Source organism: Hibiscus syriacus, unplaced genomic scaffold (assembly GCF_006381635.1).
Source record: "Hibiscus syriacus cultivar Baekdansim isolate YM2019G1 unplaced genomic scaffold, ASM638163v2 tig00113124_pilon, whole genome shotgun sequence".
NCBI classification, from domain to species: Eukaryota; Viridiplantae; Streptophyta; class Magnoliopsida; order Malvales; family Malvaceae; genus Hibiscus; species Hibiscus syriacus.
The window spans coordinates 2,990,964-3,119,566 of NW_024063444.1; the positions used below are offsets into that span (position 1 = coordinate 2,990,964).

A 128,603-nucleotide genomic window follows, 5' to 3' on the forward strand; every position below is an offset into this window, starting at 1 on the left:
ATTAAAATATTATGCACTTGAATCATGCATTGTCAAAGTCAAAAAAGAGAGCTCACCTTAGATGATAGGTTGTTAGTTGGGCACTCCTCCTTTCCTTGCGCTCCTCCTTTCCTTGCGGGAGGGCTCTTTCATTCTTCCCACTTACTTCCTTTCCGTCCTTAATTGTATATATCTTATTTCACATCTCTATATTTAGTTGTCATATTAATTTCGATTATATTCTCAATTAAATTACAACCTAACCATTAATAAAAGTTAATAAGACACGTTCAAAACTCTAAAAAAAACTTTATCCTCGTCGTTTTTGTCATTGTTTGATGGGTTTTTTTATAGAAAATATCACTAAACTACTTTTCTTCTTCTTTTTTCGGTTTATATTCGTTGAAATTTTTTTTGATCTCCTCAAATCTCAATTGAACCAAAAGTAAAAAATTTTTGGTACGCCATTGTCAACCACTAGATTAGTTCAAAATCAAACTATATTATATCTTCCAATCAAACAAAACCCGATGACCCCTAATTCATTAGAAACTTGACCCTTACGACAACTATCAATTGAGAACCATAAGGTCTTTTTAAGAAATAAAATTTTAACGTGCCTCGCTAGCCTTTTTATAACTCTAGCTAACGATAGTGACCATAATGGAAATGAATCGAAATATTGATTATTGTTGTGTAAATCTTAAAAGTTTGATTACCAAAGTAAAAGTGTCCTAAATGTTTAACGAGAAAGAGTGAAGTTTACCCTAATAGTAATAATAATAAATTTCCAAATTTACCGTCATCTTCAATGCTCTACACGAGTTGACAATTGATATTGCTGTTATTTTTTCAATGTTCGGCTGACAAGATCAGACATTTGTAGATATTAGTCTTTCGTAATGCACTATCTAAATCAATCGAACAATAATAATTCCCACAACTTTCCTATATTAATTCATGAGTAAACTACTCATGTGGTCACTTTCATTTTATAAGTGTTCATCTTTGGTTATTGAGTTTTAAAAAGTGCTGTTTTTATCATTTATATTATCAATTTATATGATTTTGGTCATTTGTGTTCTGATTTATAACGTTTTGGTCGTTGAAATGTTAAATATCGTTAGTTTAACGATGTGATATGTTAATAAAGGGATTGGTTTTTAATTTAATTCCTAAACTTTATATAAAATATTAATATTGGCCCTAAATTTTAAATAAAATATCAAATTAATTGTTACATTTTAAATAAATATCAAATAAGTCCAACCGAAATTCTCTACTGCTAACTACCACTCACCATCTTCATCGATCACCGTTGGTCACCATCACCGATGGTCATTAGTCCTTAAAATTTTCACTTCACTCTTGTTTAACCTCATGAACGTAAATGTGATACATTTTTCATAAAAAAAACATTTAAAATTCCACAAATATAACCTAAAACTCTTAGTTTCTTTTATAATTAAACCATAATAACAATTTTGTTGTTACAATTCTTTTAGAAATAAAAATAATAGAATTATAAATTTACATCATAATGAAATTCATTAATATTTAGTGATGTGATATGTTTGTTTGACAATAAAAAAGTAATATAAAATTAGAGGAAAAAAGTGAGATTTTCTTACAATTATATTTGAAAGGTTAAAGTGTATTAATTGAAAATTTTATATAAAACATTATAGGATAAAGAATTCAACGATATAATAACACTGTCGACGATTTTCAACACTACCACACTAAAATTGCTTATTATAAAGTATGTATCCTTATCTACATGGAGAGAGAGTATATATATATATATATAGGGATTGGTCGAGAGAGAGAAATGGGTTATTTTTTTAAAATTATTATATATATTATATTTTTATATATGTTTTATTAAAAAATTGTTTTTTAATAAAAAAATTATAAATTTAAACTCACCTCTTAAAATTTTAAAAATTCAAATACACTTCCTAATATAAACTCATCTATTCATCCCTATGTATATATTATCCATAAGGAAAACCTAGAATATATATGAGAAAGGTGGAGGAAATCTATGGAACAAAATGGATGTGCACCGAAATTCTAAAGTGGCTCAATAAAGGCCACTACAGTTGACTCCTCCACATTTCCATACCATGTCGGTTTACACAAGTATGGGCTAAAAATCTACAACACAAGAGCAATTTAAAAGTAAAGAAATTACTCAACAAAAAAATAATTTAAATTGTAGTTTCTAAAAACATTTTATAAATACTACTCTGTTTTATTTATTTTAAAATTTTTAAAATACAAATTATTCCTATATTTTTGGTACGTCTATATTATAAAAAATAGAGCTTTGTTTTTTAAAAAGAGTCGAAAAATTATTTTCAGAAATTGAGAAGAAAAAAAATAATATTGTTAAGAAATGCGAATGACTATTATTATTTCTTGTGGACCACTTAGAAATTGAGCGTTATTATTTAAAAAACCCAAAAAATCATTTATGGGAATGGTAACCCCAATCCGTATTAATTGAAAAAAATCTCAAACTACACACGTAGGAGTACTTCGCGTCCTACAAAACGCGTGTAAAGGCCTCGCATTTTATAGGGAGCGAGACTCCTCCAACGTGGAAACACTTTTCAGATATTACAATTTTATATTTCAATAAATGACACTTGTTCTACAAAACATGAGGTGCCTAAGATATTGAAACGTTTCAGAAATTTATTGTGTGTGGTATTTAACATACCTCTCATTTTACAGAACGCGAGTTATATAGATTTCTAGCCCAAACCGTAAGTGTTTATAGGCATATTCGAGGGGTATTTTCGGTTAGTTAATCTTTTTTTTTCATAATTTATAAGATTAGAGGCGTAGTATTGTTATTTATCTTTCAGTTGAGGCCAATATCAACACATACGAGATATTGTAAGCGAGTTAAAAATAACTGTAAGGTATGGCTCATAAATATACCGGTAAAGAGGATAGGGGATGGAGCGGATTGAGCGAAGCGAACGCCTAGGCACCGAGGACGTAAGCACATTGTCGAACCTCGTTAAAATTCTTGTGTTCTTTCGTTTACTTTGACCGATTCTTCAACAATTGGTATCAGATGTCAGGAGCAAAATTCGAAGTTGTAAAATTCGATGGTCAGGGTAACTTTGGATTATGGCAAACGAGGGTGAAGGATCTGTTGGCGCAGCAGGGGATCCTGAAGGCTTTGCGACCTACAAAGCCGACGTCGATGGAGAAGGAAGATTGGGAAGAATTGCAGCAGCGAGTGGCAGGAACAATGCGATTATGTTTGGCGGACGAGGTCATGTATCACATCATGCATCTGTCGTCTCCAGATGAAATTTGGAAGAAGTTGGAAAGTCAGTTTATGTCCAAATCCTTAACGACAAAACTTTATCTAAAGCAGCGACTGTATGGGCTGAAGATGCAGGACGATCATGATTTGGCGCAACAAGTGAATGTCTTCAATCAAATCGTTTCTGATTTGGATCGGCTTGATGTGAAAATTGAGGATGAAGACAGAGCGATGATTCTGTCGTGTTCGTTGCCTCCCTCTTACGAACACATGGTGACTACTCTTACATATGGAAAAGAGACTATCAACATTGAGGAGATTATTGTAACCTTGTTGGCTCACAACCTGCGGTAGCAGAATGTAGGGGAAAACTCTCAAGTCGATAGCTTATATGTCAAGGGTAATCGAGACCGTGGACGGAAGCCAGAGAAGGCAGGGTCTGGCAAGCGGAATTCCAGATCCAAATCTAGGGATAAAAAGACAATTCATTGTTACAAATGCAAGGAGGCGGGACATATGAAACGAGACTGTCCGAAGTTGAAAAAGAAGACTGATGAGAAGCGTGATGATTCATCCAAGTATGTGAATATGGTCGAGGATGAAAATTCTGATTGCAGTGAGGGTGATATGCTCTTTATTTCAACGACTCAATTAACGGATGTTTGGATTCTTGATTATGGATGTTCTTATCACATCACGCCAAATAGGGAATGGTTTTTGACATACAGGTTGGTTAATTTTGGTTATGTTTATTTGGGTGATGATCGATGTTGTAATATTATTGGTATTGGTGATGTCAGAATTAAGATGTATGATGGCTCTGTTCAGACGTTGAGTGGTGTTCGGCATATCCCAGATTTGAAAAAGAATTTGATTTCTTTGGGCACTTTGCACAAGAATGGTTTTATTCCTAAGGGTGATGAGGATAGGGAAACCATTCAGATTGTTAAAGGAGCTTTGACTGTGATGAAAGGAAAGATGACTGCAGGGAATATTTACAGATTGTTAGGAAGTACCGTTGTAGGTGGAGTTTATTCTGTTGAGTCATATGATGATGCAACCAAACTATGGCATATGCGTCTTGCTCATCTTAGTGAACGTGGTATGGTTGAATTACATAAAAGAAATCTGTTGCATGGTGTTAAAAGTTGTAAGCTCAGTTTTTGCAAGTATTGTGTTCTTGGTAAACAGACTAAAGTTCGTTTCAAGACTGCGAAGCACACAACTGAAGGGATTCTTGATTATGTGCATTCTGATGTATGGGGGCCTTCCACGACATCGTCTTTGGGTGGACCTAGGTATTATGTTACTTTAATTGACGATTTTTCACGGAAAGTTTGGGTGTATTTTTTGAAACAGAAGTCTGACATTTTTGAGAAGTTCAAGCTGTGGAAAGCTGAGGTAGAAAACCAAACAGGACGAAAAGTAAGTGTTTGCGGTCTGAAAATGGTACGGAGTACACAGATACACAATTTCTAAACTTCTGTAAGGAGCACGAGATTAAGAGGCATTTTACAGTACGTAAGACACCACAACAGAATGGTATTGCGGAACGGATGAATAGGTCGTTGAATGAAAGAGCCAGATGTTTGTGGTTGAATGCGGGGCTTCCCAAACACTTTTGGGCTGAGGCTGTTAACATGGCGTGTTATCTTATCAATAGATCGCCAAGGGCATCATTGGTTGGGAAAGTTACACAAGAGGTATGGACTTGTCATGATGTTAGTTTTGATCACTTACGAATTTTTGGTTGTCCTGCTTATGTGCATGTACCTGCTGATGAGAGATCCAAACTTGATGCAAAATCGAATGAGTGCATTTTTCTGGGTTACAAGAAAGGTGTCAAATGATTGAAGTTCTGGGATCTAGTTGCGAAGAAAATTATGATCAGTAGAGATGCTGTTTTTGATGAACATTCCATGTTGCAGCAGAAGACAGGCACGACAGTGGTGGATTTCGAGCAGTTTCCAGTTGAGAAAATAGAAACTTCTCAATTGGCTTCTGGTGGTTTCACTACGGATGATTTGCAGGATTATAGTATCGCTAGAGACAGGGTGAGACAGACGAATATAAAGCCTCCGAACAAATTGGGTTTTGAAGTCTTGGCCTCTTTTTGCACTCTTTTTGCACTTACTGTTAGCAGTGATGATCCAGTTACTTTTCATGATGCAGTTACTAGTCAGGAAAACGAAAAGTGGATGGCTGCCATGGTTGAGGAGATGGAGTCTTTGAATCACAATCGTACATGGGAGTTAGTTCCCCTTCCTGAGGGTAAGAAGTCGATTGGTTGCAAATGGGTGTATAAGAAGAAACCAGCAGTAACAGAAAAAGAGGGGGAGAAGTTCAAGGCTTGCTTGGTAGCAAAGGGTTTTTCACAGCAGAAAGGAGTTGATTATGATGAAATTTTTTCTCCTGTGATCAGGCACACTTCAATCCGAGCAGTACTTGTATTGGTGGCTAGTTGGGATTTGCATTTAGAGCAGATAGATGTTAAAACTGCTCTTTTGCATGGTGATTTAGAGGAGCAGATCTACATGCGGCAGCCTGAAGGTTTCACTCAACCTAGAAACGAGCATTTAGTTTGCAGATTGAAGAAATCTTTGTACGGGTTGAAACAGTCTCTGAGACAGTGGTATAAACAGTTTTACTCCTATATAATCACGATTGGCTACAACCGATGTGAGTATAATTATTGTGTCTATGTTAAGAGCCTTGATGATGGTTCTTTTATTTTTCTGTTACTGTATGTTGATGATATGTTGATTGTTGCGAAGAACATGAATGATGTTATCGGTTTGAAAACCTTATTGAGTCAGGAATTTGATATGAAAGATTTAGGTGCTGCAAAGAAAATTCTTGGAATGGAAATTTGTAGGGACAAAGACTCAAGGAAACTGTGGCTATCTCAATGGGTTATGTTGAGAAAATGCTAGAAAGGTTTGTGATGAGCAGCGCAAAACCAGTTAGCACTCCATTGGCAAACCACTTTAAGCTCTCATCAGAACAGTGCCCTAAGACAGATAAGGAAGCTGAAGATATGGTGAAGGTTCCGTATTCTAATGTTGTTGGCTGCTTGATGTATACAATGGTATGTACTCGTCCTGATTTAGCTCATACTATTAGTCAAGTTTGTAAGTACATGTCTAAACCTAGTAAGCAATATTGGGAAGTAGTCAAGTGGATCTTTCGATACTTAAAGGGTACTGTGGGACATGGAATTAGTTTTTGTAGTCAGAGGGATAATTCTTTTGTTGTAGGATATGTGGATTCGGACTATGCAGGTGACTTGGATAATAGAAGATCTACGACAGGGTATGTTTTTACTCTTGGTGGAAGACCTATTTGTTGGAAGTCTACTGTTCAATCTGTTGTGGCACTATCTACAACTGAAGCTGAATACATGGCAGCGGCTAAAGCTGAAAAAGAATCTTTATGGATCACTGGTTTAGTGAATGAGTTGGGTATTCAGCAAGGTGGAGTTCAGTTGCTTTGTGACAATCAAAGTGTTATTCACTTGGCTAAGAATCAGGTATATCGTGATAGAACTAAGTATATTGATGTATGTTTTCACAAGATCAGAGAGTTGGTTGCATCTAGAGAGGTTTTGTTTCAGAAGGTACATACTGATGAGAATGTCGCTGATATATTCACCAAGCCAGTTATGACATACAAGTTCAAGCATTGCTTGGACTTGTTGAATGTTTCGAGTTGTTAAAGAAGTAAGGTAACCCAACCCACATTTAATGTTTTCTAAGGGGCAGGATATTCGGTAAGGTGGAGATTTGTAAGGTATGTCTCATAAATATACCAGTAAAGTACGGTACAGGGTTAATTTTATAATTATGTACCAGGGTTTTCTATTATAAATAGAGATGTAACCTAAACCTATGAGATATTGAATAAAATTTCTAGCGCCGCCTAGGTACCGAGGACGTAAGCACATTGTCAAACCTCGTTAAAATTCTTGTGTTCTTTCATTTACTTTGCCCGATTCTTCAACAATAACGTTGAAAATGATTCCAAAACTAGTTTTTGTGCATGAAGAAAATGCTAAAATGGTTTGATAGACATATTCGAGGGGTATTTTCGGGTAGTTAATTTGAAAATTTGCATAATTTATAAGATTAAAGGTATTGTATTGTAACTTATCTTTCAATTGAGTGTAATATTGGCATATACGAGACAATTTAAGCGGGGTAAAAATTGCTTTAAAATGATTCCAAAGCTTGGTTTTATGTATGGAGAAGAAGCTAACATGACTTGATAGGCATGTTCGGGGAGCATTTTTTGGAAGTTAATATGGAAATTTTCGTAATTTATAATATTAGAGGCGTAGTATTGATACTTATCTTTCGATTGAGGCTAGTATCGACATATATGAGATATTCTAAGCGGTGTGAAAATCGCATTCAAAATGATTCGATGGAGAAATAAATTGAAAATTAACGAATACATTTTGTTAATTACAAAAGTAGTACAATGTAAAAGCATAATTAATCGATATGAGGACATGACCGATTAGGACATTTGTTCTTTATGTGTCTAGGATTCCTATATATAATGTATAGTTTTGGCTCTCCAGTTATTTCCCTATTGTAATGCCTTGATTTTCGGGTCAGTAGTTTTGGTCAACCTGAAACCCGTCAATAGAGCCCATTAGATTTTTCAAGCTAAACTAGACCAATCCTTAAGGGTATTGGGCTTAGGTTGGCCCAATACGCTAAGGATAGTGGTGATTTTAAAGGTGAGTTAAAGGGAGAAGAATTAGAAGTGTAGTTTACCTATAGTTGTTCCAAGGGCTATAAACCCTTTCTTCTCCACAGAATTCCACAAAAATAATCAGCCTAAAAATATCTCATATTCTCTTTTTTCTTTCCTCTCCCACGATTGAACAAAGAAGTTAGATCCCTTGAGATTTCAAGCCTAGATTGAAGAAACCAAGGTAAGAAACCTATTCTTCATCTCCTAATCTTCCATTATAGCCTTTAATATTAAGATTTGGTTTAGATTTTCAAAAATGAGTTTTTATGGGTTTTAAGAAATTAAGTGATTCAAGCCATTTTAAGAAAGGTTTTGAGTTATATGGAATATATTTAAGTTTTATTCAGCCTCTAATTGAGTAAATAACTCATTTCAAATACCTTGTTAGTAAAATAGGTTAAAGAGAGTTCAAAAGCCAAGGGTAAAAGAAAGGTGGATTCCTAGTTGTTTGAGAGAGGATATATCATCCAAAGAATCCATGTAACATACTATTAGCTTTTCCATACAAGTTATAGGTTCATTAAAGCATGGAGAGTTTGGAGACACGAGAGTTTTGAGACACATGAGTTGATGAGGCTGCATTATTTAGGAATCTAACATCTACCTTAGAGCGGATTATTAGAGTTATTCCTCAGGCACCTGTTACCCCAACTGTCCAGCCAGTCCAACCTATTCCTCCAGTTGTAGCACCTTAGGAAACCCTATTAGAGAGGCTCTAGAGGTACCAGACCACTGAATTCTTTGGGTCATGGGATGATGATCCAATTGTAGACGACTGGTGGTTAAGGGAAACCCTTAGAACCCTTCGGTAGTTGCATCTTACTCCTAAGGAAATGTTAGAGTGTGTTATCTCCCTGCTAAAAGATGACACAATTGATTGATAGGAGACAGTGGAGATGTCGTTAGAGTCCGAGCGACCCACATGAGACCAGTTTTTAGAGAAGTTTTGCCAGAAGTATATAGGAGAAGCCCACATAGATGTAATGAGGGATCGATTTGCTCAGTTGACTCAAGGGAATAGATCAATATTTGATTATGAGGTGGAGTTTCTTAGGTGAGTAGATATGCCCTAAAGTTGGTCTCGTCAAAGTATCATTGTTACCGAAAGTTCAGAGAATGTCTTTGTCTGGATATCTTAACTCATTTAGTTGCCAATCCACCATGAGTCTTTGCCGAGCTAGTTCGTCAGGTAAAGGCAATAGAGAGAGTTATGGATAGGAGATCAGCAGAAGAAGATATTACCTCAGGTCAGGGAAGAGAAGTGGCAAAGTTAGTGGAATCAGTCCAACCATCCAAGAGGTCGAGAGAATCTTAAAACCCTGAGAGAGTCTTAGTAGGTCAGTCTAGTCGACCAGAGCTGAGCGCTAGTGAATGAGGGAGTATGACCAATCAGTGCAAGAGACCATTGTTTATTGCACTAGTAGTCAGGTCTAAAGGATTATCAAGAGTACATTCTCATCCTACATGTTCTTGTTGTGGTAGGATGCACTTAGGAGTTTGTAGATTTGGGGCTCAGGGTTGTTACCATTGTGGGTCTTTAGATAATTTTCTCAGAGATTGCCGAGAGGCTCATAGTGTAGTTCCAGCTTTGTCAGCTCTGACAGTTCAGAGGGGCATAAGATTTGAGAGAGAAGGTAGTACACCTGATCAAGCTGGTAAGGATGTAGTTTAGTTCGGAGCTAGTGGGGAGCCAAGAGTAGTAGTAGCCCATCAGAATGTGATTAGAGCTCTGGAGGAGGAGGATAGTGCAACTGATGAGATCTCAGATAACCTTACCCTATTTCCTATTCCACTAACCGTAATAGTTGACTTAGTGTACAACCCTTAGAATTAGATGTTTTAGTAATTGAGATTAGTAGTAGATGTCTGTCAAAAATTCGGGGATGAAATTTCCTATTATGAGGGAAGAATTGTAATGCCCCAATTTCTGGGTTAGTAGTTTAGGTCAACCCAAAACCCGTCAATAGAGCCCATTGGATTTTCTAAGCTAAACTAGAACAATCCTTAAGAGTATTGGGCTTAGGTGGCCCAATAGGCTAAAGATAGTGGTATTTTTAAAGGTAAGTTAAATGAAGAAATACTAAAAGTGTAGTTTACTCATAGTTATTTCAAGGACTATAAACCTCTTCTTCTTCAGAGAATCCCATAAAAATAATTAGCCTAAATATATATTATTTTTTTCTTCATATTTTCTCCCATAATTAAACATAGAGGTGATAGCCCTTGAGATTTCAAGCCTAGATTGAAGAAACCAAGGTAAGAAACCTATTCTTCATCTCCTAAGCTTCCATTAGAGCCTTTAATCTTAAGATTTAGTTTAGATTTTAAAAAATGTGGTTTTATGGGTTTTAAGAAATTAGGTGATTCAAAACATTTTAAGAAAGGATTTAAGTTATAGGGAATATATTTAAGTTTTATTCGGCCTCTAGTTGAGTAAATAACTCATTTCAAACCTTGTTAGTGAAAGAGGTTGAAGAGAGTTCAAAAGCCAAGGGTAAAAGATGGTGGATTCCTAGTTGTTTAAAAGAGGTTATAACATCCAAAGAATCCAAGTAACACACTATTAGCTTTTCCATACAAGTTGTAGGATTATTATAAAGAAGTTTAGCTTGAAAGTTGAGTATAAGCATGTTTATTAGCCTTCCATGGTAGATTTTTTGTTTAATGTTTTCAACATGTTTTTAAGCCTTAGTTATCATCCCTTAATATCACATTAGACTTTAAGAATGTTTGGGACCTCACTAGGGTCTTTGGAATTGAAAAATAGAGTTTCTCATGCTTGTTTTATGACTTCTACAGGTAGAGTATCGAATACTATAGGGTTCGTATCGATACTTGTTCTTCGTTTCTGGGTAAAATTGTGTTTTCTGGGCAAGAATATCGAAACTCTGGGTTATAGTTTTGAAACTCCAGAAAGCATCGAAAATAGGCAAAATAAAAGTTTAAATGTATCGGTACTTATATAAAGTATCGAAACCTTTGTAGGAGTATCGATACTCTTGGCTAGTATTGATACTTTCGGTCTGTTTTGGGTCAAAAAGTCCATTTTAAAGGGATTTAGACCCGAGATACCCCAACACTTCATTATATCATCAAGTAAGATTACAAGTGGAACAATATTAATAGTAAAATAAACGTAGAAACCAAATAATTAGGGTGACATAAAACTAGCCTTGTTTGATGCTCGAGAAATGATTCGAACACCCAAGTTTCTTTAGAAAAACTAGTGGAGTCGAAAGTATAGATGCAGTCCATATATATCCTTAGGTAGGGTGCAAGGCCCTTAAAATTGACTAACTAAGGTCGAGGCCTGACACTAAAAAAGGGTAGGTTAGTCAGAGATATGGTGTCCGATGTAAAATTCTAGGGGCCATATCATAATAGACTAGAGGGGTGAGTGAGATCCGAGATGCAGTAATCCCTTAGCCATACCATGATGTATACAGTAGCGTAGAGAGTGAATATCGCAATGATATTCACTAAGCAGATCAGATCAGTAGACTTGATAGCTAGCATTTCAGTGATATGCAGTTATTATGTTTTAGATATTAGTGTGTCGATGCCACCGGAAGGAAATGCTTATATAGGCATGGACCACACGGTCTGTAAAACACAATTTTCATTGAGATTTTTTACTAGAGACCTCGTGTTCTACATTACGCGATGACCGCAGAGATTTCTAACGTGAAAGCATCTCCAGCGTACAAATTTGATTTGACATGACAAGGGCCTTGCGTTATAGAAGGCATGAGATTTTATAAAAAAAATCTATAGATACGAACAATAACCATATTGGATTGATAACTTCGCAAAAAATATTTAATGGTCAGATTTTCTATAACTGCATTCCATTTAGGAACTTATTTCTACACTTTCTTCAATGCCACGATCAAGAAAGATGAATTATATAATTTGATTTCAATGGAGCATAAAAACTCTACAACACAACAAATGTTTTGTTGCAATAGAAGTTCCTATTGATGAGCTCGAACCTAAAGCAAATTATATGTTGATCTTATCAAATGCAAGCGACCTTTAGAAGATGTTTAGAGCTTATACACGTGTCGGTGGTATGATAATCAATTTGACTGCAAAATTTGGGGAAGAAGCATTTTCATCAAATAACACAGAAACAATTCGGTTGTCACAATACCAATAGGACAAATAGACAGTTCTGATGCGTTACACTTGTAAATGTTGGGAGAAAGAGTAAATAATTGAGGAACCAGACTTGACATCAAACATTTTTATATACTACGAAAAAAAGATTCATCTTCTATTCATTTCAACTAACCGAAACTTTGTTTAGTTTTTTTATTATGTTTATAAATCAATAATAAAATAAATTTCATAAAATATGATTGTTCCTAAAATATTTATTCGTCGAACCAAACAACTAATTATCGTATTGTTGAAGGATAACTTAAACAAATTAATAAATTAAACTTAATTAATAATTTAAGCCTATTTTAACATTATATTCGATTCGAGGATATATTTAAAACATAAAAAGCTACATTTTTTTCAAATACTATTTTATTTTTTACAACAATTACAAACTACACAATTTCATATTTTTTCACTTTTATTTCATTTTTTTCACTTTTATTTCATTTTTTTCATTCATTTCCCGAATTTATTCGTTACGTCGGATTGGTAAGTCCTCATTGTTCATCATGTTCTTCTTCTCCTCCTCCTCCCTATCTTTCTTCTCCTACTACATTTTCATCTTCTTATTCTCTTCTTCAAGTTTACTATGATCCTTAACTATTGACTTTATTGTCCCATTTACCCACGCTTTCTCATTTAAAGATGAGTTTAAATCCTAATCGTCGGAGTCAGAGTAAGAAGAACAAAAAATAAATCTTGAAACCACAAAATTCCCCCCCACATATATATGAATTTTAATAACTCAAAGACAATGAGAGGAGAAAAACCAAGACTTGGGGCCTTATTTATAAAAGTCCTCGCACCCAATAGGCGCGATATTTTATAGATCTCGCGTTAAACGAAAGACAAGGTCCATGAAAATCCCAGACATAGCAGGATCTCACTTTCTACCAAACGCAAGGTCTTTTATATTTGTATAAAAAAATTGAAACCATAAAAGTTAGGTGTATTAATTTATCTGTTGTATTTTATTTGTCTGATTAACTAAAATATATTTTTGCAAGTTCAATTAACTAAAAATGGTACTAAAGTTCAATTAACTAAAAAATACAATAAAGTTTTTCAAACATTACCTATTTTTCATTTCAAGAAAAAACCCAACTAATGATGCCTATGTCCACCCGTATCGCATCGTGGTAGAGGATAAACCCAACGTAGATTCCTACGAATCGATATATCTTCATCAACATCACTATCACCACCACCACCACTATCATCATCATCATTATCGCCATCTATATGTGTAATACCACCATTAGTACTGAGACCAAGACCAGTGTAGAATATGTTATACAATGGCGTTTGCTCAACACTGCCAGATCTGAAGTCTATTGCCAATGATGGAAACTGAAATATTGATAATGCAATAGACACTAAAGGAAATAACATATAATATGGTTGAACTGGTACATAAGGCAATAGGAAGGGACAGGCACCGTCGAACATGAATGAAATACGTCGATGAAAAACCTTCTGTCGGAGGCAATATATGCTGAAATACTGACTGAGTCGAGTGGATGAATACAAGTTATGGCACTGGTATCTGATGCCCTACTACTAACTATATAGGTGCATGTGACGTCCCTGATGAGGAAACTGGAGCGTGTTTTCTTATTCTTTGGTTTGATTCCCCTCCACCTATAGCACCACATTCCGTCAACGGGTGGTTTTGGGAGAGACACAAAAAATTCTCATGCTTTCACCTATTCGATCAATATATGTGACTTCTCATATTGTTTGTACCACATCATGTAATCATTTGAAACATTGTGATCGAAGATGGGTTAACAAACGGGGCATCTATTTAATCTCGTAACCCACTACGACACCTATTTTGCATGATGAATCTCCCAATTAACATTCATCTTCCCCGATCGAATTACGTCATACAAGTCCTTCAAGTCTTGTGATGGTAGTGGAATAGTTTTGACACAGTTAAATTGCTGCAACACACGATTGATAGGATGTTACTAGACTATCTCATAGACTATCAACGGGAACAACAACATCCATACACCCAAACTGAGACCTATTTCGACTGGAGTACATGATCTAATAACATCATCATTGTACGACGTCCACATGAACTACACTTTTTTAAACTAAGCTAGTTAAATTCAAATTTAAAATGATTTTTTAATTAAAAAATGAAATTGATTACAATTATTACCTCGTCTGTCATCTTATTGACCAACAATCTAAAATCACGTAGAGATTTTAGTAGGTGGGTGTGAGTTAGTGTACCAGTCCACTTATCATTCGTATAACAAAATATAAATATTTATAAAACCCTAAAATATATATAATAATCTAAATATATAAATGTAATTTATTTTTATTTACCTCTGAAGTAGTAAAAATTGAAATAGGGTTGGTGTGTAGGAATCGACCGTAAAAATGGCATTTGTAACCAAGCACATGATTGCAATAACATCAAACACCCTTCAATAACTTGTTTGTCTAGATCGACAGCTTTACAAAGCTCCTGGAACAAAAAGGCCAATACTGTTGATCCCAACTCTGATATATAGAGTCCTACAAAATTCGTAGTTGATACAACTACATCATATGCACTTTATTTTGGGATTTATGTGGCATCAAGATCCTCTAATAACTTGTAAAATATGAGCACGAACAAATCGTTGTAAAATAAAAAATAATCATAAATTTTTAAAAAAAGTATCGTAAAAAATTTACAATAACAAAAATAAAATAAAATTTCAATATTATAAATTAAAAATCAAAATAAATAATCGTAAATTTTAAAAATTACCTCCTTAATTACTAAAGCAACATTGGGGTACTTGCGTAAAATTATTGTCCAAAAATTTATTCTTGTTATTCCCTCCATTCAAATCGCGATTGTTTGGAGGAATTTCGAGTAGTTCCTCACACAAGCCGACCCAGTACCCAACAATAATACATGTAATTGTCATTCTGTCAATAGGCAGCCCAAGATGGAATGCAACATCTTCAAAGGTAATAGTCGGCTCCCCACAAGGAAAATGAAACATGTGTGTCTCTGACCTCCACCATTCTAGCAATGCATTTATCAGTGGAGTATGCAACTTCGTACCACCAATTATAGTGCTAACATAACTAAAATTGGCTTCGTGGAAATACATAAGAATATCGTCATGAGGGTTCGTGAAATGATTGATATAACATGTCAACGAACGTTCATACTTCTTTAAATAAATAAATAAATAAAAATTTCATTCGGATTTGTCCGCTAATAATCGAATACATGTCTTCAATCAACCCTCAGTAATCTTGCCATAATAATTGAATAATGGAATAAATAAAAGAAAGAAACATAAAGAGAGATATTTTGGGGAGTAAGGTGTGATGACTTTGGTTGGAGGCCCTATTTATAGGAGTACACGCACCCTTTTTGAAGCGAGATTAAAGGAAGCTTGCGTTCAACAAGGCACGAAGTCCGTTGAAATGATGCGTATTCAGACCAAACTCGCACTTTGTAGGACGCGAGGTCGTAAAATCTAATTTCAATTTTCAAAATTTTACTGCACGCGATAAATTGTCGAAACGTTTCAAAATTTCGACTTATTTATTGAAATATTAAATTATATTCTCTGAAAAGTGTTTCCACGTTTGAGGACTCTTGAGCCTTATAGAATGCAAGACTTTTAAACGCATTTTGTAAGACACAAAGTAATCCTACATGTGCAATTTGAAGGTATTTTAAAAATAAATGACTTTTTTTTGTTTTTTAAAAATAATAACGCCTAGAAAATGAAGGTAAAAAAGCAAATACCATTTTCATATGAGAAACAAATACAATGCACACGCTCCTTTCAAGTTACGTGGAAAACATGCTTTAAAATCTACTCCATTTGTTTCATTCTTATTAATTTCTTAGAAATTTGACAATAATTATTTTAAATATTATAATTAAAAGTACCAACAATCAGTTGATATATTGGGATGAGATATTAGATCACTTAAATAAAGTCAGAGCTTTAAATCTTGACGATTGCGAATGGAGTAAGACTGGGTTGGGAGAGTCATCCTTACTCAATCCAAATTAATTGATTAATAAATCGGATATCGATAGTTATACAAAAAAATATTGTAATTAATAATTATATATATATATATTCAAATTATTTAAAACGATCCAATAGTTTTTAATATATTAATTAATCAAAACATGTTTTGAAACGCTTATTGCACATTGAATCACATGTTTCATGATTGGGGTGGAGATTATTTTGGAAAATATTATTTTAATTAGGCCTAATGATCGCAAGTGACGCACACACGATTAAAGTGCGCGTGGGGCTTAAATTAAAGTGAGCCGTTTCCCTGGAAGCCATGGACGCATTGACCTATGGGAGGGTTGAGGAGCTATAAATACAGGACAAAGACAACCCAATTGCGTACCCCAAAACTCAAAATCCACAACAACAGGTCAGCTTTCTGGGTCTTCACCTCTTTTTTCCTCTCTATTAAACACGAAAAAACACACACAAATGGAAGAGATAAGAGCGAGTGAGAAAGGAGCTCGAATCAAAGAACAACAACAAGAAGTGGGCACAGGTGATTGCAGAGGCAGACCTTCAAATCCGAACAAGCATGGCGGCATGACTGCTGCTGCATTTGTTCTTGGTTCGTTCTCTCTTTCCATATGAATATCCAACTGCTTATCACTACACTGTGAATATCACTATATCATATACGTTATTGGATAAACTAGGGTTTGAGTTCAATCTTTGGGTCAGGATTATATATCACCATTTTTATTATTCTAATTATAAATATACGGTCGACATTTATCCTAAAAAGACTGAGAATACTGAAGCTTTAATTGTAAAATAAACACTTAAGTTATATCTACTTCTAGTTTAGGTGTTTATTTTTTTCGTTAAAATAATATTTTTATGTTTTATTTATAAGTATTTGAAAGTACAACAATATTTGACGCTTGACATCGTTTATATCCTCTTCTATGACTTTTTTTTCACTCTTTTTTTTTAATTTTATTAGAAAAGAAAAAGGGGGGAAATTATGAAATTAGAATGAGATGAAAAAAAGGTGGTAAGGTTATTGTCCCAAAAAATAATTTTAAGCACTTCAATTTTGAAAATCTATTTTTTTTAAAGTAAAATAAAAAAAAAAGAAAAATCAAACTTTTAACTCTCAAAATTCGATTTCGATTTTATTTATTTTGATTTGAAAAGTCTTAAAATTCTATAAAAAAAAAAGAAAGAGAATAAACAAATTTTTAAACAAAAATAATTAATTGATCTTAAAATGATAACGAAATAAAATATTAACCAGCTATTTTTAATAAAATAAAATATATATATATATACTGTCAACGTTTATTTCATGATGAAAAAAAAACGAATTTTATGGGAAGTGCATGCATATAAATTGGTTTAATTCTCTCTCATATAATAATTTTAGAGGAAGATATAATAAATAATGCGAGTGTGGGTGGTGTGAATGATGCAGGGTTGCAAGCATTTGAGATAACGGGAATAGCAGCAGTAGGGAACAACCTTATAACATATTTGATAAATGAGATGCACTTCTCCCTGTCAAAATCAGCCAACATTGTCACCAACTTTGTCGGAACAATCTTCCTTTTGTCCCTACTCGGCGGCTATCTCTCCGACTCTCATCTCGGCTGCTTCTGGACCATCCTCCTCTTCGGCCTCGTCGAGCTCTCCGTAAGCACTTCTCTCTTACGCTTTCATCTCTCTCGTAAAAAAATTACGAGTCACTACATCATCGGACATGATTCTCCTTTCATATTATTTTTCTTTTCTTTTCGACTATCAGCTTCAACATGTCAATTTATGGTTTTTATTTCTTTGTAAATATACTACAGGGTTTCATATTGTTGTCGGTCCAAGCTCATTTTCCCCAGCTCAAGCCACCAAAGTGCAACATGTTAACCGATGGAGACGACTGCATTGAAGCAAAAGGCTTCAAGGCCTTGATATTCTTCGTGGCGCTTTACTTGGTGGCACTAGGAAGTGGATGCGTTAAACCTAACATGATTGCTCACGGAGCTGATCAGTTCGATGCTCAAAACAACCCCACACACTCCAAGAAGCTGTCCACCTACTTCAATGCCGCCTATTTCGCCTTCTCCATGGGCGAGCTCGTCGCCTTAACTGTCCTCGTATGGGTCCAAACTCACGCTGGTATGGATGTTGGATTCGGAGTCTCGGCTGCCGCCATGGCGATGGGACTAATCGTCGTGGTCTCCGGGACGTTGTATTATAGAAACAAGCCACCTAGAGGAAGCATCTTCACCCCCATTGTTCAGGTGTTCGTCGCGGCCGTGTCGAAGAGGAAACTGATTTGTACTTCGGTGTCTCAATTGCATTGGGAATCCGGAAATGTGTTTCGGACGCAAAGGTTCGGGTTCTTGGACAAGGCGTGCATCAAAGTTGAAGATGGAAGCGATGCAAAGGAGAGTACATGGAGATTGTGCAGTGTTGCACAAGTGGAGCAAGTGAAGATACTGATTTCGATCATTCCGATATTTGCTTGCACCATTGTTTTCAATACCATTTTGGCTCAATTGCAAACGTTCTCGGTGCAACAAGGAAGTGCAATGGACACTCAGCTGACCAAGTCTTTTCACATCCCACCGGCTTCCCTTCAATCCATCCCTTACATCATACTCATCTTCCTAGTTCCATTGTACGATAAATTTTTCGTACCGTTCGCGAGGAAGATCACCGGTCACGAATCCGGGATATTGCCTCTACATCGAATAGGATCTGGTCTTTTCCTTGCAACCTTCTCGATGATCGCCGCCGCTCTTATGGAGAAGAAGAGGAGGGACTCTGTGACCGGTTTGGGCGAAATAATCTCCATCTTTTGGATCACACCACAATTTTTTATCTTCGGATTGTCAGAGATGCTTACGGCGGTCGGCCTCATCGAGTTCTTCTACAAACAATCATTGCAAGGGATGCAATCGTTTCTCATGGCGGTGACCTATTGTTCTTACTCGTTCGGGTTCTACTTGAGCTCGGTACTCGTCTCCCTTGTGAATAACATCACATCGACTTCCATGAAAGGCGGTTGGCTTAGCGACAACAATCTCAACAACGACAGGCTAGACCTCTTCTACTGGTTGCTAGCAGCCATTTGCTTCCTCAATTTCCTAAACTATCTCTTTTGGTCTAGATGGCATTCGCGCAACACGTCAGCACCAGTGACCATACAAGACGAAGCAATCGAGATGGGGTTGAGCCATTGCAATATGATCAAACATTCAAAAGATGTTGGAAATGAAACTATACCATAAAAAATGGGTCATTATGGGGGAAATTATCTACTAGTATATAGTGTAACATGGATGAACAAGTATTGCACCATGCAAGAAAGGCTATTTAAGACTTAAACAAGTTGTGTAAAAAAAGTCTGGAAGATATCCGACATATAGGTAAAATAGACTGGTTCATGTGAGTTGCAAGATGCTCAGTTTAGTTTAAGGGTCCCAATGGAACACTTATCAGCATTGTTCTCGACACAATTTCACCTCGTTTCAATGCGTCCTCCTAAATGTTTTGACCTTCCATGCATGAAAGTGCAGTTTTCAGGTTTTTTAGGCATAATATCAAAACTAGTTCTCAACATTTATTAAAATCATCGTTAAAATCCTTCATTTGAGCTCTAATATTCCATTTTAGGATCAAATAATCATTTTAGCCTTTATTCTTTTTGCTAGAGCATTTTGGTCTTTAACATTTTATTTTAGAGTATAAGAGCCCTATTTTGAAAGTGTTAATCGTTTGTTAACTAATAATTTACATCCATAAAAGAGGTCTTTTTCCCAAAAATTAAACATTAGTAACTAAAATGCTCAAAAGAAAAAAATGTATCAAAATAACTATTTAATCAAACATTAAGAACATTCATTAATATTATGTTTTTTTTGTTATATCATCTCTAAATCTTATAAATCGAAAGATTGTATATGTTAAATATTAGGATTCAAATCTTTTTATATACTATGATAAGAACGCTGAGTTGATACTCAAATTTCGACTTTTATCGTATGACAATAAAGGAAGATGAAAGGTGCAAGGGTGAGCTAGGTAGCTGGGGGGCCATATGTGTTTTAGAGGGAGTGTACCTAACTAGTTTATGTGGTGCATGAATATGTGACATAATCTATGATCTTATAGATTATTAAGTCCATTCGAAAAAGAAAGTGACTTAATGAAAGGGAAAGACATCCATTAGGAAACCTACAGGGAAGCCACCCACCTCTTACCATAAAGGAACATGTCTGAAACATGTCCTCACGATGGAGCTTAGCCCCTACTGCAACATAAATCACTCTCCATACGTTTGCCACAAATCTGGTTACGAACTAGAACTATCCCCTCAAGTTGACCTATATAGGAAGAGTTTGGACACGAACATTATCGAATTAAAAAAAATTAATTCTTAAAATGACATCTATTTCTATCACATAAGACGAAGACACGAATACATTCTTTTGAAAGGGTTTTAAACAAGGAAATACCTTTGCTTACGTTACAGATCACGTGTACTCTTTCTCCAACGCCAACATCATCCAAGATGTTTCACTTAAGCAAAAGCAATTTAAAATAACTGGAATTTGTACAATTATATTTAAAACGAGATGTATTTAAAATAATAAAATTATAGAAAATAAAATTTATCAATTTAAATCAACATATCTTTAATTACTCTTTAAGAAATTTTGATAAAAAGATTAACTAATTGGAATATATTAGAAAATATTTTTTTGAATAATTTAGAGTGATTACAAGATTGTATCTGTGCACATACACTCTTCGACAAGTGCTTGAACCCAATTTCTTTAAGAAAAATAATACTCTTTTTAATCGGTGAGACAACCGGATGGATTTATGCTAAAAGAATACGTTTAAGTTCACTCAAACTCAACTGTTGATACACTAAAAGAGAGAAATATTAACAATAATATGTAGATCAAGCAAAGCAGACTATATTCTAATGGACCATCTACTAAACCAGGTACAAACCCGAACTAAATGGAGAGGGTCGCAATTATTCAGATTGTGGGCTGGATGATGGGCTTTTGCCAGACCGGGTTCGAAGGGCAGCAACGTCTTTTGATTCTGTCTGGCCCGTGCCACTGACGGTTTAGGCCATCACACAATGGGAAGGGATCAAGAAAATGGAGACGCTTCCGCACTAGGCACGGACTAGTTTCGTATAAGATATTTATTGTTCGGTTTTAATTAAATTAATCAATTAAATCAAAATTTAATTCGCTTAATTGGTTGAATAATTACATATAAAATAGATTAATAGTTAATGTGTAAAAAATTAATTCTCAATTAATATGATTTGGAATCAGTTAATTATTCGAGGTAACAAAAAATATTACATATTTAATACAATATATATATATTATATAAATACTTTAAGCTCAAACTCATTAATAATCAAGATTCACTAAAAACTGTTCCTAAACCCTACATTTAAAATCCTAAACCCAAATTATTCTAACTAAAAACAATTTATAAAAATTTGTTTAATTCAAAAAATCAATCAAATTAACTGAATTTAGTTCGATCTGATTAATAATTAAAAAATTATTCAATTAAAAGTTTATTTTTTATTAATTATTTTGGCTAATCAATCACCAACAGAATTAATCTATTGAACATCACTAATTTATGATTCTATAGAGAAAATAATATTACTTTTTACTATTAAGACTACTAGATTCATAATAAATATTTTTTTATTAAATAAATATAATATAATATCTATTCAAAGACTTTTAATCATTTTACGATGAATATTTATAGGTTTTGGAACCATTCTTAATGGGTAACAATATATTAATAACTGGCTTAGTTAGTACAAGAAATTATTTTTAAAAAAATAATGTAAAATAATTTATATAAAATAATCTAAACATAAAAGTTTGTTTTCAAAATTGATTTTACAAAAGAATTTATTTATTAATCTGATGAAAACTATTTTTCGAAGGTTTGAAATGGGAATAAGAGTAGAGATAAAATAAAATAAAATAAAATAAAAACTAGAGAGAGAGTGTTTGTGTGTAAGAAAAACAACAGAAAAAGAGGCAGCCATAGCCAAAAGGGCTGTTGTCGGCTTCGACCGAACATTGACGCGAGCAAAACTCATTGCCACTGTTCGCTTCACTCCTTTCTTCTTTCTTTTCTTTTTCAGTTACTTTGTATAGTTTTGGATCTGCTTTGTTTTTTCTTCTTTCCAAGCCTAATTTCCATTTCTTTGGATTGCTCAGAAATGGAAAAAAATAAGGGTACTTTGATTCACTGCTCTTTTTATTTTTTTATTGGGAAAACTGACCATTTTATCAGATCTCAATTCATTTTAATTTCTGTTCACCGTAAATATGTTTTCTTTCAATTCTATATGTATGACATATACGATATGTATGTTGGAAGATTGTGATTTCTGTAATTGCAAAATCGTTTGGTGTTAACCTCATTTTCATAAAGTAATTGTAATTGTAAATGCAGTCTTAATTAATAGTTGCGCTATTTATTGCAATGGGGAAATTTATATTCACTTTTTTACTTATATAAATCCACTGTTCTAGGGTTTCCATTTATTGATTTCTTTCTGCTGATTTCTTTTTGGGGGGTGCTTTTATGGCTTTGGCGGCCCCATCTGCCGAACAACAACCAGGTTTGTGAATTTTTATATGGCATACATCTTTTCTCATGTTTTAATATGCAAGCTTAATTCTTGTTTAAAAAATGTACTGTTTTGTTTCTTGGTATCGCAAAATATTATGATGACATTATTTATTATTATTGTCTTCTCTGTCTTATGTTTTATGTGATCGCAGATGATCCTTTGTATCGTGAGCTATGGCATGCCTGTGCTGGACCTCTTGTCACGCTTCCTCGTGTGGGGGAGCGTGTTTATTACTTCCCACAAGGTCACATGGAACAAGTATGGCGACTGTACAATAAACTTGAATCTGATAACTTTTTTGTATTGACTATATTTGGTAATTTAAGAAGATAGTCCAATTTGGATTTCGCTTCTTAAAATGTTGGTTGAATTGGTTTGTGAACCTTTGCCATTGTGTTCTTATTTTGAATAAAAATGATTCTATATTAGTTAATACAGTTATCGTATGGTGCCTGCTAGCACTTGGTTTGCCTTATTGGTTATTGCCTTCTTGGCTATTTTATGCAGAAGAAATCATCAGGTATTAATATTGGGCCATGCTTTGTTTTTTCTTTTTAATAAAAATTTGGTATGGTTCTCTCATTTTGGTAAATCACTGATAATAATTTGGGCAAACAAAGATTTGAAGGTAGTATGCTGTGTGACTGTGTCTTGAAACCTTATTAACTTGTGTTGTCAGATATATTTGAGGATTGGTATCAATTCATATGACACAATGAATTACAAAATGTTTATAGAAATATAATTTCTGTTATGCATGTATTTACAAGAATATTTGCATACGTCTTCATGTCAGAATATTTACTGTCAAGGTGGTGTTTGTTAAATATTTTGAAGATTATTTAGAATGCATTTGTTATTTAGGTCTGTTAATAAAACTGTGGTGATCTATTGAAGACTTGTGTCCTTTATGATTTGTCATTATTTATCAAGTGTTAGGTGTAGGTTTTATAACTTGACACAATGTTCGTTCTATTAATCCCAAGTATCTTTTTTATTCTTTATGTTCAGCTTGAGGCATCAATGCATCAGGGGTCAGAACACCAAATGCCTTCATTCGATCTGCCATCTAAAATACTTTGCAAAGTGGCTTCTGTTCAGCGTAAGGTACGTTATTAATACTTCTTGGTTTTACGTTCTTTTGAATTTTACTGATTCAATTCCTTACACTAAGTGACTTTTTCCTTGAGCTGCAGGCTGAACCTGATACAGATGAAGTTTATGCCCAAGTAATTCTGGTACCTGAAGTAGATGTAAGCTCTCTCTCCCCCCTTTTTTTTTTGTCTCTTTTTCTGTCTAATTCCTTCATACATGTAGTTTATGTTGAAAAAGTTATATTTAGTTTCTAGAATCTCTTGTTGGAATTACTTTGAATGAGCTGTGTATATATATCTTTGTATATTTTTGCTGCCCTCACTTCTGATTTTTATACAATATGGTCCAGCAAAGCGAGGTTATGAGCCCAGATGACCCGCTTCCAGAACCTGAAAGGTGCATAGTCCATTCATTTTGCAAGACCCTCACAGCTTCTGATACAAGCACCCATGGTGGATTCTCAGTTTTGCGCCGGCATGCAGATGATTGTCTGCCCCCTCTGGTCAGCTTGAACACATTGACTGCATTTCCATTTTTTTTTTTTTGAGATACTCCATGAGTTAGAATTTTTCTGAAATTTCTATGCGGTTCTTTTCCCAGGACATGACACAGCAACCACCATGGCAGGAGCTGGTTGCAACTGATCTTCATGGAAATGAGTGGCATTTTCGTCATATCTTTCGAGGTTATATATCAAGACCTTTTTGGCTGATATTTTTATAGGTTGTCCTAGTGAGAGCTGGAAATTTTCAAGCATCTAAGCTCTGCAAGCTTAGTCAATGTTTTGTGCTTGTGCTATGTGGCTACTTGGAACCTTCCTTTACAGTTTAATGTATACTTGTTGAATTTTGCTGAACTTTTATGAATGTAGAGTTAAAGACAATAAGGCATCTTATGACCTTGAATCAAGGAGTTTGAAAATTATGTAGGCCATGGTTAGAATTAGAGAAGAACCTTTAGACACTTGTTGGTTGCTATTGAAGTTTTCTGAGGTTGGTCACTTATCACCTTCAAATGATCAAATTAATATTGGATTTTTTTTAATGAATCAGTATCTCTCTGGTCTTGTGAAATTGTTACTTGTAGAAACTAGAAGACCTGATTTCCTAAATTGAAAGCTCAAGAAGGTGAATGAAAAAAATGTTGTGTTGATTACTTTATGGTAACTATGGGCTCGTGAAAGGTGAATGATCATGCTTTCTGTGATCTAGTTTTTTCCCTTAATCTGTTAGTATCATTCGGAGCCACCTCTTGTGTTTTTCTTTTATCCAGTTTTGCAATCTGTAATTTAAAGTTATTCCTTTAAAATTGAAAAAAAATGTGTGGTATCATGATAGTGTTATATAGTTTTATATTTTGTGACATCTGTTACTTCTGTCTATGATGGTTTGCTTGTAGTGATTTGAACGTAATTTCGTTTCTTGAATCTCACTTTTCACCATTAAAATGTTAAATTACTAATTGCAGGGCAACCTAGGCGCCACTTACTCACTACTGGGTGGAGTGTCTTTGTTAGTTCCAAAAAGTTGGTAGCTGGTGATGCTTTCATATTCATGAGGCAAGATCTTTCTTCACAAATCAGCTATCCGTTCTCTCGTTTCTTTTGTTCATTTCATCACACTATCGCCTATGCATTCATATTTTATGCTCTCCAGGGGCGCTAATGGGGAGCTGCGTGTTGGAGTGAGGAGGCTTATGAGACAACAGGAAAATATGCCATCTTCTGTTATATCTAGTCATAGCATGCATCTCGGAGTGCTTGCCACTGCATCTCATGCCCTTTCAGCCCGGAGTTTGTTTTCTGTCTTCTACAATCCCAGGTCTGTATTTTTTACTCTCATCCTGCAGAGCCAATCAATTGTAACCCTATGTCATAATCTCACTTTTTTTCAATAATCTTGGCCATTTTTGTTGTTATTATTAATGTTTTGATAATTGTTATAGTCGATTCATTTTAGAAATTGTGTGTTGTATGTATTTGTTGAAAGACGATATTTGTTCTGACAACCATTCTATTTACTAGAACAAGTTTGTCTGAGTTCATATTGAGTGTAAACAAGTATCTTGAAGCTCGAAGCCATAAGCTATCAGTTGGTATGAGGTTCAAAATGAGATTCGAGGGTGAAGAGGTACCTGAAAGAAGGTACTGATCTGGCTGAATTTTTTTTTTTTTCGTGGAGTAGGAAATTGATAGTACTTGCTAACAGGTAAAGATTTTACGCCTGCAGATTCAGTGGCACAATTGTTGGTGTTGGGGATAATAAATCATCCGCATGGGTTGATTCCGAGTGGAGATCTCTCAAGGTTCACCACTTCTGTAATTTCTTTTTTGTTCTCCATTGCAATAAGAAGCACTTCTTGGGATATTCGACTTCTGAACACAGTTTACAATGTTGACAATTTTCAGGTTCAATGGGATCAACCTTCATCAATCGTACTTCCTGATAGGGTGTCCCCATGGGAATTGGAGCCTCTTGTTGCAACTAGTAACTCTTCTAACTCACAACCTGCACAAAGGAACAAGCGAACTCGACCACCCGTTCTACCTTCACCATCTTCAGATCTTTCCTCACTCGGTACAATTGTTATACTTGTCAATACCCTTAGCTCTTGCTTGAGACTTTAATTGACCAATTTATGCAACAGGTATATGGAAATATCCAGTTGAATCTCCTTTCTCGTATAGTGATGCACAGTGTGGAAACCCATCACCTAAATTATCCTCTTCCGCCAAGCCTAACTCTGTTGGCGTTAGTGGGAATAGCTCCCTGGCTGCAGTTTCCAGCAGCTCAATGTATTGGCCTAACCGAGTTGAGAATGTTATGGAATCTATTGCACCAGTTGTGAACAAAGATTCCAGTGAAAGAAAGCTGGGAACCGGGAATGGCTGTAGGCTTTTTGGTATTCAGTTACTTGACAACATGAACACGGAAGAAAATTCAACTGTGCCTACGGTTTCTGGTACTGTGGGAGATGACCAGACAGTTCATTCTCTGGTCGCTAACTCTGACCAGCAGTCTTATCCAACAAATCCTAATTGGTCTGATATTCCTTCTATAAGTTGTGAACCTGAGAAGTGCCTGAGATCTCAGGAGTCACAGAGCAAGCAAATTCGAAGCTGCACAAAGGTCATTCATTCTCATTTTTAAATGCTCGAGAAGCAAATATATGCCAGTACATTTATTTTTCTATTTTACGCTGGACAAGATAATTCGTGTGCATGTCGCCACTTAGTAGCATTATGTTAAACAAGCATATCTTTTTTCAGGTTCATATGAAAGGTATGGCTGTAGGAAGGGCTGTCGATTTGACAAGATTCGACTGTTATGAGGATTTGCTCAGGAAGCTGGAGGATATGTTTGACATTAAAGGTCAGCTCTGTGGATCCGCAAAGAATTGGCAGGTTGTCTACACCGATGACGAAGATGACATGATGATGGTTGGGGATGATCCCTGGAAGTAAGTTCGATCTTCCCATCTCTCAATGTTTCTATATTCTTGTTTGCAGGACACTCTTAAATACTTCACCTCATGCACCACTTGATCTTTATCCGAAAAGAGAAATGTATACGACATTTTAAGAACCAATCAACTTATTTTTCTTTTATCTTCGACAATGGAAATTCTTGGATAGTTAGAAAACATCTAGGTGCGATTTTTATGATACAGTGCGAATCCGAGTTCTGATACCGATTCCCTTGCAGTGAGTTTTGCAGCATGGTGAGGAAGATTTTTATTTACACGTCAGAGGAAGTCCGAAAGCTATCACCCAAGACAAAACTCCCAGTGAACGATGATGCCAATGCAGGCAACGCCGGTGTTGAAACAGTTGTCAACCCCGAAGACCGTTCATCAGTTGTTAGTCACGGATGCTAAGGTAAACAGGGCCCGTTATGAACAGCGGGAACACGGTGATTCCATAGAAGAGATTGAGGAGGATGGTGCTCAAGATTTTGTTATATATGCATTACACAGATGATATATACCACTACTGATTGTTGATTCGGATTTTATATAGCTTAGAAACATAATTTGTTTTTTGCTTTATTCTTCTGTCGATTTATTTTTCTTACATTTATACAATATCCTTTGTATATAAATATACATATAGCATTGCTCCTTTGTTTGGAAATTAGTTTCTAAATTTGGTACCTATTTCTATTTTTTATGATGTGTATGCGGGGGGGGGGGGGGGAAGTTTGGGGACTAAATTAATTAAAACCATTAAATTTAGAGTCTGAAAATTACTTTATTGTTATACAAATATAGAGAATGGGAATTCATTTAAAAGCACAAGATCATGTATTTGAATATGAAGTAAAATTTTAAATTATTTTATTAAAAATTTATAAATGTGTGCAAAATAATAATACCCTATAATAATATTTATAATGCTTAAAATAAGGTTACCCTTTAGAAACAATATCATTTTAATAATTTCCTAATTGAATTAGTATTATGAGATGATATCATATGGTTTTAATATATATTATTTAATATAAAAATAATTTAATTTTAATATAAATATACTTCTTTAATCATAATTTTTAACACAAATATCATTTTAATTTTACCACTATAAAAGCTACTTAGATGGTAGAGAGAGCGGGCAAGAAGCACTAAAGTAGTGGAATGCCTAATCAAGTTGTGCCTCTATGACATGTTAATTGCACAAAACAAAAACGGCTAAAACATGTTTCATAGCTTGAGACAATCTAGAGAGAGTAAATAAATGAAGGGGATTTTAATTTTTTAAGGCTTGTACTTTTTTTTTCGGAGCATTTTTTATCTCCTTTGCGCTTCAAGAATTTCAGGAGATATCGGATTAACATATTCAGAGAAAGAATTTCGAACATATAACGTCCTCTAGGAAGTCTCATTTCTTGACATGACATCTGACAGATTCACGTGACCTACCAGAGTAAAAGCTATTGTTAGCCTATCATATCTACTTAATATGTTAACCTATAGATAACTATAACGATCCTAGAGTTCACACTTGTACTAAGGATCGATACTCTCATTCAAAATCAGGAGAAAGGAGAAAATCTTTTAGATTGAAACCTTCTTCTTTATTTATCCCTCCTTTTATCTCTTAATCGAGATAAATGATTTTGGTATTGAAATGTTCGTGCAATCAACGCCTGCGACTCTCTGTTCAAACTAAAAAGGGTGAATAGCGGTTATGAACTATTTGTTCCATCAACAAAGGTGTGAGGGAGCAGTCATCTTGTGCGTTCGTATAAGGAACTAAATCATTTAATATGCATGTACATGCTTGAACAATCTAGTGGTTCTTACGCACAATCATTCATATTTTTTTGACTGGTTTACCTCATGCAGGTTTGCTTAAGCTGTCATTTTTTTTATGTTTTGGGCCATACTTGGCCGGTGTCCATAAAGCCTTCATGTGCATGTGCTTAGCTTTCTCTCTCTATAAACTTAATTAAGGTTACGTGCGTGTATGTGCATATGATTAGATTTTGTCATGTGCCCATAATCAGTTCCCTAATAAGGAACCAAAACAGAGCTTGCGTTGTAAACGTCAAATACGGTAAAACTTTCTCCTTTCCTTCTCCATTGAGACTATGAAACACAAAAAACAAATTTGCAATCCATTTATTCCCATGCTTTGGATTTCACCTCCATTTTACTCTCATTACGTTTTTTTTTTTGTTCTGTAATTTGTTTGCTTTAGGATGGATAGCAATTATTCACCTATACCCAATCGCTCACACGTAGAATTACAAACACTAAATGAAGCCGATGATTTTGCGTCCCAACAGAGATGGTCGTTTCCCGATGATGGAAACTGAGAAAATGAGCTCATGATCCCTCGTGACGTCGACGACGATGATTTCGATGCCAATATCGATGATTACACCCTTCTTTTGAGTAAACCCCATAAAGAATCCTGCATTCCTGATGCTGTTTTCAATTTAACGACCATCATTGGTGCCGGAATGATGGCTTTGCCCGCCACCATGAAGGTTCTAGGCATCGTGTAGACACTAATTTTCGTTCACATTTTTTTTATATATACATTTATATATTTATATATATATATATATATATATATATATATATATATATATATATATATATATATATATATATATATATATATAGTTTACAAATGATTTTTGAAAATACGTATATGATATATAGTTTTTAAAACATTTTTTGAAACTATATATATTATATAGTTTTTTAAAACATTTTCGAAAATTATATAATATATAATTTTTAAAACATTTTTAGAAAATTATATATTATATAATTTTTGAAAACATTTTTAAAATAAATATAATATATAGTTTTTTAAATCATTTTGAAAACTTATATAATATATTATTTTGGAAAAAATATTTTTGAAAACAATTATATATTATATAGTTTTTCAAAAGCATGTTTGAAAATATATATAAATTTAAAATATTTTTTTTCAAAATATATTATATTATATGGTTTTGAAAACCATTTTTAAAATCATATATAAAATATAATTTTAAAAAATATATTTTTATATATTTTTTTTATTTCTTTTTTTATTTGATATTTATTTATTTATTTATTTCGTTTATCTCATTTCAGGTTTAAAGAACGGGTCCAAGTCCAACAATCGGGCCTGAACCAGCCCAGCAGAAATATTAGGGTTTCACATCCAGTTTCGGTCAAGGCGCCGCACAACCCGGGAAACCAAGAGCCACGTGAAACAGACGGTCAACAGTGCCAACGACCGACCGAGATCCCCGGGACTGACCCATCCCGGGGTGATCAGTCACAGCGGCCACGAACGCCCCTATTTCGGGACCAGACCAACAAACACCGGGGCTATAAAAGCCCCGGGTGAGGCATGCAGATAAAGGAGGATCGGAGGCTAGGCAGAACCATCGGAGCCATCACAGTAAGACATCAACCACAGTACCCACAGAACAACACCAACAGAATCAAGCCACAACCAAACACCCAGAAACCAAAGGATCGAAACCAGAAAATCATCGAGAACCAACAGAACCGCAAAATACCAAAAACAGTAAACCAACACGAACCAAAGCAGCCAAACATCAAAGCAAACCTCAAGGAAATACACACAAAAATAAAGAAAAGAACAGCAGTAAGCTACCCAGAGCCCCGACGGACACTGGAAGTCGAAAAACCACCGACGAGAAAGGCAAAAGTCGAAGCTTTAAGCGTAGATCTACGCCGGTGGGTGGATTTCTTGAGTGTTTAGGTTTTGGTTTCGGGTTGGGGGCGGCGAGACGAGCGTTTGGGGTGAGTCTTGGTTTTTCGGCCGCCGCTCGCGGTGGCTGAGGCGGCGGTCGGAGCAACGAGGGCCACCGGAGTGGCGGCCGGAAATCGCCTTGAGGAGAGAGGCCAGAGAGAGTTTCAGTTCTCTCGTTTTATGAGAGAGAGAGAGCAATGGAAAAATGAGATGGTTGAGGCATTCTGGGCCGATTTTCGGCCATATATACCCCCTCCATGCGACGTCGTTTTAGGGAGGGGGTTTCTACAATTTAATTCGTGGGTAAACTACATCCTCGGTCAGTGTAAGTTTTATTTGTTACTATTTGGTCACTGAATATAACTTTTGACATTTCAATTCGGGTCCTGAGTTTAATATGTTCACGTTATGATCACCAATTTATGTTTCATTCGAGAATGGCCGAGGTGTTTTTCGCATGTTTCAATTTGGTCACTATTTTTCCCTCTCTTTTGATTTGGCCACTTTCTTTTCATTTTTTTTCGTTTTGATCCTTTTTTTTCCTTTTTTTTCGATTGCTTTAATACTTATCTATTTATTTTTATCTAACATTTTCGATCTTCCTTTTTTAGAAAAATCCAATCAATCATAGGTGAGTATTTCGAATCGGATTTTTAAATTTAAATTTAAATTTTTAACTTTTCGCAACTAAGACAACCGACAAATTAATTGGTACCGAAAGGGAGGTTCAAGGGTGCTAATCCTTCATTGATCGTAACCGACTCCCGAACCCGACACGTTTCTGGTACAATGCAGATTAGGTAAGATGGTGTCCGACCCACCTAAGTTCGTTTTAAAGTGGTCGATGGCGACTCCAATCCACATTTTTCAAGTCAAAGCCCAATTCTGGGCCCAACCGAAAGACGGTTGCGACAGCTTGGCGACTCCGTTGGGGATCAGTAAGTGAGTCAGGCCAAAATTAATTTTCGGTTGTCTTTTTATGCGAAAATTTTAATTTTAAATTTAAATTTATTTATTCGATTCCAATTATTTATCTTTGATCATTTTTCAAATAAATAGTTGTACTGACATTTTGTTAAATGATTTCAGATTTTTGAAAAGTTTCTATCTCTGGCTCTATAACCGAGCCCCAAACCCTATTTAAGTGGGGGTGAAAGCGACGCCTTCGTGTGAATTTATTCACCGTGCGGGCCTAGCAAGTAGCCTTCGGGATTCATATACCTTATGTCTTCGTGTGAATTTATTCTCCTTATGGGCATAAGGGAATGTTTCCTCTCGAGTTTAACTTAGTCTACACAAGCCTGTTATGGGTTTAGGACTAAGGGTCTGGTAAGCCCAAGGGGCACCAGCAAGGAGAACTCGGGTACCGTGTTTTAGAACCTAAACTGGGAGACTTTGAAGGAATTAGAGCTCACCCCAAGACCTCATTCCAAACCCTAGGATGCTTTGTTTCCTGCTTTATTTTCTATTCAAAGCATGCGAACTAGACAAATATGCGGCTAGGATTTGTTTGAAATTAGCATGCGGTAGATTATCATGTGGGGTAGGATTTTTTATTTTTTATTTATTTTGATTTACCTCACTAACCCCTTTTATTTTTTGTTCTATTTCATTTTGTTTTCATCATTCGCATCATTTAAAACGAGGTGTTGATCCACCAAAAATGTGTTTGTTAAACATGAATAATCTGCATTAATGGACAAAGGGATTATAATACAAAAAGATAAAAAGCTCGGTGTGGTCAAAGAATACTCGGAGGCAAAGCGTGCAGGGGCAAGACGAGGAAAATGTTACTGACCCGGAGAGTCCTTTCAAAAACTACGAGATCAAGATGACGAAACCCTAGCTAAGCTGGAGATCATTATTGATAAATTCTAGAAACAAGTCGACAAACTTCGGATGGAGGGCTCCAATGACACTTTCGTTTGGAACGAGCTCAACAAAGGATAAATGCCAGAAATGCAGTCATTCGAGACTTCTTGGGCCAGTACCAAAAGCAACTCAACATTTGCATGGTTCATCCAGAGAAGCCGGAGCAGTTCGACAGGTTATTCAGAAGCTGTCAGGATATTTTTGTCTCTTAAGACGTAACACTTTTGTCCCAATAAGGATTATTTATAATAACAGGTACATTTTTTGGATCAATGCCTCGAACATTTCATGCATCATGCATTAAGACATATTGTGCATTTTGTTATTTTTCTTTACATTCGCATTATTTTTCCCTTTTTATTACATTCACATGTCTCATCAAAAATGAGAACATTTCGATCCTATGACATATAAGGAGCTTTACCAACAGTTGTTTGACGCACACGTGGTGTCACCATATCCAGAGAAATCCATGAAGCCCCGTACCCCAGGTAGTATGATGAGAACGCTCATTGCAAAAATCATAGCGGAGTCCCAGGGCGCACTATCGAGAATTACTCCACAATCAAGAGAATCATACAGAAAATACGTAACAAGAATCGGATCGACTTCAACAACTTGGGGGCATCCAAGTGAGGAAGATCATTTCATCATTTGAGGCATTCTGTTTGAGTTTATTTTTTTTTCATTTTTCTAAATTTATGTTACTTTAAAGATGTTAAGCAATGAATCACATTTACAAACTTGCAATTCTTTGAATATCATTTGAATTAAGAAAATCTGTAAATGGTTCAAAGTTACAGATCTTTGATAAAGTAACATGATTTAAAACAAGGACTTTGACCTTACCCAGAATATACCCTCAAACACTGTATCCTGCTCTTGCAATGAACCAATATAACATTTTCCTTTCATAAGGTACGGACAACATGGGGCATCATTTTGCATATGACATTACTATGCTTTTTATTAAAGACGTTCAGTGATGACCATTATCTTTACAGATGGAATAGTCGAGTAAGTGAATCTAGTTTAGGTCAGTTGCTTGAAAATTGAACTCTAAAGATGATTTTTTTACTTTCAACAACACCTAGACTATAACAGGTTCTTCTTGACAATCTTAAGCAATTAAATCTGTAAAAACTGAGCTATTCCGCTAAGGCAATTGATTATAGAGGAAACTCGAAAGCCCTGGCTTTATGAATAGATTGCGTTCAAACCATGACATTGCTTGGACACTTGGCAATTCGGTGTTTGCTCCACTGCTTTTGTCAAGCCGAAGACTTTGTGATGAGACAAACCCTTCAGTTAAACCTGATAAAAGTGATTATAATACAAAGCTATCCCTCTAAAGCAATTGGTTGAACGCCCCGGCTTTATGGATTCGGCTAGCCAGACAATGGCAAAGTAAATCAAATTTATCTCAAGAAATTTTCGGTAATGATGGACTAAGGGAGTTAAGGAACACCTGTTATAGTCAATTTCACACGGACACTCAGGAATTTCATTTTTAGACCGATATTTTTTCGCACTGCCTTTGTTGGAGGAGCCTACAAAGCTTGAACAAATGGAAGATTTCAGAGGACCGAAATAAAATGTCTAGTAATTGGTCATTCTAGTTGCGTCATTATGTCCGCACCCAAATGAAATGCCAAAGCATATTTCGATATTTAAAAGAATGACATTTTGGGTTACCAAAACCTTAGAAAAGAGGCCAACCTAAAGCCAACTCATCCATTTGAGCATTTGTCAAAGATTTGTAACTCTGAAAGCATTAAAAGAGCTCTTGATTCCTTTGATATTTTTTGAACTCACATTTACAATTTGATTCAATTGCGAACAATATTTTACAACATTTTTATCATGTCTCTCCTAAAACAAGAAAAAGGAAAAAACATTTTCAAGCAGAACAGTCTCAGATATGAAAGGTATGTAAAGCCAAAGCTCGGGAAGCAAATGGGGCACGATCCATTCCAAGGACCTGATTGACAGACAAAGCACGAGACTCCATCCAGAAGATAACACATAATTCATCCATATTGCATGCATCTTAAACATACTTAGGTGCATCACATTCATCATTTTAGCATACACGTTTTTTGCAGCTTTTAGAGTCAAGTTTTGACTTCAGGATGAAAGATACTTGATTCTCAAGTGCCTTCAAAGAAGGATGGTGGTTGATTAACTCGGCAGTAAGAAGCTACACCTCAACCGACTTGACATCTTAGAACCAATTTCAGATAGGTTCGAGAACCAGTTCAAAACAAATCCAGTTCGACACAAACTCAACCATGAGCAGTATGTTTCCAGTTAACACTTTCAAGCCAGATTTTAATTCCACGACGAAAGATATCCGGCTCACAAAATTTGGCGAAAGGGGCCATCATTCATTTAAAGGAAATTTACAACACAACTTAAGTCAATAAAAGTTGTCTGTCAACAAACAACTTGTTGTCAATAAACAATTTTCCACTTCTAGAGCCAATTTCAACTTCACAGCGAAGGATATTGGACTCCAGACAACGCAAGTTCAACTTCACGAAGAAGGGACCGCTGGTTGTCAACAAACAACTTCTCAATTTCAGAGCCAATTTCAACTTCACAACGAAGGATATTGGACTCCAGACAACGCAAGTTCAACTTCACGACGAAGGGACCGCTGGTTGTCAACAAACAACTTCTCAATTTTAGAGCCAATTTCAACTTCACAACGAAGGATATTGGACTCCAGACAACGCAAGTTCAACTTCACGACGAAGGGACCGCTGGTTGTCAACAAACAACTTCTCAATTTCAGAGCCAATTTCAACTTCACAACGAAGGATATTGGACTCCAGACAACGCAAGTTCAACTTCACGACGAAGGGACCGCTGGTTGTCAACAAACAACTTCTCAATTTTAGAGCCAATTTCAACTTCATCACGAAGGATATTGGACTCCAGACAACGCAAGTTCAACTTCACGACGAAGGGACCGCTGGTTGTCAACAAACAACTTCTCAATTTCTGACCCAATTTCAACTTCACAACGAAGGATATTGGACTCCAGACAACGCAAGTTCAACTTCACGACGAAGGGACCGTTGGTTGTCAATAAACAATTTCCCAATTTCAGAGTCAATTTCAACTTCACAGCGAAGGATATTGGACTCCAGACAACGCAAGTTCAACTTCACGACGAAGGGACCGCTGGTTGTCAACAAACAACTTCTCAATTTCAGAGCCAATTTCAACTTCACAACGAAGGATATTGGACTCCAGACAACGCAAGTTCAACTTCACGACGAAGGGACCGCTGGTTGTCAACAAACAACTTCTCAATTTTAGAGCCAATTATAACTTCACAACGAAGGATATTGGACCCCAGACAACGCAAGTTCAACTTCACGACGAAGGGACCGCTGGTTGTCAACAAACAACTTCTCAATTTCAGAGCCAATTTCAACTTCACAACGAAGGATATTGGACTCAAGACAACGCAAGTTCAACTTCACGACGAAGGGACCGCTGGTTGTCAACAAACAACTTCTCAATTTTAGAGCCAATTTCAACTTCACAACGAAGGATATTGGACTCCAGACAACGCAAGTTCAACTTCACGACGAAGGGACCGCTGGTTGTCAACAAACAACTTATCAATTTCTGACCCAATTTCAACTTCACAACGAAGGATATTGGACTCCAGACAACGCAAGTTCAACTTCACGACGAAGGGACCGCTGGTTGTCAATAAACAATTTCCCAATTTCAGAGTCAATTTCAACTTCATAGCGAAGGATATTGGACTCAAGACAACGCAAGTTCAACTTCACGACGAAGGGACCGCTGGTTGTCAATAAACAACTTTCAACTTCACGACGGAGGATATTGGACTCGGAACAATGCTACTTACTTGGATTTCAACTTCACGACGAAGGATATCCAACTCGAGAGGGTTGTCTGCCAACAAAAGACCTTTGAGTTCGACTACGCTCAGCTCAACGGCACATCATTTGCAGCATAACTTAAGTCGAGAAGGGTTATCTGCCAACGACCCCCGAGTTCGATTACACTCAGCTCTGAGGGCACATCATTTACAGCATAACTCAAGGCTAGAAGGGTTATCTGCCACAAAGACCTTCGAGTTCCACTCCACTCAGCTCCAAGGCACATCATTTGCAGCATAGCTTAAGTCGAGAAGGGTTATATGCCAAAGACCCTTGAGTTCGATTGCACTCAACTTCGAGGGCACATCATTTGCAGCATAGCTCAAGGCAAGAAGGGTTATATGTCAATAAAATTACCGAGTTCGATTCCATTCAGCTCGATGACACCTCAATCACACTACTGTCCGGTTGTAGTCGGGATTTTCAAGTCAAGGAAAAGACCTGGGTTAGCCGTGCCTTAGTGACAAGAAGCCATTTTCCGGCAGCATAGCTTAAGTCGAGAAAAGCTATCTGTCAACAAAGACCTTTCGAGTTCGATTTCGTTCAGCTCGAGGGCCTATCAATCACGGTGGAGCCGATGAACTACTTTCCAGTCGAATTGTTAACCTAGGTCTTTAAACCGAGAAGAAGACCAAAGTTGACTATAATTTGGCGACAAGAAGCCACGTTCCGTATCAAAATCTGAACCACGACTTCAATTTTTATATCATTTCAAGATGGACTCGACCTCGCGATGGAGGAGCCATCCGCAACCCAATTCGACAAGGAGTTATTCTTCAACTCCACCAAACGAAAATTTGTGTCTTTTTATCTTTGTCCTATTTTTCGTTCCACGAAAAAGGACAAAGAGGGGCAACTGTAGACACTAATTTTCGTCCACATTTTTTTTATATATACATTTATATATATATATATATATATATATATATATATATATATATATATATATATATATATATATATATATATATATATAGTTTACAAATGATTTTTGAAAATACGTATATGATATAGTTTTTAAAACATTTTTTGAAACTATATATATATAGTTTTTAAAACATTTTCGAAAATTATATAATATATAGTTTTTAAAACATTTTTAGAAAATTATATATAATTTTTGAAAACATTTTAAAATATATATATATAGTTTTTTAAATCATTTTGAAAACTTATATAATATATTATTTTGGAAAAAATATTTTTGAAAACAATTATATATTATATAGTTTTTCAAAAGCATGTTTGAAAATATATATAAATTTAAAATATTTTTTTCAAAATATATTATATTATATGGTTTTGAAAACCATTTTTAAAATCATATATAAAATATAATTTTAAAAAATATATTTTTATATATATATTTTTTTATTTCTTTTTTTATTTGATATTTATTTATTTATTTCGTTTATCTCATTTCAGGTTTAAAGAACGGGTCCAAGTCCAACAATCGGGCCTGAACCAGCCCAGCAGAAATATTAGGGTTTCACATCCAGTTTCGGTCAAGGCGGCGCACAACCCAGGAAACCAAGAGCCACGTGAAACAGACGGTCAACAGTGCCAACGACCGGCCGAGATCCCCGGGACTGACCCATCCCGGGGTGACCAGTCACAGCGGCCACGAACACCCCTATTTCGAGACCAGACCAACAAACACCGGGGCTATAAAAGCCCCGGGTGAGGCATGCAGATAAAGGAGGATCGGAGGCTAGGCAGAACCATCGGAGCCATCACAGTAAGACATCAACCACAGTACCCATAGAACAACACCAACATAATCAAGCCACAACCAAACACCCAGAAACCAAAGGATCGAAACCAGAAAATCATCGAGAACCAATAGAACCGCAAAATACCAAAAACAGTAAACCAACACGAACCAAAGCAGCCAAACATCAAAGCAAACCTCAAGGAAATACACACAAAAATAAAGAAAAGAACAGCAGTAAGCTACCCAGAGCCCCGACGGACACTGGAAGTCGAAAAGCCACCAACGAGAAAGGCAAAAGTCGAAGCTTTAAGCGTAGATCTACGCCGGTGGGTGGATTTCTTGAGTGTTTAGGTTTCGGTTTCGGGTTGGGGCGGCGAGACGAGCGTTTGGGGTGAGTCTTGGTTTTTCGGCCGCCGCTCGCGGTGGCCGAGGCAGCGGTCGGAGCAACGAGGGCCACCGGAGTGGCGGCCGGAAATCGCCTTGAGGAGAGAGGCCAGAGAGAGTTTCAGTTCTCTCGTTTTATGAGAGAGAGAGAGAGCAATGGAAAAATGAGATGGTTGAGGCATTCTGGGCCAATTTTCGGCCATATATACCCCCTCCATGCGACGTCGTTTTAGGGAGGGGGTTTCTGCAATTTAATTCGTGGGTAAACTAAATCCTCGGTCAGTGTAAGTTTTATTTGTTACTATTTGGTCACTGAATATAACTTTTGACATTTCAATTCGGGTCCTGAGTTTAATATGTTCACGTTATGATCACCAATTTATGTTTCATTCGAGAATGGCCCAGGTGTTTTTCGCATGTTTCAATTTGGTCACTGTTTTTCCCTCTCTTTTGATTTGGCCACTTTCTTTTCATTTTTTTTCGTTTTGATCCTTTTTTTCCTTTTTTCGATTGCTTTAATACTTATCTATTTATTTTTATCTAACATTTTCGATCTTCCTTTTTTAGAAAAATCCAATCAATCAGAGGTGAGTATTTCGAATCGGATTTTTAAATTTAAATTTAATTTTTTTAACTTTTCGCAACTAAGACAACCGACAAATTAATTGGTACCGAAAGGGCGGTTCAAGGGTGCTAATCCTTCCTTGATCGTAACCGACTCCCGAACCCGACACGTTTCTGGTACAACGCAGATTAGGTAAGATGGTGTCCGACCCACCTAAGTTCGTTTTAAAGTGGTCGGTGGCGACTCCAATCCACATTTTTCAAGTCAAAGCCCAATTCCGGGCCCAACCGAAAGACGGTTGTGACACATCGTTTTGGGGCTTGCTTTGATGATCGTCATCGGGATTTTGTCGGAAATCAGTGTCGAAATGTTGGTTAAGTATGCTGTGTTGTGTAAGGCTAAGTCTTATGGGGAAGTTGTGGAGGTTGCAATGGGAAGAACGGCTAGAGTTTTGTCTGAGATTTGTATAATCGTCAACAATGCAGGCGTGTTGGTCGTGTATTTGATCATCATCGGTGATGTTATGTCGGGTTCGGTTCATCACCATCATCTCGGAGTTTTGGATCAGTGGTTAGGCTATGGTTTTTGGGACCACAGGAAGATATTGGTCTTGGTCATCCTGGTGCTTTTCCTTGCACCACTCTGTTCCTTAAACAGAATCGATTCATTGAGCACTACATCAGCTGCATCAGTCGCTTTAGCAGTTGTTTTCGTCGTAATTTGCCTACGTGCCGTGCTCACAAGGCTGATCGAAGGCAAGATCAAGTCCCCGAAGATAAGCCTCGATTTCGAGTCTCGAAAAACAATCCTGGACCTACTAGTGGTGATCCTGGTCATATAGGACGCATACGTTTGTCACTTCAACGTCCAAACGATATACAACGAACTCGAAGACCAATCACCACAGAAGATGAACAAAGTAGTAAGGATCACAACCACCATTTGCATCATGTTCTACGCCTCGACCGCCACATCGGGGTACCTCCTCTTCGGACAGCATACCGATACAGCACCGCATTGAACTACATCGTTCGAGTCGGCTACGTCCTCCATCTAGTCCTCGTCTTCCCCGTAATCCATTTCTTGTTGCGTGAAACCGTCGATAACTTGGTGTTCCATGGATCAGCTCCCCTGGTGGAGAGCAAAAGGAGGTCATTGGCATTGACAGCCGTGTTGCTTGTGCTTATATATTTAGGGTCCACCGCGATACCAAACATATGGACGGCGTTCAAATACACCGGTGCAACGACGTGGTTTCGTTAGGGTTTACCTTTTCGGCTCTGATAGCGTTGAGGTTAGGGGAAGAAGAAGATAAGGGTCTGAGCTTGAGGTTGAGCATGGGACAGAAATCTGTCGTGGTCGGTGTTGATATTGGCTGTAATAGTTAGTGTTGCGGGCACTGTGGGGAATATTATTTATAGCATCGAAAATGAATCTGATGATTGATTTCATATTCTTCATGTTTCACAAATTTGGTCTGAATTTTATGATGTTTTTGTTGTGGTTGGTTCTTCATTGTGTCTGACATTATGCTAGGGAACACATAATGTTGATGGTATGAAATTAGGTTCTCAGCTATGGAAAAGGTCACAATAATAAAACTAGTAGCACTCAACTATGTTACCCAAGAACAAAATAAGTTGACATATTCAGTTGCACCAAAAATGTTACCGAAGTTCAGTAAATGAGGCGAAGGTTTAGCTACAGTAAAAAATAAGTAGAAAGCCTAAAATGTTATTAAATGCATTAAATTCGGTTGAGCCTAAAAATGTTATCGGTCGTTAAGAAAATAGATTGACATTGATAATGTCAAGTGTTTTTGTAATAAACTTGTTGCGACCGGAACTGTTACTGGAGTTTTCAAATGGGTAACAAAAAATATGGGTAAGTAAATATGCACGAAATTATTCCACTTGCGCCCTAATCCGCCATTTTTTAAACATTAATAGTCTGTCTTTTCTTAGAGATTCCCGTACAAAACACGTCGTTTACGATCTCTTCACGTCAATATTTGCTGTCAACCATGTGTTAACCAACTCGGTTCAATACAACAGCTCCGAGACAAATGGTTTAGGATGTGCGAGCATTGAGGCTAAAACTATGACACAATTTAAGGCACTTTATAACATGTGTTCGAGTGTGCTGAGATTTAGACAACACACTCCAATACTCTATTTGGTGTGAATAATTTATCTGTAAAAAATGGGGCTAACCTAGATTGTAATCACCAAGTAGTAATGAATAACGAGACTATAGTGAATGATTCTGCTTATTATTAACCAAAGAGAACGAAGTACAAAGGTTTTCCCCACTTAACCATTCAAAAAGCTGCTATAGATGAACATACATAGTGAAGCCTGGTTTCGAACAGAATTTATAGCAAAGTTGGCCGAAATGCGAGCATTACTTACTTACCGATAGTAGCTATGATCCATCTTCGGGAGTTCTCTCGAATCTACAACTATCAACAGACACTGCTTTAATTACACGTATGTGCATCCAAAAACTGTGTTCAGACCTCCGTGTAGCAGCTGTGGAAAATTCTTGACATCAATCATCAAAACAAATCTGATTTAGGCTTCTGATTGAGTCGGCAAAGATGGCTATGCAGCACTCAAGCAATTCTCCCAAGTCCCGTATTTTGAGCTAAAGTTGCCACCGCCGCTCAGTTTTGAATGATCCGAAATAACCACTCGGGCACAAACATCCCAAGTCCTTGCTATGTCACTAAGTGACATGGGCTGTGGAAGGCTACGCAGTGATATACTAAACCTAGACTTTGCTTTCACTGAAAGGTCTTCATGCTCCTTACTGCGAAACAGAATATGACATCAAAAATTATTTTCTAGCAAAAATACCAAATAGAGACATCTAGGCTCAAACCATCTTGCACCTCTGCCGAAACAAAACCCATGCCAAATTCTAATAACTGCCTATAAAGTTTTCCTATGGATGTTGAAAAACCTAAATTTAGTTCAAGTTTTTATAATTAACAATAGTTTAATCCTTGCACTGGATTCTTTCATCCTTAATGAAAATGTCAGGCCAGCAATATCTCACTCAAACATAAAAATGTTATCGCCTCACAATTTTTACTTTTGGAATTGTACTCGAATAAAATAAAGATAAGCAAACAGTTGAAACAAAACCATTATGTTTGATAGTTCCCCAAAAAGAAATCAAACAGTTTTTAAACAGAATACCAGCCTATTTAAAGAAGGGGAAGAAGAGAACGATTGGGATTCAAAGGCAAATGTTTCCTCACCTGACTCCAACCGGACACTTGTCTAATAGGATTGGAGAGCAATTTGGATAATTTGTGGGGACTAGCAAATGCAAGGGCTGAATTGGTAACTGCATAGCAACAAAGCAGATATAATGCCAAAAAGATCATATTACTTTCAGGTTATGACATCAGTGTCTTTATATGAGTTGAAAAGCTTACCATTTGTACCGACATGTACTGTGATTTCAATTTTGAACTGAGAGCCACAGCACTGAAAGAGCACTTGACAATGGTTCCTTCACCCCCTTCAGTAGTTGAAGCTGCTGCACCAGGATAAACACCTTCATCACTGATACCAACCACTGTGTCAATGAGCCTCTCGTTTATTTCCCTTATTTCTTCCAAAAGGCCGTGATTAGCCTGTGATGGCTTCCATGTTATCTTTTATATCTTATCATATAAAGCAAATTGCAGCTGTCTCAGACAACACTAAGTTATGCATAGAATTTATCTTGCTAGCATTAAATAGCCTTGCTACACAGAAGTTGAAATGTGAAAAAACAAAATGTCTTGAATTCTCAATGACACAAAGTTATTGAACATCAGAAAGTAGAAGTCGGAAATTTTTTCTGCCTACATTCAGTACATCACTGAACAATTTAACTCTAGAATTTGGAGGACTTCAGCTAAAAACTTCATGCAAAATTTCCGATCACATCAGGCATAATATAAATCTATAAGATCAAAATGGAGCATGAAACTTAACCGAAGATTAGACATGATCTGACAGAATCTATAACTAATATTTTCATTATTGATTTCCCTAACTAAATGACAGTATGTTCATAAAGGATTATATGCATTCCATGAAAGAAAGAATGCCTAAGAACCACATGATTCAGAACAAATAGCAACAATGATGCATGTGCTGAAAAAGTACACAATTTTTTCTTCACCAATATTCATGTCACCTTTAACCTTTACCTTAGTCACAAGCATAAATATATGTAACTAAGCAAAGCCAACTATGACTTATGCCAAAAAATTCATAAATGCAAATTGATTTTGCTAAAACTTTTGTTAAAGCATTTTTATAGCTTCATAGAGAAGCTCCATAAACTTCATATATGTTCAACTTGAACAAACTCATTCCTAAGGAATAGAATTAATGTCTTTGCTGCTCAAGACCTGCAGCTGCACTGTTTCCTGATTCTCACCTAGTAGTCAATAACGATTTTCCTCAAGAAATTATCTCTCGAGGTTGGATACAGCTGTGATTCCCAAGTCACAAGTGTAACTAAGGGGTAATAATACTAGATATAGTAAATAGAACTCGTCAACAATGGCGGACATGAAACCATCAGACTGGAAATTGAATGGCTAATATAGTAGTTAACCAGCATGAATGCTTCATTAAAATCAAGATAATCTCACATTAAACAAATAAGTAAACAAATGATTGATGTGATGCAAAAACTTTGAGAAAAATTGCATGTCAGCAACAGAAAAGTCTGACACACTTTTTCTTTGAAATTGAGTGCTTGCATTTGACAACAAATTTACAAAGTTCTTTGGCTTTAAGGTTATTTAAGATAAATTTCAAGATTTTTGTGAAATTGATGTTTAATGGCTTCTAATGCCAAAGGTGCCGGTAAAATATTGGGAAGAGAATACTTGTATTTTATTCATCAACATTATGGTTATATATACAAGTCCTATAATATGTAAAGTAATATCCTACATTAACTGGGTAATATCATACATTAAATACAATATATATCAACCCTAATATTTAGTCTGTAAATCTGTAACAATACCAAAATAGTAGATAAGAAAATATAGACAAAGTAAGATGCTTATGTGTTTAAAAATAAATGAGCACACACATAACTTCAAAACATTCCAAAATGGAGTGACGAACGTTAAATTTGGCATTAGAAGTACAGTACATAGAAATTCACCCGTATTTATGAAGTAGAAATTCACCCGTATTTATGAAGTGCTGGAACAGGATTCCTAAAGAGCATAGCAGAATGCATTGTTTAAAAAGGGCACTGTGAGCAAGGAATAATACCTCAATTCTTGGTCGCTTGACACTAGACGTTGCAGTTGACTCCAAGTCAGATGTCGAACCAGTTGGCCGTTTGAAACTATCATTCAAACTACCAGCAGATGATACAACATTTAGGGGCACGGCACTAGTGTGACGCCTAATTTTCTTTGTTCTGCTCATTCCATCTTGACTGATGAAGTTTCTTGCTTGCAGACGACACTTTGTCATGGCAACCAGATCCTCACCTACTGCAGCCCTGGACCCATTACCTGGGGTTGAACCTGCTATCCTGTCAGTCATGCTGACAACTGAGCCAATGTCATTTACAGCTGCACCCAATGCTATAGGTGAAATGGATTTCACCTGCAATTGAAGTGCATTAAAAATCAAATTAATCCAATATGTTTTTGAAAGAAGAAAAAGAGAAAGAACTTCTACAGCCTCAACCATGTAAGAAAGAGAAGAAGTGACAATAATAGAGCTTCACTAACTGCTTTCATTAAACGTTCAAGAGATTGCTCTGTAATGTTTGACTTGCTGGAAACAGCTGTCAAAGCATTAGCATGAATTCCATCTGCACCAGTGAACTCAGCAAGCAGAGGTGAGGCTGATATGCCTGGTGTGCCAATTGCCAGGGATTGGGAGCCTGCTTGAACACTAGTTCCTTGTTGATTTCCAATAGTAGCGACATTTGGGAGAGAAGTTCCCTGAACAGGTTTTTCAGATTCCCCAGGAATAGGCGATGGAACCAACGGAGTTGAAGGTGAAGGAACAACAAAAGGTAAATTTGCAGATTGCAAGGGAGTTCCAGATTTTGAGATGGATGATAGCAGGTTTTGCTGATCAACCTGTGGGGAAGAATGCTGGGGCATCTGAGGAGATGCAGCCTGAAGTAGCTGCGGTGAAGAAACAGGAAATTGAGCACCTGATTTCAACTGCTGATGGGCATATGATTGCCGCTGACCTGCCTGAAGGTGTTGGAATACCCCTGTCTTAGCACCCACCCCCTGCCTCATATCATTCGCATCATTCATCTGATGCAGTTGGGGCATCGGGTGTGTCTGCAATTGAGTGGACGGTTGTTGCTTTGCTTGCTGCTGTGGCTGCTGCAGCTGCTGTTGTTGTTGCAGTAGCTGCTGCTTCTGTTGTATATACTGGTGCTGCATTTGGCGGTGTTGAAACTGTTGCTTGTACTTCTGTGACTGTAGCATTTGCTGTTCTTGCTGTTGTTTCATTTGCTGGTGCTGAAGCATGTTGGAACTTGACTGACGAGAATTAATGTTTTGTGGCAGAACACTTGCCCCACTTTGTGATGACAAGCTGTTAAAATTTGCCTGCTGGGAAGTACTCACAGGATTCTGTTGTAATGGTCCTGGTACAACCTGCTGCATTGAACCAAGGGCATTACCTTGTCCTGAATCCATATTGGAACCTGGCTGTAACGAATTTAACTTGGTCTGATGTGTTGTCGAAACCACAGGTGACAAAGAATTATGCTGCATGCTTGTTATGTTGTTAGGCTGCATTGCTGGCACAGAACCTTGTAAATTTTCCGACTGCAACTGAGGGTTCATTTGATTATCATGAGACTGTGTCTGATTAATTTGTGTTTGTGCTTGTTGCATGGAATGCATATGAGGTGGAGGAAACTGTCCTTCTTGCAGCATCGTGACAGGCTTCCTTGGCCTATTGGAATTCACAAAATTTATTATCTGCTTCTCATATGAACTCAACTTCTCCTTGAATGGGGGTGTTATATTCGCTTTGGGAACAGATAAGACAGCTAAAATGTGCTGCAACATGGTCTTGAATAGTTTCAAACTATCAAGCTGCTCATACTTTGGCTGCTGTGGATTAGCATCATGCTGGAAAATAGAACACAGAATTGTCTTAAGCAACCCAAGTAAAATTGCAAACCACTATTCCACCAGATAAGCATAAGCGAGACCACTAAACACTGTCTAAAGGAATAGGATTCAAGAAGTAACACAAAAGTGGGGTGGGATCAAAAGCTTTAATGTGGAGTAGTGACGTTCTCCCTAAATTTTGTTGATAGATACTAAATTTTGTTGATAGATACAGCAGCAGTGTATGGTGCAGAAGGATTCTATCACTCTTGAGATGTTAAAGAAAGCATATATAAGATTATGTAATGAATAAACCTACCTGCTGCAACTTAGTAGCAATTTTCTGGTACATCTCATTTAATTCAGGCAAGTATGTCTCCTTCAATGTCTGGATCTGTAACATAAATTCAGGCACAGACTGGTTAACCAACAACTAAACCACTCAATATATCCAAGTTTCATCGTTTATACAAAAAGTAAACCAATTTTTCAGTTTTCTGACTAGAAGGCAGTGATTTTAGTTAAAATTATAGAAGAAACACAGGAGTCAATTAAGGCTTAATTTGAAGTCAAGCATGCAGAGGATATCCTTGGTCTTATTTCCTTGCTCAACAATTAAATAGATCTTTCCTAGAACGCTGAACAATTTGGATTTATTTTCTTATTGATAACAAACAAATAAAATGCCTAAATTTCTTTAACAAAATTTATTTTAAGTTGCTAATTCTTCTTTTTTATATTTCCTGTTAACAGACGCATCCAATATACTGTAATATTCCTTTTTATGACCATTTTCCTGCACATAAAACCTAATTAAAGCCAACTTGTAAGTATAATATTATTTATAGGAGAATAATCAAGAGCTTTTACCTTCTGATATACCTCTTCTTGCCAATCACCACCATTTGCAAGCTCTGTTTGAGCTGTGGAATCTAAAGATGCTGGAAAAAAGGATGCATAAAACGTACATGAGAAAAACAAAAATCTTTGGAGAACGGAAAACATTGAAATAGATAGTTTATAGAAGAAAGGTACAATTGGGCAAAAAAAAACTAACTCTCATAGAAAATTAAGGTAGACATAGCATAGAAGGGGAGGTTGCAACCAATAATCAAATTCCTACATCATAAAATTCCATCATACCAGCCATGGGGTACAACTGAAAGGCATTTGAAGAAACCATTAAACATATTTGACGAACAAACGTGAGGCTTTTATTGCTAGTTCCTGCAACTAACTATGCATATCCAAGTTTATGGGGTTACTCATTTAAAAACACACTTCCTACAATCACATTTCAGTGCCTCTTTCCTTTGGGGGTACTCCAAGGCATCTATCTACTACTATACAAAAGCAGCTAATATGAAATTTCTTTCCATAATGACACAAACACAACTAGCAGTTCAAAAGTCATTCTTATTTTCAAGGATATGTTTTTTAGTTTCTTGAGTTAACAGATAAAAGAACAAAAAAGATCAGTTGGAATAGGTGTAAATGATTAAGTTTTAAGTAACATGTGAAGGACGACCTAAAAGAAAGTTATGCTGCTACCAGCCTATTATTCACTGAAAGAGAAATATGTTAAGTTAATAAGGGTGAGTCAATCTAAAGCATTAAGAAACTTATTGCACAAATTAGACTAAGGAATATACAAGGTTCATATAAAATTTAATCAAATCTACATCAGAAATATCATGTCTCAACAAAAGCCGTGAGACGCAGTCCAAGGACCACACAATTTTGAGGCCTTGACACCCTTTCGACCATCTCATGCATGGATGAACCAACTTGCTTTTACATTGTGCATCCTTCCAGAAGAAAAAAAACTGACATTGGCAAGTACGTAGACCCTCTAGTTTGATGCAAAAACTCATTGAATAAAAGAAATCAATTATTGTCAATAAAAAAGAACCAATTATTTTTGAACAGGAGAAGAGATTAAAATCCAGAAGCTGCCTGTGGACTGACAAAACCATAGCAGAATAGCTGCAGGAATGCATCAAGAGTAATATAATAGCACAATCACAGCATTCAAGACCTTAACAGCGACACAGATGACAAACAACGTTTCTTGTGTCGTACAAAGCCATGCAATGCCAATGATCAGCTGAATGAAAGGCTGCCACTAATTTTTTATAGCAAGTATTTGAGCCTAGGACTAATCATCTAAAAGTTCGCGAAAAGTTTGCTGTCAACCTAGTTCTGAGAAGGTGCAATACTTCTGCGGACCAGCTGGCCAAGACGGCTGTTGGCAGAGTTAATGCACAGGTGGTGGTTAATGAAGTTTGATGTTGAAGCGAGGGTGATTCTATTGCTTAAAGTCGGGAGTCCGAGCCAGGTTCCGTGGGAGCGTTCCTGGTCTTCTTGATGGGGTGCACTCTTTTTCCTCCATTTAGGCCTAGGGAGATTTTTTAACGAGACCCCTAGCAATGAGTTTTCATCCTAATTAATAAAAATCTTCCTTTCCAAAAAAAAAATAAGGATTTTCTCTTAATCTCCTAAGTTGGAATGGGAATTACTTTCTGGGTAAAAATGTGATGCAAAATAATGTCATCACAGGTGAAGTTGACAAATCAGTTAAATAACACAAGAGCTGAAAGCAACCAAGCAAAGAACGAGGACAGGTAATGGCATAGATTCAAAAACATACTTGATGATGTCTCCGGAACAGCTCTTTGTGATTGATACAATTGCTTTTGCTGGTCTGTCAAATTTTGTGATTGAAGCAAGGAGCTTGATACTTGACCTCCTTGAAGCCTTTGTTGCATATTTGGTTGTAATTGATTGGGTTGCTGTTGCAAACCCAATTGTTGCTGCAAAGTAGACTGTGATTGCATCTGCGACATCAGTTGCTGTTGCTGCTGTGACTGCTGGGATGCCTGCCCTTGAGTTGGTAACAAATTGGCATTGGATGCACTCTGCTGCATTTGTTGGAGAGGAACCTTAGGGTGGGATAGCATGTGTAAAGATTGCTGGTTAGTTTGCATGGTTGAGTTACCCGACTGAGCTCCAATCAATTGTGGCTGCTGTTGCTGTAATCCAGAACTATTACTCTGAGGACCCAACTGCTGCTGATGGATATTTGACAGGTTAGTTTTTTGAGCCATTAACTGCTGCCGCTGCTGTTGCTGTAGGTTTGGAAGATTATTAGCCTGGCCTAGCAACCTCTGCTGCTGCATTTCTGCAATGCTGTTTCGTTGTCCAATTAACTGATTTTGCTGCGTACTTGCAGCATTTGTCTGGTGTCCCATTAAGTGCGGCTGCTGGTGTTGTGGCTGTGGAGGCTGCTGTTGCTGCTGAGGCGTCGTTGACTGCTGCGCCATAGGTGTTTGTTTATGAATGCCAGAACTGGCAGCCTGTTGTGCCTGTTGATGCTGCTGAAGCATGGACTGAGTTGACTGTTGTAGTGAAGATTGCTGATTGTGTTGAAGACCAGGAACAGGAGTTGCTTGCATGGAAGATTGCTGTATAATGGATGATGTTTGCATACCAGATTGCTGGGAAGATTGTAACTGAGTAGCTGGTAAATGGTTCTGCTGTTGCTGCATGTGAGACTGCATAAGTGAGGGCTGGAGATTTCCCTGTTGAATCTGTTGTTTCATAAGTTGGTTTTGTAACTGCTGATGATATAGATGCTGCTGCTGCTGTTGCTGTTGCGGAAGCACCTGTTGCCTTCCTTGCATTTGTCGCTGCTGATTAGCAAAAATATTAGAAGGCATCCCTTGCCCCAGTGAGTTCTGTGAAATTCCAGACATGTTCTGCATGTTGGAATTCTGGCCAACAACATTAGGTAGAGGATTTTGGGTTAGACCAGATACAGTAGGCATTCCAGATTGTAAACCAGCAGAACTTTGAACTCCAGCAGATGCCATGTTATTTGGAATACTCTGGGATAACAGAAGTGCTTGAGATTGATTACTTTGTAATGAGATATGAACTGATTGCCCCCGACTGTGAACTTGGTTCTGCATGCCTTGAGAACCTATCCAAGATATTTATATTCAGAAGGAGAAGTTGAAGAAGAACCCACAAGAACTGAATCGAAAAACATTTAGAACAAGTTGAACAACAAAAATACCAAAACATTAACAAATTAAAACATGCAAGACAATTGAATAATACGAGGAAGAAGAAAACAATGAAAAATTATTCCTAGCACATGCAACGGTGCATGAAGTTCTATTCAGCAGCAAAAGAACAGAAAGCACAAATACATGAAAAGAATTGTACTCACATAAAGCAAAATGCAGATTCTTGATATTACCTGGATCAGGTGGTTTGCTGTTATTCCCTGTGTTGGGTATAGCATTCTGAGACTTATTCTCCATTGTAAGTATCTTCAAAGATATTCTCCTTAGATAATCAGTCTGAATACAGACAATAACGTTAAAATCAACGAGTTGACTTGGTAAGGAGTTTGAGTGTGTCATGTTCATGCATATTCATAAAGAAAAGAAAGAAACAGAAAGATACACATACACGAAAAACAACAATGCATCCAACCATGTTAAAGAATGCCACTTTCTATGATTACCTGATTGGCTGCATCTGCAAAAATCTTTTCCTCGAACCTTACAGCAATTTTCCTGAGTTCATTTAGACCCTCTTGACCAGAAAATGGAAGGTGCCTCTTCAATGTATCCATTCTACATACACAAGACATTGCATAAGTTATTGACACGCAAACATGATATCTGTAAGAATCTTCAAATGCTAAATAAATGAATGCTAAGGACCAAGTTATCAGGTCCATTACATAACACAATCAAATGAACACTAACCAGGATATTATATGAGCACCAAAAAATTTTCCTCCATAACGTTTCAGGACAGTCACATTTAAATATCAAAAAGTAACAACATTGGAGCTAACAAGGTTCACCCGATATAAACAAGTGACTATCATGGCCTTCATACATCAGCTACATTCAAATAGAGAACAATCATGATTTTCATTGTTCAGACAATGAAGTAGAAAATAGAAAATAGCAAGGCAATGCTACTTAACAGCAATAAATTATTTAAAATTCAGTCCTTAAGAACAAAAGAAAACCACCAATTCATAGTCATAGTGTACATGAATAAGATAACAGGTCCCAAGCTTACAAGGAACCAAAGATATAAAAGCAATATATTTATTATTCAATCACATAAATTCATTAAATGATGCATCCCAATATGTCATATAAAGTTGGGCCCAATAGCTTAACTGCATCAGGTTCCAGATATGTTGCCCGTATATTGTGCCCTGGGTCAGACTTAAGAACAAGATTTGGTTCTCAAGCCATGTATTTACAGAACAAAGAAAACAATTTGGAAAAGGAAACAAACTGCTCTTAATGGGAATGTTTGGTTCATAACTATACTAACAGAGACAATGAAACAAGCCACAAAATCTCAGTAAGTTAAATATAAGTGTATTTAGAAAAAAATAATACCATAAAATTCACTTACATCTTATTGACTATTCTTTGTCGTGAATCTGGCTGCAATTGGGCTCTCCAATCACCTGGATCCATGGGGGGCTCTCCACTGGGAGGAGTAGACCTCCAGTTATTGGTATCCATCTAATTCTGACAACGCCAAAAGAGAACGGTCACAAAACTTCCAGATTAACTTTTTGCTATAACTTATGGATCATGAAAAAAAAACTAGCAAGTTTGGAATCAAATATGCAAAATATCTGATGAAGTTCTTTCAAATAATCGCTTCCCTTCCCCATTTTCAGTCTCCATCTCTTGATAAGAAACTCAATGCAAAAAAACATGGTTATTAATATCTCCTTACAACATAAATAGGACAACATAAATCATTTGTGGCATCACTTTTAGGCCTTAACAATGCAAGACAAGTTACCAGACACTCACAGACAACATACAATTGAACATGATCTTTCACTACTGCAAACCACAATTTTGACAATTGGCTATCATTTGGTTGATAGTACTATTAATTATACTAATAGCAATACTAATACTAGTACTAGGTAGCCTTCCTTTGCAAGACTGTTAAGATTCCTTTGTTTTCTCTTTTTCTGTCCTAGGCCATTGGCCGTTCGTAAAACAAAGACACTTACTCACTAAAAAATCACTACCTTCTTTCGCCACTAAATTAGTACATAAATGACAAACATATCTAATATTCAACTAATTGCTATTCAATGAAGAACTAACGGTTGGTTGGCTTCAGAGAATGCTACCGAGGCCCAGGTTTATGAAAAAGTTTAGTCATCTGAAGCAAAACCAACTGGACTTGAAACTCTTCCAGCTAACATTTTTGACATCTTCTCAAGGAAATTATCGCCCTTGATAAGAACTTTATCGTGTATTATTACACGAAAAAAGAATAAGAGAATTACAAATATCAACAAAACCCATTATTTAAACTATTTTTAACAGAAGTGATTTATTATTATTATTTTCTTTTGCGTGTTGTGTTTGGGTGGGGGGGTTGCTTCTGGTATGTGTAATCAAAATATATTAACAAGTTTTCTTTTCTTTTACATGTCATTTTTTTATAAAAAAATATATCCAACGTTAATTAACTGCTGAGATTTTTTTCAAAAGAAAAAGCAAAATGAAAGAAAACAAAATCTTTAATTCTAACGACTCAAAAACATGTTCTGGTAAAGTTTTCGAGGAAATTAATGCAACAGAATTATAAAACCTATGAAAAATTGAAAATTTTACCTCAATGAAGATCTCCCGATCGCAATGGAAATATCTGCCGAGAAAATTCCACAAGGGTTTTTCTCAAATACCGAATTTCCAGATTGAACTAAACTCGCGAGGCCGATTCTCTTCGATTGTACAGAAAGGAAACTTTATGCTTCACGTTTTATTTTTCTAAAAGATGATCGGTGGTCTTTTTTTCCTTTGTAGGGAATCGAAATAATTAGGCTATTATTAAGTGAAATAACGAGGAAAATCGAAAAGAAAGCAAAAGAAAACAAGGGAAGAGGTAGAAGCAAGAAAGTACAGAAAGGTCATACATTATGTTTATATAGACTGCGGTGGATGGAAAAGACTTTGGCGACAAGTTTTGAAACTTAAATTTCTTTCAAAGTTGGTAGTTGAATTTGATTCCACGACTTAATTTGATATTTATGTTAATTTGTGTTCCAATTGAATCCTCAACTAAAATTATTAATTATGGTTAGTAATTTACTTGATTTTAATTTTATTAAATGTAATTATATATAATATAAATTTTATAAATTAATAACTTTTTTAAGATAATATTTTCGGTCTTAACTTGAACGCAAGGTCTAAATTAATAATTTTGATTAATTAATAAGATAATTTTTTGAAAGATTAGGTAAATTTATCATCCTTTTAATATTATAAATTAATAATTTTATGAAATTACAAATATAACGATGACAACTTAGTAAAATGTGATTCTATTGTTATTTGTTTATTCTTAAAATTTAAACCTAATTATATTTTTATCTCTAATTTTTCTTACTTTATCCAAAAATTATGGTGTTGCGTTCCAACAAAAAAATTTGTGAAAAGTTGTTGCTGCTATGAGTGTTTCCTTCTGTGCAATTGGTTACAAATACATTATATCATTTTAAGTTTCATTTTCAATAAGATTTTTAATGACACCAACTACAATTTCTTCTAAACTTTTGACCTAACATGTATCGTTTTCATTCGAGTAATTCAATATTCATTTTATAATCATGTGTCAAGTTCATGAATGTCTTCTTTACTAGTTTCTTCATGTAAATTCTTTGAGATTTTATTGTACATGTTTTATTCATGAATGATAATGTCAAATGTAAAATATCTTTCAATTAATAAAATTAAGTTGGGTCAATGTTATAAATTTTATGTTAAAATAATTTGACTTGAATTGTTATTTTTTTTTAAAGAGAATGAAATTAAAACATGTTTACGTTTAATTTCGATCTGGAATAACTAATAAATTCAAGAGTGCTACATTTAATTGCAAAATTGACTGACGAATTAAATCAATGTATGTTTGTTCATTTTAATCAGTTATAATCTCATAAACATTTCAAAACAAATGAAGTTCTTCAAATCAAATCATGTTTTAGATAAAATATTATTAAACGATCCTACAAATACACTATCCGTTAAAAGATTAAGGTATTATACTATGATATCGGTGTTGAAAACTAGGGTTGTAAATTAATCAAATCAAGTTCGAGTATTGTTGAGTTCAATTTGATTCGAAAAAATTAAAATGGAGCTCAACTTGACTTGAAAACTCGTAAGCTTAAATTTAGCTCAAGCTCGAAAAAACTTCAACACAAAATATTCTCAAACTAACTCGATTGAAACTCAAATTCGAGCTCGAACATAAACCTTAAGTGAATAAAAACTTTATTTTGCATTAAAAAATATGTAAATGTTAATATTATCAATAATTTAATTTAAAAATATAATATATTATTTTCAAGTTATTCTCAAGCTTTTCAAGTGAATATTAAGGGGTTCATTTTAGCTCATTAAAAACTCGAGTCTAGATTGAGCTCGAGTCAAATCCATTCATTTCTAGTGTTAGCCGTGCTTTGCCCGAGTCAAATTCGAATAGATTGCGATTTGTCTCATCTAATTTACATTATTATTAAAAACTATTTCGAGTTGAGTGTGAAAGATTCGAATCAACTTTTAAAAAAAATCTCAATTTAATCAGATTCATATGATCAAGAACTCTATCTGATACATTACCTTGGAATTGAAGCTGCGCAGCTGCTAATCCGCCGTTAGATCTACTTGAGATATAACGGCACAAATGGATCAAGATTAGGGTTTTACTCTAATGTACTAGCCGCCATTGCAATGACTGAATCTCAACAGTTGAACTACCGACGCGTGCGATACACATACCCGAGCCCTTGAGTTTATCACACGCCGAAAACGAGGTCCCCAACATCGACGCATTCATCGCCTGGTCCCCTCATCTCACGTGAAATCCTCGAACGTGGTCCCCAAAGCCATGAGATATCCACGATGGCACCACGCAACAGATTTGGTCCCCTATTAGGCGACCCAAGCGAGCGTCACCTCATGAAAGGCGGGTTAATATACAGTTAATATACGGTATTACCGGATACATTATAATATATTTAATAAATTCGATTTAGCGCTACTTAAAATATCGAGTAATAATAATATTGTAGGTGGAAATCATGAAAAAAATATTAAAAAATTTGACAATCAGCAAACTTAGTTTGTCGGTTTGTGTCGATACAAATGAAAAATGTATCGATCCATAGCAATATAACAGGTAAAAATATGATAAACCGGTGTCATTATGATAAAACCGGTAAACCGCTACCGGATATATTGAAAGTGTCGATAAATTAATATAAGTATCGACACTTTTGTAATTTAAAAGAGAAGAAGTTATAGCGCATATAAAGTGTCGATACTTTATACAAATGTATCGATCCATAGAAATATAACAGGTAATAATATAACAAAACCGGTGTCATTATGATAAAACCGGTAAACCGCTACCGGATATATTGAAAGTATCGATAAATTAATATAAGTATCGACACTTTTGTAATTTAAAAGAGAAGAAGTTATAGTGTCGATACTTTATACAAATGTATCGATCCATAAAAATATAACAGATAATAATATAACAAAACCGGTGTCATTATGATAAAACCGCTAAACCGCTACCGGATATATTGAAAGTGTCGATAAATTAATATAAGTATCGACACATTTGTAATTTAAAAGAGAATAAGTTATAGCGCCTAAAAAGTGTCGATACTCTATACAAATGTATCGATCCATAGCAATATAACAGGTAATAATATGATAAAACAGGTCTCGAAATGATAAAACCGGTAAAAAGCTACCGGATATATTGAAAGTGTCGATAAATTAATATAAGTATCGACACTTTTGATATTTAAAAGAGAAGTTATAGCGCCTAAAAAGTGTCGATACTTTATACAAATGTATCGATCCATATCAATATAACAGGTAATAATATGACAAAACATGTATCGAAATGATAAAACCGGTAAAAATATATCGGATATATTGAAAGTGTCGATAAATTAATATAAGTATCGACACTTTTGTAATTTAAAAGAGAAGAAGTTATAGCGCCTAAAAAGTGTCGATACTTTATACAAATGTATCGATCCATAGCAATATAACAGGTAATAATATGACAAAACAGGTCTCGGAATGATAAAACCGGTAAAAAGATACCGGATATATTGAAAGTGTCGATAAATTAATATAACTATAGACACTTTTGTAATTTAAAAGAGAAGAAGTTATAGCGCCTAAAAAGTGTCGATACTTTATACAAATGTATCGATCCATAGCAATATAACAGGTAATAATATGACAAAACATGTCTCGAAATGATAAAACCGGTAAAAAGTTATCGGATATATTGAAAGTGTCGATAAATTAATATAATTATCGACACTTTTTATATTTAAAAGAGAAGAAGTTATAGCGCATAAAAAGTGTCGATATTTTATACAAATGTATCGATCCATAGCAATATAACATGTAATAATATGACAAAACAGGTCTCGAAATGATAAAACCGGTAAAAAACTACCGGATATATTAAAAGTGTCGATAAATTAATATAAGTATCGATACTTTCGTAATTTAAAAGAGAAGAAATTATAAAGCCTAAAAAGTGTCGATACTTTATGAAAATGTATCGATCCATAACAATATAATAAGTAAAAATATAACAAAACCGGTATCAAAATGATAAAACCGGTAAAGCGCTACTGGTTATGTTGAAAGTATTGGTACTTTAATAAGTACGCGTAAAAAAGTATCGACACTTTAAAAGAAATAGGTAAATATCCTATCGAAAGTATCGACACTTCACATAAAAGTATCGACACTTAGGTAATTGTATCGATTAAATATAAATAACATATTCGGTGTAAATATAAAGGCATAGCTAAATTTCCTCTGAAAATAGATAGAGTTTTTGAAATCGAAGCGTAATTGTTGATGCATCTCAGAAGACATTTCTACGTTGAAGTTTGTTTGTTTGTTGTTGCATTTTAAATCGAAAGGTACGTTGTTGAAACCCTAGTTTTTTATTATTACAGTAATTAGGCGTTTTCTCGGTTGGCTTAACATTGTCTGCATCAGTATAATCCATGGCAAAAGTTTTGTTGTGCAATTTCAATGGTCCCAACAGGAGTTGATGGAGATGTATGTAAGTAAAGGTTCATTGAACAACATGTTTCAGTGGTGCTTTCAATAGGATGTGGTATTAGTAGTGGTAGTAGTTGAAGGGTGGATACAACATTAAATTTGCACGACATATTCAGGTATGTACAATAACTACAGAATTCAATAACTTTAAAGTAATAGGTAAAATTACAATGTAGGTGGTAAAATTAGACTATTTTAATGACAAATAATTATAATGTAATAGGTAAATTGACAATGTAACTAGTATACATATACCGTTTAATTATAAAACATGTTAACATAAAGTATCGACACTATTAGATTTTGTGTCAATACATTTATAACAAGTATCGATCCCAAAATCAAAGAGACCGATAATTATAATGTAATAGGTAAATTTCCAATGTAACCGGTAAAAATATACCGGGTTCATGAGAGAATGGGTCAACATAAAGTATCGACACTTTTTTAATTTGTGTCGATACGTTTTTCCAAAATGAATGGCAAACGAGGTGTACGCATAAAGTGTCGATACATTCGTAAAAAGTATTGATCCTCGAAACATCGAAATCGATAATTATTATATAACAGGTAAATTTACAATGTAACCGGTTAAAATATACCGGTTAATTAGCAAATAGGTCTACATTATATATCGATACTCTTTAAATATGTGTCGATATTTTTTTTCCAAAATAAAGCACAAACGAGTTGCACGCATAAAGTGTCGATACATTTAAAATTGTATCGATCCCGAAAACATCGAAACCGATATACATAATGTAATAGGTCAATTTATAATGTAACCGGTTTAAATTTACCGATTTTATGAGAAAATAGGTCAATATAAGCGCTACCTATTACATTATATAAGCGCTACCTAATTTGTTATTGTACTTGATAATATTTCCGGTTAAATGCCTATTTTATTATATAAGCGCTACCTATTACATTATATAAGCGCTACCTAATATGTTATTGTGCTTGATAATATTTCTAGTTAAATGATATAATATAACCGATCTAAATTTTAACTGGTCACGCCATTTTTTAACTGTACCCTCTCCCTCTGCAAAAGAGACAACGAAAATGATCTTGGCAGAGCCCCAACGGCCTCCATCGTGTACTCCCTCGTGCATGCACATTAAAGAAAGAAGCGATTTAAAAGGGTCAACAACACATAATAAGGGGAGGAAAAAATCAAAAAAGGGGGATTCGATCAAAAAAAGGGGGAGCATTCATCAACAAAAGAAACCAGAGAGAGCCATTTTAAGAGAAAAAAAAATGGGAGCTTGGAGAACAACCAAAAAAATCAAACAAAATACCCAGAGAGAGCAACAATTTGAAAAACGAAGGAGTCCATAGCCAAACCAGAGAGATTTCAGTCGAAATGAGCGGATCTCGCGACTAAGGAAAGAATGAAAAAGGGAAAAGAGAGAGAAGGGGGCTTATCTGATTCAACGGTCATCGGATAGTTGGAGAATCATCGGAAATCGAAGAAGTTGAGGGGGTTTTCTTAGATTCGCGGCGTTTGGGCCTTTTAATTTTTAGAGCAATCGGGCCCCAGATTTGTACTCGGGAGACGGAGAGGCTTCAAGCGGTGGTCATTTCCTTCCTGTCCGGCGTTGGCGAGCGGTGGTATATGTCGTCCAGCGGCGGTCTTCGCGGCGGAGACTCATTGGAGTCTGAAAAGTTAAAAACGCCGGTTTTATAAAATAGTCTTCAAATCTCTCTTTTTTTTGTGAAAAGCGGCGGGGGAGGTTGAAAATGATTTATAGGGTTATTGAACCCAAAAGCAAGCTTTTAAACAACCTGTTAAGCGGCGCCGTTTTGGGTGTCTGGGAGCCCATCTTCTTGAAAAAGTGATATCTGCGCGTATAGTCCTTGCAATGTTTGTAATCTTCTCAATTAGTCACTGAATTAAGTTCTTTATTTTAGATTTCGAGCTTTTTATTTACATTTCGTCTTGTTCTTTGTATTACGTTTTTATTTTATCGTTTCTCATCTTGAATGCCTATATCTTAAACAATTTATTTTTTGATCCTCTGTCTTTTCTATGTTTATTATTTTCCCTATTAGTTTCTGTTTTTATTAATTAGGTTACTACATTTTATAATTTGGTTGGTCATGTGTGTGTAGTTTTTATCTCTACTCTATCACAATGCATATTATCTTTTCTAGTTCGTAGTATTTTTCATGCTATTGTAACTTGATACACGCATGTGTTTGGTTTTTCATATAATAATTTTATTGTGTTTTGAGGTGGTATTTTAGCGTTGATTGGTTGGTCATATCATCCGCATATATGTGTGTGTACAAAAATATGTTTTGTTTACAACATATTTTATTAAACTCTACTGTAAATATTTTTCAACATTATTTCATGTGGATAATCTATGAAAAAGTCTCCAAAATATAATGAAAGCATGTTTCCGAGGATTATTCACACAAAAGGGTCACCTTTTATTCTATGTTTTAGATAATTAAGATAATAATCTTTATTCGGGGAATCTATGGAAAAGTCTCCCGAATACAAAGGACGTGTGTTTTTGATGATTATTCGTATAAGAGATCATAATTTAAATACTAATTTAAATTTACAATTCTCAAACATAAAAATGATGTATAATCAGTTAGGTATCAATTCTGGATGTTGTGGGGGTGTTCACCTTTCCCCACGCGTAATCGACTCCTAAACCCCATTTTAAAATGAATTTCTGATTCAACGCAGTCTGGTTTCTTTTTTTTTCCTTTAATTTAATTTTTCTAAAATTATTTTAAAGGGTAAATTTTTTAAGTATTCGACCTACTTAACTCAAATGCTGATGACAACTCCAAATTTGTTTTCTAAACCTAAGTTTTAAAATTAAACTGGTTCGATCCCATTCCAGCCTTAAAAAGCTTAAAGAATCCCGAAATGAGCATCCTTTCTCAACCATACTTGATATCTTATTCTCCTCTTGCACTAGGATGCTCACCACCCTCCTTTTATTTGAAATATGAAGCTTCAAAAAGAAAGAAGGATGAAGAAAAATAGGGAAAAATGAAGAATCGAGGGAGAAATAAAAGCTCCCAACTTTTACCCTAAACCCCACGTCCAAGCATGTGATAAAATTTCAAATAATCATCCTCATTTTCATAAATAGGATAGTTACACTTTTGGTTCTTTATCTTTTGCCACTAATGCAAAAATCCCTTTTTTATGACCAATCGAGCTCAATTTACATGCAATTAAACCCCCACTCAACCCAACGACTTCAATTACGAACTTCAAGTGATCCACATACCTCTCAAATTAACCCGAAACTACTAACACATAATTTGAGGTGTTATAAAAGTATTTAATAATTAATTTAATAATAAATATATTTAATTAATTAATATAAAAATATTTTTTTAAGTTAATATGTATAAAATATTATGAATTTAAGTATTTATACACTAAGGTATAAAATATAGGGTAAACTATACCAGTGATCAACTAACTATAGCCCTTTTTCATTTTAACCGCTATTTTTGAATTCTTGTCAAACAGGCCACACAACTATTTAAATGCATTCAATCAGACTATCTGTCGTTAAAATTTAATGGAAGTGTTGATGTGACATTTAATAAAATTGATATAATTACACATTTGGTCACTATTGCTTATATATTCTCTCAATTCGATCCTAATTTTAATAAATTAAAATAAATTTAATCTTTGAATCAGATCATGCAATGTGACACTTGTTGGGTTCTGGGGTCCAGCGATCACCCTTAGGGATTCTATCGTGTATGGGCGCGATATCGGTGCGAGACTGCCCAACCTGTCGAGGCCCACGTGTGCCTTGCGAAGCCCCTAGGCCCGCTCGCAGCACGCTATAGATGCGGGGCTCTACAATGCCGTGGTGAATTGTGGGGGTGCCCCACAAGAATCCACCTTGGCTTGAGAGAACCCAGTGATCACCCACTACAAAGATATGAGGTTAAAATGACCCACCTACTTATCACCAATTGGTTTTAAGAAGGAATGGTAACCATTCACTTCAGAACTCTGTGGTTAAGCATGCTTGGACTAGGGAAATCCAAGGATAGGTGACCCACTGGGAAGTTGTTCAGAAATGAATGACTCGATCCTAACAACACTAATACCAAATATCATGACATGTGTTGCCACTCGATTAGAGGATTTAATTTATTTTAATTTAATATATTTAATTTTCACCAATCAGAGGGTGACACATGTCACCCTCTAGTGGGAATAAAATTAAAAAATTGTCAAGGGGGATTGGGAGTCGAACCAAAAACCCTTAGGCCCTGTTTAGTTCATGGAATATTTCATTCATGGGAGTAATCTTTTTTTCCGGGTTAAAAATACCCACTTTTGGATGGTCACATTCCCAAATGAGGGTAAAAACTGAATAACAACAGTGGCATATTTTTCTTGTTTTACTGGGAATGTTAATCCCCCATCTCCCTTAGATATTTGTTTATTCTCGTCCCCGTTCTCTGAAATACCCTTCTCCCCGCTTGCTTCTGGCTGAAACAAAATCTTCTTCTTCTTCGATTTGGCGAGAGTTGTTGCGAGGAGCTGTCCATTACTGCTTTGGTTCCCGTTTTCATTTCCTAGCCTGGGTTTCTTTGGTTCCCGATTTCATTTCCCTCGGTGGCTTCGTTTCTCATTTCATTTTCCGTAGAGAGCTTCAAGTAATGTTCTTTGAACTAGGCCTAGTAATATCTCAGTTCATCAATGAACTCATCAAAAAATCTGTTCAACAAGCTCGGCCCGAAACATGTGCTCTTTTAGAAATATGTGATTCTCACAATTGGCCTTCGAGCCACTCCCAATACATGTTCTTTTTCACCGTTTACTTCACTCTCTTGACTTGCAAAGGGATTGGTGGGATTTGCAAAGCCATGGCGACCAAGAGTAGCTGATTCAATAGCAACACATTGGGTATGGAACAATTTTGTCATTCTTTTCAGTTTTATGTTCAAGCTCTTTATCTATATGTGGAATTTTCCTTGAATCTTTTAGGCATTCAATTATAATACGGATCAAACATTTTTTCTCTTTTGTACTAATAGATTACAGATGTTGGGGTTCGAATTTTGAATTCGTTAGATGTCACATTCTAAGGTTGTTTGCATGAAGTGCTATAGGATTCATGGATCAAGCACCTTTTATTTTTTTGGTACAAATAGATAAGGGAAGCATCATAGATATTGGTATTCGAATTTTGAACTTATTGAATGTAGTCTTAAGGGTAGTGGCATGAACTAATTGAGTTGTTAGTTGAAGTGATAATAGCCTCAACCCCCATAAGGATGAGGAAACAAGTTCCAATCCTTGGAAGTGCACTTGTTGGGAGTGCTTTACCTTCAAACACTCTCGGCCAGACTGGGATTAGTTTTCTACTTTCAAGTCCAATGTGGCTTGGGGACACCCTGAGTTAATACACACACAAAATATCGAAGTTAAATGTGCATTTTACAAGATTATGCATTTCTTTTTATCTTCCTTTTGATTTTCCACTCTATCGAATGTAAATTACATTTTCCTTTCAAATATTTTCCCTATTTCAACTTTTCATTTTATCATCATTTCCACTTTATGAAGCAAAAGCCTTAACGAATGATGATCCTTATTTTTGTTTGAATGGTAATCCAACGAATGTTCTTTGAAATTTGAACATGAGTACCAACCACCAAGTATTGGTCTTTTCATTAAAAGGGAGACCTTTTACTTCAAAATATCTTTGTTAGCTTTCAATTATTAGTGAATAATAAGTTTTGAAGGAGTCATATTAGTTTTTTTTACCATGCGGGATATTGTTTTTATCTAATCTGACTATGGTGCTTTTCGAATGAAGCTTTTACGTTGTCTTGTATGTTCAATATGGTATGATTAACTTTAGGAGTGTGATCGTTAGAACAACGGAGTAACGAGATGAATGTGGAATGATTAAATGTATTATGACTGGTTAAGGTTATCACGATTATGAAATAGAATAAATCCTGTAAATGGTTTCAGTCAGTTCGATAAATTGATTAGTATCACATAGGAAAGGTGGAAGCTTTTTATGTAGTTTGAGTTTATAGTAAAACACTGTAATTGGGAAAATGGACTTTGGTTCTGAATAGAGTTGATACTTCCATTGCATGAATCATGATCCTATGACACCTCTCTTCAATTGAGTAGTATGCAGTTTTTGTTATAACACCTTTGGAAGGTTTATGACATTAATCCTTGTTGTTTTTACGGAAGATCAGGTTAGAACAGTCCAAGTATTTTGAGTACAATGAAAATATTTTATTATGTTTTGGAGTTCCAATGTTGAATTAGAATATCTTGTTGTTCTTGATTCCTCTGTTATTTCCTTTTCTGGTTGAATGTCCGTGATGGTGCTCAGTGCACTTATTGCTCTTTAAGGTCCTGGACTCTTGCAAATCTATTTCTGAGGTTCCTTCAGTTCTAAGGTTTTGTCTATGTTTATTTTTAGAGTTCATATTTTATGCACTGATTGTAGGTATATACACTTTCAGTGTGTCAAATGATGTTATCTCATTAAAAGTTTTGAGAAACAGGTATAGATAATTTTATTTTCAAGGATGAATCATGATTTATTTCATTGACAGTGTTAAGATCTGTACACTGTATGTGGATTGAATGTAACTCATTTTCCAATAACCTTTGTTCAACCAAATTGATTTAACAAATTCATGAAGAAAACTTGATGCTTACGTTTTTGTCTTGAACCATGATGTGGATATCTTGTGTCATTTCACTGAAATAAACTCTATACAATAGTTTTCATTTAAAATTTTTTATTTTCAGTTTCAAGCTTTTGGTGATTGCATCATGTATATGTATTTTTGTTGCCTTTAAGTGCCTTCAAAAATACAGAAGATATCCATGTATGAGAAAGATGTTTTTAGTTCTTTACTGTGTGCCATTAGAATGTTGAATTTGGTCCTTTCTTACCTGCTTCCTCCTCTCTTCTACTATTGTTAACAATGACATTTGGGTTTTCCATAATCCAGACTCTGCGAACATCATTCTTGTTGGATATGACAAAGAGACAGGCCCATCTATGTACTATATGGACTACATTGCTACACATCATAAGGTTGATAAATGCATGATCAAGATCACATCAAGACTGGTCGTGGCTCCTCCAAACTTTGTCATCAAGATCGTCGACAAGGATGGAGCAAGAGAGTATGCCTGGTGTGAATCTGTTAAGGATAATGCCATTGCTTCAGCCTCAAGATATTTTCCGTGGGCTTGCTCTTCTGTTATGAACGTTTAATTTGCATGTATTGATAGGGGAAAAAACCTATTTACATATTGACTTGATTATGTTCTGAAGTGGAAAAAGATTTGGAAATTTGATGATACTTTTTATCATTGTTTGCAATGATCATTATGATGATTACACCATGCTAACTATCGATTCATTTCGAGTTCAAGAAATGATGTGCTCTCTCGATCTATGGATGAATATGATATGATTCTTTTTCTATTTGTTGCAGACATTCAGATTTGAACATTGTGCCAGTTCATAGGGACCTTAATTTTTTCCCCATATTTATGGCTTAATTGCGGCGGAAGAAGAAAATTAAGATAATATATTATCTAAGAATCATTTGAATTAAATTTTGATTTTTTTGGATAATTATTAAATTACACATTAATTTTGTTAAATGCGTAAGTAATACATAAATATTAATTATGTACCAAAACAAATACATAAATATTAATTTATAATTTTATATAATAATATATATAATTTTGATTTTTGTTTAATTGTATATATAAAATTTTAATTTAATTATACACATTTAAAATGTAAATGCATTCACTTATAATAAAGTCATCTTTCTACATTTTGGTAGGAGTCAAATAGTTCATCTATTAAAATGTTCATATGCTTATTTAGTTAAATGTTGATGTAAAATTTTAATATATTTTTAGATAAATTATATAAAATTTAATATTAATTAAAATTAAAATAATACATGATATATTTACTCTTTTATTCTACCAATTTATATATAATTTTTATAAAAAATTACATATAAATTTTATTAAAAGTATATATATTAAAAATAATAAAGTAATATATTCTCGATGAATTTTTATATAAATATTTAGAATTCCACTTGTTAAAAAATATAGATCAAGGACAATTTCGTTAATATACATTCTAGTAATATTTTATTCCTTCAACCAAACACTGTAATCTTACATTCCTGCCAAACAAACCAAACACAGTAATGTAATATTCCCAGTAATGTGTTAGGTAATGTTACATTCCGATAATTCTATTCCCGGAGATAATCTCACATTCCGTGAACCAAACGCACCCTTAAGGAAGAGAGGAAAAGCCCAACCACTAGGCCAAGTTCATTTTTTGGTTTAAATTAGACTACATATTATATACATCTTGTTTCCTAATATAATCTTAAATTCTTAACTATAAAAATATATATTTTATTATTTTTTTCTTAATTTATTGAATATATATTTTTGGTTTAAAGTAGGTCAAGTTTATTATTATTTTTATTTAAAATCACATCTTAATATTAAAAAAATATATTATTTTTTCTTAATTTATCGAATATATTTTATTCTTATCTTAACTAGAAGATATATTTTAATCTTATCTTAAACTTATAAATTATATTTTATTCTTATTTTAATTTAAGAAATATATTTTTATTTTTATCTTAATTATAAAAAATATTTTATCTTAATTTTCAAATATTATAAGAATAAAATTTAAATATTTAAGTTAAGATAAAAAATATTTAATATTATGAATTTAAGATTATACTAAGAAACAAGATATATACAATATGTAATCTATTTTAAATTAAAAAATGTACTTAGCCTATTGGTTGGGCTTCTCCTTTCTCCCCAAGGGTTACTAGTTCAAATCTCTTGTCCTCATTTACAATTCTTAATTTTTGACGATTTAATTTATTAAAAATAGGACCAGATTGAGAAAATATATAAGTAACAATGACCAAATGTGTAATTATATCAATTTTATTAAATGCCACGTCAGCACCTCCATTAAATGTTAACGGCAAGTTACCTGATTGAATGCATTTAAATAGTTGGGTGGTCTGATTGATAAAAATTCAAAAATAGTGGTCAAAATGAAAAGGGGCTATAGTGGGTTGTCGCTCGTATAGTTTATCCTAAAATATATATATATCATGTTATCTATTTTAATTTATTAAAAATAAGATGAAATTGAGAAAATATATAAAAAAATAGGGACCAAATATGTGATTATACCAAAATACTACGTTACATAATCCGTCAACTGTTAACGACAATTAACTCGTGATAATCACATCTTAATAAATAAAAAAAGGAAGTGATCATATATTAATTAAATAAAAACGAAAATGATCATATATTATATTTTTTTAAATCAGTGAAGAACAATAGACAAAACACAAGAATAAATGATGTAGCATGTAATGTAGTTAGTCCTAAAACTAATCGAAGATTCAATCTAATTTAAAGATTACACACTAAACCAAATAAAGGGAAAAAAAAGGTATTTTGAAATACCTCAATTTCATGTTATAGTTTTCTTTTCTTCCTTTTGGGAAAGCTTACCAAATGTCGAACCTTGTACAAAGTGAAACGTGACAAAAGCTCCTAACCATTTTGGACACATAACGTTATCTATACGTGAGAATGCTCCATTGGTTCGGTTATTGATTCGTATAAATTAATCAAATTTTTATTTTCAGTTATTAATCGAATAATACGAACTAAATTTTAATAGAAATTTGAAATTATTTTATCAACTAAAAACATCCAACTCAAATATAGAGGTACACTAACGACTTCTTTCCGAATCTTTAAAAAATTCTCATTATCACAACTTGGTAAATCAAGTCTTGGACGAAGACTACATGTTCACAAAAAAATAATAAAAAGACTAATTGCATCATAAATCCTTCGATTATGACTCTTATTCTAAATTAGCCTTTACATTTTTAAACATTCCAATTTCATCCCTAAACTATGACTACCATTCTCTATTAATCCTCAAACTTTTCAACATTTCATTTTCATCTACAAACTATTATCTTCATTCTAAATTGGTCCCCAAACTTTTTGAACGTTTCATTTCATCCCAAATTATTCGTGTATACTTATCACGTCCCTTGTTAATAAAATCTTTAGTCCAAGTTATATTATTATGTGTTTGAAAAAAAATAAAACTTAGATTAAATTATGGTTGAAATTGATTACGTATTTGGATGAATTTGTGGATGAAATTGGAAGATTCAAGAGTTTTGGATCAATTCAGAATGAGATCCATAGTTTGAGAGTGAAATTGGAATGTTCAAAAGTTTAAGGACTAATTTAGAACAAGAGTTGTAGTTCAATGATGAAATTAAAATGTTTAAAAGTTTAAGGACTAATTCAAAATGAGGATCATAATTTGGTGATATATGGTGCCATGAACTCTAATGAAAATGGTAATATAGATTTGTATTAGAACGTTTTTGACTTCTAACATCATTTCATACCAATATTATAATAATTTGCACGTGTTAAATTCTAGCTACTCAACGTGTTGTATAAATAGGAACCATATATTCCAGCAATTTGTGAATAAATAAAATCCTGATGTATACTGTTCCCATTATTGTATTCTGTTTGTTTTCTTGTTGAGGTTTTTCAACAAAAATCATTTTAAACATATTAATAATTTATATAAATTTTGATGAGTTTTCACAGAGAAATAAAGATTTAGTGATCGATTCTTGCTTGCCTTATGTTTCGGGACGGGAGAAGAGAACAAGACGATAAATCTCCACACGGTTGTTTATGGAAGAGATCAAACTCAAACACCCAATGACGTTCAACACAATGGCTATGGATTCCGAGCTTAAAAGGGCTGTAATGGTGGATCGTTGTTGAAAGTATTGTTAAAATGGTTTTCAAGTTTGGCAACAAACTTTTAAAAAATGATTTTCAAAATTTGGTAAATGTTTTTTTGAAAATGGTTTTCAAAGTTTGGTAAATGTTTCTTTGAAAAATAATTTTTTAAAGTTTGGTAGATGTTTGTTGAAAAATGATAATGGGATAATCACAATTAATCCCTAGGCTTTAGGGTATTTACAAGATTAAGTCCTTAAGTTTCAACTATAAATACCCTAGCTCATTTAGCTTCAAAACCATCCCAAATCCCAAAAATCATTTATTTCTCCCAATACTAGAGAGCTTTATTGTGAGTAGTGAGTGTTTTGTAAACACCTATAAATTTTCTCTCTTAGTAAAAGATCTGCAGCAGTCTGGAGACGTAAGCAAAATTGGCTGAACTCCGTTATCAATTTCGGGTATTATTTTTCCGCTTTTATTTCGCATTCTCACTAATCTGGTTATAGGAAAATTGCTTGTACTCGGTTTATTTCCCAACAACTGGTATCAGAGCTTTTGATTGTGAATTTTGTCAATATTTTGCGAGGTTACTATTCATTACTATTCACGTGAATAGTGAATTTCATGAATAGTAAAAATTTTGTCGGCGATACGAGCTTGTCGGCAGAGGTATTCTAATACACGGTGGTTCGCAAGAATTGTCAGAAACGATCCAAACGAAACCATATTCAAGTGAGAGCGATGGCTGCAGACGAAGGGAAGATGAAAATTGGAAAGTTCGATGGTGCGGACTTTGGCTTTTGGAAGATGCAGATCGAAGATTTTTTGTACCAGAAAAATCTATATCAACCTCTCTCAGGAAAGCAACTAGAGGGCATGAAGAATGAAGACTGGGCTCTTCTCGACAGACAAGCCCTCGAAGTTATCCGACTGACGTTATCCCGTAATGTTGCTTTCAACATAGCAAAGGAAAAGACCACAGCAGGTCTTATGGCGGCTCTCTCCAATATGTATGAAAAGCAATCAGCTTCAAACAAAGTGCACTTGATGAGGCGATTATTCAATTTGCGGATGATGGAAGGGGCATCGATGGCACAACACCTAAATGAACTCAACACAATCACAACCCAGTTGAGTTTAGTGAAAATTGAATTCAATGATGAAGTTCGAGCTTTAATTCTCTTATCATCTCTACCAGACAGTTGGAATGCTACTGTTACAACAGTTAGCAGCTCGTCGAGAAATAATAAATTGAAATTCGACGATGTTTGGGATCTGGTACTGAGCGAAGAAATTCGACGGAGAGAATCGGGTGAAGCATCAACCTCCCTAGCCTTGCACACGGAGTCCAGAGGGAGAACTTCATAAAAAAATTCAAATCGTGGCAGATCAAAATCCAGAAGGGGCAAATCAAGAAAAGGAAAAAAAGATTTTACCTGTTATAATTGTGGCAAGAAGGGTCACTTTAAAAGAGATTGTCGAGCACTGAAGAAAGATACCGGTGCACAGGAATCTGCCAACATGACAGAGGAGACAGGTGATGCCATGATTCTAAGCGTCTACACTCCGATTGAATCATTGATCTTGGATTCAGGGGTATCTTTCCACTCCACCCCATGCCGAGAAATCATGGAGAACTATGTCAGTGGTGATTTTGGGAAGGTTCATCTAGCTGATGATGAAACCTTGAAGATCGTCGGAAAAGGAGACATCCGATTAAAGTTGCCAAACCAGACCACCTGGACGCTGAAAGGAGTGAGACATATTCCTAGCCTCAAAAGAAATCTGATTTCTGTTGGACAACTTGATGAAGAAGGATATAGCACAACCTTTTCAGACTGTGAATGGAAGATTACCAAAGGAGCACTCTTCATTACTCGTGGTAAGAAAACTGGTACTCTCTATGTAACCTCAAATTTAGAGAATATCATTGCAGCCACAGATGCTGATGGAAAATCAAACCTATGGCACCAAAGGCTTGGTCACATGAGCGAGAAAGGGATGAAGACACTTTTGTCAAAAGGGAAGCTGCCGGATCTAAAGAATGTAGATGTCGGACTATGCGAGGATTGCATCTTTGGCAAACAAAATAAAGTCAGCTTTGCAAAGATTGGTAAGACACCCAAGGCTGAAAAGTTAGAGTTGGTTCATACTGATGTATGGGGATCATCTCCAGTTCCATCTCTTGCAGGCTCATTATATTATGTCACCTTCATCGATGATTCTATATGGAAGGTGTGGGTTTATTTTCTGAAAAAGAAATCAGAAGTCTTTGATACCTTCAGAAAATGGAAGGCCATGGTGGAAAATGAGACTGGTTTGAAAGTCAAGCGGTTGAGGTCTGACAATGGAGGAGAGTACAAAAATAGAAGTTTCAGAGATTTCTGCGCAAACAATGGGATCAAGATGGAGACAACAGTTCCCATGACACCGCAGCATAATGGCGTAGCAGAGCGCATGAACAGAACTCCGAATGAACGTGCCAGAAGCATGAGGATACATGCCGGATTGCCTAAATTTCTATGGGCTGAAGCTATCAACACTGCAGTTTACTTGATCAACTGTGGGCCCTCAGTTCCTTTGGATGGCAGAATACCAGAGGAAGTTTGGAGCAAGAAAGAAATAAACCTTTCACACTTAAGAGTGTTTGGTTGTATTTCTTATGTACACATAGACTCTACTGAAAGAAGTAAACTTGATGCTAAATCCAACAAATGTGCCTTTGTTGGTTATGGCGGTGATGAGTTCGGTTACCGATTTTGGGACTACGAAAATCAGAAGATCATCAGAAGCAGAGATGTCATTTTCAATGAGAATGTGATGTACAAAGATAGGTCAATCATAGAATCAAGTAGCTCCAATACCGAAGCTGAAACAAAGGAATTTGTTGAGTTCGAGGAGATTTCTGGAAATGATGTTCAGATCAGTCCTGAAGCAGTTCAAGAAGAACCAGTCACACCAGAACTGAGACGCTCCTCCAGAATTCCTAAACCAACCCAACGGTATTCTCCTTCTTTGCACTACTTGTTGCTGACTGACAATGGTGAACCAGAGTGCTATGATGAAGCAATGCAAGTGGAGGATTCAGTCAAGTGGGAGTCTTCCATGAAAGATGAGATGGACTCGCTTATGTCAAATCAGACGTGGGAATTAGCTGAATTACCACCAGGCAAGAAAGCGCTCCAAAACAAGTGGATTTACAGGATCAAAGAAGAGCACGATGGGAGCAAATGCTACAAAGCAAGATTGGTTGTCAAAGGTTTTCAGCAAAAGGAAGGTATTGACTACAATGAAATTTTCTCTCCAGTTGTAAAACTGTCTACAATCAGACTGGTGTTGAAAATTGTAGCTGTAGAAAATTTACATCTTGAGCAGTTAGATGTAAAGACAGCTTTCCTTCATGGTGATTTGGAGGAAGAAATCTATATGAGGCAACCAGAAGGCTTCATAGAGGCAGGAAACAAAAACCTAGTATGCAAGTTGAAGAAGAGCTTGTATGGTTTAAAACAAACTCCTAGACAGTGGTACAAGAAGTTCGATAGCTTCATGGGTAGCAATGGTTTTACCAGATGCCAAGCAGATCATTGTTGCTACATCAAGAGGTTTAACAATAGTTTCATTATTTTATTGTTGTACGTTGATGACATGCTCGTTGCAGGCTCAGACATGCAAGATATTATAAACTTGAAGTAAAAATTGTCGAAGCAGTTTGCTATGAAGGATCTGGGTGCTGCAAAGCAGATTCTTGGGATGAGGATCAAGAGAGACACAAAGTCGGGGACTTTGATATTATCACAGGCTGAGTACATCAACAAAGTACTCTCCAGGTTCAACATGCAAGATGCTAAACCAGTAAGTACACCTTTAAATGTTCATTTCAGACTCTCCAAAGAACAGCCACCAAAGACGGAGGAAGAACGTGCACACATGGTGAAGGTGCCGTATGCCTCAGCAATTGGAAGTCTGATGTATGCCATGGTTTGTACCAGACCAGATATTGCTCAAGCAGTGGGAGCTGTTAGCAAGTACATGAATAATCCGGGCAAGGTACATTGGGAAGCAGTCAAATGGATCCTCAGATATCTACGGGGTACCACAAACAAAGCACTTTGTTTCAAAGGTGGAGATACGATACTGACAGGCTATGTAGATGCTGACTTAGCCGAAAATGTTGACATCAGAAGGAGCAATACAGGGTATGTCTATACTCTAGGAGGAACCACAGTGAGTTGGGTTTCTCAACTACAGAAGATAGTTGCTCTCTCCACAACTGAAGCAGAATATGTCACTGTTACGGAAGCCAACAAGGAGATGGTTTGGCTCCAAAGTTTCTTGGAAGAGTTAGGCAAGAAACAAGAAAACAATGCCTTGTATTGCGACAGTCAAAGTGCTATACATCTAGCAAAGAGTTCGTCTTTTCATTCCAGGACAAAGCACATACAATTGCGATATTATTTTATCCGGTCTCTTCTGAAAGATGGGATTTTGAAACTTGAAAAGATCAGTGGAGCTCAAAATCCGGCAGACATGTTGACAAAGACGGTGACTATAGACAAACTGAAGTTGTGTTCAACTTTAGTTGGCATGCTAGAGTAACAAGACTAGAAAAGCTGTTGCATTGATCGAGGTGTGAAGACAGATTAAAATCAGTCTTCAAGTGGGAGATTGTTGAAAGTATTGTTAAAATGGTTTTCAAGTTTGGCAACCAACTTTGAAAAAATGGTTTTTAAAGTTTGGTAAATGTTTCTTTGAAAATGGTTTTCAATGTTTGGTAAATGTTTCTTTGAAAAATAGTTTTTCAAAGTTTGGTAGATGTTTGTTGAAAAATGATAATGGGATAATCACAATTAATCCCTAGGCTTTAGGGTATTTACAAGATTAAGTCCTTAAGTTTCAACTATAAATACCCTAGCTCATTTAGCTTCAAAACCATCCCAAATCCCAAAAATCATTTCTTTCTCCCAATACTAGAGAGCTTTCTTGTGAGTAGTGAGTGTTTTGTAAACACCTGTAAATTTTCTCTCTTAGTAAAAGATCTGCAGCAGTCCGGAGACGTAATCAAAATTGGTTGAACTCCGTTATCAATTTCGGATATTATTTTTTCATTTTTATTTTGCATTCTCACTAATCTGGTTATAGAAAAATTACTTGTAATCAGTTTATTTCCTAACATTGTCAGCACTTTACAAAAGAGTGGGCAAAGCTTGGAAACGTGGTTATCTGCTCTACGGTCCTCCAAGGACAGGCAAATCAAGCTTTGATAGCTGCAATGGCTAATCACAAATTATGCTTATTCCCCATTAATTTTCAAATTTTGCACGACTTTTCGTACCATCTACATTGTGAACCACTCCCAAAATCAAGTTATAAATATTAATTTTACAAGTTAAATAAAATAAAGAAGAATTGAAAAAGGGTATTTTAGAATACCTCATTTCAAATTATAATTATGTTTCGTTTAATTTGATTTCCATTGCCTGAGCTGAGATACCAACTCTTGAACCTTGTCAAAGTTAGGCCACAGAGCACCTAACCACCGAGGACAAGAGAACAGAAGAGCTAGTAATAGTTTATGCCTGCTTTACATTTTTACCATTAGTTTCAACTCAGTCGCCACTCTCGGCAAATCCAAGAACCTGTAAAAGTCAAAACAACCACAACCCAATCCAGCAATAATAATTACTGCACCCTTTTTTGAAGTATAATCACCGGTATCTAATATACTGATCGAATCATTCGGATCAGATATTGTAGAAAGCCATTTTAGAGACGACCCTCTCACCCTAGTTTACTCTAATCTAGAATTCGAATTCTTAATTTTATTTAAAGAATCTAGTATCTTATCTCACTAGATCAATTGATTATTAATTTTTTATTTTGACAAAGCCTATATCTAATCTCAATCTTGCCTCAAAAGGAGGGGAATAGAGATTTTAGGATAAGGAATAAGAGTGTTTCTAATTAATCTAAAACTCACAATAAAAAAATACGAGAGAACAAAGACGAACAACTTAATTAACCAACCAAATATATTTGCACAACCGGTTATTAATTGTACTTTAAGTTAATTGTGTGTATTGTATTTTAATATTTGACTCAAATAGTAAATTTTATTGAATATAATATAATTTTAAATTTTCAATACCTACAAGCATTTGTAAATATAGTTTTAAATTTTAAATACCTACGTGCATTTATAAATTTAAAATTCATTTTTTATAAAGGAATTATAGAATACCTCAATTATAGAATACCCCAAAGCTTGCATGATTTAATAGTTAAATACAAATTTACTTTTAAATTATACTCCATTATCTTTGTTATCATCTTAAAATCATTAATAAAATTCCTTCTTTAACAATGCATCAAATTTAAAAAGTTAGCAAATTTAATATTTATTATATTCTTAAAATATTATATGAAATTATTTTTGAACGATGATATTAAATAATTTCCTTAATTTATTACTAACATTAAGTTTCGTAAGAATCAAATTATCTCACTGGTTAAATGAATTGTTATTATTTCTAAAAGTCACAGGTTCAAGCACCAACGATTGCAACAAAGCGATTGAACTTGACAAATGGGTGAGATTATTTAGAATATATATTATTTTGTAATCACATTAGCTTAATAAAAATTATTTTGTAATCACCTTAGCTTAATAAAAAAACATTAAGCTTGCGTACAATTATCTTTTTTTTTTTTGAAACAGAAGCAATTAATTTTATTAACAAATAAAAAATATCAAAAATTATAATAAATTTACGATAAAAAATCGTAAATTCGATATATATAATTAATATATTCTACTAAAATCATTAAAAACTAGTCACTCAAGATTATATCGGGATCATACAAGAAAAAGATGAAAATCTCATCAACAAAAACTCAAACAACGATTAGATATGAACAAATATGACTGATACAACAAACGAACCACAAAAGGGGATTTAAACTACTGAAAGACTACTGAAAAATGCAAATCAAAGCATCACGAGACAATTATTTACGATCGCAGGGTGCGTATTCAAATCTAATTAGAGAGCCAAAGCAGGGAAGTTCAATGGGATAACAAATGAGCGCCATTATGATTAGTCGTGGCGATATCAAATCCAACCCTGAGAGAAAATAAACAATAAATGATTGAAAAGGGGAAAAAACATGTCAAAAGACAGAAAACATGTGCTTTGAAAACAATGAAACTTGTATCATAAAAACAAAGGAAAAATAAAGATGTGAGATAAAAAGAAAATATCGGCTACAGAAACCAGTATCAATACTAGTGTTGTCGCTTACTACAAAAGAAAAAAATATTAGTAACGGCAACCAACACAAAGGCTTGCGTACTATTATCTAAATTCAAACTCACAAGCATCACGAGATAATTATCTACGATCGCATGTTACATATCCAGATCTAATTCGAAAGCCAAAGTAGGAAAGTTCAATGGGACAACAAATAAGCGTCATCATGATTAGTCGTGACAACGTTAAATTCAACCCTGAGAGAAAATAAACGACAAACGATTGAAAAAAAACAAAAAAAAACATGTCAAAAGGCAGAAAACATGTGCTTTGAAAACAAAGAAATTCGTACCATAAAAATAGAGTTATTAAAAACAAATAAAAAAAAAGATGTGAGATAAAAAAAATATCAGCTACGTAAACCAATATCAATAAAAAAAATATTGGTAACAGCAACGAACACAAATACTTGCGTATTATTATCTAAATTCAAATTCACAAGATTAAGATGATGGGATCTATAAAAGTCAAGGTTCAAGTTTCATTCTATTTAAACCATGTGTTAGCTATTTATTTAGTTTTAACTCGAGTTGGAGTAATGGCTGTTAAGTTGATTATATAATTTTGCACATGTGCAAATTGAATAGATGTATACTAATTATTCTTGTTAATATACAATTTAAAGTTATATTGTAACACCTCGAATTTCGGGCTAGTAATTTCGGGTTTATCCGAGGGATAAGTGGACTCCGTGAATTTCATAGTTTAAGTCATTGGGTTTAATTGAGTTGGATTTGGGCCCAATTAGTCATAAAAATGGATTTAAATTTAAAAAAAATTAAAGGACCAATTGTTCAATTTTCCCATTTTTGCAAAGATGAGCCTTTTTTTATTTAGTCAATCTTCTTCTCCTCCCCATTTCTTAATTTTTACGTCTTCTTCTTCATCCTCAAAGGCAAAAGTAAGGTGAGTATTTTGAGCAATTTCATATTTCTTTTAAACTCCATTTTCGTCCTAAATTCATCCAACAACTTCAGTTTAATGAATCAAAGTCTCGGTTTAATCTTAGTTAAAGAAAAACAGGGTTATTTTAATCCAAATCACCAAGGAAACGAGTGTGGCTAAGCAAGGAGCTCTATTTCAGGATTCAAACATCAAGGTAGTGTATTTTTAATCTAATCTTTTGGAGTATCAAGCTTTCATATAAATTTCAAGAAATTGCTAAGATTTGTGTAGTTGAGCATATTAATCTTGATTTCGAGATTAAAAGACGTTTTAGCTGTTAAATAAGTGTTTTTATGACACCTTAATACCCTAGTTAACCTAGTTAACTCTCTAAAACTTTAGTGCATAATTTATAATAAAACCATAGCCTTTTGAGTGATTTTTGGGTTTTTTTGAGCTTAAAATAATCATTTTAGGGTTTAAGTATCGATAATAGGATGAACAATATCGATACTAGATGAATTGGGGCAAAATTAGGGATTTCAGGCAGAGCATATCAACACTGCTAGGGGAGTATCAATACTGCTCCTATAGTATTGATACTCAGGGTCACAATATTAATACTGAGGCCCCTTTTTAGCAACAAAATATGTTTTTGGTGCCAATACTCATAGGAGCATCGATACTTAACCCTAGGGTATTGATACTGCAAGTAGAGTATCGATACTACTCACTTGGGATGGCTAAATTTGACCTGGTTAAGGCCCGTAAGGGCTAATGACGATCTGTAGTAATAAGAATTAGTCCGTGAGAAATGTAAATGGCCTAAGGGGCCCAGCGACACTAGTAGGAGTGTGTTACAACCAGAGTAATCATAGTAGGTGTAATGCGTCCAAGTATCTTCACCTCAACTTGTATAGGGTATATATGGATGAAGGGTCGTTGTGTAGGGTGTACCTGCAAGAGGTATGACTGAATAAGTAAATTATGAAATAGCAAAATCGCTTATCGTAAGAATGACCGAGAGTGTCAAACATTCAATTATCCCTTTAAATCGAGGGTGAATTGAGGGAAAGAGTAGTAATAGTGATTAGAGTATCGATACTCAGAGTTGAAGCCGAGTCAGGTATCAGGCTAGCGAATAGTACAACCAATGAACTGTAAACACATAAATCGTCGTAAAATCCCGAAATGCGTAGAGACTTCGCTAGAGGTAAAAAACGACTAAGACGCCTTTAAGTAACGATCAACCAAAATAGAGCAGCTTAATAGCTAACAGCCGTAACATACTAATAAGCCTTTGCATACATTCTAGATATAAAACGGGCGAGATAGTAGCTTGTGAGAGGATGACCTCACTTTAATGAGTCCAACTATGCTAGCGTATAGCCAGGTTACCTAAGTTTCCCTAGTAGGGCATTGTTCGTGCATAATGCACTTCATGAGCTAGCTAGGGCGCGAGACCCGAACACTTGTGAGGAGTGGGTTAACGATGTCAGTGTTGTGTGGCCTTTGGGCCTTAGATATGCATGTAAAATTATATCAATCCAATACTACATTTACTATAAAATCTTGGCTTGAGGTTGTATGATACCAAGCCAACACTTCAGTTGAGTGGCAGTATCTAATTCTATGTGATACCATACTTCAGTCTTGATGATCTACCTAATGCTATGTGATACCAGGAGGTCATCCAGCAGCTTAGAGGGGACTTACAGATGTTATGTGATACCAATACCCCCTTTCAATATGCTAGTATCTGATAATATGTGATATTAGATACTAGTATAGTAAAGTCAGTGTTGTATTCAGATAATACACAACAGAGTCAGTGTTTTATTTAGAAAATGCATAGGGTGTTAGAGTCGTATTTGGACAATGCGTAGTAGTTACAATCATTAGGGTTAGAGACTCTTTAGAGATATACTTATGGCGAGGCCCTTAGCAGAGGACTAAGGGAAGCGTGAGATCCCTACTTCAGCTATAGGTCAGTTGAGCCCTAAGTAGGTGATAGTGGACCTAGATCATGCATGTACCTACTGCTTAGTACCATGTCTTCAACATGATTGTGTTTATGAAATTTTTATATTGCTCTAGATTAGCGATTATATTGTTGGGATTTATAAGCTTAGCCTCAGATGCTTTTCTTTGGCAAGTCAGTAGTTCGTGGACAACGTCGTAGCAGGACTTCCAATATCCCCAACAGAGTGTTGTAATATAGCTTTAGTGGATATATGCATTTATAGAACCTTACTCATGTATTCATATTATTAAACTCATAGTTTGTATTATTTTGGTTTAAATTATGTGTCACGGAGCTCTGGTTTTATAAAATGCTTTTATAACAGTCATTTATGTTTTATTTGTGGTACCATTCACTATATTTGAAAAGAAAATGAACATGTTTTGAAATCAGGGGTTGCCTCAGTAGCCCAATGTGACATAAATGTAATACCCCCACATGTTTATTTCTTAATAAAGAGATAAATATCTTTTAAATAAAAAGACCATAATAACCTTCAATCTTTCCATCTATACTATATAATCCCCTACCAAATATTCATATTTAAATCCTTGAACTTGTCAATTTTTCCTAAATTGATAACCAAATTTCAAAAACTTTCATTTTAGTCACTAACCAGGTTTTTGGGATGTTACAAATCTCCCATCCTTTAAGAAAATTCGTCCTCGAATTTTCACTTCACAACAAGATGGAATAATCCTTATATAATGCTTAACAAATCTTAGATTACTCTTACTAATATCCTTATACTCGTATACTTTTCTCTATCTAATTGCCACTAACATATAACTATGTTGATCCCAAATCTATTACAACCAAAACTACTTTACCACATTATTGAAATTTACCTGCAATAATCTCTGGATCCTCAAAATCTTCATCTGCCCTTAAATTATAAACTCGTGCAGTTGGTTGCCTATCATGTTGAGTGGATGACTCATATTGATTTCTTCCACGACCTCTATATCTATTTCTCTGAGATACCGTAACAGATTTCTCTCTCTGTACAGTCTCATTAGTCATAAATGGACAGTCTCCAATAAAATGTCCAACATCACCACATCTAAAAAAAAGCTCCTGAAATCACTCGACATACTCTTGTATGATTCTTTCCACAATATGAACTTCGCCTGGATTGAATAAAATTTGATCTTCTAGCAGTAGAAGTAGCTGATTTAAACATATCCTGAGTTTGAGAATCCAAATCTCTACTTTTCTTTGATGGCGATGAACTCGACAAAGTACCAATTCTCTTAGACTTCTGAACTTTTTGCTATATAAATCTCTCATTCTGAGCTCTCTCTAGAGCTTTAGCTCGATTGACCACCTCTTGAAACAATGACAAATTCAAGGCTAACAATAACTCTTTTAGCCTAGGGCGCAAGCCTTTTACAAACCAATCACACACATCCTTTTCAGTTGGAATAAGCTCAGCATCAAAACGACTTAACTTGTTAAACTCACATTCATATTCATACATTGTATACTCTCATTATTTCAAATTCAAAAATTCTTGCTTCATATACTAATAAACTGATCACCAATGTACTTACGCTTGAATTCTTCCAAGAAGAATAACCATGTTACTTGATCACTTCTCAATCTCATGGTGACATTTGTCCACTATATTCTAGCTTGACCACGCAACAGTGAAACTATTTCATCTAATTTCTCCACGTCAGAACAGTGGAGTCCATCCAACATTATCTTAACATCATTCAACCAAAGATCCGCAACAAGAAGATCTTCCTCAGCTTCACCCTTGAACTCGGGTGCTCCTAAATCTTTCAATTCCTTAGCTATATTCATTCGAGGAACTGAGGGAGCAGGATGTTGAAAATGCGACAAAATAACGTTTAACGTCCCGAAAATCAACCCTTGATCTCTTACTGGTACTATTGGAGGTGTTCGCTCTTCACCCTGTCTGACCAGGGCAAGTGAATTGATACTACCTTCAGGTCTATTACTTCTTATTTCACTTCGAGGACTCTCACTATCAGACATCTAATACATAAGCATATAACTCTATTAAAATACAACATACTCATGACTCTATCAGATCAGAAACTTTCACTTTTTGTTGGCATGTATATTTTTTAAATCACATTTAACTTCGGTTTAAGCCTAGAATCAACTAAACCTTAGCTCTGATACCATTAAATGTAACACCCCCACATGCTTATCTTTTTGATAAAGAGATAAATATCTTTTAAATAAGAAAACCATAATACCTTTCAATCTTTCCATCTATGCTATATAATCCCTTACCAAATATTCATATTTAAATCCTTAAACTTATTAATTTTTCCTAAATTGATAACCAAATTTCAAAAACTTTCATTTTAGTCACTAACTCGGTTTTTGGGATGTTATACTTTAGGCCCAATTAGGTTTAGAGTGTTGCATATACTTTAAAAATAAGTGAAATAAAATTTTAAAAAGTAAAGAAAATAATAGATTTAAATAATTAAATAGGATCTTTTATTCGAGTAATAGGTTGATTCATATAATTAGCTTCCGAGGATTAATATTTACATCCACTACAATTGTAAATACAATATTCAATTTTAAATATTATCCAAAATCATAATATCAAATTTGAGAGCATTAAGTCGAATATCTAAAAACAATCGGCCTTGCATATCGATTTGTATTTTCTATAAATAAGAATGATAAATTGATTTGGGACATTTGTAATATCTTAGCTAGATAACATGGATGCCCTGAATGAATTATTTTCAAATTTGTTTTCGTTTTGGTCCAAGCTTTGCTTCTTCTCTAGCTTTTGTTATGATAAGAAAAGGTTAACGTAATTCTGATAGTCTTGGCACATGAATATCTTGTTGAACTCATTATTTTTCCCTTTTTTATAGAAGCTTACGGGAAAGAAACATTTCGTAAAGGGCAATGGTCAAGATTGAATTTGGAAGATATATTCAACTAATGGAGCTTGCAAAATAAAAATATTTTTATATGACATTATATTTTTGGATGGGATTATATTGGATATAATACATGAGAATGTTTCTCCGAACTAGTTTTCCAAATGCAAAAACACTGCATTCTCAACTTTTTAGTTTGGGTCAATAATTACTTTTTAAACGTAAGATTTTGACTAAAAATGAGATGGTTGGGATTCTTTTTATGTTTCAAACGAATTTTTAGCTCAAAGTCACTTCCATAAACATTCCCAAACGACCCCTTAATATTTTTTAAAACATTTTATAAGCACGTCAATTTATTATAACTCAAGGATGGAGCGAAAAAATTAATATAGTTATTATATCAGAATGAATAAGTAAAATTAAAAAAATTATCAAACTGATCTCACAATATATGAGATAACATAAGGGACAAATATAATATACCAATGTCTTTTTCTCCTTCTCATAAGGGACAAATATAATATAACCATTTCACTTAGATTATTTAGTGAATTCATTCGGTTGCTGCCAATATTGCCCTGTGAAGTTAGTATTTGTCTTTGTTTTGTCTTTTTGTTGAAGAAATGCAATTCATTCAAGTTTAAATTTGCAAAAGAATAGTTTTTGAAACTTAAATTCGCAACACGAAAATGAAAACCGCAACGCGAAAATGAAAATCGCAACGCTATTTTAGTTTCGTGTTGCGATTTTAATTTTCGCGTTGCGATTTTCATGTTCGCGTTGCGATTTTCATTTTCGCGTTGCGAATTTAAGTTTCAGAAACTACTCTTATTCTGTAAATTGAAACTTGAATGAATTGCATTACTTCAACCAAAAAACAAAGAGAAATACAAACTTCACAGTGTTGCGAATTTAAGTTTAAAGAATAAACTACTACTCTTTATGTTGTCCTTGAACCTGCACTAAACCTATATGTTGTCCTTTTAAATGTTTATATAAGTGCTTACTTCTGGAATGTTATATGATGTTTTGTGAACTATGATGGAATAATGACTTGGGTGAATACCGTGCTAGTTTGAAACATATTTGACTTTGTTTTCACTGTTTAATATCATGTATGTTTATAGTGTATAATTTGTAGTTTTTGATATATCTAACTATGTATATTTATTGTTTTTGTAGAAATTTTTTTCGGCTGCATTGACCTTAAGGAATAAATTAAGCATAGCCACTAAAATTGCGTCGACGCTTACACCTCTACAAAGAAAATTATTTGAGGATACTTGCTTCGGGCCATGGATGAAAGTGCAACATCCGGGCGGAGATTCTATGTTGACACATTTGTTTCTTCAGACCATGACTAACGATCTACCCGAGAGGATACAACGTGGTGATGAAGAGATATGGTTTCATTTTCCTCCGGCGTATACTTGTTTTGGGCGGGAGGAGTTTTGCTTAATCAATGGTCTATGCTTCGGACACGATGATGTAACTCGGTACACTAATCATATCTCCCGCCCATCATAGTTATCTCAGGTTTTTCCTGAGCTGGCAAAGTCGAAGCCGAGTTTACAAGTCGATGACTTAAAGAGATTATTTGTTAAAGATGGTTTTACTCGGATAGATGACCTTGATGTTGTCCGAGTATGCCATTTATTACTTTTGTATGCCGACTTTTTAGGCAAAGAGGGCAGACAATCTATCTCCGAGGACCTAATATTATTGGTAGAGGACCTAAATGCTTGAAATATGTTTCCGTGGGGTTCATATCTATGGAAAGCTACATGGAAGAAGTTGTCGTCTGCCTTTGAGGACCGAAAAAGTTTGCGGGTGATGGTTCTAAATACACTTTGAAAGGCTTTACTTGGGCCTTTAAGGTAAAATTTTATATATAATTTTTCCAAAATTATAATTAATTATTTAACAATTACTAATGTTTGTGTATTATATTATTGTTTGTAGATTTGGATATTTGTGGCTTTCCCAGCATGCGGACATATGCAATAAAAAAATCAAATAATATTCCTAAGGCTATTACCTGGAAGAGGATTCACATGTTGGATTGGGAAGAGTTACTCCCATATACGACGATGAATGATGCAAGTTAACACACAAATAATACCATATATAAATAAGTGATTACTAGTACACGTTTAACTTTGTTTGAGCTTTTATATTGTTAGGAGGCCAACTATCCATTACAGAGGCTGACACCCACAGAGGCTGAGCTTGCCATTGATTGGTGGCAATCTAGTAAGCAGTTTTTGATGGGACGGATGATGAGCACCCTCCACTTCGAGAGCCATTACCTGATCGAGCCGATTCTACAGCTCGACACCCAGAGCCATCACCTGATCGAGCCTCTTCTCCACCTCCACCATCACATCATCGAGCCTCTTCTCCACCATCACCTCATAATAGGCGACCGGAAAAGAGGCCACGACATTTATCTCCTTGTTCTCTACCTCTACGGGATGAGTTAGGGGAGTTACGTGATGAGGTCGGTGCTTTGCGTCATGAGGTCGGTACTTTACGTGAAGATAATGGTGCATGGCGAGATAAGGTTTGGTCTTTACGTGGGGAGGTGGATTTTTTACGCGATGACAATGGTGCGCTACGTGGTGAGGTATCTACTTTACGTGATAAGGTTACCGCTCTACGCGAGATTGTTTTATCGTTGCAGAATGAGGTTCATACTCTACGCAATAAGGTAAATTTGTTTAATACTATACTAAAAATTCAAATAACCTTTTTTCGACATTATTTATTTATTTATTTACTTATTTAAGTATTAATTTATTTTCAGCGGCCCGATAAGGTAGATGTTTTACGTCGGGTTTTTCTTATACGATGGGGTTCACGCATTAGACGTCGTACATGTGCCATTACGTCTCCGTTCACCCCACTAGTGCCAAGACTCCGTAAGAAGAAGCCCGATGCACCTATCATCATTCAAAAGGCGCCTCCTATCGTTCAAGAGGCCTCTCTCATCATTGAAGATGCCCCTTCCACCGTTCAAGAGGCCCCTGTCATCGTTCAAGAGGTCCCGCCCGCTGTTCAAGAGCCCGATTCACATGGCGTCATATATCGACATATTGATAAACCCCCTCCCGTGCCCGATATGATGGATGCGAGTTGGCTTTCGTATGTGTTACCGGCCAGTACCATTCCTCAGCAAGAGAGGGAAACATTACCAGACACAATTACGGATAATACCCTTTGGGCTAAGACCGCAGTTGATTTTTATCTACATGAGCGGAGCAAGGGGTGTTATTCTGACCTATGCAAACTCGACGATGTTAAGCATTTGTTTCTTGATCGGTCTTGGTGGGGTATTTTATTAAGGGTTGAAGATAATGGCTATCTCGAAGGGGTGGTAAGTCTTATATTCTTCTTATATTGCATTTTGATTAATTTTTTTTAAATTATTAATAAATTCACTAATATATATAATTTTTTATAAAACATCATATTAATGCATGGGTGTCACGTCTTCTAATAATAAGGAAATTGGGGAAAATAAGAAATACTCGATGGACTATTATACCGACGTCTTTTCACGTAGCTCACTTGAAGGATCCGAGAGATGCTTCATATACGTTGGGCAATGGAAAAGTTAAACTTTATCCTGCGTGGTGGGAGTTCGATAAGGTTAGTATTTATTTTTTTGAATATTTTAAAGGTTTTCATAAATTTTATTTGATGTGCGCAATTATTTATGATTGTAGGTGTTTATCCCTATTTTGGAACGTCGTCATTGGCTTCTCGTCGAGCTTCAGCTCCCATCCCTAAAGACAATGGTATATGACAGCATGTTGAATTACATACCATTGTCTGATTTGAGAGATATTATTTGTAAGGGATGGAGCGCTCATTTGGCGAAATACTTGGACGTGATTGATTATTGGACTAATTCTGGAAACAAGAAGCCAAAAAAGTTCAAAGTTACAATGATCAGAGATGATATCGCGCCACAACAAACGGAGGGAGCCAGAGGGGATTGTGGTCCTCTTGTATGCATGTGCTTGGAGCGTTTGACGACAGGAAGTAAACACATTCTACCTCTCACAGATAGAGATAGAGCTGCAGTAGGCTTATGGTTTCGGCATTTTATGGCTCGAGCGATATATGCTAGATGTTGTATACCTGCATCCGCATAGTGAAAGTTTGCATAAACAATTGGTAAGTTTGAGCAAGTGTTGTTAACATATATACTCTTTGTTGGTTTGAAAATATTTGGTTAAGTACCTATAATTCAATAATTTGTTGTTTGTTGGTTTTAGATGTGTAGAAAGTGTTGTTTGAGCAAATGTTTGGTTTCTGCAGGTTATTCCTAACGTGAGCTGCGTGAAATTGAATTTTACATTGATTTGTTCTCTTTGTAAAAGTTGATTTGTTGAGGAAATCAGAATTATTTTTTGCTTGTTGATTTGTAAAAGTTGATTTGTTTAATTGATGTGTAAATAAGAATTATTTTTTACTTGTTTCATTGATTTGTAAAAGTTGATTTGTTTAAATTCAATCTGCATTATGTTGAAGGCAAAAAAGACTGTTGAATGTACACTTTCACAACGCGAAGAGAAACTTTCGCGTTGTGATAGTCAAATTCGCATTGCGATTTGCGGTTTGCGATTTTGTTTTTCGCGTTGCGAATTTAACTTTCGCAACAATTGCAACAAAAAATTGCAACGTGAATTTGACTTTCGTGTTGCGAATTCAAGGAAAACACCTTCAAAAAGATAACAGACAACAATCTGATAAGTGATAACAACTGAACATGTCATAGCAATGTTCAAACTCAAGTTACTAATGAATGTCTAACTGAAAATGTATGCATTCATACATAAAATACACATAATACAAAGTTTGCATTTAAAAATCACCTAAGTTAATAAGTCCCAAAAGGTGAGGCCGGTTGTGATTGGGATTTTGATTTTGATTGCGATTTTGATTTCCTTTTGCTTGGCACCATATGAGCTTTGGATTTTGATGAGGATCCATATTTTGGTAGAGGAAAAGATGATTGTGATGGCACTGGTGATCCACATGTCAACCTTGTATGACCACTTTCTTTGCACCGACTACATGTCGATATCCTCTTCTCTTCACCCTTAGACGGTATACGATCGTGATTTTTTGGTCGGCCAGGTAGCCTGTTGTCCATGACTGGTGGAAAAACTTTTTGTAAGTCATTCGGTATGTCCCACTCAGAAAGATGTGGAATAGGGTAGACAATCTCGGCATAAGTCTGTCGATATACTTTTGTAGTGTATCAATCCATAGCGTATGTGCTTGAATCATCTTGGTTTAGATGAAGAGAAACTTTTATAACATGGTCACACGGATAACCAGATGTTTGCCATTTCATACAACTACACGTTTTTGCATTTAGATCGACAAGCCCATTTAAGTTATTACCCAATACTTCAAACAAAGTGTTTGAACATGGTTCAACTCTCCATGACATTGACTTCACAACACGTTTAGTGATCTTTTTTTTCAGTCCATGGTGTAACACGACGTTCTAATGTTCCCATAAATTTAAATAAATAATACTTAGTAAAATATATGATAAGTTACGAATTTAAAGAAATAATACATGCATGGTTTCTTTTCTTGTAGTACCACTGTTGAATAGAGGCTCGAAAAAACTCCATTAACATAATAATGGGTAATTTTCAGGAATGACGACTTAGAGCATTGATTGATTATGCACTATTAAACGTCATGAAACCATATCTTGCTCCAAGTTGATATACTCTTGACCATCTTTCAAACCCGACATCTTCTAGTGTTTGAGCACATTGAGGCAAAACACGTCTTAAACAATTTATATGCTTATTAAAATCCACTTCCCGATAAGCTTTTACAACCTTCCAATATGTCCATTTGTGATTTTTTATACCAGCAGACCTTGATTTTAGATTTCTATACAAATGAACACCACAAAGTCCATGAAAACATCTGGGAAACACCTTCTAATAGCGTTATCAATTGAGTTTGCCCTATCGGATATGATTGTCAGATTGCTAATAGGACTTATGCAATCCCTAAGATGCCCCATAAACCATGTCTATGAATCAGAGATTTCAGATTTGCCAACCCCGTAAGCTATTGGCAGTATCCCATTGTTAGCATCCATGGCAACTGCTAATAAGTTTACTCCAAGGTATCAACCTTTCAAATGTGCTCCGTCAACTATAATAACTGGGCACATGCAAGTAATAAACGAACGAATCTACAAAATAATATACACAAGAAATATAGTCATTTAAATGTGAAATGCATGTAACTAACAAAAATGAGTCAACAAAATTATATTGATTTACTAACCGCATCACCAATGGCGATAAACAGCAACTCAAAGCATAAATCTCTATCTGTTTTGATATGAGTTACCGACCCAGGATTTTTCAGCTTTAAATTGTGACAATAAGCCGGCAGTTGGGCAAACGATACTTCTGGAGACCCCCTCAACAATTCCAAGGCATAACATTTGGCTCTCCAAGCTTGAGAATATGAGATACTAATCTTGAACTGATCATTCATGTCAGTCATAATTTCATGTCCCCGATATACTCTGTCATTCATAAACATTAACTCAGCCAGAAAACCACCCAACACCTTTTTGTTTGCCTGTCTATGGTGAGGAAAAACTTGGGTTCTTGAACATGTATGTTTATCAATAAAAGTCCTAACTTGAAACATTTCGCAATCTTTTATCCTCTTTGCAATCATACGCCACGTACAGTTTTTGTCAATCATACACTTTGTTTCGAAATGATCTTTGCTTGATTTGTTAACTTTTAGTTGATAGCCATCTTCCACACATTTCGTATACAAAGCCATCTTCAAGTCTTCCTTTGTATCAAAACAATCATCTTTCTTGATACGAATAACTTTTGTATAACAATCAACTGCTATCTTTACCAACTCTTCTTCCGATAACTGAAGTAATTCTGGCATATTCCAGTTATACTCCCTCGACATTTTCTTCTTTTTTCTTTTCTTCGGGGACTTCTTCTTCTTATTTTTCTTCTTCAGGGTTATATGAATTACAAAATGGATGTTCAACATGTTCATTCATAGTCGTAACTTCCTCCTCATTATCATCAACAACATCTTCCTCGGCAGCGGCTGTTTCATTATCAAAATTCGGGTATTGACCAATATCAAAATCATTACACGCAGGGTCTGTTTCTTCTTCTGAAACATCATCAAAATCTGAGTATTGACCAAGATCAAAGTCCGGGTATTGACCAAGATCAAATTTCGAATACTAACTAGTACTCACAATTTTTTCTGTTGGCTCATAATCGTCTAACTGGTTAATACGAAAACTGGAATTTGGTGCTGAAAGTTGATTGGGATTTGGATTAGGAAAAGGTTGTGAGTTTTGAGATTGTGTTTGGTATTGGAAATGTGATGAAACAAAATTTTCTTGGTGATGAAATTGTGGTGGAACCATTAAATTTTGAGGTTGATAACAACGTTGTACATTGTGAGCACTATAAACTAGGGTTGAAGAACTGAGTTGATTACTACCCGCTACTGACCCAACTTCACTACTTCTAGGTTCAACAACATACAATGTTACATCATCTTGCGAAACACTAACGTAAGCAATGAATCATTCAACATCTTCATTGTCGGTTAACAAATAAACTTTATATTTTTTCTGATAAGATAGCCTAAATCCACTTAGAGGCTCTAAATTCAATTTCTTTGCAACACGTAACATTAGAGTTTCATAAGTTAACTTTTTTAATGACAGATTTAGTTGAAGATTCATGGGTAAAGGTACATATTGTAAAACACCATGAACATTATCCCATGACCCTCCAAAACACAAATCTATCCAAACATGATCAACATTAGATGATTTCATTCTACAAATTGTAAATTAATTTACTAAACAAACGAGCTATAAACTAGATATCAGCACTAACTTAGAGAAAAAATACCTTTATTAAGTTGATAGTTGATAATTTAGGAGAGAAATCATTGAAAAATTATATAGAAATAAAATTATGTAAAAAAAAATTAGAGACGGGGAAGGATGTCGTTGGATATAGGAACGGATGTCGCCGGAGAGAGTGATAGATGGAGATGGAATGAGTTGCGATTTAGGGATTTAGGTTATGAGTTGTTGCTGCTGCTTAGTTATATACCCAAAACATTTGTGTTGCGAAACTAAAACCTGTTGCGAAATTAAATTCGTGTTGCGAATTCGAAAATCGAGTTGCGAATTTGAAATTCAGTTGCGAATTTGAAATTCAGTGTTGTGAATTTGACTTTTGTGTTGCGAATTTGACTTTTGTGTTGCGAATTTGACTTATGTGTTGCGATTTACAAATTCGCGTTGCGATTGACATATTCAAGTTGCGAATTTGGAAACTGGGTTGCGAAATAGGAGTTCACGTTGCGAATTTGAAATCGCGTTGCGAATTAGTTGGTCATTTTCGCAAATCCAAAAAAAGTTGGTTAAAATCATATATTATAAGGCATTTTTGGTCACTGAGGTTATTTTCTCAATTTATTAACATATAAGTTTCTACACCAATTGGATATCAAATTGAAATTTTGTGATTATTTTATATGTTATATTATATATGAGTTATAAATTTAATTTTCTTATTCTAACTGATCATTTTTAGTTTTTATCTTTCTCAGTTGTAAAATTATAGTCGCGATTTATATAATACAATAGGAATAAATTATATGAATTTAAAACGATCAAATTAAATAATAAAAAATAAATCTATAACATACGTATAATACAATGACTAATAACATAATTTGTCTTAATAAATTTTATTACTATTGTTTGGATTAATATTAAAATTTAAAATTTAAAAATATAAAATATCAAAATAAAAATATCAAATCAAACTACATAAACTAAATTTATAATTTAAGTATATAATTAAAATTTTAAAAATAATACTAACATACTTAAATATTACCCTTGAAACAATAACATATTTATACATAAATTTTAACTATTCTTGTGTTCTAAATTAATTTTAATATTTTTCTTGGTTAAATTGAATTTATATCAATACTCGTAATAAATTTTTTATATCATATAATTTAAAATAATTAAAAATATCCCTTTCGTGATAAAAAAAAAGATATATGTATTCCTTGCCTCACATCTTATATTCTTATTATATTTAAAAAAACACGTTGGCAGTATAATCTTATTTCATTTAGGGTCTGTTTGTTTAGCTGTAATTGGTTTTCCAGAAAATGAATTACTGGAATTTGAATTACTGGAATTTGAATTACTGGAAAATGAATTACTGGAATTTGAATTCTGGAAAATGAATTACATTTCTGTAAAATGAATTACATTTCTGGAAAATGAATTACATTTCTGGAAAACATCTGGAAAACGTTTTATGATGTTTGGAAGATGTTATTTAAACATTTTTTCGGTATATTTTAGTGAAATAAAATTTTATAAATTATATTAATTATTTATTAAAGTAATAGTACTATATTATATTTTAAAAATATTAATTAGTATATTTTAATATCTTTACTAAAATATTATTGAAATATATAATAATATTATTCATTATTAAATATATAAAAAAATTATTATATATTATTAAAATAAAAATATAATATCTTATATTATTATATAATTGATTATTTTATATATATTAAAAATATAATATTATATTATTATAAATATTAATAAATATATTTTAAATATTTTAATAATTAATATTTTGATGAAAATGACATTAAAATATTTTATTAATATTAAATTCATAAAATAAAATTATTTTGAGTATTTTTGCTTTGAAGTGAAAAGTTCGGAAAATGACTTACGGAAAATGAATCCGTAAGTCATTTTACAGAAAACACAAAGGAAATTCTGTTACTAGGAAAATGAATTACATTCCGGAAAACGAATTACGTGAAACAAACACGGGAAAACGTTTTCTTAAAAACGAATTACGTGAAACAAATATGGGAAAACATTTTCCGAAAAACGAATTACGTGAAACAAACACTGTAATTCGAGGAAAACCAATTCCGTAATTCGAATTACGGGAAACAAACATACCCTTAATTCAAAAACAAATAATGGTCGTAAATGAGTTCACTCAGTTGAGTTGTCTGAAACCGTGTCCTTCTTCTTCTTCCTCACCTCCCTATAAATCTTCCGTTCAACATCTATTTTTTTCCTCCATTTAAGTCCTCGCATTTGCTCTCAAAACTCCCCACCGTGTTCATTTGGCGCTGCAACAAAAAAATGAACGCAGCTTTGGGTGACGATGGAGATTATATTTACTCACACGAGAAGCATCTCACCGTTCTCAAAACTTCACTTTTCTTCGCCAACGATGGCTTCATTGTTTACGATTGCAAAGGCCAGTTACTTTTCTTGAATGAAAACAAGGAATCAATGGCTGAGATCAAACGGAAAGTTGATGCCTCCACGAACGTGGTACTTGGGAAAGAAGTTTTCTTGCTCTCCTTGAAACCTGGCTTTGATGGAGCCTTTGCTATGGGGTTGGTGCTTGTTATTGATCAGATCAACGGTGATGATCATCTTAAGAGACGGACGCAAAATCTTATATTAGAGTGGACGGACCTAAACTTATAAAACTTCAATGAGTGAATAAAATTTTAAAAGATAAAAATAAATTTTTAATAAAAAAATACATATAAATAATTTAACATTATGATAATTTTAGATTTTTAAGTAACGATCATCTCTATCCGTCCCGCGTAGACTCATCTCTAATTATACCAACAATTAGGAGGCTGAGGTGCTCCCCCAACTAATTGTATTATTATTAGATTTTTCTTATTTTGATAAAAGGGATTTGTGGAAACACAAAATAAAATTGCTTGATTTTGCCTTGGATCAATGTGAAGTAAAGATGGAGAATTTCTTCTCGGGAACAACAAAAACTCTAATTTTCTTTCTATTGTTTCCTTTGTGCTGACAAAATGCATACATCTAATAGACTGGTTGTGTACCATCGAATTTTATGAAACTCGATGTATGATTTATTGTCTGTGAATAAGCTTTAACCCTTGAGATCAAGCTATGATTGCAACATGAGTTTCAAAGTCTATTATTCGAAATACAACACCAGTGGACATTTGTATTTATATAACCCTTAGTGTATTTAATTTTTAACTTTACTAATCTAGGGCAATTATAAGCGACATCATATGTTCTATAAACTTTCAATCATTTTACAATAAACGTTAAAATATCATGTGATTGTTGTTGTACGAACTTATAACCTCTAAGAATAACAACTATTCCTTTAAACACTTACATTCTAAGATAGTTTAGTTTATATAGTTCAACTGTTCAAGAATGATTATCGATCTTATACAAAAATGATCATCATGTATTGTAAACTACAAATAATTTTCAAAGTAATATAAATTTGGTTACACATGAAGTCGATAAGTACAATTCCAAATGAATTGAGTGTAGAACAAAATTTCTATACATTAATTATTAATTAATAAATAAACATAATTTTCTATTATAAAATTAGATAAATATCAATTATAATACTTAAATAAAAAAAATCAATCTGACCAAATTCAGCCTTCACAAGTATGTTTATTATTAAAATTTGCCATAGGCTCTCTAGATACTTACAACCCTAAACTTTGTAATAAAACAACAGCCGGAGCCACGGAAACCAATACGTAAGACGGTCTTAACCAACCCTGAGCTGCAATTTCCTACGAGAAAAGCAAGTTAAGAAAATTAATAGAGAAAACAACGCTAAATCAGTATATTATAACAATAATAAAAAAACTAATATCTTCATATAAACTCATTATTCGGATTTAACAATTTTGCATAAGCCATGATCATTAGAAATAAGGATGGATTGAGAAGAGCTGGTGGAGTTATTGTCTTTTTTAAAGATTTTAAATTTTAGATAATTTAAATATTTTATTTTTATTTTTATTTTTGTTGATAATCTGGTTTTACTTCTAAAACTGTAGATGTTCATCCTAATATAAAATCGTGCTCCCATCTATAAAAAGAAAAGGAATATTATAAGATGGGCTGTGAAGAAAAGCAAAGCATACCTTAAAAGAGAGAAGTGAGGATGAGGCTGCAGCAGAAGGCACAAGCCCAGTGAATCCAACATCATATGCAATGCTTCCATCAGGCTTGAACAATCCGAAGTTCCTCTCCGATGTCGGTCCCGGCTTTGAGTTTTCATTGAACAATGCAAAAACATAAGCCCTCACCACCATATGCGGTCGAAAGGGCGTCCCCTTCTTCTTAGCCAAACGTTTCCGGAGGTTCTTATTACAAGTCTTGGCATTCTTCACCGTGGCACCGGCTTCATCGGGATCGCCACGAGACGCCCAACCGGTTTCTGACACGATCACTTCTATCTTGCTGAAACCGGCTTTTTCTAACGCCGCATAAGCGGCATCAACATGAGCCTCAAACATGTTATCATAATGCAGCTTAGTCTTTGCATCATAAATACCGGGATTATCTTTGAACAATGCATAGTTGATGTCAATATGCTGAGGGTCATTCTTATAGGCTAGAAATGGATATGCGTTTATGTAAAATGGAGAGCCAATCTGTGAGAAAAACTCCAGAAGTGGCTTCATGAAAGACGCGACATCTGGTCAAAAAATGCAGGCCGATGGAGGGAAAGAATTGGCGAACACAGCCTCAGAGTGTGGACTTGAGACCTGCACAATACGGTGTAACCCCAATCTGTACAGAGCAGCATACACATTCTTTGCTGCTGGCAATAGAACCTCCCAAAGTTCCATGGTAGTCCCTCCCAATATCTCGTTGCCGACCGCTATACCTCTTATTCGTGTTCCTGGAAGGAATGCCTGTACATTTTCTTTCACCCAATTCATGGCACGATCCTCCCCCGTACTCATTTCTGTCAAAAATTCATTAGGAAGACCAATTATAATTTCTATACCGGATCCTTTAAAGGCCTGGAGAACACCATGATCAGCGTTGTAGATTCGAATATGGTTTATCTTTGCGGCTTTTAGAAGTGACACCACACTCTCTGGTGCCGGTTGATTGTTCGCTATCCTGCCATAGTTTACTCCATAGGTCCATGTGACTGAATGTGAAGCTGAAACTGCACACCCCACAGAACACGAATTAGTATAAGAATTCATCAAATCAGCATGACAAAGACATACAAGGAAAAGTGCATACCAGTAGAGCATATGGCAGATAAGATGAGAAAACCAGAAAAAGAGAGAAGAACCCATATGAGATGTGGAAAGATAATCAAAGAATGTGCATTGAATTTGTATAAAATAGGTAGGGGATGATCCAGTCTTTGGTGACTTAAAAGGTGATGCAAAAAGAAGGCAAGACTTGTTAAGCAGGCATGTCATAAAACCACCCAAGAAATTATTATTCTTAACCTTCCTTATTTTAAAGATGATGTGCCAAAAAGGCCAAAGAAAGATGAACAAGAAGAAGATTCTTAACTTTAACCCAAAGATCAGAAAAACTAGTAGATTCTTACTCCGAAGTATGCCCTTTTTTTCAACTTTCTATTCTTGGGGGATTGTCTCTTTATAATTAACACTGTTGCTCGTAGAAGTACATGAACCCCATGTGTGCATATGAATAGTTGAATATGTTTATGTATACCTTTCTTCAGTATGAGAAGTGAATCATTGATTAATGATGGAAATAAGTTCGGCTTTTGCTTGTCGCTTTTGCATTACAGAAGAGGTGGCATGATTAATAAGCTACTTAATTAGGCTTCGGGAGGAAAATAGTTTTGGTTTTTAGAAAGAAAACTGTACTTTGAATATTCCAGTAATCATTGGCAATACACCTTCAATTTTTGCTTTGATAACACCAAATAATCATGTAAACGGATCATGAGAACGACTAGTGTCGTGCTAATGAAATGAGCCCTGCGAAGAAAAATAAATTGTAGGACCGTGGCAGAATCATGGTTCAGCGATCCTACATGTTTTAAGCAGGAGATAACAAGGCTGCAGTTTAAATAAGTGGATCCCGGTTCTACACACTCGGAATGATGCGATGGTTTTGACAAGTCATAACAGAGACAAAAAAGATATCACATTCTTGCGCCATCTTTCGTTCCAGCTTTCTCCATCCTCCATAGTAACTATATTAAAAAGAGCAAAAGAAACATCCTCGTTGTGTCTACAACATATCAAAGCATACACAAAGCCAAGTGCAGTTAATCAGTAATATAACATGTAACGTTCAATCTGACACTTAAGCAACAAACCATAAATCATGAGTTCCGGGTGCCTACAATCTAAGTTCTGCACAATGTAACAAAAGCTGCAATTTTCATACCTACTTCTTACAAGGGTACAGGTGGATTGTTATCCAACTGACAACCAAATCTAGCAGATACATAATTAATGTTACAGTCATCCATGGAATCACAGGTTACACAGAAAAAAACAGAAAAGAAAGTAAACGGGGTAGCTCGGACATTGGATTATTTAGCTGCTCACAGGAGCAGCAGCTCCTCTAGGTTGTGTGGTATCAGCTTGTTCACTTTCTTTAACCTTACCGTTTTCGATCATCTCTGCATCTACTGCCTTGCCTTTGTCCTCTACCTCTAAACCTCGTTGTTTCTCTTTGACTTCTCCCTCGGATATAGGGACTCCTCCCTTTGGATTCTCTCTCTCTACTCCCTCGTTAGCTCCCAGTGTCACGGTTTCCGTATCTTCTGACTGTTTCTCACATGTACCATTCTCTGTCTCTGCCTGAGTTTCTGGCACCTTTTCTGTAGGGGCTTCCTCCTTTTCCTTTCCAGTTCGAATCCCATCTTCTGCAGGTTTCTCTTGAACCTGTATTGGAGTCGGGGTTTCTTCAGTCCCAGCAGAATCTTCTTTTTTGACAGCCTCTGCAGTTTCTAGAACCTTAACATCCTTAACAGCTTCTTCTCGTCCAGCTTCCTCCATCTTGGCATCAGGGTGCTCAGTCTGGTCCGTTGCTTCTGCTTTACCTCCATCGTGAACCTGAGTTTCGATGGAAGTATCTTTTTCAACTTCTGCAGTTCCCATTTCAGGCTCAGCGGCTTCTGCATCTTCCTTTTCACTTTCTTTCTCACCTTCAGCTTTTTCAGGATTGGCCTCTGTTTCCTTTTCTTCCTTCTTAGCACTCAATGATTTTCGGACTCGCTTCTTTGGGGGTTCCTTTTCCGGTGTTGGAGTAGCCTTGGCCTTTTCAATGATCCTTGACGATCTTCTAGGGGTCTCACCGGTACTCCAATCAAACTCCTTTATTGGTGGATTACCTGGGTGTGCTTTTAGGTACTGCTCCATTTGTCTCCTGCTACTAATCTCCTCCCCAGTTGGTGCAATGAACATGATCTCGGTCTTCCTTGGTGAACCAACTTTCTTGGGGAAAAACTGTAAAAATAAACCGGAGAGACATGTTATAAATGTAAACTACAGCCATCAAATCAAATAGACAAGGCACAGTAACTTGAACCCTAAAATATGCAATTCAAAATGTGTCATTGACATCCTGTGGACCAATGTTTCTTGGACTTGGGGTATGATATCATATACAAGTGTATGTACGACATAAGCTGTTCGATTTTCCTAAGTTTTTCCATATATAAGACGATCGGGCCTCCATACACATCCACTAATAATATGTATCGGACACGGGTACTTCTGGAATTAAGTGTTTGAGCAGCATAGCTGTGCAGAGAGATATGATAAACCTTTCTTACTAACAACATCCCACTTTAACTGAGATGAAACAGCATAACCAAGTCCGCTTCGATGGTTAAGCCCAAAAGTCAGAAAGCTTTATTTTCTGTGTGCTCCCTTACTACTAGCGAACGTCTATCTCACACTCACACAACATCCTATACCAACCTAATAATTTCAAAATAAAAGATTAACCTCAATTTCTTTCAAGCTTCGGAGATTTCTCCCACATTTCATAGCTACTTCGATAGAGTTTCCTCCGATTCTAAAGAAGCCTGAAAGAGAATAAAGCAGATTTTGGCTGGGAAAACAAGCATGATTGTCACCGAAGCTCTCATGAAGTTCACTATATAAAGCAAACTAGGAGTCCTCCTTTCTCCAAAGAATAAAAATTACTTTGGGAAAACAGTTGGAGGAAAGTTTACCTATCGTGTAAGAAACTAACTTACCCTAAAAATGGCTGAAAAATCAAAACTTCAACAAAACCCTAATTTCAACTATCACCAGCAACACAAAAGGTAAAAACTTAAAAGCTAACCGTAATGATATAATTACAACCAAAATCAAACAAATTAAAGCTAAATAACACTAAAAAAAAACTTAGCAGTAACTTCCCGAATTCACACAAAACAACACAAATTTTTCAAGGGAAAAAAAAGCTAGAAAACACTAACAGCAAGATGCAAAATTTAAAGGAACAAGCAAATTGACACATAAGTACTCAAAACGTCAAAAAATTAATTTTTTTTTTAAATTACCAGTTTCTTCCAAGAAGCAGGTGCAGGAAGCTCAACAGAAACAACATCCTCCTTACTCTCCATTCTTTTCACCTGCAAAAGCAATAAATTCTTATCTGAACAAGAAAATAAAACCCTAACAATACATACCCTTCTTTCTCTGAATGTTTTTACCTTAAAAAGGGCTTCTTTTCTTCTTCTATTTTCTCTGTTCTCTCTATTTTGAATTTGTGTTTTGTGTGGTAAGAAGACGAAAGGGCGATAAAAACCGTTGAGACTTCAGTTCGGGATCATGTCGTCTTTTTTTGGGTGAACTACACCCAAAGTCACTTAATTATAGGTTTAGTAACAAACTGGTTCTTTTTTTTCTAAAAAATATAAACAAGTAACTCAATTAAAATATTATTATAAATAAATCACTTTATTATTAAATAATAAACGGAAAATAAATGTAACCTGATAATAATAATTTCAGTCCCTAAAATTTATATAAATTATCAATCTGATCCTAATCCAAAATAAATTAAAAAATTTAACTCTTCATATTTAAAATATCTATCATTTTAGTTTTTATTTTTCTTCTAAATTGTTTGTTTTTTCTTCCTGAAATGTCATATTACTTCCATTTTTTTTCTTAGTAAAATAATAATTTGATAATAAATTATTATTTTATGACAGGATACAATTATCTGATTATTGTTTTGGTCTGATGAGTTCATTTATTTGAATGTATCATAAAAGATAAATCGATGAAAAATTTAAATATAAAGGATTATATTTAATGAAATTAATAAAATATATAAATTTTAGGAGCTAAAAATTAATTTGGTGTATTTTACCTTTTTTTTCTTTCGCAAAATCTAACGGGGAAGTGATAGAATTACGTCTCAAGGCACGGAAATTTTAGTGTAATAAGAAGCAATCTCCAATGAGACGATGCCATTTGGTCTTTTAAAAGGATAGCTCCTACCATCCGATGAGTTGGCTTTTGTTTGAGAAAAGGGATTGTAGACATGCGCCTTAGATTCGCGGTTTCAAAAAAAAAAATCTGTTCGGTCCTCGTGCAATCCAGGCTAACTTTGAGAATATAGTATTTGGATAATATCCAATTTGGTACTAAATATAACTTCACAATTCAAATTAGAATCTTTTTTGGGTCGAAGTAGTACATGAACTTGGATTCCGTTACCCCGAATTATAACTAAAATTTGTAAGCGTTAAAGTTCAAGTTAGTACATGAATTCAATTTCTTAGCTCGAATTGGTGAAATACCTTTGAGTATTGATTTGAACCAATAAGCTAAATTCAAGTACTAGTTTGAGAATTGAAGGTACAAGTTTAAACATTTTTATTTGCATAGTGTACGCAAATTTATCTAGATTTAAAATTATATATAGATATTATTTTATAATCATATTAGAACGTTAAGAAAAAAAAATTGTAGACATCCGTTTTTGTCTGGATCTGAAAAAATATTATTATTATTATTATTAAATTACATTTTACAATTTTTGCAGGCCTAAACCCGAGCCCACGTAAAAGCCTCACTCAGAGCCCAGACAAGCAACCCAGCAACACCCAACAACCCACAAGTGTCAGAACCCATGACCCGACTCAGCAGCCCACCAAGAAAATCTAGACACTACCCCGGATTCGAATCCGATCCAGACTCTACCCAGGCCCAACACAATTCGACCTGGCCCAGTCTACGTGTAAACCTGATTAGGGGTAGAAGTCAAATAGAAGTCAAATCAACCCCAAGATATCATCTACAGTTCAAATGTACCCAAAAATAGTAATCCAAAACCAAAATCAAAACCCCATACCTAAATCCTAATTTTTTCAGGATTTAATCCTGCAAAATCAGAAACAACATTCCCCTATCATTCTAGATGTCAACATCTCACCAAACAAAGTAATCAACCATAAATAAAAAATCATATTAGAAAAGAGGGGATGGGGAGTTAAAAAAAACAAGGAGAGGGAGAGAGAGGGAGCTTCGAAGAGAGATTTGGAGAGAGAGAAAATAAATACAAAAGAAAGAAGGAGAACAGAAAGACAGTGGCTTACCTTGGTCGAACGTCGATGAGCCAAGGGTTGTCGGAGCCGAATGTTTCTTCATAGATCTATAGCGTTTGAGCCATTTTTAGGCCAAACCGACCTCAGACCCCGTTTGAGCTCCAACGGAATCTGGGCTTCGGTTAAAGCCTTGAGAGAGTTTTCTCTCTGATCTCTCTCTCTCACTCTCTCTCTCTTACCCCGTTTGAAATGAGATAATGGTCAATTTGTGGTTCATTTGAGCCATTTATATATGGATCGAAACAACGCCGTTTTAAGGGGGACTTGGGGAGCATTTTCGTGCATGGGTTATTCACTGTAAAGGTCCTCCATATCTTGTAATCCTCTATTTTAGTCATTAATACAATGTTAGTTTCTTTTTAATTCGAGCTCTTGTTTTGTATATGTTGCAATTTAGTCATGTTATTGTATAGTATGTTATGTTTGTTAATTTTCGAATTTGGTCACAATGTTTTATAATGTTATATTTAAGTCACTGATTTCCTATATTGTGTATTTTTCTTTGATATTCGAATCTGAACATCATATTTGTAAATCTATCATTTTAGTCATTATTTTACATTTGGTTTATTTATTATTCAGCCTTCATGTTTTTTGTTTATTGCAGTTTAGTCGTAAATACTATTTATGGGTTATTTTCTATTTCTAGTGCCTGTAATGTTAAATATTTGTAATATGGGTTATAGTTTATTTGTAATAATTGTTTTAGTCCTTTTAGTTGTTGTTTTTACTATTTAACCCTTCAAGATTCTATTTTTTACTGTTTTAGTCCTTTAAATATCTGTTTTTGCTATTTTAATCCCTTAAATGTCTATTTTTAATATTTTGGACCTTTAAATGTATGTTTTTGTTTTTTGGTCCTTTAAGTTTCTGTATTTGTTCTTTTGCTCCTTTAACTTTATGTATTTACTGTTTAGCCCTTTTAATTTCTGTTAATTTTATTTTAGTCTTGTAAATACTTATATTTTGATGATTTCATTTTGGTGTGTAATGTTCATTTATTTTTATTTTAGTCATTTATGTATGAATGTATTTTATATATTATGTGGTTATTTGTATTATGTAAATAATGTGTTTAGTTCCATTTAATGTAAATATTTATATTTCCAATTACATTTATTTCCATTATATTTTTATCTATGTATGAAATATTCGATTTTATTTTCAAGAACACATATGCGTAGAATGAGCTTGGAAAGTACCACTTGGTCGAAGGGGTGCGATCCGATACGACATTTTAATGACATAGGAACTTGAAACAAGTCGAGTATATTATACTAATTAATTTATTCAAATAATGCAATGTGTGTTATTTTAAGTAACATTTTACTTTATTTTATGTGAATGTAAACTTCAAATTTCTTTAATTTGTTTTCGATTCATGTTTTAGTTAATCAATTTATTTTGTTGTATGTAAACATTGCTTTTTATTTATATTCGATTCGCATATTTATTGTTATTGATGAGGGAATATTTTTTACGGATAAGAAATAGACGAGATAACTTTCCCGATGGAGGATTGCTAATATTGAGATTTCTTTTCAAGTTAAAGAATTTTCTTTAAGTAATTAATTCAAAGCAAATTAATTCAATTTCAATAAACTGATCATATTTTAACTTTATATTCGATTCATGATTTTCACCATTTTGACAACGTATAAGCAACAAAATACCAATTTCGGGCGCAGTGGGGGTACTAATCCTTCCCCACGCGTAACTGACTCTCGAACCCCTTTTAATCGAATCTTTGTAAACGCATACCAGTTTTTTTGTCTAAAAAATGATTTTTCTTAAAATTGTTTTTAAAATACGTTTTTTAGGTATTCGACCTACCTAACCCAAAGGTCAATGACGACTCCCTTTTCCATTTTTATTCAAATCAATTCAAAACCGACCAATTTTCCAAAAATTAAAGTCATAATCATTTTTTAAAATAATATTTAATTGTTTTTCTAAAAAAATGGTTATGACAGCTTGGCGACTCTGCTGGAGACTTTTTTTAGATAATCAGGTTGTAAGTCGCTTACACATTGTCGTCTTAGTGGAAATTATGAGCTCGAGTCTTTAGTTAACTTATGATCCGTTTATTGAAGTTTTTAATTGCTTTATTTTTAATTGTCATACTAACATTTTAATTTTTGCTTTTCAGTTTTATCCAAGTTTTTGTCGATGTTTTTCCTCTTTTCCCTTTTTGAGTCAAAGGTAGGTACGTTCCCCCTCACACACATCACTTGCATTTGCATAACATAAGGTCTAGGCACGAACTTCGATCCAAATTAGTCAGGGTGATTGCTTTACTCTCGTAAGAATTTATTCTTCGTATGAGTTTTAGAAAATAACCCATGGGATGCATACCTTATACCTTCGTAGGGATTTATTCCTCGTATGGGTATAAGGCAGTAAATCCCCTCAAATTGAACTCGTTACGTTCGAAACCTGTAATGGGTGAGGATCGAGGGTTTGGCAGCCTAAGGGGGCATCGACATCAAGGACAATCTGGGTACCCTTTTTCTATTAGAGTCGAAACCATGCATATAGTGAACCGTAGAACGATCACCCTAGGTATAGTCATACCGAACCTCTATCCGTCAGTAGGTATCCAAAATAGGTGTACACGAAGGAGGAACGACTCTAAACCTTTACCTTTTGCTTTAAGTTCATAGAATATATTTATTCTTTTTTAATAACAGCATGCGAACTAGATACCATGCAGTTATGATCAATTTCTTAAAAAATCATTTTGGGTAGATAACATGTCCGGATAGGATTACTATCTAATAAAAGTATGCATGGGTAAATATCATGATTGAGTAGGTGTTATATTTATCTGTATATATAGCATATTTTAACTCTATTGATTATATTGTTTGTACTAACTTATTTTTCTCTTGTGTTTTTGTTACTAACTCATTTTTCTCATTTGTTTGTGTCATTTTTCATCCTTTTTTACATTACATCTCATTGTCATGACATAATACGAAAAATATTGATCCGCAAGGGGATACTCAAGTGAAAATTTTCTCAAGAAGAGATAAAAGTTTTCAATCAAGCAGTCGCATATATAGACATGCATTGAAGGCTAAAAGAAGTTCAGAGAGTACAAGAATGAGACTTGCTCGAAGATCGTGCAGTATTCGAGAATAATATGATAGTCCACTAATCTGAGGAGTAATCCAGCAATAGATTATCATCTACGATCATTCCATCACTAATCATCAATGAGCGATGCATTGACTTCAGTACCGCCGGGGTATTAACGGAGTTAGGTTACATAACACTTGAGGGTATCATTTTCGAGGACGAAGATCTGAGACGAAGCAGTGATTCACTTCAGACTCAACATCTAAGCGAAGGCATGTCTGTAAAATGGATTGTCTTGTAATGTGAAGGCTTTTATCTCTGGTAAAAATTATTCTATGATATTCATCGTTGGGATTAACATTTTTACATATGCATTTCATTCAAGCATTTTTGCATACATCATTTATAAAAACATGAAATTAATCCGCGGAGGATTCGATGAAGTGGTCCTAACCACATTGAGAATAGAAGAAAGATTTGAATAAATCAGTATGGTAGGAGCCTGTTCAGCTGGTTGTAGGACTGAGCCTTCCAAGATGATCCGAGAAAATAATCCTTGTTCCTTAAGGTCCATGATGTTGATATCACATAGGAAGCTTCAGACATTCCGCTGAAAACTGTAAGGCACTGAAGCGCAAGATCTAGAACCTGATGAATTCAGGGGCATGGACAATCGAAGAAAGATAGGGGTATTGCATCTACCATTTGCACTAAGAGATTGTTTTGTTTGAAATCGTTTTGTTCTATCTTTAATATGTGCTTAAATATTTTTAATCTTAATGAGTGAACTTACGCTACATTCTAAGGTTAAATAATTGAACAAGTTTTAATATTTAGTTCTTTGAATATCAAATGAATTACATATTCTTTTAATTCTTCAAGAATTATGGATTTTTGACATATGGAAAGATTAGACCTTTCTTATCATGTCTAAAATTTAGAAATAAAATCTCTCAATTTTTTACCCAGAATAATTCCTAGTCGTCACTACCAAAAAACCAAATTTTGACGTTCCCTCTCTTTGAGACCTTGAAACATTCTTTTCGACCTTGAAACACTGCCTCTCTTTGAGACCTTGAAACATTCTTTGGGACCTTGAAACATTGTATTTATCTTTTTGATACATAAAAAGTCATACACATACATTTTCGTTGAGCCAATAAAGTCACTATCGTCTTCTTAGATGCAAAACTGATTTTCACTTGAACATGAACCTTCTTCTGAGAAGACAACATGGGGCATATCACATTAATTTTCTGAAGATGAGCCTGAGCATAGAGACATGCTGAGAGCGAGAAACAGAGAAAAATTAATTCAAAATAATTTTATCATGCATTAATTACATTGTTTTCAAGTGAATAAAATTAATCCTGAAAATCTATCCCCCTGGGGATACCTCTTCTGCAAAGATTTCTGTGTATGAAATGATGAAAGGTATTCTTTAATTATCCCTTCACAACAGGAGAAAATATATATCCCTTGTGTCCCCATTTGAGCCTGAATTATATTTTCTTCTGATTTAACTCTAACTAAGGATCACCCTCCACACTGGGGGAAAGATAGAGGAAATTTGTTCACATGAGTGAAGACCATAAATCCATATGAGATACCGAAAGGTGAATCAAATGCCAAGTGCGAAGATCCAATCAAAACAAAGAGAAAAGAATTAAAGAAAAAAAGTAAAGAAAGAGCAAAAGAAAAAAAACAAAGAAAAAAGAGAGAAAATAAAAACAAAGAAAAAAAAACCAAGAGAAAAACAAATAAAAAGAAACAAAGAAAAAAAAGCAAAAAAAGGAGAAAAAACAAAGAAAAAAGAGGACAAGGAGCACAGACAAAGAGTCTCTCGACTCAAATGACGCATCGAGCTTCAAACAATGAGATTGATCAAGCACAATCATTCCATAATCACTTCACTTAAAGATCATAAAACATTAAGAGAATAACGTATACGAGCATATTCAAATTGAATAATACAAGGTTGAAGGCATCAAAGTTAATTGATCTTTGGTTCAATAACCCTTGAACACTTGTTTGGGCCTTTTATCCTTTTCTTTCATAACCGTGAACCATGGTCTACATTACGTGCCTAAAAAGTCCCTTCTAATCATACATGGATTTCTAAATAGAAGAGACTATCTTCAGATTTCATCCCGCCCATCAGGATTAATCTTTTATTTACAAAAAGGTTTTCTAAAATCTTTAATGCATGATAGAGAAAAATAACAAAGGGGTTTAAGATGTAAATTTTGAATAACGTATTGAAACCAAATGAGGATTCGAGTTGAAAACTTGAAAATGTGGCTCCAATATGAAGACTGTGCAACTATTGCATAAGAGGAGATCACACAAATCTCTTGATAATGCATCGCACAACATGAATAAGAACATGAGAGTTGGGAGTCAGAGAACACTTCCAATAAATGAGTACAGGAGCTACTCCATCAGACCAGTGAACAACAAATAAATGAGAATACCAAACCTTTGAAGGATTAACATTTTTATCCTTTCTTTACTTAACCATTTTTCAAAGATAACAATAATCTTGACACTTGTCAAATAGTTATAATTTATTGAAGGATTAACAGTGTAATTAATTCTTTGATAACCAATGAACTCTTGTTTTATGATTTGTCAATTGTGAAACCTTGAAAGGGGTAATATTTTTAAACTTTTGATTAAACATTTTGTCAAAACTCTTTTAATTGATATTTTCAGACTTTTTGAAAATACAAGAAGAAGAAAAAAAATTTCAAACAAGATAATCTCTCTGGAGTGGATCTTGGTAGTTGACATGTGGCTCTCAGACACAAAGCTCATACTTGGAATCAGTGTTGAAGCAAGAAACAATGAATGATGGGGCATATTTGGGGATTCAATATCCTGATATGAATGATCAGATCTTCTGAAGGCATTTCCTCAACCAATAGGAATAAGCCGACTATCAGTATCATTTGAGTTGTTTCTCTTGAAACAAATTTTGTCTCTCGAGACAGTTTCTTTTGAAAAATCTTTAAGTATGTTTTTTTGGAAACAAAGTTTTGTCTCTCTGGAGACAATTTCCTTTGAGAAAAAACATCTTTGAAATCGTTTCCCTTGAAATGAATTTAGTCTCTTTTGAAACAGCTTCTTTTGAAGCATCATCTGTGATTCAGTTTGTAACATCCCAAAAACAGGGCTAGTGACTAAAATGGAAGTTTTTTAAATTTGGTTATCAATTTAGGAAAAAATGAAAGTTCATGGATTTATTTGAAAATTAATTGAGTAGTATTGATCAGTAAATAATGGAAGTTGGAAGGGCATTGTTGTCAATTAGCAAGTCAATGAATTAAAATTCATGTATGGTGGGTTATTTATCCATGTGGATGTAAGGAGAAACAAATATCAGACATCTCTAGACTCTCTTCATCTTTTCATTCTTCTTCCTGTGAGCTCCATAGCAAGGTAAGAATTTTTCTAATGGATTATTCCTTGCACTTTAGTGATGTTTTTTTATACTTGAGGTGTTAGGAAAGATTAAGGAAAACTTAAGGGAGTCTAAAACTAAAAGATGGATAAGTTATGAGTAAATTAGTAAATGGGGTTTTTAAGTGAAATTGTGTATAAGAAGGAGTTAAGCATTTGTGAAGATATATTTGACTTGTCATAAGTTGAGATAAGAAGTATCAGGTGTTAGAAATGAATTTAGAACACATTGAAAGTTTAGTAAAACTCTTAAATTCAAGAATTAAAGTGAGATATTGAAGATGGTGAGGTGTTATAGTGTTAAAAGATGGTTTAAGTATGTATAGTTGAGTTTAAAGGCATGAAGAGAGTCAAACAAGTAGAGTTTGGGGTAAAGTGTTAGTAAATTTTGAGTTTAAGAAATGTATTCTGGGCTAGTAGTATCGGTACTGGTTGAGTGAGTACCGATACTACAAGATAATTTTGGGATAATTATGCGTAGGGTATCGATACTGCATGAACAATATCGATACCATAAGGAAGAAGAGTTATAGATCTTCATGAAGTATCGGTACTGAAGTGATAGTATCGATACCAATAGGAGGTATCAGTACCATAGTATATTAGTATCGATACCATGTTAAGGGTATCGATACCATGCAACATCGAATATAATTTTGGTATCGATACCGAAGGGGGGTATCGGTACCATAGAATATAAGTATCGGTACTGTGCTTATGGTACTATGCTTGTAGTACCGATACTACTTAAGTTGGAAAGTTAAAATTGGTGTTTTATTTGGTTTGTATTGATATGAATCATGTCAAGTAATTCAAATCCCGATATTAATTAAATTACGTATTTGTGTAGATATCGATCGAAAGCAAAGTTCAGATAGGCCATCAGAGTAATGTTCGAGAGAGAAACAAGAGATTGGTATTGTCAAGTGAGACTAAGGTGAGTACATGATATTAAGTGTAAGTTATGTTAGGGAATTAAGACTTGCGATGAGTCTAATTCTCATATTAGGTTACATGAGTACATGAATATAAACATGTAGTGATATGATGCGTAGATGTACCTGAGTATATGCATATGTCTAGATGTTAAGTGCATATCTATATGTGTTCTATGTGAATGCATGTATGTGTGATAAATTATGTGAATATGAGCCATCTGTGATAATAAGTTATATGATCATAAGAGATAAGATATATGACAAGAAATATGGGAAAGTGATTATATGTCTATATTAATACAAGAATATTACATGATATATGTGTGACATGAAGCTGTGAGCTTATATGCCTATGTGATATGAATGTGTATATGTGACAAACATAAATGATATTGCCCATGTTATGTGATATGAGAGCTATAGGTATAGTTAGCATGCCAAGAGTTGAGGGTTATATAGGTCCTTCGGGACATATACATAGGTCCTTCGGGACATACATGAGGTCCTTCGGGACATATTTCACATGCAACCCAGTGGACCCAATACGAGCTGTGGTGACAACATATGTGTGCAACCTCTATGTACTCACATATCTTTAGTTCTCAGAAGTATACATGGGCTAATAAAGAGAGATAAAAACAATTGCATAGTGTATGAGATATATGTTAAATGATGTTATGTGTATTGTTAAATACAAGATTATATGATGATATAAATTAACGATAAGAATGTTAGTAAATGATAATACTGATATGTGTGTATATAAGCCTTTTGTTGTATGATATATACATTTATTTGTTAAGTAGTTATAGTTTCTATTATTCTTTTAGATGTCTCACTAAGTTTATGACTTAGCGTGTGAGTGTTTCACACGTAGGATCCGAGAAGTATCAAAGAGAAGATAGGTGGCGGAGACAGTATAACATCGTCGAAGATCAGATCAGAAGAAATTTATCAGTATGTGTTTTGTTGTATATTTATACGTTGGCATGTACTTAAACAATGAAATTGTATAAGCTCTAAACAATTTTTGTAAACTTTTTGAAATGATATATGTAAGTTGAATTATTATGTTTAAATTAAATCTGAATTTTCCCCTACATTTATATAAGTAAATGATTCGAAAGGTAGATGTGACATCTCAGACTCGTATTAGGGTCGAATAAGGGTTGAGGGTGTTATACGATTTCTCTTAAAATCATTATCCCTAAAGATGACTTGCCATCCTCATCACATAGGAACCGTGTCATCCCCGACCAGGCCTCATCATCATCTAGGAGCTGTGTCACTCTTGATAACCAAATGTACTCATCACGTAGGAACCGTATTATCATCCCTAAAGATGGTCTGTCATCCTCATCGCGTAGGAACCGTGTCATCCCCCGACCAGATCTCCTCATCATGTAGGAGTCGTGTCACTCCTGATAACCAGCCGTCCTCATCACGTAGAAATCATGTTATCATCCCTAAAGATGGTCTATCATCCTCATCGTATAGGAACCGTGTCATCCCCGACCAGACCTCCTCATCATGTAGGAACTGTGTCACCCCTAGATAACCAGACGTCCTCATCGCGTAAGAACCGTGTTATCACCATTCCTAAAGATGGCCAGAACTCTTCATTACATATGAGCCGTGCCATCCCCTGACCATACATCTTCATCACGTAGGAGCCGTGTCACCCCTAGATAACCAGTTGTCCTCATCGCTTAGGAACCGTGTTATCACCCTTCCTAATGATGCACAGAACTCTTCATCACGTATGAGTCGTGTCATCCCCTGACCAGACCTCCTCATCATGTAGGAGCCGTGTCACCCCCATATAACCAGTCGTCTTCATAGCGTAGGAACTGTGTTATCACCATTCCTAAAGATGGCCAGAACTCTTCATCACGTATGAGCCATGTCATCCCCCGACCAAACCTCCTCATCATGTAGGAGCCGTGTCACCCTTAGATAACTAGTCGTCCTCATCGCGTAGGAACCGAGTTATCACCCTCCCTGAAGATGTCCACGAACTCTTCATCACGTATGAGCAATGTTTACCCTGACCAGATCTCCTCATCACGTAGGAGATGTGTCACCCTTAGACGATTAGACCTCTTCAGCACATATTAGTCGTGTCGTCCCCTGTAACATCCTCAATACGGTTAGTGACTAAATTATAAAGTCTCATAATTTGGTGATTTAAATAGAATGATTGAATATAAAAGATTTATTTGTAAATTATGTTGGAATTGAATTGAAAGTGTAGACATCAATTTTTTTTATTTTTTTATTTTAAATTTATTATTATTATATTATTATTATTAATAGTATGAGCAATGTTTACCCTGACCAGATCTCCTCATCACGTAGGAGATGTGTCACCCTTAGACGATTAGACCTCTTCAGCACATATTAGTCGTGTCGTCCCCTGTAACATCCTCAATACCGAGTTAGTGACTAAATTATAAAGTCTCATAATTTGGTGATTTAAAATAGAATGATTGAATATTATAAAGATTTATTTGTAAATTATTGTATGGAATTGAATTGAAAGTGTAGACATCAATTTTTTTTATTTTTTTTTATTTTAAAATTTATTATTATTATTATTATTATTATTATATTATATATTATTTATTAATATTACAAAACCCAAATCGAGGCCCAATTACAAACTTGGTGGCCCATATCCAGAAGCCCAATGGAAACCCTAAACCAAATTAGGGTTTTCCTCTTCTCCCAGCCGCCTCAGCTTGCCACCGTTGGATCTGGCAAGATCCAACGGTCCAGAAATACTCAACAAGGAAACCCTAGGGTATCATAACCCTAGGGACACGTCCCAGCTGCCAGTGCCATGCCGCCGCCTCGTTGAAGAATCCAGAAGCTTTGCTGCTTCAACACCCGCCGCCCACGTCGCAAGCTCTAGGGGTGAGTCACCACAGAGCTCGGTGACTCACCGAACTCCACCTTTCGGACCGGTCCGAGACAGACGCCGGTGATGGCTATAAAGCCATCACCCAACCTGCAAAGAAAAAGGACCCCCCAGCAAAAAACAGAGAACAAAAAAAAAGGGAAAGGAGAGAAGCTTACCGAGGAAGCCACGACCGCCGGACCTCACCAAAACCTTCGAAAACCGAAGGTATATTTCTTAGATTTGCTCCGATCGGGAGCCGTTTAAAAGAAAAGACCATCGGAACCGTCATTAGGACGGTCCGATCTATGTTTTAGTATAAAAAAAAATTTATTCCGGCCACCGCCTTCGGTGGCCGGCGGCGGAAGAACGCCGGCGAGCGGCTGCCGGCCGGATAGCTTCTCTCTGTTTTAGAGAGAAGCGAGAGAATTTTCTCTCTCTCAGAGAAGAGAGAGAGAGGGAAGAAATGAGAAATGAAGCTGGCCCTTCGGGCCAGCCGATTTTGGCTTTAAATAGCCCTTCTCGAACGACGTCATTTCGGGGAGGGCTATTTGTGTAATTAAAATAATAGTTAAATCCTTTCCGCAGTCAGCCTAATTTGTAAACTTTACATTTTAGTCACTAAATCAATTTATAATCCTTTTAATTCGGTTCTTTAATGTTAATTTTATTTATTTTAGTCTTTTATATTAAAATAATATATTTAGGGTAAATAACAGATTTAGTCCTATAATTTTAATAATTAATATTTTAATCTGAATAATATGTTTTAATTTATTTTATTCTAATATCCAAATTTTATATAATTTTATTTTAGTCACTAAATTAATAAATAATAAAATAGCATGTTTAATCCCTATAATTTTGATTAATTATGAATTAGATATTTAATTTTAATTTTACTATAATTTAGTCATTAATTTTAAATATTTTCATTTATTTTACTGCTTCTAAATATATAGTTCTAATTGTATTCTTATTGTTTTAATTTTACTTGTTTATATATTTAAATATTTTTATTATTATTATGTAGTCATAAATATATATATAATAAATAATAATTTATATTTTTCAATAAATTATTTTTTATTTTTCAATATCGAAGAATAGGGCAGTCTTAATACAACTGGATGTCCTATTCTGGTATTTTAAAATTAAATATTAATAAAAAATTATTATTTAATTTTATTCAAATTAATATTTATTAATATCAAAGAAAAGAGTTGTCTTAAGGCACCTAGAAGTCCTTTTTCGATATTTTTAAATATTTTTTATATAATTTTGAAATAATAGGATTATAAATTAAATATATTTTGAATTTTTAAATTTTTAATAATAGAGATAATTTATAATTAAAAAGTACCAATTTTGGGCGTTGTAGGGGTGCTAATCCTTCCCTAAACGTAACCGACCACGAATCCCTTTTTACTATTAAAAAGAACGAATTTTTGGTTAAAACGCAGATCAGTTTATCTTTTAACTGATGTTTTCTTAAAAACTCTTTTAAAAGATAATTTTTTTAGGTATTCGACCTACCTGACCCAAAAGGCCGATGGCGACTCCCAAATTATTTTCAAAAACCATTTATTCACATCAATTTTCCCGCCAAATAAATATTTCGTACCCGGACGAAAACGGGTTACGACAGCTTGGCGACTCCGCTGGGGACTTGGTCAAACTTTTAAAATCAATAAATTGTCTCTATTAATTATAAATTAAAAAATATATTTTATTATAATCTTTCTTTCAAATTTTTTATATATTTATTATTTTCATAGTATTTATATATTAATATTTCATTTTATTTGCAAGTATTTTATTTCATTATTTATTTTTTCTGTCAGAGGTTTGAACATTTCTCCTCACACACAACACTTGCATTGCATAACATAAAGCTCTTATTTGAGTTTGTCCCTTTTAAGTGGGGTGAAAGCGACTCTTCGTGAGAATTTATTCTCCGTGTCAGACCTAGCAGTAATTTCGGGGTTCATATGCTCTATGTCTTCGTGAGAATTTATTCTCCGTGTCAGGCAGAGAAATGTATCCCCTCGAATTGAAATTTATTCTCCGTGTCAGGCATAGAGAAATGTATCCCCTCGAATTGAACTCGATCCTTTTGTCTGTGATGGACTAGGATTGAGGGTTAGCAACCCAAGGGGGCACTAACAAGGACAATTCGGGTACCTTTATTCTTAGATCTGAAACCTTACATATAATAAACCCTAGAAACTCTTCCGATCTAAAGCCATGCTGAAATTGTCCAAAATAGGTGTACACACAGGAGAAATGAATTCTAGCTTTCCTTTTAATTTATTTATTTTCTTACTGATTAAATTACATGTATTTAAATTATTTAAATTATGAAAAATCATGTTTAAATAAAATATTTATTAGATATTATTATTAAATTTCTTTATTATGTAAACTAATCATTTTTTTGTTTTCTTATTTTTGTTGCATAGCATCATACAGGATAAAAGGCATTGATCCTCGTGTTAATTGTCTCATTGGAAAGCTTTCATCCATGGATAAAAAGTGTTCAATCAAATAATTCTAAACTCAGAGTAAGACAGTGGGCTAAGGACTTACAAAGACAAGAAGGAGACAGTCTGCAGGATTATTATGTATCTGACTTCAGGATGATTATGTATCTGACTTGGCCAGTTATGCTCCAGTTTCGCTAAAAAGATGATATGCAAGATTTGCGAAGCATTTGGGAAAGTTGGGATTCAAACAAAAAATTGCAGTTTTATCATACTTACGGAGACATCCCATATTTGCTCTATGTCGAAGTGATGATGAATTACTCAGAGCCCTAATTCAATTCTGGAATCCAGGGTACAATTGCTTCACTCTCAATAAGGAGGACTTGGTCCCTACTATTGAAGAGTACACAACTTTGCTACATATAGAAGGGGCTTTGGAGAATCGAATCTATTCAAAGTCAATTAAAACTCAACCCTTTCGAGTTAAATTAGCAAAGATTGCCGGGACGAGAAGAATGGGTGGCATCCCGTACAAAACAAAAAGGCGAAAGCGAAGGCATTGCTTGGACCAACATTAAAGAACTTATTCAAGTCATCCAGACACTAAAGTACGATTCGATCTATTTGCTCTGGGTATGTATGGTATGGTCATCTTCCCAAAAGTATTGGGATATGTTGAAGTTGCAGTGGTAGATTTGTTTGAACAGCTACCGAAAAAGATTAATCCTGCTTCTGCAATTCTAGCAGACCTTCAGATCGTTAAATGCTTGTAGAAAGCTAGGAGGTGGACGATTCTCAGGGTGTACCCAGTTGTTATATGTTTGGATCTGTAGTCATTTCTGGAAGACAGAAAAGGTTTCATACCGACGCTTTAATACGAATTACTCACCATTAAAAGAATTTCTGGAGCAAGAATGGCCGAAGAAATTAAGAAATATGTGGATTAATGCTTTCGAAATCTTCAAAGCAATGACATTGTTTGGCGAGCCCGGGCAAATCCAAAGGGAATTCTTTTACAAATATGGGATTACAATTGGATAATGCTGCTCGGATTATGGGGAGGAATTGGATATGCACCACTTCTGGTCATAAGACAGTATGAAGGTCGTCAATTTGTACCTGTCACCACTGGATTACATTCATCTGAGTTCGCATTCCACAGCAAAAATTATAAAAGAAATATCACGGAGCCGTTACGCGTGGAAAACAACTTTTTGTATCCGAGCTAAAGCAGCAAAAGAAATGCTAACTCCTGATTATGAGGAATGAAGATCTGTCAGGAAAAATGAAAATATTCCTCTACCAGATCAAAAAGAGGATATCTCTATGGAAGATCGCATTAAGGTGGTTCCATCATAGATTGAAATCCTGAGAGCTGAGTTTGAAGCAGAAAGAGAAGGCTGGTCGAAAGAATTAGAGCAAATGAGACAAGATAAAGCTATGTTGGTGTGACATTGACTTCATTCATCACAATGTGCAATGTTGAGAGAAAACAAAGAAAAAGTTGATGGTGAATTTAGAGCATTAAAGAAAAATTACCAGGACTTATATAAATCCCGGAAAGCATCAGGACCAAGCCAATCAACAGTACAGATGAGCAGAGAATTGAACATCAAGAAAAGTCGAGTTGAAGATCTGAAAGGAAAGAATAGCTGTATACTCAAAAGCCTTGAGAAAGGAAAGAAAAAATGGAAGATTTGAGGTTGACAGAAGAGCGACAGAAACAGAATGTTCAAATCCAGAAGCTTAATCAAAGAACGCAAGAAGCACGAACAAAACTTGAGAAGATCTGGATCAGTCTAGAAACAAAATCAGAGTTTAATGCTTACATTTTGCAACTTGAAGAGTCATTATTCAAGAAAAGGTTCGTCTAGGACCTATTGATCTCAAAGAAAGTAATGAGGAAAGTGCTTCACTGCGAAGACGCATTAGAGATCTTGAAAAAATTCTGCACAATTGTCAAGTCAGAATCACTGAATTAGAGCAAACTCTTGAAGGAACTAATTAACAATGGCAAAAGTCAACTGATTTCTATGTTGAAAGAAGTGAAGAAAGAAGTAATATGGTGTTTGAGGCCATGGTACAAATGAGCGAAGTTGCTAGATATGTTGGGGAATAGCTGTTGAAGCTAAAATAATGAGCATCACGTTGATCCAGTTTCTAAGTTCGGAAAGAGGTGTCATGGTTAATGAAAGAAATTATAGAGCTTAATAGGAAAGCTACGCCTTATTGTAGTTATGAACTATTATAAAGAACTTTGTATGCCGATGAAAGTTGTTCTATGACAGTTAACTTTTTGGGATCAATACTTTTGCATACATGCATTTGCATACATTCATTATTCATTTCATGATTTTCTTTATGGATATTTTTTATTAAGATAAAATTCATTAATTAAAATTTGGAAAAAATAATATCAAAAGATTTTTCAATCGCAGTTATTCTGGCCAAAAGAGAAATACAACATCACTACGGTACTAGACAAGCTACTAAGAGAATTATGGAGGATAAAATACAACGTATTGAGGAACATCATAATAAAGAACAAGCAGAAATGAGAATGAAGCTGGAGAAAATTGAAGCCAGTATTGCAAATTCACAAGACAACATGATGCAGAAAATAGAAGACATGTTTAAAAGGCATGCTATCATTGGAAAAATGCATGAAAATCCTGTATCTTTCGACCAAGAACCTATGTATCCTCTAGGTTTTCCACCAAAACCAATTTATCACTCTAGTACTACACCTATACAAATTAATGCTCGCATCAGCATTTCAAGAAGCCAAACACATGAAAATCGACAAGTGGATCCTGCATCTTCAAGCAAAAATCCACTTATATCAGATGTGAAAATAGGGGATTTAATACTGAGCATTTAATCCAGATTTGAATGAGCTGAATGAGAAAAAAAGTAAATGAAGAATTGACCAGATCAGAGCTTAGAAGAACGAATGAAATCCGTGGAAATAAATCTTGGGTTTGACGCTAGTGAGTTGAGTTTGGTTCCAGACTTAATCCTCCCCATCAAGTTCAAAGTTCCGAATTTGATAGATATGACGTACTACATGCCCTTCATCCCACATTACTATGTTTTGTCGCAGAATGGCAGGATATGTGAAGATGAGAAGTTAATTCACTGCTTTCAAGATAGTTTGACAGGACCAGCTTTAAAATGGTATACTCAATTGACCAAAGCCAACATTAGATCCTGGAAAATCTGGCTAAAGCATTCCTAGAGCAGTACCGCCACGTAACAGACATGGTCCTGATAGATGGACTCTCCAAAATTTGGAGAAAAAGAATACGAACGTTCAGACAGTATGCCCAGAGATGGCGTGACACAGCAGCCCAAGTTCAACCACCTTTGTCAGAAAAAGAGGCCACAGTAATATTTGTCCATACATTGAAAGCTCCTTATTTAAATCATCTAATGGAATGCAACCAGAAATTTTGCAGATTTGGTCATTTTGGAGAACTCATTGAAAATGTCTTGAAAAGTGGCAAAATTGAATCAAATGAGGGGTCTAGTTCAAAAGACCTATGTACCGAAAAAAAGAGAATGAAGTCAACAATGCAAACTCTTACAACAAGGATTCATCGAAAAGTGTTACAATAACCAGCCAAGGGTTAAGAAAGAGAAACAAACACTAATCGAGCAGAGTCCAGAGGATCTCGAAAGGAAAATGAAAGGTTGTCTTTTACACCTTTACCAGTACCATATGCTGAGATCTATGATTCGCTGTTAAAAGCAGATGTCATACGGCCCTATCCTTTGGTTCCCATGCAACCACCATTCCCTCCATGGTATGATGTAAAGGCACACTGTGTTTACCATGAAGGAATTACGGGTCATTCTATTGAAAACTTTTGGCATTCAAAGGGTGGTTCAAAATTTGATCAACACTGGAAAGTTGGAATTCAATTCACCATCTACATCAAATCATCTTGCCAAATCATGGAGATAAAACGTGAATGCAATTCAGGAAGAGAACAGAAAGAAAGCAAAAAACTGACATTTCTGAAATTAAATCTCTTTTGTTTGGGTATTCAACAACTCTCTTTAGCCGGTATAATTCCACAACAATTCAGGCCAAAGCAGAATGAAGGCAAGAATTATTTGAATATCATCAAGAGAAGGGGCATGAAATTCAACTATGTCCGAGTTTAGGGATTTGGTGCAAAAATTGATGAACAACAGAGAATAGAATTCTTGAAGAAGAACCAGGGAAAAAAGAAATGATGTTTGCTCATCAGAGGATTCTAAACCTAGTCAAAGAACAAATGATCCTGTGATCATTAATGTGAAATCATCTACGGTGATTCCTGTACCAAAAAAGCCGAAAGTAGTTATCACCACTCCTCTACCATTTCCATACAAAGATACCGCAGGGTACCTTGGAATTATACTACCAATGTTTCAATGGTAGGAGGATCTGTTTCTCTAGAAAAAAACGAGAAAGAAAATACAGAGTTTGGGTACGATATCTGAAGCAGTGAGTGAAGTCGGTTTCTTTACAAGAAGTGGGAGATGTTACTCTCCGAAACATCCAATGCCTCGGAACAAGTGAAAACAAAAGGAAAAACCATGGTAATACCCCAGAAGGTATTTGATGATGAATCCCCTCCAGCATTCAATGAGCCTATGACAGAAAAACAAGCTCAAGAATTTTTGAAATTCCTGAAACATAGTGAGTATAGTGTGGTTGAACAACTACACAAACAACAAGCGAGAATTTCTATTCTTGATCTATTGATGATTAAAGCACATAGAAATGCTTGATGAAATGCTCAATCAAACATTTATCCTGAGGATATATCCCTCAATAAACTTGACAGAATTGTGGGACATATAGCCGCTGACAATTACATAACGTTCACGGATGATGAAATACCTGAAGGCGGAATGGGTCAGTAAAAGCTTTGAATATCACGACACATTGTCATGGTCATGTTGCCAGGAGTATTGATTGACAATGGATCCGCTCTCAACTTGATGCCTCTAGTCACACTTCAAGAATGCTGTGGATAATCACACATGAAGAGTTATCAGAATGTAGTACGAGCCTTTGATGGTACTCAAAAAGAGGTGCTTGGGAAAATGGAAATACCGTTGTTAATGGACCAGTCGTGTACAATATTGACTTTGTGGTGATGGACATCCACCCTACATATAATTGTTTTTAGGGAGGCCATGGATTCATTCAGCAGGAGCCGTTCCTTCTTCATCATCAGAAATTGAAATTTGTTGATGGACAACTAATATGCGTAGGAGCTGAAGAAGAAATCATTGCGTCTAACAAGTGATGTTCCATATATTGAAACCAATGATGATGCTCTTGAATGCTCTTTCCGAGCTCTTGAATTTGTCAATGCAACCTTTATTGCAGAAGGAAGCAAAATTCCATATCCCAGATTATCTGATTGTACCAAGATGACGGTACGACAAACTTTAGGCATCGGAGCTAAAGCTGGGAAAGGTTTAGGAAAGAATCTTCAAGGGATTTCAGTTCCTGTAAGTATAAATGAAGAAAGATCGTTTTGGGCTTGGATTTAAGCCCAATTTTCAGCAAAGAAACAAAGAGATGAAAAGAGATGTGAAGATAGAAAGCAAGGTTGAAAGGGAAGAAATCCTTTGGAACACATGTCTTTCCCAATTGAAGACCACATTCAGATCAGGGGAACAATTAATGTAAACAACAGCTTGTTGAGGCCTTTAAAGAAGAAAAGTTGACGAAAGATCAAACATAGTTGAAGAAGCTATGAATGGATTATTTATCACATGATCATGAATGACAACAAGACTGGCAAATACTTGGATAGGATTCGCCCATGTTTTCCTGGAGAAACACTCAACAATGGACCACTGAAGACTTCCTATAGTTTTTAATATTAACGCAGAGTAATATTCAGAAACTAATCTTTATGTTTAGCTCAAAAGTATGAAAACTTTTTGTTATCTTGTAAAGGAAATTAGTTAATATAGAAATTTTCTTTAAAATTTTAGATGGCAATCATCTTTACATTTTCTTACATTTTTACATTATTTATTTCATAAATTACTATATTCTTTCGGAAATATGTCCGACTTAAATTTGCAGGTGTCACAATGTTAATAGCATGTTTATTCCTAAATTTAATCAAGAGATAAATTTAGAGCAGCCATATGTCTGGAAGAAATCAATGGTGTGAGGATGAACTGGAATGTGATGTTCCTACTGAATTATTAAGACTGGTAGAAAAAGAAGATAAACAAATTCTACCTCACAAAGAAGAGATTGAGAATGTGAATCTGGGAACAGATGAAGAAATGAAAGAGGTGAAAATTGGTACTACTCTGACAATCCAATAAAACAAGAATTGATAAATCTCTTCAAGAGTTCAAGATATCTTCGCTGGTCTTATCAAGATATGCCTGGTTTGAGCACAGATATAGTAAGCACAAACTTCCAATCAATCCAGAATATAAACCGGTCCAACAAAAGCTCAAACGATGAGGCCAGAAATGTTGTTACAGAATCAAAGAGGAAGTGATGAAAATCAATGCAGATTCCTACAGCAGCCAAATACCCAGAATGGGTAGCCAACATTGTTCCCGTACCGAAGAAAATGGAAAAGTTCGAATGTGTGTGGATTACAGAGATCTCAACAAAGCTAGTCCGAAAGATAGCTTTCCATTACCTCACATAGACACCTTGGTAGACAATACTGCAGGACACGCATGGTTTTCATTCATGGATGGCTTTTCAGGATATAATCAGATAAAAATGAATCCTGAAGACATGGAAAAACAACATTTGTAACCATGTGGGGCACATCTGCTATAAAGTGATGCCATTTGGATTGAAAATGCAGGGGCAACGTATCAAAGAGCCTGGTAACTTGTTTCATGACATGCACAGAGATTGAAGTATATGGATGACATGATTGCCAATCCCGAACTGAAGAAGAACATATTCAAAACCTGAGAAAGCTCTTCCAGAGATTGAGGAGTATATCAATTAAAGCTCAACCCCGCTAAATGCACTTTTGGGGTAACTTCCGGGAAACTTTTGGGGTTTGTGGTCAGCAAAAAAGGAATCAGATTAATCCAGATAAAGTAAAAGTAATTCAAGATCTTCCACCACCCAATACAAAAAAGAAGTTCGAGGCTTTTTGGGAAGATTAAATTATATATCTCGGTTCATTTCTCAATTAACTGACAAATGTGATCCAGTGTCAAATTACTTCGAAAGAACAATCCTGAAGTGGAATGAAGTCAAAAATTTGGATATTATTAAGAATATTTATCCAATGCCCTAATTTTAGTATCACCAATGCCTGATAGACCATTAATTCTCTACTTGACGGTCTTTAAAAATTCAATGGGATGTGTACTGGGACACATGATGAATCTGGAAGAAAAGAAAAAGCTATTATTATCTGAGGTAAGAATTTACTGATTGTGAAATTCGATATCCACTAATACAAAATGTTGTGCCTTGGTGTGGGACTACTCGAAGACAGACAATATATGTTATACATACTACTTGGTTATATCAAACTTGATCCTTTGAAATTCATAATGGAATCACCAGCTTTGACAGGCAGAATGGCTAGATGGCAGATGTTATTATCTGAGTTTGATATTGTATATGTCAACCAAAAGCGATAAAAGGAAGTGTCATAGCTGATTTTCTGGCCAATCGTGTATCAATGATTATCAGCCTTGAGTTCAATTTTCCGATGAAGATTTGTTGCATCCATGAATGAAGAAGTCAGAACAAATGATCCATCTGCATTTTGGAAGCTTTACTTTGACGGAGCATCCAATGCTTGGGACGAGGAACGGGGCAGTGTTAATTTCTCCAGAAAAATTTATTATCCCTTTACAGTAGACTGGAGTTCTTTTGCACCAATAACATGGCGGAATACGACTTGTGTCATGGGATTGAAAGCAGCTATAGAAAGAAAATTAAATGTCTCAAAATATATGGAGATCATCGTTAGTGGTGTATCAATTGCGAGGAGAATGGGAAACAAAAGATCCAAATTGTTGGAATACGAAATTTTACCCGAATTAGTGAAAGAATTTGAGAGAGTTACCTTCAATTATCTCCCTCGAGAAGAAAATCAATGGCAGATGCTTTGGCTACATTAGCTGCTATGTAATATTTATCCCTTTACAAGTAGACTGGAGTTCTTTTGCACCAATAACATGGCGGAATACGAAGCTTGTGTCATGGGATTGAAAGCAGCTATAGAAAGAAAAATTAAATGTCTCAAAATATATGGAGATTCATCGTTAGTGGTGTATCAATTGCGAGGAGAATGGGAAACAAAAGATCCCAAATTGTTGGAATACTGAAATTTTACCCTCGAATTAGTGAAAGAATTTGAGAGAGTTACCTTCAATTATCTCCCTCGAGAAGAAAATCAAATGGCAGATGCTTGGCTACATTAGCTGCTATGTTTCAGGCATCAAAATGCAAGTATATGAAATTCCTGCACATTGTTATAGTGTGGAAGAAGAGGTAGATGGTAAACCATGGTATTATGATATCCTGCAATATATCAAAAATCAAAGTTATCCACAAAATGCATCTGAAATTGATAAAAGAACCTTGAGAAGAATGGATGCTGGATATTTTCTTGATGGAGAGATTATGTATAGAAGAAGCAATGATCAAATGCTATTGAGATGTTTAAATACCAGCGAAGCTAGAAGCATCATTGAAGAAGTACACAGTGGAATATATGGAACACATGCAAATGGTCTTTCCATGGCCAGAAAAATAATGAGATATGGATACTATTGGGTTACCATGCACACAGATTGCATTGATTATGCAAGGAAATGTCATAAATGTCAGATATATGCAGACAAGATTCATGTACCCCCATCTCCTTTACATATAATGACAGCACCCTGGCCATTTTCTATGTGGGGAATAGATGTCATTGGTGCAATCACACCAAAAGCATCGAATGGACATTGTTTCATCCTTGTGGCAATTGATTATTTTACCAAATGGGTTGAAGCTGCTTCATATGCCAATATTAAGAGGTTCACAGTCTGCAAATTCATAAAGAAAGAGATAGTTTGCCGGTATGGCCTACCAGAAAGGATTATTACAGATGATGCTCTGAACCTGAACAACAAAATGATGACCGAACTTTGTGCACAGTTCAAGATCAAACATGCAAACTCAGTGTCATATCGTCCAAAGATGAATGGGGCAGTTGAAGCAGCAAATAAAAACATCAAGAGAATCATTACAAAGACCACTGAAACTTACAAAGATTGGCACGAGAAGTTACCTTTTGCTTTATATGCATACCGAACTACTGTTCGAACATCTACTGGGGCAACACCTTTTTCTTTAGTCTACGGGATGGAAGCAGTCTTACCAATTGAAGTTGAGATTCCATCGCTTCGAATATTGAGAGAAACAAAATTAGATGAATCCGAATGGATCCAAGCTAGAGTTGATCAATTGAACCTTGTTGAGGAGAAAAGATTGAAAGCTATTTGCCATGGACAGATATATCAGAAACGGATGATGAAGTATCATGACAAGAAAGTACATCCAAGAGAATTCCAAGAGGATGATATAGTACTAAAACAATCTTGCCTATACATAAAGATTTCCGTGGGAAATGGATGCCTAATTGGGAAGGGTCGTACGTTGTGAAAAAGGCCTTTTCTGGAGGAGCGTTGATCTTGGCAGAAATGGATGGAAAAATTCTGAGAAATCCAATAAACTCGGATTCTGTCAAGAAATATTATGCTTGAAGAGAAAAAGAAAAGAAAGAAGAAAAAAAAGAAAAAAAAGAAAAAAAAAGGAAGAAAAAAAAGGAAAAAAGAAAAAAAGGGGTCAAGGTGAAAACCCGCAAAGGGCATCTTGTAACTAAAGGAAGGATTTGAGTTGAAAACCTGAAATGGCGGCTCAAATGCATGTTGATATTAGGCATCTGGCAATTGAACTCTCTTAAGATTTTGACAGTTTGGGAGAAACTTCACATCTACAAGCATTTTGACAACGTTTGAGATCTTCCAGACAAAAGCTTACATCATTACTCTAAATTGTGTCAATTTGATTAATTTAGAAATACTTATGCTAATAATTTGTTGAGTCATTTGAATTTTTATCATTCTTATGCTTGTTATAACTTTGAATACAATTCTATCTATTTCAAGTTCAATTTATTTGAGATTCAATTTATTTTCAAAAATTCAATTTATTCTTTTATGGATTAACATAATTTTGAAATAAGTTAAAGATTTCTGAATATCACTTTATGTTAATACTTTTAAAGGCATGGAATACAATGATTCAAAAAGAATGGGGTATATTGGAGCAGTAGAAAAGATAGTTCGTTGTAGCAATCATTACAAGTAAATACACCAATAAAAATCTAGTTCATCATGATGAGTTTATTGCTTCCGTTAAGATTGTTTATGCTTCCGTTAAGATTGTTACACGGGATGCTACCGACAACAAGGTCGAATTCGACAAATCTACTCATCAATTGCTCCAATCGATCATCATTCAGTTCTTGCACATCTGCTTTCAAAAGTATGCCAAGACAATAAAAGGCAACTTCTGCATCATTGATCCCAGAGAAAAGAGACAGGACATTGATACCACCATGGAACATGTCTCTATACAGATCATTGGTGTATGGTTTTAGGGAAACCTAGAAGCATTTCCACCTCATCAGATCCAAGTGGAGCAACTTTATTCCTTCCAACCCATACTAGATTCCATTTTCAGCACTCATCAAGAACATACTTCTGGACACTCGAATGTGATCATTGTAAGCTTCAAGAGCCTTACAGATCCTTTCTGTCAATTTGGCACTTCATGTACATGTTTATAAACAATTCAACTTTGTTCTTGGATCCCAGGAAGGCCATCATTTCTTTGTCAATGGAAAGGCATCAGCACATGGAGGAAGCAGAATAAGAGAAAATATGTTCTTAATTGGAAGAATTATGAATATAGCCCTTTTCAGTGTAGTAGCATGAAAATGCTTCGAATCTACAAATTCTAGCTTTACATCGAATAAGTACTGTGATATCCCAGTCCAAACATTAACTGGAACAAATGCCATGTGCTCATAGCATCTTCTGGAAGTGTTCTTTGAGTTATCTGATCTGGTTTGGTAAAATCAATCATTGAATTTGGAAGAGGAATGTGCTCATAGCATCTTCTGGAAGTGTTCTTTGAGTTATCTGATCTGGTTTGGTATTAACCACAGAACCAGTTATTGAATTTGGAAGAGGAATGTGCTAATAGCATCTTCTGGAAGTGTTCTTTGAGTTCTCTGATTTGGTTTGATATAAAACCCAGAACCAATCATTGGAATTAAAAGATGAATTGCATGATCGTCTTCATTAAGAAGTTTCTTTTCAAGCTTCTTTTGCTTATTCCTTTCCCAAAAATCATAGTTCAAGTTTCACATTTTCTTGTAATTGGGATCATTACATAATGGCTTCCCATCTTTTACCGGAAGAAATGTGTCAGAAGCCTAAGCCATTTGAGCAGCACATATAAAATCTGTCAATTCTGCAATTGATGAATCTGGACCACATCTCCATGGCTATTGAAGCTTCAGCCTCTGAGAATCCCATTTTTGTCAAGTATAACAGTTTATTCTCCTCATCAGAATCAGAATTCAAGATTTCTCGGTATTAAAAGAACTATCGATATCTGTGAAATCATCTTGAAAGATCACTTCATAATCAGATGAGTTGTTATCAGAATTAACATGTTGCATGAATGCAAGCTTTTCAAGAGCCTATACTATTGAGTTTTATTCTCAAGAGGTTTTGTGACATTATATCTACATCTACATTTGTTAAAGATGATGGATTCTCTGATTTGAAGAAGAAAGATTTATTGGGTTTCTACAACTGAAGAAATATTTAGTTCACCAATCTGAAATTAAATAACTTAACAATCATGCATCATATTTAGGCATTTGCAAAAATAGGTGCATTTTCATTCATTTTCATCCATGTTGAATTTTAACAGGAATTTCAAAGATTTTAGCAAAGATTAAAATCCATCATTTGATGGATCAGCTTTTCCAGAGAAAGTTCATAATGAGAAGAACTCGTCATCTGAAGAAGGAAGAAGAAGTTCATAATGAGAAGAATTTATTAAACCTTTTGCTTGAATTCATCATTTGATGGATTAACATTGCCAGAGAGAGTTCATAATGAGAAGAACTCGTCATCTGAAGAATGAAGAAGAAATTCATAATAAGAAGAATTTGTTCAACCTTTTGCTCAAATCCATCATTTGATGGATCAGCTTTTCCAGAAAAAGTTCATACTGAGAAGAACTCATCTAAAGAAGGAAGAAGAAGTTCATAATGAGAAGAACTTGTTCAACTTTTTGCTTGAATTCATCATTCAATGGATCAGCATTACCAGTTCGAGTTCATAATGAGAAAAACTCATCTGAAGAAGGAAGAAGAAATTCATAATGAGAAGAATTTGTTCAACATTTTGCTCAAATCCATCACTTGATGGATTAGCTTTGCCAGAGAAAGTTCATAATAAGAAGAACTCATCTGAAGAAGGAAGAATAAATTCATAATGAGAAGAATTTGTTCAACCTTTTGCTCAAAACCATCACTTGATGGATTAGCTTTGCCATAGAAAGTTCATAATAAGAAGAACTCATCTGAAGAAGGAAGAAGAAATTCATAATGAGAAGAATTTGTTCAACCTTTTGCTCAAATCCATCACTTGATGGATTAGCTTTGCCAGAGAAAGTTCATAATGAGAAGAACTCATCTGAAGAAGGAAGAAGAAATTCATAATGAGAAGAATTTGTTCAACCTTTTGCTCAAATCCATCACTTGATGGATTAGCTTTGCCAGAGAAAGTTCATAATGAGAAGAACTCATCTGAAGAAGGAAGAAGAAACTCATAATGAGAAGAATTTGTTCAACCTTTTACTCAAATCCATCATTTGATGGATCAGCTTCTCCAGAAAGAGTTCATAATGAGAAAAACTCATCTGAAGAAAGAAGAAGAAGTTTATAATGAGAAGAGCTTGTTCGGCCTTTTGCATGACTCTATCATAAAAGGAGATATATCATCATCAGCATTTCCAGAAAGAGTTCACAATGAGAAGAACTCATCTGAAGAAGAAGTTCACAATGAGAAGAGCTTGTTCAACCTTTGCTAGATTACATCACAGAAGGAAATAGGTCAACATCAACCCCAGCGGAAAAGTTCATAATGAGAAGAGCTAATCCCAAAGAAGAATTATTTCAACATTCCCATCATAATCAAGGGAAGCCAAATGAAAAAAATTATTATCTTTTTCGTCTTTGCTCTATTCTTGTTAACACAAGGATGAGCAAAGAGGAGCAGCTGTAGACATCAATTTTTTTTTATTTTATTTTATTTTAAAATTTATTATTATTATTATTATTATTATTATAATTATTATTATTATTATTATTATTATTATAATTATTATAATTATTATATATTATTTATTAATATTACAAAACCCAAATCGAGGCCCAATTACAAACTTGGTGGCCCATATCCAGAAGCCTAATGGAAACCCTAAACCATATTAGGGTTTCCCTCTTCTCCCAGCCGCCTCAGCTTGCCACCGTTGGATCTGGCAAGATCCAACGGTCCAGAAATACCCAACAAGGAAACCCTAGGGTATCATAACCCTAGGGACACGTCCCAGCTGCCAGTGCCACGCCACGGCGCCGCCGCCTCGTTGAAGAATCCAGAAGCTTTGCTGCTTCAACACCCGCCGCCCACGTCGCAAGCTCTAGGGGTGAGTCACCACATAGCTCGGTGACTCACCGAACTCCACCTTTCGGACCGGTCCGAGACAGACGCCGGTGATGGCTATAAAGCCATCACCCAACCTGCAAAGAAAAAGGACCCCCCAGCAAAAAACAGAGAACAAAAAAAAAGGGAAAGAAGAGAAGCTTACCGAGGAAGCCACGACCGCCGGACCTCACCAAAACCTTCGAAAACCGAAGGTATATTTCTTAGATTTGCTCCGATCGGGAGCCGTTTAAAAGAAAAGACCATCGGAACCGTCATTAGGACGGTCCAATCTATGTTTTAGTATAAAAAAAAATTTATTCCGGCCACCGAAGGCGGTGGCCGGCGGCGGAAGAACGTCGGCGAGCGGCTGCCGGCCGGATAGCTTCTCTCTGTTTTAGAGAGAAGCGAGACAATTTTCTCTCTCTCTCAGAGAAGAGAGAGAGAGGGAAGAAATGAGAAATGAAGCTGGCCCTTCGGGCCAGCCGATTTTGGCTTTAAATAGCCCTTCCTGAACGACGTCGTTTCGGGGAGGGCTATTTGTGTAATTAAATAATAGTTAAATCCTTTCCGCAGTCAGCCTAATTTGTAAACTTTACATTTTAGTCACTAAATCAATTTATAATCCTTTTAATTTGGTTCTTTAATGTTAATTTTATTTATTTTAGTCCTTTATATTAAAATAATATATTTAGGGTAAATAACAGATTTAGTCCTATAATTTTAATAATTAATATTTTAATCTGAATAGTATGTTTTAATTTATTTTATTCTAATATCCGAATTTTATATAATTTTATTTTAGTCACTAAATTAATAAATAATAAAATAGCATGTTTAATCCCTATAATTTTGATTAATTATGAATTAGATATTTAATTTTAATTTTACTATAATTTAGTCATTAATTTTAAATATTTTCATTTATTTTACTGCTTCTAAATATATAGTTCTAATTGTATTCTTATTGTTTTAATTTTACTTGTTTATATATTTAAATATTTTTATTATTATTATGTAGTCATAAATATATATATATAAATAATATTTATATTTTTCAATAAATTATTTTTTATTTTTCAATATCGAAGAATAGGGCAGTCTTAATACAACTGGATGTCCTATTCTGGTATTTTAAAATTAAATATTAATAAAAAATTATTATTTAATTTTATTCAAATTAATATTTATTAATATCAAAGAAAATAGCTGTCTTAAGGCACCTAGAAGTCCTTTTCCGATATTTTTAAATATTTTTTATATAATTTTGAAATAATAGGATTATAAATTAAATATATTTTGAATTTTTAAATTTTTAATAATAGAGACAATTTATAATTAAAAAGTACCAATTTTGGACGTTGTAGGGGTGCTAATCCTTCCCTAAACGTAACCGACCATGAATCCCTTTTTACTA

The 128,603-nt window shown here is 34.9% G+C and overlaps 5 protein-coding genes and 2 pseudogenes across 5 annotated transcripts; 4 read left to right on the forward strand and 3 right to left on the reverse strand.

The window, feature by feature from the left end:
- The first annotated feature begins 16,620 nt into the window (after positions 1–16,620).
- Positions 16,621–19,763, forward strand: LOC120185632 (protein NRT1/ PTR FAMILY 4.3-like). Its single transcript, XM_039189801.1, has 3 exons — positions 16,621–16,828; positions 17,678–17,895; positions 18,057–19,763. The coding sequence occupies exons 1-3, from the start codon at positions 16,693–16,695 to the stop codon at positions 19,491–19,493; spliced, it is 1,791 nt and encodes a 596-aa protein (XP_039045732.1). The 5' UTR covers positions 16,621–16,692; the 3' UTR covers positions 19,494–19,763.
- A 3,021-nt stretch (positions 19,764–22,784) lies between these two features.
- LOC120185555 (auxin response factor 1-like) lies at positions 22,785–27,992 on the forward strand. Its single transcript, XM_039189737.1, has 14 exons — positions 22,785–22,891; positions 23,055–23,161; positions 23,915–24,010; positions 24,100–24,156; positions 24,348–24,500; positions 24,599–24,683; positions 25,466–25,556; positions 25,654–25,818; positions 26,022–26,141; positions 26,227–26,302; positions 26,406–26,574; positions 26,645–27,126; positions 27,267–27,457; positions 27,703–27,992. The coding sequence occupies exons 1-14, from the start codon at positions 22,855–22,857 to the stop codon at positions 27,872–27,874; spliced, it is 2,001 nt and encodes a 666-aa protein (XP_039045668.1). The 5' UTR covers positions 22,785–22,854; the 3' UTR covers positions 27,875–27,992.
- A 1,705-nt stretch (positions 27,993–29,697) lies between these two features.
- Positions 29,698–41,141, forward strand: LOC120185663 (annotated as a pseudogene).
- Positions 41,142–41,994: 853 nt separating this feature from the next.
- Positions 41,995–53,757, reverse strand: LOC120185862 (mediator of RNA polymerase II transcription subunit 15a-like). The gene is made up of 12 exons (XM_039189966.1): positions 53,500–53,757; positions 52,265–52,383; positions 51,345–51,456; positions 51,075–51,177; positions 49,461–50,792; positions 47,681–47,751; positions 47,130–47,204; positions 45,455–46,828; positions 44,985–45,326; positions 43,130–43,330; positions 42,950–43,038; positions 41,995–42,495 (listed from the first exon to the last, which is right to left on the reverse strand). The coding sequence occupies exons 2-12, from the start codon at positions 52,375–52,377 to the stop codon at positions 42,288–42,290; spliced, it is 4,020 nt and encodes a 1,339-aa protein (XP_039045897.1). The 5' UTR covers positions 52,378–52,383; positions 53,500–53,757; the 3' UTR covers positions 41,995–42,287.
- An 8,613-nt stretch (positions 53,758–62,370) lies between these two features.
- Positions 62,371–62,904, forward strand: LOC120185769 (lipid phosphate phosphatase gamma-like). The gene is made up of 2 exons (XM_039189894.1): positions 62,371–62,376; positions 62,449–62,904. The coding sequence occupies exons 1-2, from the start codon at positions 62,371–62,373 to the stop codon at positions 62,902–62,904; spliced, it is 462 nt and encodes a 153-aa protein (XP_039045825.1).
- A 30,710-nt stretch (positions 62,905–93,614) lies between these two features.
- On the reverse strand, positions 93,615–95,046 carry LOC120185609 (annotated as a pseudogene).
- Positions 95,047–96,245: 1,199 nt separating this feature from the next.
- LOC120185824 (methyl-CpG-binding domain-containing protein 11-like) lies at positions 96,246–98,745 on the reverse strand. The gene is made up of 3 exons (XM_039189930.1): positions 98,619–98,745; positions 98,466–98,537; positions 96,246–97,398 (listed from the first exon to the last, which is right to left on the reverse strand). Exons 2-3 carry the CDS (start codon positions 98,526–98,528, stop codon positions 96,484–96,486), a joined length of 978 nt encoding a protein of 325 aa, XP_039045861.1. The 5' UTR covers positions 98,529–98,537; positions 98,619–98,745; the 3' UTR covers positions 96,246–96,483.
- Between the last annotated feature and the right edge of the window lie 29,858 nt (positions 98,746–128,603).

Excerpts from the sequence above, each read along its gene's own strand:
- LOC120185632 (XM_039189801.1), top strand. The coding sequence starts at position 16,693 with ATGGAAGAGATAAGAGCGAGTGAGAAAGGAGCTCGAATCAAAGAACAA. Across the intron at positions 16,829-17,677 it reads TGCTGCTGCATTTGTTCTTG|GGTTGCAAGCATTTGAGATA; the intron begins GTTCGTTCTCTC and ends TGAATGATGCAG. Across the intron at positions 17,896-18,056 it reads TCGGCCTCGTCGAGCTCTCC|GGTTTCATATTGTTGTCGGT; the intron begins GTAAGCACTTCT and ends AATATACTACAG.
- LOC120185824 (XM_039189930.1), bottom strand. The coding sequence starts at position 98,528 with ATGGAGAGTAAGGAGGATGTTGTTTCTGTTGAGCTTCCTGCACCTGCT. Across the intron at positions 97,399-98,465 it reads CTGCTTCTTGGAAGAAACTG|TTTTTCCCCAAGAAAGTTGG; the intron begins GTAATTTAAAAA and ends TTATTTTTACAG.
- LOC120185555 (XM_039189737.1), top strand. The coding sequence starts at position 22,855 with ATGGCTTTGGCGGCCCCATCTGCCGAACAACAACCAG. Across the intron at positions 23,162-23,914 it reads CACAAGGTCACATGGAACAA|CTTGAGGCATCAATGCATCA; the intron begins GTATGGCGACTG and ends CTTTATGTTCAG. Across the intron at positions 24,501-24,598 it reads ATGATTGTCTGCCCCCTCTG|GACATGACACAGCAACCACC; the intron begins GTCAGCTTGAAC and ends TTCTTTTCCCAG.
- LOC120185862 (XM_039189966.1), bottom strand. The coding sequence starts at position 52,377 with ATGGATACCAATAACTGGAGGTCTACTCCTCCCAGTGGAGAGCCCCCC. Across the intron at positions 51,178-51,344 it reads TTGCAGATGCAGCCAATCAG|ACTGATTATCTAAGGAGAAT; the intron begins GTAATCATAGAA and ends GTCTGTATTCAG. Across the intron at positions 47,752-49,460 it reads TGTTCCGGAGACATCATCAA|CATCTTTAGATTCCACAGCT; the intron begins GTATGTTTTTGA and ends CCTTTTTTCCAG.